This window comes from Ruditapes philippinarum, unplaced genomic scaffold (assembly GCF_026571515.1).
Source record: "Ruditapes philippinarum isolate M1 unplaced genomic scaffold, ASM2657151v2 ctg1233_1_1_1_1, whole genome shotgun sequence".
NCBI classification, from domain to species: domain Eukaryota; kingdom Metazoa; phylum Mollusca; class Bivalvia; order Venerida; family Veneridae; genus Ruditapes; species Ruditapes philippinarum.
Window position 1 is genome coordinate 145355 of NW_026853490.1, and position 126653 is coordinate 272007.

Genomic DNA, 126653 nt, shown 5'->3' on the forward strand with positions numbered 1-126653 from the left:
CTAAACGACCTTGGCCAGATATGTCAAACGACACAGAGCGTGGCATTGACCTTGGGGCACTAGTAGATCACCATCATCCCCTGCATGACCACGCCCACGACCATAGTGATTTTCACGTGCATTCTAGGAAAAAGCGTGGAGCAGGCGCCAACCATAAGCATGACATGTTCCAGACGGATGCAGCTAAATATAGACATTATATGTTGCACGAGCTTACCCACGCGTTCCATCTGGGGTCAATGGTCATCCTCACCTTTTTAGTATTAGTCACATACTTTAAGATATTCATAATGGGAAAGAAATTCCTTCATCATAAGATAGAGGTAAGTTTAAAAGAAGAAAAAATATAATTGCAGGAATGCCACAAATTTTTTATTGTAAATTGTGGTGCTATAATAAGCAACATTTACATATTACAAAGTTATTTTCTATAAATATAGCTATATATTTTGGTGTGTATGCTACTCCACCTCTATAAAACATAATAAAATGTCTTCTTTTAGAATTATCGCACAGCAAATGTACTTAAATGTATCAAAATAAAAGAACATGTATTATTCAAATCTTCTTCTAACTAGATTAAATGTCAGAATGACAAATGTTCTGTTAAAATTATTATTTACATCGCTTCATACTGAGGAGAAGCGAATAAATGAATACATTAACATGTTGTAAAAACAACGCTATATGACAAGAATGTTGTTTTATTTGTCTGTATGTTGTTTCATCCAAAAGTTACACGTTATTTTATGCAGGTTTTCGACGCGTTTGTAATAACTGTTTCCTGGGCACTAGATCTTGTGTTTTGGGAAGGTCTCTGGGCACATCCCGAAGACGAGGCTGCAAATATCATGATCTTTATCCTACCATGGAGAGTTATCAGGATAGTGAATAGTAAGTGCACAAAGTTCATTCTGAATATGAAGTTCAAAAATGTACGAAAATGTCGCCATTTTATTTTAATTATCTTCACATTGAGCACCGGAGTATACTAATCGAGAAATGTCAATCAGTAACGCGCTTTAGCTCCTTCTAGCTTCATATTACGAATGGATGCCAAACATACACTCCGACATTATCGGAAGACATAATTTTTTAAAATAAACCTTCGTAAAACACCATTTTCCATACGTTCAAAAGTTAATTTATTAAGGTCAAAAACCGTTTAGGAAACTAAATATAAATTTTATTGACTGAAATCTTAATAATCTAATGCAAATTTGTAAGATCACGATGTCCAGACTGTTGATAATGGCCGTCATGCTTTCATGGTAAGGTACATAAATAAGACAGGTGTCCATTTAAGACGGCTGGACGTAACTCAAATCACCGTGTGTGTGATATTTGAGTTAGGTGACAGGTTTTATGAAGCGGGTAGTTACAGTAATTTGTGTCATGTTCTGTAACCATAAACTTTGAGTAATTGCCAGCGTGAGAAAAGTTATATTGGGCCACACAACTCACTAAACTAGTCATACTCTCATATTTGATACTTATAATTAATTAATACGGTTCTGTCCTAATGCGGTTCCGTCCCCAAAATTTAACATAGATTCAAAATATAACAATACTTCTTGTTAAGATAATCATTCTATTACAAAGTTGGTCATAAATAAATATAGATATATGGTACTTACGGCTATAATACAGTTACTATCAAGAATTATAAAAGAATTATGGAAATAATATCTTAGAATAAATATAAAGAAAATTAAAAGGAATACAAACTTTATGAAGGATGGGTAAAACCAAAAAAAATCTATATTCAAACAATTTTTCCAAATTGTGATCATGCATGGCGAAATAAATCTCAACTGTTATCAAGAGAAATAACGAGAAAATCTTGCAATCATATCGAACCGCATATTTTTGACTACATATTTTACTTCAATTAAATATAACAAAAAAACAAGCCAGAACAGAACGGTCCGTTGCACAAACTTGGGGTTAAAAAAACACATCTTATCATTCTAGAAATAGAACTAGAGGTTATTTATGGAAACATTATCCTGACAAAATAAAAACGTCGTGTGGTTTAGATGTCAAATGACTTAGCTAACCATTAGAAACATAAAAAAACATACAACAAGGAAACTGGCCGACAATTTATATTCAGATGGAGACAAATTATAATTGGGTAATTAATTAAATAATATAGTTTGGGATAAACAACATTTGTATCAAGGTCCATATTACTACTTTTGTCATATAAACATGTAGGATATTTTTTACCATTTTTGTACTTTCTGAATTATATTTTTAAAAAATGGCAAATATTTGATTATAAGGATATAAGAAATGAATAGGAACATCAAAATAAATGAAAAATATATTAAAACATTCTCCAATGAAGCAATAGGCTATACATATTTGAAGGTACTTTTTGTGAATGGCACTTTCCTATTACTAGCGGAAATAATCACATGATTTTTTTCTAAGACTAAAATCATAAAAACTGCGCATGTTTAACTTTTTATATCTCAAAAGATTTTAACTGACTAGAATTAAAACTGATTACTAGTAGTCTTTGAGAAAGACCGGCATACACGACCATACAGTTTGACCAAGCTCTAAGTTGGTTTATTTTTTGTATTTTGGTGTTGAAGTCGCACAAATACAGCAAGTTGATGGTCTAGTGACACATGACATTAATCAGAACCACTTAATGACAAAAACTTATTAACAATGGTGTGTGTGTCTTACATAATTACTTATAATATTCTTTACAAAACATTTAAGTATACAGGAAAATACTCTAAACAGATGTTATTTATTAAGGACAAACAATGTAATTCATTAAGATTTTTTTTTTGGATATTTCGTATGTGTAAATAAATAACTTCTGAAATATGAGAGTGTAAAAAAAGCTTTGAATCATTCTTTATACGTTTATTTGTATCGTTTATACATTATACTAACCCTAACCCCTAGGGTTTTCAAACTTAAAAACCCTATGCAAATCATCACAAAAAATCAATGTCATTCAATAGATTTAAGCTTGTTTATATTAGTTTAACTTTCCATATCTGATATTAATTCTAAAAAGCGCTTAGTGTATGGAGGATTGTTGCTCATTTTCATATTAACGCTTATTAAATGTATAGTTAGTCAAAGAAAAGACCAAAATTTACCACACAATGATAGAAATATGAATTCTTCTTCAGGTTTTGTGTTGGTGATACAGGGGCGAGATTTGCTCCAACTTAAGATTGTTAAGCAACAATACAGAGGTTCAGTGAAGAGGGCCAACGACCTTAAGATGAAAGTGGAGTTATATAGAGTAAGTGTGCATAATTCATACAAATGTACCCAAAATCTGTTCAAAATAAGCTAATATTGTTCCTTGCCGAAAATAACTTCAATTCAGTTTATAGAGAGGTGTTTCGTTTCCCCTGTACGTTACTTAGGTCATCGATAGATAATTGATAAAGGGTCATTAATTTTTATTTGTGTCGCTGATCAATAGTTTGTGATAGTAAGACAAAACCAACAAAGGATAAAATGTTGTTTTTTTGCCATATATTACTCACGATCACGTCGTTATTACATTGACAGAGTTTTTTCTTGACCTAAATGATTCATGGTTTTTAGGATATTGCTCCATGGCATTCCATTGATTACTTTTGTTCATTTCTCTGCAATAAAATATATTCTATGAAATTGTAATGGCAATTTTACACCTTTCAGTTAGTGCTGTGTATAAGAGACTTAAAGTAAACAGTCAACGGTTTCAAAGTGTATAATGATGTCATTTTGAGCACTTAATAAGTAACCCTCTGAATTATGGACTTCCCCAAACCCTACTTTACCTGGTAAAGAATAGTACATTGAAATTTGCGGGGTTTTTTAATATCGAAACATAAAAAATAGAGCACAGAACAGTACAGAGACTGATTAGATCCTACTAGAACCGAAAATGATCAGCGATGGCCACAAGTGTATAGCCAGATCAGCTTATATGTTCTAGTAGGTTTCTGGTTCAATTTTCATCTTTGTACATGTCGCAAAGAATAGATCGATACTAAAATCATTTAAATAGAATTGTTATTTATGCTGACATGCCTTTAAGGTTTCGAACATCTACAGTCACATTTTTCACTTATCACATTTTCAGAGTTTCAGCAGCAGCCTTAAATGTTTCCATTTTTTGTTTGTTGAAATATGCCGTAGCTTAGGTTTTCCAAATCCTTAACTAACGGCTGACAAGTATCACGTTTACAGATTTATAGAGATTGATCCCCGGCAATATATGACCATGTAATGCTTAATGTCCTCTTTATTACTATACATGCATAACTGGTCATCGAATAGGTGTATGTTTTACTAGCTCGTGTCATACATTCCCCGTAATGTTCCCAGATTTTTATTGTATATGTGTGATGACAAAAACCATCAAACATATAACCGATCAATGCAAATATGTTAATGCTAAAATCACGTGCGCGTCTTATTCTAGCACCTTATGTAAATATTCGGACTATTATTTCGAAATATATTTATCGATTGTAGCTGTAAAAATTTTAACTGTGAACCCGAGCTAAAATATTATAAGTCACTTTTTAAAACGGTAAATAAGAAGAAACATCTCTGTTTGAGGACTTCCGGTATATATCGGGCTTTTTATGAATGGGAGCTAAAAATTCCATAATGTCAATCACATAAGACTTAAAAATAAACTTCTCATCAAAAACAAATCTTAATTAACATTATTTTGAATAATTTTTCGTAACAAAATTAAGTCCGGATAGACAGACCGGAAGAACAGCTGACGCTTGTCTAAACGTTATAAATTAACGTCAAATTAATAACACATTTTACGTTGGCCATGACCGATTTTTTTTAACGGACAAATAATTTACGTTATGTATTTAAGAACGAAAAAGAAAGACAAAAAGTTAAGGTTAAAAGGTCAAAAAAAATATGTGGGTTTTTACAAATTTTCAACGTCTTGTACCGATGCTTCATAAAAAATCTATATCACTATTCTAATAATTATAAAATGAGCCGCGTCACGACAAAACCAACATAATGGGTTTGCGACCAGCATCCACGCAGTCTAATCAGGATCCATGCTGTTCGCTTACAGACCCTATAACAAGTAAAGAAACTGATAGCGAACAGCATGGATCCTGATCAGACTGCGCGGTTATGTTCGTTTTGTCGTGACGCGGCTCAAATGTCTATAATTAGTTGTGATATAAGTTTTAGTGATGTACTGAAATAAAAGATCTACATTAAACATTATGAGTATACATGTATACTAGGACAAAATATATATGTGCAATATGTATATAAAGCCCAGATACAGAAGCAAGTGATTAGCTAAATATAAACAATATTCTTCTTCTGCTAGGTTGAAGTAAAGAATTTGCAATCTCTGTCCAAGAGGAAAGGTGCCAACGACAAGGAGATTCAAAGTTGTGCTGCAAATGGCGGTAAGTTATTTAATTAAGACAAACTAGTGAAGCCAAATATTTAGGGTCACTCACTGCGAACCACTTGCCGTTCATCTGTCTGAGTTGTAATATGCGTGGTATTTAAAACAGCTAACTTCCGGGAAGTCAGTGGTTCTACTCTATATAGATCATGTCTGAAAGAACGAGTCAAAACCTAAAACATAGTTCCTTAAACATACTGTATATTGGCAAACACGATATAACGTAAAAAGATAGTCAAACATTTTACTAAGATTACTGTTGTACACACTATTGTTTTGACGTATGTGTCAAGAATGTTTCGATGTGACAATGTGCATAAACGAGAAACGCTCATAAACGTTCATAATTTTACAGCTGGACGAAGAAGGCGAAGCAGTTTGTTACCGGTTCTCAACCGCCTGGCTTCACTTGGTTTATCAGTCAACAGTCAGACAGATCTTACCAAGGCCACTTACGAGCCGGAACCACCGACCCCTGCCGATTCGGATGACGACCTGGACTCAGTGTATGTGCCATCATTTAGCAGAATGAGCAGCGTCAGTCTGGATGACTTTAATCTTGGACGGACAGTGTCGAACAGCACTGCATCTACACTTCCGCTTAGTCCGAAACAAAGTGTAAATTCAAATTACAGTACAGGCGAAGATAATCCTGTCTTTGAAGATGTAATAAGTCAAAACCCTAATGGCGAATCTGAGGTAAATACGAAGTAAAATGGCATATCAGTTTTAGAATGTGTTCGCATTTGAACTATTTGTAATCTAGTATAAACCCTTTGTTTACTGTACTACTATCGTACGCACTAGTCAATAGTATCAACGGTTCCCCACTCTGGCGTGTTAAATGACAGGTTCTTTTATTTTGACAAACGGGTACAGTTACGTTGGAAAGTCTCCGCTAAATATTCTTCATACTGCAAATTCGACATATCACATATCACACACTAGTTTGGCATCAAAACAAAATCTCGGCTCAATTTCTCTGCTCTACGCCACTCTGTCCCGGAAATGGGAGTCCGCCATTACTATTGACTTGTGCATTATTACGTGTTTGTAATCTTACCTATGCATGTACATTTTCATCTTTTTTGTTCCATCTTTTCTCGTATCACTTTTTTTCTGTATATACTTTCTCATTTTCTTTGGATTGAATTTGTGTTACATATATATTTCTGTATTTACTGTAATATTGCTATTAGCTAGTGTAATCGATTACTACATATATTTACGCATGATTTTATTACAATTTCGTTGCATGTCATTTGTTCTGTACCTGTCCCTAACATTCTTTATTCTTTTCAAATATTTTGTAAATGTATTTATCTCATTTCTTATCTTAAACAACATTTGTCTTAAGGTTGCGGCAGATTTCTGGAATTGTCTTGCTTTGCTTTCCTGTGCTATATATGTCCTTTTGTAACTTTGTCTTTTGTGTTTGTCTGATTTGTGTTTTGTCTTTGTGTATTTGTGTTGGTCTTGTTTATTCCTTATATACACTTATTTCTGTGTTGAGATGGGTGGTATATCTCGGTGGTTGTTGTTTAACATTGAAATATCCGGGCATGAGATAAAGTCTTAGCGTTGTTTCTCGTTAACCCTTACCGGAATATTATATAAAATCAATGATTTTAATAAAATAATGTATTCCGTTTTTGTATTTTTTAAATATAAGTTTAACTATTTTTAATAATACAAACTTCATATAAAACTATAGTTGATTATTTCTGACCTTCATGTGCACTTAGCCAGTTATACTTTCTGACGCGTTTGACATGCCTTTTGAAAAAAATTATTCTAGTCGTGAATATTGCAATGTTTTTTACTTATTTTCAGGGTGTTGACACGAAACTTTGAACCTGTCTATAAATAGAATCCCGGTTTTCCAAATCTCGTGTTTTTGCTTTCTTCAACGAGAGTTGAACTTGGCCGGTTGTGTTGTTGAGAAATGTTATCGGTGTAAAGCTATGCTTTGTGGAACACTGTTACCTGCAATATTAGTTCAGTGCACATTTTATATATAAGCAAAAGCATAGTTCACATCGAAATTTGAATAAGCATTGTGTTCTTTTTGTTGGTATTGAGCATTTGGTGACAAGTTGTCGTAAAACAGTATAGGAGCTTATTATTTTATGTAACACGCTATGGTGTTGTGTTAAAAACAAGAAAAACATAATGCCTAGGGATGGCATGAAACATTTTCTTCTAGTAAACGTTTGCTTTTATCAGCTTCCTGACGCTTGATTTACAAAGCTTGATTAATTGTGTTTTATTGATTTATTTTGAAAGCCATGTGCCAACAAACTTGACTGAACTAAATATAGGCTGACATACACATTTTGAGTTGAAAATATATGAAGCAGTTTGTTCGAAATAGTACTGACCATATAGTATGGCCATATGCGCAAATTTAAAGTTTTACTTTCTTAATTTTAAATGTATATGTATTTTTTTTCATTTGACTTTTATTAATTAAAGTTCACACAGTTTCTTATGAACCGATGCAATTTCTGGCACACTTTAATGACTATTGTTGCATATATGTTGCTGCACCAGCCAGACAATGAGTTATGAAGACGGTATTTATGTACTCATTTATTGATATTCTACCTAACAACTGTGATATGACAATTGTGTACTTGTGTAGATTATGATTGAATGGTCAATTAAACTACATGTATATCGGTGAGTGATTGATTGACTTTAGAATGAAAGCTTTATTAACCGATACAATAAATGCATTGTAATGGACATTTTTGTAAAGTTCGTGATATTCTAATGATTTACAAATTTTAAGCAGAAACTTTATTGACCTTGTTCCGATATTTTAGTTGGAAGAAATTGTATGCTCCTACATCAAAATTGAATTAATTACATTATTTAATTTCAAGAAATCGTTTCTGTATAGATCTGAAAATTCATTTTGACAATGTATACCGGTTTATTGATTTTAAAGTGTTGCTCATATTTGTTTAGAGTATATTTTATGCATTATTTTTAATTAAAATGTATTTTTTCTTCTTTTGTAATTTGCTTAAAATTGTGTTTTTTGTTCACGTATCGTTAGCTACTATTGTATTATTGAATGTTTGAACTGTGAACTTGCTATTTTTCATGAACATTTTGTCTAAAAGAACTTACATCTTGTTAACCTTACATCTCGTTTTTAACATTTACATTTTGTTCATTTATCATTTTAATTCTCATTTTATTTTATTGTTAGATATGTTGTTATTGTTAGTTTTGAGGAATATCACCCCACTTTTATATAAAAATATACCACGGCTTCGGTTAGAATTATTAATGTGTTCTTTATCTGGTGTTGCTTTAAGTAACGAAAACATATTAAATGAACAAAGTTTCAGACAGTCCGCGTATTGCTATTGGCTAGTCGACGTTATATTAATAGTAATTAATACAACTCATGAAATAGTTGAATACAATTCGATTTACTGATTTTTTTGGTATTGTCAATGCCTAAATAAGCAATTGTTTCTTTCCATTTTTTATGTCCTTTCTGAAATATGTAAATGGTGAACATTTATCTAAAGGGAAGTAAATTGATTTGACTTTATTTGAATAACTGGCTGAAGAGAACTGATCACCCGGTTTATACTCGAGTTTTGATTTTTGTTTTCGTGGTATTTCGACATTTTATTTCATAGACATGAATATTTTATCATATCATTATGTGTGGATGGTATATAGTTTGTACTATATGTTTGATTTTATATGCCGTATTTCATATTAATCAAAGTGGTATTTATTTTTCTTTAATAGATATGTTGAGTATCAAAAAAGAATAAAGTTGAGAAATTTTTCAGAAAAAAAAAATCTTCGTTGTTGCTTTTGTTTGGTTAAATTTTATTCCAACAGTGTTTGTTAGCATGAAAAAACACACTATATTTTTATTCATGCTACTTATATCCGCCATCAATTATTTTCTGCATATTGTCTAGTAACAGAAGAAATTTTCTAATTTTATATATAATATGAAAAAAGCAAAGCCTCAAAGCGAGCTCGATTTATGATATAGAATAAAATAATCGTTCAATTTTACTTTACATTTTCCGTTTTAAAACTCTTATTTCGGTATTTTCGTTTATTCCATGTCCTTTAATGGTTCTCATAGAAGTGCGCAGGAGACCAGTCTGCGCATCCGTGTTTCATTAGAATTCCTCGGCTTTTGTCGTTACCTCTTAATTCGAAAAGTTGCGATGTGTCAATTTTGTTAGGGCCTGCTCTTCGAGCTCGCTTTAATAACTACATACAGTTTTAGCGCCTATAAGTTTAAAATTTTAACGTTTCGGCTTTTTTAAATTTCTATATAATAACCAAATTATGTTATACTAGTATAAGTCCTTGTTCTTCAATCAAAAAGTTTCTTTGTTGAGAATTCTGAACGACAGTAAGTTGTCTATGCTACCCGTAAAAATCCAAGCCAAATGGAAAATTCAGCTTGCAAACACTAGCCTACTTCAATTTTAAAACACGACAATCTATTGAACAAAATTAGCGGTAAGGACAACAAACGTTGTACAAAATTGGCGATATAAACGATAAACGTTGTAAAACTTTTAGCGGTATAAACAATAAACGTTGAAGAATTTCAGCGGGACAGCGTTGGGTATTCAGTGGGATAAGAGGTGTACAATCTGGCACTACAAACTTCGAACAAATTAAGCTGGAACACGCTTAACACATTTAGCGGTATAAGCGGTATAAAAGTTGGACAAATCTTACACAGACAATTTCACCAAGGGAGATAATAGGAAATCGTCTTGGATTTTGTATTTCTCGGTTCAGTAAGCGCCGAGTATTCGGGAATGGCGGATAGATGACAGGTTATTGTCGTAATTTAGGTTTATTGTCACTTAGTTGACATAAGTTTACGAGCAATTTACAGTACTTTGACGGTACATGCAAAAAACAAACCACATGGACATTAGTAGAAAAAACATCGTACAAGTCGCCACAAATCAAGCTACAAAACATCGGCTGTTTTGAGGTAAAGTTGTCAAGACGGGCAAGTTCTTCGTTGATGAAATCTTATTATATCTAATGTGCAGAACTTTTTTCTCGAATAGTCTGCACTTAAATACAAAAACCTTTCAATAACAATATATTAATTATTTTCATTGTGCGGTTTTCTTTTGTTTAATGGCACATTGTGCCTAAGTAATCAATGTTGCTGTTTTTTTTAGGAAAACAAACATGTGTTAAAGAATGTTTTTATAAATGGTTTAGAGAATATTATATGTTAAACAAATGAAGGAAGTAGCACTGAACATGCACTTTAGTGTAATAAGTTTAGTAGAATGTAAATAAAGTAGTATATTGACATATGTACATTATACTTAATCACTATATTATACAAAATGCCAAAGAGCAAAAGAAACCAAAGATGTTTAGCTACAAAACCAATGAGACAATTTTTGAAAAAAGAAATACAAAAATAATGTTTTCAGAAAATGAAAATGATAGCATTTCTGCATTTCTGGAGCTTAATTGGCCTTCAGAATACTTTACATGTATATTGAATAATGATAAAGGTAAAATGTTAAATAGTAAATGATTTAAGCAATCGGAGGTTTTTATCAAAAATGAAACTAAGTTATATTTTATTGATAGAAAAGCCCAGTGACTTTATCTTTGACAACGCATAACAGCACTTAAAGCGATCTTTAGCTTTTCAACAAAAAAATAAAAGCTGAAGGCCGCTTTAAAGAAAAAGGTTTGTTTGTGCATTACAGTGAAATTTTAGATTGTAAAAAAACAACTAAGAATTGCATTGTGCAGATAGTAACTATCATTACTCATATGGCATGTACCATGTAACAAAATCAAAGACTTATATTTTCATTCTATATCCCTAAATGTTTATCATATAATTCAAATTTGAAATGCTTTGCTCGTAATGCATTACAGTCGCAACTTTTCGGCTCTTGCCGTCAATCTTTTGTATGAATACATCAGACCATTCCGACCTACGTCGATCAAAGAAGCACTGTCTTACATTAAGTCGTAATCTACATTTATTCAATTTCAGTGCAATACCTCTGGTAGAATTATATAATTCAAGATGAATAAATGTCCTTGAAGTATTCGTGAATATATTTTACTACAGAAATTGTGGACGATATGCGGCGCAAATACACACTCTCGCCGCAAAACGTACCAAGTACGATATGCACCGCAAAACGTCCACATGTGTACGATATGCGACGCAAAACGTCCACACGCGAACGTTTTGCGGTACGGACGTTTTGCGGTGTTACATACCACCATTAATTGGCAGTTGTACATGATTTTGGGGGATCTTTTAAACACAGGTAAGAGCAATTTTTCACAACAATATCCTGGAGAATTTGACACATCTCCATAAGAAAGAATCACAATGCACTATGCTTATCGCGGCTTCCTAATAAGGTCTATTTCAGTAATATTACGATTGCAAAAGCTTATGGTCATCTGCGTATCCGTTATGAATGCCGCATGAAATGAAAAACAAAAATTTGTGAAAAAAGCGACTTGTAAAGTTTGGAAGCCAGAACTAGATTGCAAGATATGTCTGAAAATCAGAATCAATTTAAGAACGCCCGATTAACACACATTTCAATCAATAATTCTAAGTCGATTGTTCCACGATATAATGAAATACACTACCCAATAAATTCAATAATTATACTTACTATTTGAATACACGCATGTTTAATTTTTGCAGCATTTATGAAAATATAACAACATTTGATGAGTAATTATATCATCTACCTCTCCATGTATCAAAACCAGGTCACGTGTCCCTCAAATATGAATTGACTTTCCAATAATCTGTGAGCACCAGCCGCTGGAAGGTGACGAAGTTTCTTGGTATAACAATGTAAACATTTCGGAAAGACGCTTGATAATTAAAGATTTTGTTTCAAAATCTCTGACAGTGTGGCTTGTGAGGAGAATTGATAAATATTTAGACGTAACTGTGTCTTCTTTTCGAAATTGTTGAGTAGATGACCTTTTTTCTGATTGTTATGAATTAAATTGTTTGAAGTATATTAAACAGTACACAGTTAGAGATTTTTTTGTAATCTTTAAACCACAAAATTTAATATCATAAACATGAAACAAAACTCTTATTATTCACATTGTGAACACGAGGTGTAAGAAGGTCACGTCATATCCTCCGAACAACTTATCACTGTTGTTTTACAACAAGGAAATAAAACCTCGCTTCAACTCTTGTTTTCTCTATGTTTTGGCAGGTGAAGTTAAATAGTGTTGTCCGTTTTTATTTATATATATATATTTCAACCAGTACGGTATATCATCAACAACTACGTGCCTTCTTTCATTGAGAGTAATGCTAAATACTTGTACGTTTAAAATTAGTGGAGGTTTGTTCATCCGTCTTACCAAGATACAAATACTCATACGTAGACGTAATGTTCAGTGGCGACGCTCGTTTTCAATAATAGATAAACGTTAGGTTATTCCGTTACATACAGCTCAAATGGCAATTGATAAATATAACAATTGCTAATCCGTAATATACAAATATTTTGCGTGCACGAACACAAGCATGTAACATTTGAAGCCCGAGCCCGAAGGGCGCCAGTGTATCTTTTCTTGAATATGTTACAGGCGCCGAAACTAGTATGGTCAAAGAGAAAATTTTCTGCCCGTTGCGGACCAAAATGTAAAATGATAATGACAGGAACGCTCTGAAAGTGGCATCCAGACAGAAAATGGAGATCACTCATTTATTACAATTTTGTAATTTCTTTATTCATAGGGTACTTTTAAGCAAAACTGAGATATATAAGGCTATCAATTTTAATATTTCTTTACGGTAGCAAAGTTAATTATTCCGAAACACGACAAAATAGATCCAATACGACTAATTTGCACTGTAAATAGGGCCATTAATGTGAAGAAATTTAATTCCCTATCCTTATGCATACTAAGAATGGCGATTTTGGTAAAAAAAAAAACGTGTTATGTACTTGCTGTTTAAAATCATTAATTTATAAACATAACATGTATATGTTCACTTGTCCCATAAGTTATTTAAAGAAGTTTTTAAGTCATCAATAACTTCCATATAAACTCTCTAAAATTTTGCTTATACAAGTTAAAAGGGTAAGGTATGTTTTTTTTAATTTAGATAGACAATTCGTTCAAATGACGCTAAAAATAAGTTTCAGAAGGCAAGTCTATAAGCATAGATATAACTGAATAAATAAAGGGAGATAATCAGGATATTAGAAATTAATCATCAATTTTAGGGTACCAGTACATCTTAAGATAAGTAGTTTAGTTTTCATTATATTTGTACGTGTAATTTCTACTACTGATATTGTTGTTTCTATTTCTATATATTCGATCTAATGTCATTCTAGTGTATGTAAGTCTTATCATAAATCTGATTTGTTTCACGAAATGTGAGATCTCATGTATAATAAGTCTAAATGATAATATTAGTAAAAGTAGTCCGGCTTCAAGCTGACAAAAGGTTGCTTTATTTGCTGGTACTATACTACGCTAAGACTTGTTTTTCAATTAATAATACTCATATTCACACGTCTTAAACCATGTTTTGTGAGTCATACACTTTCTCTTGAATCCAATCTGGCTGGTAGAATAAGAAATACTTCAACTATTTGTATATCTTTTCTTCATTTATTAAACCTTCACAATTTATATGTCACATGACAACAATGATATAACAACATTATCGACATCAAAAACAACAACCATGATAATTCATGCCTGGCACAAGACAGGTTAAACATATTTTTCTTTTTAACTGCACTAAAATGACCTGTATGAATAAAAATGTTTAAAACCCTTAAATCTGTATATATATATATTTCTTAAGGGTGTCGCTTCATATTGATATCAACGTTTCAAACCGTTCATACACTCAAGATATTTACATATAAAAAACAACAACAATAAATAACACAATTATTCAACAAAAATACGAATGAACCTTTTTTAAGCATATGAAGTAAAAACAAATATCAAAACGGCAAGACCATGTTCACAAAACCCAGCCCCCAACATAACCCTGCTACACCGGTAATGGATCCGATAGGGCAATGAACCAAAATCGGATGAGGACACAAGGGCGAAGACAGGATGGGGAAAGAACGCACCGATAACTGTTTCAAGTATTAAAATAATCTGAAATTTAATATGAAACTCGTTTTAAAAGGCAAATGAAAAGCAGGAATATGTTGCGTAAATGATTTGTCGACCATCCGACATGTATGACAAGTATAAGCATAAACAGTACATCCGTTTTATGTAGTATAAGATAGATATTTATTCAGGTTAAAACACACATACATGTATACATAAAACAAACACTTTAGCATTTTATATAAAACTGATGACACAATTGTAATATAATATTTCGGAAGTTTGTCAGACATAAATATCACAGACGGCTCATTAAATAATAAAATATTAAAACTAAAAACAAAATCTAAAACCCTTTCTTTCCTATGACTAGATATCAATTTACTAGTTTAATAAAATGTAAGGACGTAAGTGGAAACATGTATAGAGTAGTGTGCAATAACCTCGGATTGCCCATGAAAGCCCGAAGGCTTATTTCCAATGGGGTCCTTGGATATATACTTACTATAATATACAATATAAAACACAAAAACATTGAAAAATACAAAACTTTGGAAACTGGAAGATGTCATTTACGTAAAATATCAAACTTTAGTATTTCCATTAACTTTGCTAAAAAGAAAACAATAAAAATGAGATCAATATCTAGTCATACTAGTGGATTTAATTATGATTTACTAACCTAACTGTTCTAGTAAATGGGCCTTCACAGAGCTTTTGAAATTTCCTATCTTATTAATTTTTTTTGATGTATGTTGGCAAGGAATTCCAATCATTAATTGCTTTTTGAAAAAAAGTTACATTATCTTTCCCATAACTTCTTGGGACCCTAAAAATTGTACTGATTCGACCGAGTTGAATAAGAATGAATGTCTCGAACAGGTATATAAATTTTCTATCATATATGAAGGGCACTGGTTATTAACAATTTTAAAAACATGATTAAGACGTAATTGCTTATTTCTGTTTTCCACATTTAATAAAGACATAGTAGCAAGAATAACATTATTGACACTATCTCTAGGTCCCATACCGTGTATAAATCTAACAATTTTATTTTGACAAATTTGAAGCTTATTTTTAAAACACTTGTTCAGACTCGGGAGAGAAGAACATGCATAATCAAGGTGACATTGTATCAATGGTGAGCATAAATATTTTCTAGTCCTAAAATCTAAAACATTTGCTTGCCTTTACAAAAACTTAAGACGTGACTTCACCTTTGTAAGAATACTATTAACAATAGATTCACCTGACAAAGAATCATCAATATTTAAACCTAGATATTTGACAGATTTTGTGGATTCAATAGTATGTCCATTAACTCTTTAACTTGTTTCAGTTTACGTTTGGAACCAAAAATAAGGCATTCAGTTTTTCCCAAGCCAAGATGAACAAGACTTTAGTGTTTGTCCAAGTTTTTTAGAAACAAGCTCTTGGATTTTTGTGAGCAAAAAGAATTGCACTGTCATCGGCATACAGAATAAGTTTACATTCTTGATCTATACTAATTCTCATGTCATTTACATAGCACAAAAATAAAAGAGGACCCAGGATGCTGCCCTGGGGAACCCCACATGTAACAGGCATGTAATCTGATAAAATATTATCAACACTAACAGTTTGTTTTCTACCTTTAAGATAAGACATAAACCAGTCAGTATTAGAGATACCCATCAATTTCAATTTTCCACATAAAATATCATGGTCAACAGTATCAAATGCTTTTTGTAGATCTAACATTATCATGCCTGTGTATAATCCTTTGGAATTATTGTTTCTGATATGATCCATAAGATGGATAAGACAAGTGTCAGTGGAATAGGAATTTCTAAAACCTGACTGTAATTCATACAATAAACCATTATCAACTAAAATGATCGAGTATCTAAATATAGTTTGTTAATACCTCATATAGGTGCCTTTTCACGTCTTTTTATCCCCCCCCCCTCTTTTTTGAGGCCTCAAATGGTAAAAAGAATGCCAAATTTAGACCAAAAACGCTTATTGTGCAAATCACACTGTTTTCAAATTTTCCTGATGTACAACATGTCACAGAGCTTTAAGGGATTAGAATAAACGTTTAACTGAAGTGATAGTGCCATGTTTGAATGTTATATTCTTTTTATCATTATTTAATTTCTCCTATATAACTAGACCTATCGCTGAATGCGATTCATACCCCCACCAATGTCCTTGACAGAAGACGACTTGGAAAGGTGGTTAAGGGAATAACTTTAGTGGCACAAATACATATACATAAAAAGAAATTATCTCTGGTGAAGAAAAGACAAATTGTACAGGTAATAGTATATGAACCTATAGCTCTTCAGCGCTTCTTATGTAAAATTCTTCCAAGTATAATTTCAAATAACCGTAAATTATACCATACCCAGACTATGGTATAATTTTCAGTTTTGAAGATCGAAGGAGTAAGTGTTTCTGGGCGGAGCTATAGGTTAAAACAGATACACCATTGGTGCGTTGACGATTTCTGGGTTTGCGTAAATTATACCATAATCACGTGACCTTTCTTATGCCTTAACCTCACGAGACGAAGGTTGCATAAGAAAGGTCACGTGATTATGGTATAATTTACGCAAACCCAGAAATCGTCAACGCAGCAATGGTATATCTATTACTTGTCAAATCATGTTCGAAACAGTTTCAAATAACCTTTCATTTTCCCAATGTATAAAACAAACAAAAGCAGTGAAGTTAAGAAAATAGCATAATTACGTCAAAAAGTAATTAAGAGTGGAAAAACTTTGCATACTGAGCTTACTTGTGACCCTTCATATATTATATAGTTTCAAGTGAATATTTGTTCTGGTTTCAGAGCTATTAAAGTAAATCTAAATTTCTATGAAATATTTATTAGTGGTAAGTATGCAGTGTCTAATGAAATATTTACATGTATTACTGGTAAGTATACAGTAACTTTATATATTAAAGTTGAAATAAATTGGAAAGTAAATATCCATATGTGACTGAAATATTTAGGTTAGTTCTTTAACAGTATAGACATTGTGATAAATTATGAACTGAATAAACAAGTTTATATCTGTTCTAGTTTCAGAAACATTTAAGTGTTAATGGTGATAAAGCATGGAGTTGCACCTTTAAATCTTCCTCCTCCAATGACCAGCATCACAGAAAGTTGCCATTTACAGTGTTAGTGTAACTTGAAACCTAAACAAACATAAATGCATGAATGAAATCACAGTTTCTTCTATGAAATATGAATGATTGTCAGTTATGTGCTGTTTTACAAAAAAAAATGATCAAAATTTTATTATTGGGACCAAGGTATTTTATCATAAAGTTAATTTGTGGAATAAAATATTTAAAAAAAAAAAAAAAAAAAAAAAAAAAAGTGTTAATGGTTATATCAGAACATTTTCTAAGCCTAAAAGGGGCATAACTTGTGTCATAATTCAATGGAATTGTAGAAGTTTCAAGTAAATATCTTTTCTGGTTTAAGAAATATCATAGTAAATAAATTTCAAGAAATAAAAATGGACTTAACTTTGTCAAAATACAATACAAAGTTATCCCCCACACTTTTTAAAGTTATAAAACATGACCTGCATATCTTACTTGCGACACTTCGTATGTATTTGAAGTTTCAAATGATTATCTGTTCTAGTTTTAGAAATATTAAGTACATGGTAAAATTTCAGAACATTTTCTAAGTCAATTTTTGACCTTCAAGTGTGACCTTGACCTTAAGCTGGGACAAGGTAAACATGGGTTCTGCACATTGCCCAGTTGGGTGAACATTTGAGTCAAGTTTGAAGAAAATCCTCCCATTTGTATAGAATTTATAGAGCGGATACGACATATTGTCTAGTATTGATTGTATGTAATTTAAAGACTTAAAAGGGGGCATAACTTTGTCAAAATGCAATACAGAGTTATGAAACTTGATCTGCATATCTTACTTGTGACACCTCATATATCTTTTAAGTTTCAAGCAAATACATGTGCTAGTTTCTTTCAGAAATATTCAAGTACATGTTAAAATTTAAGAACATTTTCTAAGTCAATTTTTTACCTTCAAGTGTGACCGTGACCTTAAGCCGTCACAAAGGTAATATGAATTCTGCACATAACCTTCTTGAGGTGAACATTTGAGTAAAGTTTTAAGAAAATTCTTCCATTAATATAGGATTTATAGAGCGGACATGGCATATTGTCTAATATGTGATTGTATGTAAATTTGAAGACTTAAAAAGGAGCATAACTTTGTCAAAATGCAATATAGAGTTATGAAACTTGACCTGCAAATACCTGTGCTAGTTTCAGAAATATTTAAGTACATGTTAAAATTTAAGAACATTTTCTAAGTCAATTTTTGACCTTCAAGTGTGACCTTGACCTTTGAGCCGACAAAAGGGCAACATAAGCTCTGCACATTACCTTGTTGAGGTGAACATTTGAGCCAAGATTGAAGAAAATCTTTCAATTAGTGTAGGACTTACAGAGCGGACACAACATACTGTCTAATATTTAATTGTTTGATATTTGACCTTCAATCGTGACCTTGACCTTGAGCTGACACATGGGCAACATGGGTTCTGCACATCCCCTTGTTGAGGTGAACATTTGAGCCAAGTTTGAAGAAAATCCTTCAATTGGTACATGTATATGATTTATAGAGCGGACACGATAATGGAGACGGACGGCGAATCCATTATAGCCCACCCACCCCACCATTTTGTGGTGGAGGTATAATAAATAATGTGCCAATGAGCCAGTATATAGTCGATCGTTCTAAAACTTAACCATTGAGAGAGGTAACGACCGAGGCAGTGTCACTCACTTCATTTGCTCCGCCTCTGTTGAAGTTCGGCTAAGCCTTAAACTGTCGCCAAATTTAATATGATGCTCCGTATGCTAGCATTTAGTCTTCGTTGACTGGGCGGAAGGGAACCAGGACAACTTTGATCAATATAACTTGTCGAATCATTAAATTACGAGTTACAAAGCCTAAACCACGCCCACTATCAGAGAGGCGGTTCTCCCTCAACCGTTTAGAAAGTACGCCAAAAGTATACCAATTATTTCAATTTTACTTGCTGTCCAATTTATTTTGCTTCGATCAGACGTTTCAATCTTTGTCGCAACAGACAAAAATTTCAGAATTTCAGACATGGCATTACTTTGTGAATTCATGCATTAGGTTCTAGGTTTTCACAAAAAATATGCAACTTAATTATTAAACAACGAGCACATACCAAGAACATGGATTGAGAAAATTGATTTGTGCTTCGGAAATTCAACTGTAATAGAGAACGAATTTCAATGCCGATTGATTGTTCACATCATTTGGCGGCGTCTTTGATGTGCAGTATCAACATTTAACTTGTTTTCCTTTAAGAAGTGATAACTTTTTCGGCGAATACATCAGGGGGTGCCAGAGGGGAGATGTGCCCCCTTCTTCCCCCTCCATTTTGACCCTAGACCATTTATTTGAACAAACTTGGTAGACATCCACTAGCTGATGTTTTATGCCAACTATCTAAGCTCTTGCTCTTTTGGATTTTCACAAGAAGATTTTTAAGTTTTTATTATAAACATGTATTTATAAGGGAAATCAATGACCCCCTCAGGCGGATCCAATTTTGACCTAAGGGCATTGATTTGAACAAACTTGGTAGACATCCACTAGAAGATAATTCATGCCAAATATCTAATCTAAAGTGTTTTGGATTGTCACAAGAAGATTTTTAAAGTTTTTACTATATACATATACGGAAAATCAATGACCCCCTGGGGCGGGGTCAATTTTGACCCTAGGGGTTTTATTTGAACAAAATTGGTAGACATCCACTAGGAGATGTTTCATGCAATATATCTAAGCCCTGGCTTTTTTTACAAGAAGATTTTTTAAGATTTTTGTAAAAAAATATTTCGGTTGCCATGGCAACCAGAGTTCTTTAAGGAATTTATTTTTTTTGAAAAAAAAAACATTGGTAGGGCTTCTTGAAAGGAACATCCCTGCAAAGTTTCAATAATTTTTGCCAAGTGGTTTGGGAGGAGAAGTTAAGGACGGTCGGACGGATGGACGGTCGATGGACGACGGCCAACACAAAAGCTCACATTGAGGACATTGTCCTTAGTGGAGCTAAAATATGGAAAATGCCACATCATTTTTGTGCCAGAATGTGCTTAAACTAAACTAAACAATTACAGTATAAACTTTGATTAACAAAATATCAAAGTACTGTATTTACCTTACTCTGATATTCTGGGATACTCTGTCAAATTATACAGACCGAAAACAAATTTTTAATTCCTGGATGGTCCCAATATTTCCGGTACGAGTCAGACGTAACAAGAAAGAAAAGCCAACAAAAACTTTAACTATTATGTTGAAGTAGTAGTAGAAGCGCCACTACTTTACTCGTTGTAACAAAATTCATTTTACAAAAAAGTATAGCGTTATATGTATATGAAAATTTAATATATCTCATATAATCAATGTTTCTGCAATTATCTTCTGATCCAATTTAAATAAGCGTCATTTTACAAAAGCGATCTTGACACATTTCCACACTTACTTGAATATAATCGTAATTCAACTGTCAAAGATAATTCGAATAAAAATTATTGTCTTTCTAGATTGTTGTATCAAATTCCTTCCTAGAAACTACGACGCTTATCCATTAAATCATATTTCTCTACATTAGAAAGGTCAGAAACAAACCAGATACAATTACAGCAAGTACTAGTAGGAGAAAACTAATAAACATTACGGAGTCTAAGAAAGTTTTGCAACTGTGTACTAGTCAAATAGAATCAGTATTGTTCTCAACAATAATTTTACACCGCAATTGCTCATACATTTTTAGAGTACTTTGTTACTTCAATTATTAAGGATTTGATATAGATATTTGAACTCTCAAAACTCTGATAAAAATGAAAACGAGGCTGCATGGGGTATGTAACGCTGAAAACCCCATTAGTTATACATGTAAATTATAAAGTGAAACGTAATTGAATTGCAAATTAAATTTGCGTCATCAATGCACGTGCTGTCATTGGATGAGTTATGTAGCAGCTCCTATAGAGTATCAATGACGGCACTTTCGTCACTGGTCACGTGTAATCTTTCCAGCTTTTCCTTGACATTGCCCCGGAAATTATCCGAAAATTGTCTACATGCACGAAGGAAGCGTTCTATTTCTTTCTGCCTCCGAGCGGCGTCACTGGACGTCTTCTTAATCACGTGAATTAAACATGCGATCAAAGTGATATGAATGCGCTCTATCGCCTCTCTATTATGAAGATCTTTGCAATAATCTAAATGAAAGTACAAAAATTACTCATTACAAATACAAATATTGACAGAAACTATAAGTAACAGACATAAAAAAAGTGAAAAACTAATGCAAAATATTAGTGTTTTGTTAGATTGCGATTGTGAGCTCAGTGAGCTTAACAATGCATCATTTTTCAAAAGCTTTTTTTTTGGCGTTTTTTTTTGCGTATTTGACAATACGTACAATTATAGGGATTAAATATTTATATGGGAGCCAAAATATCTTTTTTGTTTACACTTTGCTACCTTTGTCAGAAATTCATATTTAACGCGATAAGCGTATCTAAATCTATTATTATAAAATTATAAATCACATGTTTATCGCCCATTTCTACATCAAGAAAAGAAATATTCATTTCTTAGTATATAATATTATAGTTCAGATTGTTAATTATGTGGAGGATAATACATCCTCAATATACAACACATTCTATCAAGTCTTCTGTATGCTAGCTGGATTATATCTGACAGAGTTCAATAGCTATCTCGCATAACAAAACATAATTTCCTTACGAAATTCAAATCCACGGTGGTGCAGATAACATAACTTGACGGCAATGACCCTAATTACTCAACAGCAGACAGTAACACTCCCATCCCCCTGACATCGAATAAAAATTTATATGGCAGGGAACACCAAATTATCTTTCCCACTTACCACGTTTTGAAGATGCATTGGGCCAAATTCATATGATGAATGAATGGATGAATTAACATAAGTAAAAAATATGTCCTCACCTGGATTTGTTACTAAAACTGCCTTAACAAGTGCATCCTCTTCCGTCGACATCGTTTTTAATATACTTGTGTGTGATAGTTGAACCGTATAACTGATAATTTCTTCTGAATGAAGAGCCACAAAGTACTCAAAGCAAATATGCTCTCCTTGAACTGGTGTAACTATTCTCTGCTCTTCGTTGATACTTCGTAATGTGTTTGGAAATTGCATGAGCTGCCGAGATTCTGTAGGGAATATGAAACATCATATTTAACATTGTTTGTCAGAAGATTAATTTTAAATTGACTTCTTATTTTAACTTAAAAAGTTTGTAACAAATGTTATATTTTTACCTTTTGTTCTGAATTTGAACTTCAAATCATTCAATTTGGACGTCTTAAATTTTGAAAAATTATGTAATCCGATCACTCTCATTCATGTTATATGCATTAGGCAAATACAACATGTTTTTGTCAGTCATTTTCCGTAGATGTTTTTATTTGTTGTTGTTGTTGTTTACAGATATCAAAAATATTCATACACACACAAATTATTCGTTTATTCACAATGTTAAAATATTGCTAATCAAAGCATTAGGAATCGGAAGGCTAGTAATCATGTATAAACCGCATTAAATTATATTGAATACTGAAATAGGAACCTTACAGATCACACATCACTGCTGAATAACTAAAAATGCTGCAGATTTAGTAATATTGAACATTTTCCTGAACGGCTTGGATAAGTGCGTGTCACATGCCATCTTGTATCAGGTTAAACTTATTTCCAAATTAAGACAATGTCACACACAAACCGAGTGACGTCTGACGTCAGAACTAAGTTAGAAACATCTACTCCGAAACTATGTAATAATATTATATTGAGTAATATAAGAACCTGCCTCTTAATAAAGAAATTTGATCTTCAATATGTTGATCCTTAAAGCCTGGGATTCGTTTAGCAAATATGACAACCTCTTCGATAATTTTTTGAAATATTTTAATGAAACGTCTAGTGATATGAATGGTCTCTTCCTTCTCTGGTGGCCTAGATCCTGGTACACACGTACTGCCCACATTTGCCCTAAATACCTGTTAATATAAACAGCTTAAATCAATTACTTTCAATGTTGCTTTCTGCCCCAGCTCAAAAGGTATTTTGTTAACATTGTTCACGTTGAATAAATATGTTTTAACCAATAAATTCCAATGCTGTTCAAAAAAAAAGTCATTATAACCATTTGGATGTGGGATAGAGAATCAATCTTCCCTTTGGTAGTGGACGCTAAAACAGATGAGTATGGTGGCTGATTTGTGTCATTCGTGTTTTTGTCCCGCGACCCCGCCTAGCGAAAAGTCGAGAATTAACAAGTTAAAATGGCGGGTGCGCAGAGCGAAAAGTCGCTAATTAGCGGGGGCGCGGGGCGAAGTTTTATTTTTTAACTTCGCCCCGCGCCCCCGACGTTTTATTTCTTCAATCTCATTCTGTGCCCTTACGGGGCGAAGTTTTATTTATAAAACTTCGCCCTGCGCCCTCGCTAATAAGCGTGTTTTCGCTCCGTGCCCCTGTCATTTTAACTTGTCAATTCTCGACTTTTCGCTTGGCGAGGCCGCGGGGCGAAAACACGAATGGCACAAATCAGCAACCATAGATGCGTGCTCTAGTATTTTGTTAAGCATTTGTAATTGCACGTATTAGGAACGAACGTTGATTCATATGTTTGTGTTGGGAAGAGTGTTGATGTAAAGTTGGTATGCTATATCAACATTATAAAGATCACGTGGATATTTGGTATCACTTAACAATTCTAATACTGAATAAGGGTAACTCACTGCTTGTGATTGTCGAAATTCTGTCCATTCTCTTGTTCCAGGGTCCGGCGTCTTGGAGCAAAATATCTCTTGAGCTGTAACTAGCGAACTTACAACATGGTCCAAGTCTGCATCATCTTTAAATAATATATTTTCTTTTTAACAAAAATGGCCATATTGTTTAAAAAAGTCACGTTATTATTTATACAGAGACTCAATTTCAGTGTATATTTATTCGCTTAAAATAACTTCATCATATTTAAAATTAAAATGGAGGTCTCGATATTCATATTCTCGAGAGAAAAAAATCCGGTGTATTTGACGATCAACGAATAACAGACCGTAAGATACCGCTGCATTTATATCAAAAAATCACCTTAACACCAACGATTTACATACATTTCATATTCAAAATATTCATAATCTTACATTTCATAAACTGAAGTTTACTGCTGAAAATATTTATAATCTTGCCTTGCTCTAAACATTTATCACGTGTCATGTTCAGGGCCATATGTGTGTGTGTGTGTATTTGCGTTTATTTATACTCGCCACCGGTTGCCCATATGGGCGAGCCCTCCAGAAGAGTATTAGTCATTTTATTTTTCGGAGGATAGTGCAATTACAGATACAGAAAGATGCCCCAATTCCAGAAGCTTCTCCTGGTTCTTTAGCGTGCCAAGTGTTTAAGCACCCATACACGGGACCTCGATTTAAAGTCTCATCCGAAAGACTGATTAGTAATTTTAGTTGGCCAGCCCGGGAATCGAACCCACAATGTCGAGATTACAAGTCTCGCGCTCTAACCGATTGAGCTATGCGGGCTGGCTCAGGGCCATATTACAACAATGTTGCCTTATAAAACATGACTCGTCCTCTATCACGTGACTTTTCAAAAGTAATTCACTTGGTCATTCATACGAACCATCTTTTGACTACTGTTGCCTTTTTTGGCAACAATTATAGTGATTTGATATTTTGCATGGAATTCAAAATACTACTTTGTTTGTATTTTACTACTTCTATGACAAATATATTCACATTTCACTAAATAAACATCTTACACGTTCTTAAAGAATAATTTAAACTTTATAAAACCCATGTTTGCAATTTCTAAGAAAGGAAAAATTTATTCGTGTCTGAGGAATAATGAGACTGAAATTGCTGAACGTTTTCTAAAACAAAAGTCAACTTAATTAACAAGAAACACTTTATTTTGTAATATGTTCAATATTTCTTTGGCAATTAATAATGTAAAAGAACGTAATGTTAGAATGATCATGGGCAGCAACAAAAATTATTCACACAGTAGATATTAAGAAAGCATATAGAGAGGTGAACGGGTTTGATGATAAGAGTCATTGACAGATGTAATAACTTGTATCAGTTAACCAGTTATAAAGTTATGATTAACTATTGATAAATCTTAGTCTTTTAAATGATATGTCTGAAGTAGAAAACGTATCCAGATTAAATTGCATTCAACGCTTAAATTTCCTCGTAGTGGTCAAAGGGGGACAATTTTGTTACGGGCATTATTTGGTACATAATTTTAGGTCCCCCAATATGTTATACATATTCTTCAAATCAGTATTTATATACGTACACTAGTATGCTTTACACACCGTAGGGAACGTGTAACAGTATCGCGTTTTTCGGTTACAGTATAGAATTTTCAAGATGGAGGATTATTTATGGGAAGAGAGGTATGTGATTTTTATTCAGGTCCATACTACTAGTAGTGTAGTTTCTAAAAGATACTTTTGTGCTTTGCTTGTAAGGAACAGAATCCGGTATCTAGTCATATATTTCTTCAGACCCTGCACCGCAGATTTATCTCTATATTGTCTCATAAATGTGCAGATTTGACGGTTTAAAAAATTTGAATCGAGAAACCACCTCATTTTTCTCCAATTCCGACATTATTTAAGCATGCCTAGATAAAGTAAATCTACAAAACGTTAGTCCTTTATGTTTAGAAACGTTTATAAAAGTGAATGACCAGTTGAACCTATTTTCCTGTTGGTAAAATGCATTTGAAAAAATAAACAATGTTACAGTATAGAGCGAGGTTAGTTTTGAAGGGTTACAGCATAGACCTAGTGACATTGATCCAATTTTGTTACAGTTTATACCCGATTTCTGTTACAGTTTAGATACTTGCCAAATTTCAAACAAAGTTCGTGTATCCATTATTTTTATGAAATAACTCATACCTTTCTGTCTAATACATTCTTTAGGTTGTATTACTTTTTTCTTCAGCAGGAAAGTAATAGTTTGCTATTTTTCTTACTTTAAGTTTCAGATTGAGACTTTTTGCAGAATAAGTAATGTCCTAAGTAAGGACTGTTTTCACGACAACAACAGTAACTTTTATCGAATTGTAATGAGAATGGAAATATTATTGCTTGATTTCATTACACATTATAATAATGCCTATTAGTAATAAAATAGAGAAAAAAGAATCCTTACACGGAAAACATGAAAATGTTGCAGGCTCAGTTTGACTAAACCTGTTCATGGACGGTAGTGGTAACTGCGAGCTACCGTTCACCCCTCCTAGCAACGGCTTCAGCAGAATTCACATTAAACATGAACTGGTACACTTCAGACTTTTTAACATATGTGGATGTGTTCATATGGCGGTTATCATGGAACCTCAATGTGACACGTTATTGCCATTCTATGAAAAGCGGTATATCCCCCTCAGGTTTAAAACTTTAGTGTGCCCAAACAAGAATACAATGAGTGAAACTAAACAAAATGTAATTTTGAGAGGGGATCGGGGATTATGAAGCCTGCATACCATAGATAGGCTGTCAAAAGACACAATTAACAAGCAGGCAAGTGAGCAATACTGCAATCTTAAATTCTATTTTAAGTTGGAATTTCCATCTACCATAATGTATTTTGTAAGTATTTAAAAGGGTTTATGAACATTTTCAATTTTGTTGTGTTGGAATTTCTTTAGCGATTCTGTTTAACTCTATTTTGTTACGTTTGGCTTTCTAGTATTTTAAGTTTCAACGACACCGAGGTCATGTGAAAACATTCCTGCTTTAGTGTAAAGAAAGACCCCAGATACCCTATGTGAAACATTTTAGACACAATTAAGCGCCTGACTAGAACCACCGACCTTCCGTAAATTAGCTTGATAGATTCCTCACATACAAAGAATCCAAAGTCATGATTGGATTTCAACTGCAGCAGTAAATTAAGGATGATTTGAAGTCGACGGCCTTATCCCGACTCTGCCACTATTATGTACTTCCATCAGGCTCACTAGAGAAGATATTGTAATTGTCTGACCTTAATTTATACTCTATAACTTTCAATATTATTTTCTTTTTCAGAAACATGAAAACTGTTATACAGGATGTCTGAAATAAAAAAACGACTTTTTATTTAACAATGACAAAATAATCGTAACTTCAACAAAGAAGCATTCGAAATGACGCCATGATCATGATTTGATTTGAATGCTTTTGGTTCGAGATGAGAAGGGTCTTTAAACATTGCCTTTTTTCAAAATCTATGTTTTGGGTTTTCGTATCCCCGATTGCAACCGAAACCATTTGAACAACTTAATTGGTAGAAAGTCATGTAAATTTCATCACATTTAGCCAAGTAGTTACTAAGCGGATGAGATTGCACAAGCATGTGTACGACAGACGGACGAATAGCCATAGGGCCAATAAGCTCACAGAGATTTAAAAGTCTATGTAACATTCATACATTTTACCTAGTATAATTATATAGAAAATATCGAAGTCTAAACTGTAACCGAAATCTGGGTATAAACTGTAACAAAATCGGATACAAATCGCTAGGTCTATGCTGTAACCCTGCACAAATTACCTCGCTCTATACTGTAACATTGTTTATTTTTTCAAACGCATTTTACCAACAGGAAAATAGGTTCAACTGGTCATTTACTTTTATAAACATTTCCTAACATAAAGGGCTAACGTTTTGCAGATTTACTTTTTCTAGGCATGTATAAATAATGACGAAATTGGAGAAAAATGCGTTGGTCTCTCGATTCACATTTTAAAACTGTCAAATCTGCATATTTATGAGACAATATAGAGATAAACCTGCGGTGCAGGGTCTGAAGAAATATATGACTAGATACCGGATTCTGTTCCTAACAAGCAAAGCACAAAAACAGCTTTTAGAAACTAAACAAATTGTAGTATGGACCGGAATAAAAATCACCTACCTCTCTCCCCAACAAATAATCCTCCATCTTGAAAATTCTATACTGTAACCGAAAAACGCGATACTGTAACACGTTCCCTACGGTGTTACAGTCTGTATACTTGTTGACGATACATCGGATATGGTTATAATTGGTTAACAATGGACATTCTTTAATTGATTATGAGTGTCGGACATTCTTGTATTTCCCTATCATAACGATGCTACCGATATAGACTTTACTTTTCGTATTGACACAAAAAAAACTTGAATTTTCTGTTAATTATATACATAAATTAATTTTTTTTCGTATTGACACAAAAACAACTTGAATTTTCTGTTAATTATATACATAAATTATTTTTTTTTTTTGTATTGGCTGAATTTAGAAGAAAGTAGACATCATTGAAAATAAGGAACAAATGTTTCACTGCAATGAAAAATAAATTTTTACAATGAACATACAGAAAATTAAAATAACATTTTATTTCATCAAAATTTCTTACTATTTCAATTATAAGTATATAATGTGATATATGATATGATATGATATGATATGATATGATATGATATGATATGATATGATTTGATTTGATATGATATGATATGATATGATATGATATGATATGATATGATATGATTTGATTTGATATGATATGATATGATATGATATCTGTTTCATTAATAAACATTTTTGTTAATATTTGCTTGACACTTGAACGAGTTAGAATGATACTTTTTGGTTATATTTTGAAGACAAAAATATTTAGATAAGAAAATCAGTTAAAAAGGTCGTATATTTCACCGATAATGATCGACGATTTGTCGATATAGTGACAACTTGTGAGAGTTTACCAGTAGATCTATTTGCATTCAAACAGTGCTGTCACTGGAGAACCTAGCGACGTCTTAAATCAGCACGCCTCCAGATACATGATAATTTTCATGAAAGTTTTAGAAATGTATTTAATAGTAAAATATTGTGATGTGAACAAATAAAGTTATTAAAATATGTCAATCGGTACTTACAATCAAGAAAATTACCAAAAAGTCGTAAACATATGCAAAAACAGCCCTTACTGCGTTCGTAATGCAGTAGAAATATGGTAATAAAATACTGCAAAATCAGTCTTAAACCGCATATAACATTGGATATTGAGTATTTTTACCTTTCAAGTACATTTTAGTACTTTTTTCTCAATATTGATTTTCTTGAAACATTTTTGGCTCATCTGGTGGCGTGCAGCTTTAAAATACCTTACATTATCATATAGATTATTATGTTTCCTTGAATATTCATAGGTCGTAATTTAAGTATTTAGTTTTACATAAAACCTACCTAGGCTGAGTTTTGCAGCACAATCTTTATGCCCTTTACTGAAGAAAATTTCGTCCTCGCGTTCCTCATTGAATACATTATCCGGAACCTTTTGTCGTGACTGGGATCTCTGTACTTGTCCTTCACCATCGTCTGGCTGACGGGGTAGTAAACGGTCCTGCGGTGGTTTTGACGACACATCATCACATTTTCCCTTACTTTTATTCATTGACTCGGAATAAGCTACGCTATTAGAATTTATCCCAAATGAGCCGGTTAAAGTTTTGATATCTTCTATAGCACAATGAATGTCTCTCGTGTCTGACACTTTGACTTCCTCTTCAGAAGAAGCACTTTCACCTGCGTCTTGTAACTTTATTTTCTTAGACATAAGCTTGAGATCTGACACCGTGATGTTTCCTTTTTGTTTCCTTACTTGTTGTTTGCTACATGCTGTTGTTGAGTTATGTGCTTCACTTGATTGTTGTTGTGGGGAATCTTCATAATGTACAGGTTCGAGAAAGGACACCCCTGTAGCTTTCTTGGTCCAATCTGTATTGATTGTCGAGGGTATAACGAGAGGGTCCTTCCTCAGTCTTGGTGGTTGATTCGAAGGTATATTTTCTAAATCAAGCTGTGTGCGTATTATATCATTAAGAAAAGTATTGTCCTGGAGTGGCAGTTGAAACAAAAGACGTATATCTGATAAATCCATTTTCTGTTGCTCTATTTCATACCGTTGTTCTTAATAAATAGAAAGAAAAACAGCAAGAAAAATATTACATGTATTAACATTGTGTTTTGTAATATTTTCCAATTTATTTTTGAGGATAAAGAATGCACATGAAAAAATGGAACATGTCTGTGTGTTATTTATTATAATTTGCTAGAATTATCATATTTATTGTTATTTTATTGTGCAAGGTTTAGTTTTAAACTAATCGTATCTTAGACAACATAAATTATCTTACGAGTTTTCCGGGATTCTTAACTAACCTATTTTTCTCCGCATATAAATAGCAATTTCCTTTCATGTAAATGAAAATCATTTAAATGATTGATATAAGGACTACGCAATTTTCAAATTACAAGATTTATTAGCAGCCATGTCATTCCGGTATTTCGCAGATATATAGCTCAAAAATTCAGGGTAAAGGCAGAAGTGGTACATACAATTTTCTGCTGACGTCAAACCGGCTTACGGGATATAAATATTTATACATGTTAATGGTGATAAGTGTAATTTAGAAACATCCGCAGATGTTTTTATACGGCAGTCATCATGGAACCTTCAATGTGGCATTTTTGTGCCATTACTTAAGGTACGCAAGAATGCATGTGCCTTAAACAAGAGAACAATTGGCAGACAAAAATGAAATTGAATTTTTCAAAGGGGATCAGAGGTTATGAAGACTTGCGTATCACAAGACAAATTTAAAAAGTAGGCAACTTATCCTTAGTGGGAGTTAATTTAATTCAATTAGGAAAAATATAGAACAACCCAATAAGAAAAAGAATGCACAAAATTACAGTCAACGTACGTGCATTTACATACAATTTAAATTGATTTAATCTGAAAAACTTAACCTTAAGTTTTTCTGGTTTCTATACAGAAGAAATCTACATATCAGTGATCTATCAATTTGAATAACACAACTAAACATTCATTATCTAAAGTTGATATTAATACAAAAATAAAACTTACAAATAAAGAGTGTTCCGAGGATCCTTCAAAAATTTACGTATAGATATGTATATTTTCATGACATGTTAGAAAAGAAAACATTTATAAGAATATACATTAACAGTGTAATTAGCACGTTATCCTGTGTTTCCATGGTAATATTAGTAGCTTTTTAGATTGTCCAAAGGAAATCGGTTTTAGGATGTCAAAGTTGTTTTGAAACATTATTTTAAATTATGACATTTGCGAATTTAAAAAAAAAAGTCAATTTGAATGAATGTAGGGCTGAATTCATAACAGCTACGATGACACTTGAAACGTTGAAAACTTGTTAAAAATCTATGCTGAAAAATGGACGAGAAAATCATAACACGGTGGACTTTTTATGATTCAATTTGTGCTAGATACAGTGAGTTGTAATCCGGTTCCCAGCATACATTTACTACGCAAAGTAGCCTTTATAACGTCAAACTCCTCACAGTGATAACCTCCCTTTACTGATTGTAATCTCTGTACTGATAAGGGGAGATCACTGGGTAGGAGTGGTAAGGACTAGAAGAGGCGATGCAAAGATAAACAGAAGGCGAAGGCACCACTCTATAAAAAGATCTTTTCATCGAAACTTTTTACATTCTTTGAAACCATAGAGCTATCTCCTTGGCGACATGACTATCTCCTTCACGACAGAGCTGTCTCGCAGAATAAAAAACATATATTTTCTTTAATAACAAATTTTTTTGTTCTGATATCAATTTTATCTGATTTTTATACCTTTTTTCTACTTGAAACGTCTTGTTTTTAATCTGAATCGATATTTGATGAAAATAGGAGAAAAAGTAATCTGTTTCATGATGAAACTGTCCATTGCAACGCTAAATTCGCTAACCTACAACTACATTTCAAACGCAAATTTAACAACTTTACGTTTCTTGGAAACATTAATCAAATCTTTATGGTATAGCATTCTTCGAATTTCGATATTTTGTGTAGAGTTTTCAAAATATTTAAAAATTGACAACCCTTTACCTTTGTTGGCGACTAGAATATTAATTAGCGACATGCACTAGCTAGAGGGATTTACCGTATACCTCCGAAAGAGGTAGATCTATCGTTTACCAGGCGTGAAATTGTATAAGAGTATTGTACTGGTTGTAACATTTTGTTTAATAAACTATCTATCTATCATAAAATAAAATAATATCATCATCACCTGAACATGTACGATATCAGGAGAGTAGAGTTTAAAAAGTGAATGGGGTAAAATGACCGAAAAAGATTTCAAAATTATAATGTTTATAGAACTTATCTTTACTCTATAATGTATGTTAAATAATCATATTATACCTTTCTATGTAAAGAAATATCAAACAAATGTGTTACAATTGAGGGGGAAAATATTATTTCATGGTAGAATAAATCTTTTTATTACTATCAATTCACTAAATAATGGTAAAAAAAAATTCTCATTCAAAATAGTATTCATACAATTTAGTTTTTTTCTATAATATCTGTGTAACTATTATGAATATGTTATGGCATTTTATATATGTAATATAAATTAATTGTATAACAAATAAGGTTAAAAATCATCAAAGAAAATCATTATATTTGATTGATTGATTGATTGATTGATTGGTTGATTGGATGATTGGTTGGTTGGTTGATTGATTGATTGATTGATTGTTAGATTGATTTATTTATCTAAGAACTAAAACATAGGTTGCGAAAAATAAGAACTTGCGACAAGTTGTGATAAATGGCACCCTAATGAAATCATTATTTTCATACTACATAAATATATAATGTGTTCCTCTTAGTTCACGGTACTTAACACTTAAAAACAGTAAAGAAAACAATGAACTTACGGTACAAAAAAATGTCATATGCTGTAACATTTAGGTATTTTTCTGCTATGTGACATAAGGAAACAACAATATATTCTATTAAAATATTAGTTTTAATGGGCCAGATGTAGACCATGTGTCGGCCATTTTGAAATGAGTATGTCGTAATGTGTCATCATTTAAATCGCGGTAAATGGTGTTACCCCTTATTTATTTCATGTTTCAGTTAAAATTTCTATATAGTATACTACTCCATTTTAAATATTAAAACTATCTTTTATTTTGTTACCCACAATTTATTTTTTCAGCAAACAAGAACATTATTATTGTTTATTGCTTTTTGCAGAAATGGGTAAAATGTTGTTCTGTTTTGTACGGTGGCACAAAGGTGACATGTGTGTGTTTTTATTTATCTCGTGGCCACGAGATACTATGTCGTGGCCACGAGTTACTAAGTCGTGGTCACGAGTTACTAAGTCGTGGCCACGAGATAGCTAAGTCACGAGTTACTAAGTTGTGGCCACGAGTTACTAAGTTGTGGCCACGAGATAGCTAAGTCGTGGCCACGAGATAATTAACCAATCAGAATACACTATATATATTATGATTTTTTAAACTTAACAACTTACTTTTACATGCAACATTAATCTTTGAAAATACTGAAGATATTCACTTTGAAATTGTCTTTAGGATCATATTAGAAAGTCACCTTCCAAGGCCCATCAGACATTAATTTGGACTATAGCTCTTTGTTGGGACAATTTTGTAATCGAATTGGTCAGTTTGTACGTACTACGGCCTGTAAATCTTGTTTAATACGATAACATGAGAAGGAATAAGTCCTTGTTTATTTTATTTGTAAGAGACATTGCCCATAGACAGTAGATAGCCTATAAGGTAAAATCCTTGTCTGATGAATAACTTAAAAGGGATAAGCCATGGTTTATATAATCCAGAAAGATCATTGCACCTGATCAGTAGATGACATCTAATAATTTAGAGGTCATTGGGTCAAAAATCAGGGTCACAGTGACGCTAAATGTAAAATTATTGACAAGTCAATATAAGTTGTATAAATGGCACTTTTACAGGCTGGTAAAGTAGGGGCATTCTTGTACTATAGCACATGTCTAGTTAATTAGGGAAATTCACATAAATGGTGTAATCTGATTGGTTATTCATCTCGTGGCCACGACTTAGCTAACTCGTGGCCACGACATAGTATCTCGTGGCCACGAGTTAGCTATCTCGTGGCCACGACTTAGTAACTCGTGGCCACGACATAGCTATCTCGTGGCCACGACTTAGTAACTCGTGGCCACGACATAGTATCTCGTGGCCACGAGATGAATAAAAACACACACATGTCACCTTTGTGCCACCGTAGTTTTGCGTTAAATCTATAGATTTAAAATATTTTGCACAAAAACTTTAATGTTAAAAAAATAGGTTTATAAATTAAATATGTCAATTCTGACAAAATTTAATACTGGTCACATGGAAATGTGGTATTACCGTGAAATAAGTGATAACGCGGAATTAGTGATGTTGAGTCTTAAAAAAGCTGTTCCCATGATGTTTTTCGTGCTAAAATTGTAATTTGACTTGAAAATAATAAATATTTTGATAAAAAAGACTTTGAAAGAAGGTCAAGATATTGGCAATGTAGTCCTGAATAAATCTAATATAATCATATATATGCATTATAATTACAGTCAATAGAAGAAAACAAGCAAGTATTATTATTAGTCAAAATATATTGACGTGCCAAAGCTAGATTCTGAGATAGTTTCGTGCTGGTGGTAGAGGCGAGATATTGCCCAGGCACAGTAATAGCACAATATCTCGTCGCGCAGTAGGGCTACAATTAGTTGGACTAGTATTATTATGTGAATTCCTTGAAAACACACTAAGATGCTGGAAGAAACCCAAGCAATATCATATATTCTGTACAATGCATTTTGTGACGGTGTATACATAGTGGTTAAATTTGATAACATATCGTCATTATTGTGTTTTATTTGAGTCCAAGAAGGACTAGAAATGTATCTAAAACACACAGATGCCGTCGCTATATATGTTAGAACACAGGAATACATAAATAAAGATGATCATGTTGTGACAGTACAGCATATAGTTGGTATTTCATAAACTTTTTTTTGCAATATAGGACATTTTAAAGTTTGAGTACAGATGGCTATTGACAAAACAGGGTTTTTTTGGTTGTTGTTGTTTTTAAGTCTCAAATTCGCCTCTTTGCTGATGACACTGTTGTTTACATTACTATAAACTCGTCCTCAGACTCACAATCCCTACAGGAGGATCTCAATAAGATGCAAATCTGGGAAAGGGAGTGGGACATGGAATTCAACCCCTCAAAATGTCAAGTCCTTCACATCACTAAAAACAAAAAAGTCATCAACAACAAGTACTTCCTTCATGGCCAAGCTTTAACATAAGTTCCTAGCTCAAAATACCTTGGCCTTGACTTGTCCACAGACCTAAACTACAACACACATATCTCAAGAATTACATCAAATGCAAATAAAACCCTAGGATTCATAAAACGAAATATCAATACAAAAAATGAAAAAGTAAATCAACTAGCTTATAAATCCCTAGTAAGGCCCCAGCTAGAATATGCATCAACTGTTTGGAGTCCCTACACACAATCAAACATCCAAAAAATAGAAATGGTCCAAAGACGAGCGATACGCTGGGTAAAACAGGATTACTCCCCTTTGTCATCAGTTACAGCCATGCAGAAAGATCTTGGCTGGCGTTCTCTCGAGCATCGCAGACTAGACTTTAGACTTATTATGTTTTTTAAAATTTACCATAATCTAGTAGCCATTAGCCTTCCCACCTACATTAAAACTCCATCTAGGCTTACTAGACATATGCATCCCCTCTCTCTTAGGAAAATACAGGTTGTAAACATCAGACTACCATAAGTTCTCGTTCTTCCCCCACTGTATCACACTTTGGAACCAGCTCCCAAAGAACATTGTCACCCTGCCTGATCTAGATCAATACAAACAGGCAGTGGTTAAGATACAGTATTAGTTGACTTGTTGTGTTTTTACTTTTAAATCTTTCTTTCACCCTTACTAATAAAAATATTTTAACAATGACTAGAATTTTTCAATGTCTCTCACTGTCCTGATCATGTTCATTTTCAGGTTTTTACTTTTTCTCACACCTTTCACTAACACACCCGACGCGCACAATTTTCTGCCTATAACACTCGCGAGAGGGGTTGGCAGTACTCAGAGATAGATAGATAAATAGTTTTAGGGTGACAGGGCACAAATTTCTCAGTTTAGTCTGCACTGGAGATGAAACTAGAAAACTAAAAGTTCAATAGGTAGGGCCACGTCGACATATTCACATAAGTAACAATAATTTTCAGATTATCTATGTCTCTGGTATTTTGGATATGAGTCATTGACTTGGAAATTTTGAAAAACGTTAGAGCCACAGATAAAAAATTATGTCGGACCATCAATTTCAATGTGCGTTCCCGCCAAGCATGCGCATCGAAAGGCTTTCATGAATGTAATAAGCGTTTGCTGACAGAGACGAGTATCCATGATCATTTATCAAAATTTAGAACACTTTGCTTTGAAATGGCCTTTAATTACTTTGTAACTGCCCACAAACCCACAGCTGTCAATGCATGTGTAACCGGTAAAGTTTATTTGAATTTTCCATGAAAACTAATTCTCTATTATTCTAGAAATAGTTTCAGTCCGTTGACCGTCTGAGTTCTTTATGTTCAAAATTGTTCAATGCATGCTATGCTTAGACAGTCCATTTGGGTGAATAAAGAAGAACAATAATGAACAGAATGTAAAGTAGAATTTTATTTATTATTTAAGAAAAAAAATATGCTGACTTATTTCAGTTGTCAATTTATGTATAAAAATTTTTGGAACGGAGTTGTAGCCCGGGTCTCCACGATACCGGTGTATACTGGATTCTCGTATTTCCGTGGTACCCATATTTCCAAGGTATCAGGCTTAAACAGTCTAAAGTGCCTCCTAGACTTAATGAACCTGCCAGTAGTTTTACTTTTACTATTTTATTGTATTTTTATCGAAATATTACATATAGAACTAAAAAAAATTATTTTATTCAGATTTAGAGCAAGGTTGTTTAATATTTCACCATTTTTCTTTTAGATTGCATACCTTTTGAGAAAATCTTCTTTGTTAAACAACCATTGAGGTATTTGATAAATGCCAAAGAGAAAATCGCCCCTTTCAGATAAGCCTAGGTATGGGTGTCCTAATAGATAAAGTTTAATATTGGTTTTGCTTTTGAAACTGTTAAAATGTTATTGCCTTGGAAATATGAGAACACAATTTTACTCACAAAGCTGCAGGTGGGTGTGTATTGGATTGTTGTATACATAATTGCTTACATGCAAACATTAAATGGAATAAACTATGATGCAATTGACATGTCTCTCCTACAATATTCACTTTGTTTTCCAGAATTTTATCCTCTTAACTTTTGTTGTCTGGGTTAAACAGTTAAGTACCACGGGAATATGAGGCACCAGTATACATATTTTATACAAGGTGTTTTTCATATAAAAATTTACTGACTTGAAAAAAAGAAGGAATAAACAACTTCATTAACATTTAATCCTCTTAAAATTACATTACAGAGTTCTGTTACTCTGAAATTCTCGCTCATTGCGAATGTAAACAATGGTCGACCATTTTATATGACGTAGTTAAACAGACTTCATGCTACCGGTGCACTGGTAAAAATGTTATTTATATGGAAAGCCATTGCAGTTTTAATAGCAAATATATCATTTTAGCATTCTTGTATTCATATCTGAAAAAAAAACGCTTAAAAACAACATAAAAACGTGTGTTTCAATAATTTATTGTTCATCTTTTATGACTCCCAAGGGGTCTCTGTTTTAGATCCTTTTCCTCCCAATTACAGGTGTATATTATACCATGTGGCTGGATTCAAAAATACCCCTTCACTTAATTTTAGTGTTGTTGTGATTGTCTGGTCCTTTTGTATCATTGAATCAATTTTATTTCTATATGATGAAGATAAAATATCGATATGGCACTTTACACAGGCTCCCTTAAAAGACTGAATGAAACTGACTTTTTAATTTTCATAAACTATTTTATATGCACTAATGGCTTTCCATAGATTAATTTTTTCCCGCCAAAAATGATGTCAAAAGGTCAAGTGACATGTAATGGAGGTTGAATGACGTCAGCACCTGTGATTTTTTATTTTCTTGGAAAAAAATGTGTTTTGTAGAGAGACTAATTTATGCAATAGAAAAATAGGATAGTAAAATAAAAATAAGGTAGGATATGTGAAATATTTCCTTCAGAAACTCTTGTAAATGTTTAAAAACTTTGAAATATCCAATATTACTGAGAGCATGTCAATATAAACACTCGGTAGGTGGTGTTGACAAAAATATCGCGAGATTTGTGAATATACCGGTACCGTGGAGTCACCGGTATCATGGGGTTCGAGTATATCGTCAGTCATCCCGTTTTCGTCATCATGAAAATAATATGTCAGTAATAAATCAACTGACAAAATATTATTGTATAGCTTTTTCACTGTCAGCCAAATAAGAAATAAACAAGAAGGCAGTGTACGCGTTTATGGCATAAACATATTTATTTACTCACAAAAATTTCTAGGCACAAAGAAGGAACACTTTTAGAATGTGTCTGCAGTAAATTCCATGTAAAAAAAACCTAACCTTATTCCATGACTCTAATCCTTACCCTAACCCATAACATACCCTAACCTAACGGTAGGCTAGCAGAAATCGGAGTGATTTTGTAGAAAAACAAATATTGAAGAATTAATATTGGGAAAAATCATATTGTTAAAAAAAGCTGAGGACAGATGCTAAAGTCTAGCCAAGAAAAAAAAGTCCGCTATTTATAAGGCCCTGGGACAAAACACTTTTTCCTTGTCACAGGTGTTCAGCATGTTGATTGGACACAACTCCCCACTCCCAACTCTCCAAAACCATGTAAACTGCAGTATTTTTCATTTGAAATATGTTTTGATACATGATAAATGCTTTTAATTCAATTTCCGTCATTTCCTACAAAAAAATAAAACAAACATAATCATATTATACCTTTCTATGTAAAGAAATATCAAACAAATGTGTTACAATTGGGGGGAAAATATTATTATGCCCCCTTTTGAAAAAAGGGGGTATATTGCTTTGCACTTGTCGGTCCGTCGGTCCGTAGACCAAATGGTTTCCGAGTGATAACTAAAGAACCCTTAGGCCTAGGAACTTCAAACTTGGTATGGTGATTGGTCATGACAAGTAGATGACCCCTATTGATTTTGGGGTCAAGGGGTCAAAGGTCAAGGTCACATTGACCTTGTAAGCAAAAACGGTTTCCGATCAATAACTAAAGAACCTTAAGGCCTAGGAACTTCAAACTTGGTATGGTGATTTGTCATGATCAGTAGATGACCCCTATTGATTTTGGGGTCAAGGGGTCAAAGGTCAAGGTCACATTGACCTTGTAAGCAAAAACGGTTTCCGATCAATAACTAAAGAACCTTAAGGCCTAGGAACTTCAAACTTGGTATGGTGATTTGTCATGATCAGTAGATGACCCCTATTGATTTTGGGTCAAGGGGTCAAAGGTCAAGGTCACATTGACCTTGTAAGCAAAAACGGTTTCCGATCAATAACTCAAGAACCCTAAGGCCTAGGAACTTCAAACTTGGTATGGTGATTTGTCATGATCAGTAGATGACCCTATTGATTTTGGGGTCAAGGGGTCAAAGGTCAAGGTCACATTGACCTTGTAAGCAAAAACGGTTTCCGATCAATAAGTAAAGAACCCTAAGGCCTAGGAACTTCAAACTTGGTATGGTGATTGGTCATGATCAGTAGATGACCCCTAACGATTTTGGGGTCAAGGGGTCAAAGGTCAAGGTCACATTGACCTTGTAAGCAAAAACGGTTTCCGATCAATAACTAAAGAACCTTAAGGCCTAGGAACTTCAAACTTGGTATGGTGATTTGTCATGATCAGTAGATGACCCCTATTGATTTTGGGGTCAAGGAGTCAAAGGTCAAGGTCACATTGACCTTGTAAGCAAAAACGGTTTCCGATCAATAACTAAAGAACCTTAAGGCCTAGGAACTTCAAACTTGGTATGGTGATTTGTCATGATCAGTAGATGACCTCTATTGATTTTGGGGTCAAGGGGTCAAAGGTCAAGGTCACATTGACCTTGTAAGCAAAAACGGTTTCCGATCAATAAGTAAAGAAGCCTAAGGCCTAGGAACTTCAAACTTGGTATGGTGATTGGTCATGATCAGTAGATGACCCCTAACGATTTTGGGGTCAAGGGGTCAAAGGTCAAGGTCACATTGACCTCTTGGGTAAAAACGGTTTCCGATCAATAACGAAAGAACCCTTAGGCCTAGGAACTTCAAACTTGGTATGGTGATTGGTTATGACCAGCAGATGACCCCTATTGATTTTGGGGTTAAGTGGTCAAAGGTCAAGGTCACATTGACCTTGTAGGTAAAAACGGTTTCCGATCAATAACGAAAGAACCCTTAGGCCTAGGGACTTCAAACTTGATATGGTGATTGGTCATGATCAGTAGATGACCCCTATTGATTTTGGAGTTAAGGGGTTAAAGGTCAAGGTCACATTGACCTTGTAGGTAAAAACGGTTTCCGATCAATAACGAAAGAACCCTTAGGCCTAGGGACTACAAACTTGATATGGTGATTGGTCATGATCAGTAGATGACCCCTATTGAGTTTTGGGTCAAGGGGTCAAAGGTCAAGGTCACATTGACCTCTTAGGTAAAAACAGTTTCGGATCAATAACTAAAGAACCCTTAGGCCTAGGAACTTCAAACTTGGTATGGTGATTGGTCATGATCAGTAGATGACCCCTATTGATTTTGGGGTCAAGGGGTCAAAGGTCAAGGTCACATTGACCTCTTAGGTAAAAGTAGTTTCCGATCAATAACTAAAGAATCCTTAGGCCTACGAACTTCAAACTTTTGGTGTTTGGTCATGACCAGCAGATGACCCCTACTGATTTTGGGGTTAAGGGGTCATAGGGAAAGGTCACATTGACCTTGTAGGTAAAAATGCTTTCCGATCAATAACTTAAGAACCCTTAGGCCTAGGAACTTCAAACTTGGTATGGTGATTGGTCATGACCAGCAGATGACCTATTGTTTTTAGGGTCAAGGGGTCAAAGGTCATGTAACATTGACCTTGTAGGTTAAAAACGGTTTCTGATCAATTAACTAAAAACGCTTAGGCCTAGGAACTTCAAACTTTGTATGATGATTGGTGGTGACCAGCAGATGACCCCTATTGAGTTTTGGGTCAAGGGGTCAAAGGTCAAGGTCACATCGACCTTGTAAGTAAAAACGGTTTCTGATCAATAACTTAAGAACGCTTAGGCCTAGGAACTTCAAACTTGGTATGGTGATTTTTCATGACCAGCAGATTACCCCTTTCGATTTTTGGATCAAGGGGTCAAAGGTCAAGGTCCCATTGACCTTGTAAGTAAAAACGGTTTCTGATCAATAACTAAAGAACACTTGGGCCTAGGAACTTCAAACTTGGCATAGTGATTGGTCATGATCAGCAGATGACCCCTATTGATTTTGGGGTCAAAGGTCAAGGTCACATTGACCTTGTATGTTAAAACGGTTTCGGATCAATAATAAAAGAACCCTTAGGCCTAGGAACTTCAAACTTGGCATGGTGATTAGTCATGACCAGCAAATGACCCCTATTGATTTTGGGGTCAAGGGGTCAAAGGTCAAGGTCACATTGACCTTGTAAGTAAAAACGGTTTCTGATCAATTAAGTAAAAACGCTTAGGCCTAGGAACTTCAAACTTTGTATGATGATTTGTCTTGACCAGCAGATGACCCCTATTGAGTTTTGGGTCAAGGGGTCAAAGGTCAAGGTCATGACCAGTAGATACTTGATAACCCTTGTTAATTGTTTGATCACTGGGTCAGAAGTCATGCATAATTACCTTATCACATGAATAATTGGCTGCTGATAGGGGGCATACATGTTTTACAAACATATCTTGTTTCATGGTAGAATCAATCTTTTTATTACTATCAATTCACTAAATAATGGTAAAAAAAAATTCTCATTCAAAATAGTATTCATACAATTTGCTTCTATAATATCTGTGTAACTATTATGAATATGTTATAACATAATTATTATATATGTAACATAAATTAATTGTATTATAAATAAGGTTAAAAATCATCAAAGAAAATCATTATTTTTGATTGATTGATTGATTGATTGAATTTATATGAAGATATCTAATCTCGAAATCATTGCAAGTGTAAGTTGACAGTGACCTGACCGCTAGGTTTTTGTGAAAATTACCGACTGCATGGCAGTTTATTCGAAATGATTAATGAATGATTATTTTTTTGTATTGCACAAATAAATACGATAAAATTATGTTATTATTTACAATTTTTAAACTGTTCAATCAAAACATCATATGAAACTATAACAAACCGTTTTTTTCGATTTGTCAAATTCTCAATCCAAAATGAAAGTAATGGATTGCTCCCCTTTATTTTCATATGAGTATTTTTATTGGTCAAGTGAAAACTTCAGACCAATGGAAATACTCGGTACAAATATAAAGGGAAGAGCACTCTGCTGCACCCGTTACTTCCATTATGATTGGGAATTTGACATATCGGGCAAACGGTTCATCATAGTTTCATAGTATAGTCTTTATTTCGGAAGCATTTACAAAATTTAGTTGGTCCAGAACGGCACTTTGGTAAATGCTTTAGCTGACTAATGTGTAAATGAACACTTAAAATTTAGTTTTTGAATTTTTTAAGAGCAAATAGGGCATGCACAAAATCATTGCTTAACAACTAAAACGCTACTTAAAATAGCAGCATGATTGTCAGTGAACATTTGATTTCTGTTTAATTACAATATTCATTTGTGTCCAATAACCGAGAATTCTATGTTAAAACCTTTTTGATGATCGTCTATATAGGAACAACATAATTGTATAATTTTTATAGAAATATTCCATAAGGTATAGCTTTAAAAACTTACATTAGATTTGAACATCACTAATGGCAACCCCATTACAGCATTAATTGAATTCAATTTTTTTTTTTCAGGGAATTTCACATCAAGTGATGACTTAAACCTAATTATAGCCAAGAATAGTCGCCTTGAGATATATGTGGTAACCCCTGAAGGTTTACGGCCAGTGAAAGAAGTTGGTATCTATGGACGTATTGCTGTATTGGAGCTGTATCGGCCACCTGTTAGTACAACTAGTATAGGCTTTGTATTTCATATTATTAGCATACACAGAGGATATTGAATGAGTGTTAGTTCAATACTGAATTTATTGAACGAGTTGAATAAAATTATATTATGCAAGCCTCTGGCGAGCATGATATTATTTTATTCAACAAGTAACATAAATTCAGTAATGAACTTACATGAATTTAATATTCTATTTATCACATACCAAAAATAAAGACTGTTTAAAGTGAAAAATAGACATTTTTCATTGACGCGCACACAGTATAACGCTAACATTAAGCCATTTCATTTTAATATTCAGTATTGAATTTACACAAATATAATATTCTATTTATCACATATCCAAAATAGTGTTTAAAGTGAAAAAGAATCACTTTGACGCGTCTATAGTTTAACGCTAACATTAAGCGCGTCTTTACACTATCTTTGTATATAAACACAGATGACGTCACATCAAAATATATGCACGGCCGTGCAATATCGTTTTTACGGAATCGCAAATTTGGCACGGATATGTGATAAATGAAATTATGGTAGCAGTATTAATAACTTGTGTATAGTAATTCAATTAATTTCTACTTTTTATTTGCAAATAAAAATGAAGTCACATTTTTATCAAAGTCTCCAGTGCATGCCTTATTTTTAGCTCACCTGACCACGAAGTGGTCAAGGTGAGGTATAGTGATGGGGCTATGCCCGGCGTCCGTCGTCGTGCGTCGTCAACAATTGGGTTGTTAACAGTCTAGCAGTCACAGTTTTGATTGGATCATCATCAAACTTTGTCAGAATGTTTGTCTCAATGAAATACAGATCAAGTTCGAAGATGGGTTATCTTGGGTCAAAAACTAGGTCACAGGAACTAAAAATAGAAAAAGCTTGTAAACACTCTAGTGGCTGCAGTTTTGATTCAAATATTCTGGAAATTTGTCAGGAAAGTTGTTTTGATGATTTCTAGGTCAAGTTCGAAGATGGGTCATGTCTGGTCAAAAACTAGGTCACAGGAGCTAAAAATAGAAAAAGCTTGTTAACACTCTAGTGGCTGCAGTTTTCATCTCAATATTCTGGAAATTTGTCAAGAAGGTTGTTTTGATGATATCTAAGTCAAGTTTGAAGATGGGTCATCTCCGGTCAAAAACTAGGTCACAGGAGCTAAAAATAGAAAAGCTTGTTAACACATTAGGGGCTGCAGTTTTCATCCAAATATTCTGGAAATTTGTCAGGAAGGTTGTTTTGATGATTTCTAGGTCAAGTTCGAAGATGGGTTATCTCCGGTCAAAAACTAGGTCACAGGAGCTAAAAATAGAAAAAGCTTGTAAACACTCTAGTGGCTGCAGTATTGATTCAAATATTCTGGAAATTTGTCAGGAAGGTTGTTTTGATGATTTCTGGGTCAAGTTCGAAGATGGGTCATCTCAGGTCAAAAACTAGGTCACAGGAGCTAAAAATAGAAAAAGCTTGTTTACACTCTAGTGGCTGCAGTTTTGATTCAAATATTCTGGAAATTTGTCAGGAAGGTTGTTTTGATGATTTCTGGGTCAAGTGCTAAGATTGGTCATGTCCGGTCAAAAACTAGGTCACAGGAGCTAAAAATAGAAAAAGCTTGTTAACACTCTAGTGGCTGCAGTATTGATTCAAATATTCTGGAAATTTGTCAGGAAGGTTGTTTTGATGATTTCTGGGTCAAGTTCGAAGATGGGTCATCTCAGGTCAAAAACTAGGTCACAGGAGCTAAAAATAGAAAAAGCTTGTTTACACTCTAGTGGCTGCAGTTTTGATTCAAATATTCTGGAAATTTGTCAGGAAGGTTGTTTTGATGATTTCTGGGTCAAGTGCTAAGATTGGTCATGTCCGGTCAAAAACTAGGTCACAGGAGCTAAAAATATAAAAATCTTTTTAACACTCAAATGGCTTCAGTTTTGATCCAAATTTCCTGGAAATTGGTCAAGAAGGTTGTTTTGATGATTTCTAGGTCAAGTTTGAATATGGGTCGTGTCTGGTCAAAAATGAGGTCACATTGCCCAAATATGGAAAAATCTTTATAACACACTAGAGGTCACATGTTTGACTCAGTTGTCATCAAACTTGGCCATGATGCTTGTTTAAGACATTGCTTGTAGGCGGTTGTGTCAGGTAAGGGATCGAGGGCCATCATGGCCCTCTTGTTATTAAAGTTCTAGGATTTTGCGTTAAATGATTATAATGCAGTGATTTTTTTTTCCAATTTTTAAAACAACCTGTGGCTTTCTGAAGGGGAAAATATAGTGCGATAAATCAGAAAAAGTTGAAACCTGAAATCAAATTCCAACAACTAAAAATGGGATTACCCACACATTTTATGAAAAAAAAAAAATTTAATTCAATTTAACATGCATGGTACATAGCAAAGGCTATCTATAGGGACAGATTTCTGTCTTCTAGCTGATATCAGATGCTATAAAGTCATGGTTCTGGTAAAAAAGAGCACGAGGCATTTTAGGGGAAAATATTTGCATTTTTAGGGGAAAATATACCTATTTTTGGCTAGGGGAAACAGCCTTTATTCGGCTGTAAAATACAGTGAAAAAAATCACTGTAATGTTACTAGGGTTTTTTTCCAGGATTTTGGGAACATGACCCATACCCATGAAATTGAGAATTTCAGCGATGTTTTGTTAAAAAAATGGGAATAATGCATGATTTAAACTTTGCAATGATTAAATGAATGCAAAGACTCACTGTCTTAGGATGGCATCTTCAAAAATTTAAGCACCATAACAGTGAAGAAGCCCTTATTTTCAAAGGTTTTAGAATTTGTTATTCAAAATTTTTATTTTGTAATTTTCATTTGGGAAATTTTTCCTGTGGATTGGGAAAATAATATACTATTTTCAATTGGGAATATGACCAATATGACCGAATATCGGCTATAAAATAAGGCAAATAATAATCCCTGGTTATCTCAGATTTTTCAGGGGATTTTCTTGTGGCTTTACTTATGTTATTTAAATTTCTCATCAGTGTTTAATTCATGTAAGTTAATTTGATTTTTTAACGGAATAAGAATGGATTGCTCAAAATCAAGAGTTCTGCAGTGTTGGAAATTTATCTTTTTCTTTTATTCTTTGTTTATTCAGCAAGCAATTAGAAAAGAAGAAAAAAATAATTAAAAGGGTTTTATGACTGTTAGTTTTATTTAATGCTGATTGTTCCTATGTTTTAGGGAGAGTTGAAAGATCTTATGTTTGTATTAACAACCAAATACAATGCTATGATATTGGAGTGCCAACATGATGGTGAAGCTATTGAAATAATTACACGAGCCCATGGTAATGTTCAGGTGAGAAACTTTCTTGCTCTTTTATACACTAGATAGTAAGATTCACTTGACTATGTTTTTTGTTTTCAATAATTTATTGTACTTTGTCAAATTGAAGTATGAAGGCAGACCTTTTTATTTTGAAATAAGGGATTAACTTTATTATATTTTCACATATGTATGTTTAAGATTAAGACAATAGGTTTTCCTGCAGTTTATCATTCAGTAAGTATGTTGATACATATTCAATATATAAAAATATGTAAAAATACGTGCTTGAAATTTTACAGTATTCAAGAACATTTGTCTAAAATTCCCACAAAGATACACTAGTCTGATGCTTGACCTGTACAAAACAAACATATTGTCTCAGTGTCACGGTAGTTGTTTTGCCTTCCTCATTATATAATGTGATAAAGATCTTACTCTTCCCATTCCTCAGAATGAAGACCAGTTATGTAATGTGAGTACTTGTGAGACAGTCTTCAACCAAATATAATCTTACTTTGAGTTTTGTATATATTGAGTGACTTAAAGAAAAATATGTACTACTGTATGTTTTAACTAGACATACATACACACTTCAAACTGTATGATGGTGAACTTGAACAATAACAAACTCTTGATCTATTGAGATATTAACATTATGAATCATATTTAATTATGTTTGTTAAAGGATCGTATTGGACGACCATCAGAGACCGGCATTATTGGTATAATAGACCCACTATGTCGAGTAATTGGACTGAGATTATATGATGGTTTGTTTAAAGTTATACCATTAGATAGAGATAACAAGGAACTGAAAGCCTTCAATGTGAGGTAAGCTGATAGCAGGTTTTATTTTTCCTCAAAATTATTCAGAGAAAAAAAGTCAAATTTGATATATATTTAGCCACTGGAATAAGTCTCTCAATTCTCTAGCCCAAATTCCTATTCTGTAGTGTAAAACCTAAAACTGTTGTGGTGAATTGATGATTTCTTTTGAACTTTGATTGGGTAATACATTGCACCAACACAGAATAGGTCATACGGCAACTTTCCAGCTTTACTGGTTGAGGAAGACCTCAAGTGCCCCTCCATGCATTATTTCAGGCACAAACCGGCCCTGAGTAGCACCACCGACATTCCTTAAGTTTGATTTCTTTTGTATAAAAAAAATGATACAAGGAGGTTAATCACTGTATTAGATAATGCCTAAATAAACGAAAATACTTTAATTCATGTACTTAAATATTATGTACTTCATCAATTTTAAAATGAATATATACATGTATAATTCATTATAAACCTGAATACATGTTAATGTTGATTATGATATCATTAATTAGAATATAAAACTTTGTTATCATATGTTAAATTGGTATTTAAGATTAGAGGAGCTGACAGTGATTGACATACAGTTTCTACATGACTGTACAACACCTACTGTAATACTTGTACACCAGGTAACCTTCACATTCTTCTCTATATACAAAATACAACTGAAGAAACTCTTGAATCTTTTCCTATCTATCAGTTTCATATGTAGTATAACAAATCAGTATTGAGTGAAATCTTGTTTTATTATAGCCCTTTTATGTTATATAGGAGATTGTAAAAATGCAATTTTGTAATAAAAATTTATATTAAAACATCAGGGATCATTCTAGGGGGCGATTTCCGCGATTTCTCGCAAAAAAATCACCAAAATCTCAGAGAAATTTGTGAAATGAGAGAAAATCTCGCACGGCAATTTGAGCCGGAAAATGTCTAATCACAACCTAAAGAATGCTAAAATCACACAAAAATATGATGAAAAATTTACGATTCCATTCAAGAATTTAATTTCAAATTGTTTATTAATGAAATCGGTGTAAAATACTCCAAAAAGTAGTCCACCACTTTAAATTATTTAGCCTAAAATAATTGCCGATCGGAGACCGCAAATTCACCATACAGAAATACGGTATGATCGCTATTGTAACCTTTATCTATCTGTAAGTCGAGAATTTACACATAACGCTTTTAATTGATTTAAATGAAAATTGTTTGACACAGACTAACATAAAAATGGACATGTCAAAACCAAATATCGGTAAAATAGCCTAAAATTTGTCTTCTAAATGTCACATCAACCACGGTTAATTTTGCCGTAAAAAACAAATTTAAAAATTTTGTTTTACGATTCTTGATGAAATAGCCAATAATAAATATTCTTTTATTGAACAAAAGTATTTAATTTTATGTAATTGCAATCAAAAACAGCTAGAATTGTGAATGTTTCAGCGGAAAACAGACAAATATTCATTTGTCACATATTTTCGCGATGTCGTGATTAAAAAAAAAATACTAAAAGGAAGCTGAGTGTTATTCAAAGGTGTTTAAAAACACTAAAAATGATGTTTATGAATAAAAAATACTTTAGGTATTGTTTATATTTGTCGATATGGAGATATTTGTCATTATGTGTTCAGGTCACATATTCAATGAACATTTTTTAATGGAGGGAGGTGTGTGAAGAGAATCATAAAGAAAAAAAAATGTAAGGTTATAAAAAATAGTCTTCAAATTTCAACAATCACTTCTGTACAGTACAGTGTTGTCCATTAGGAACATTGGCAGCAAATAATAGTTGTAGTAGATATCCATGTATAATTCTTTTATATTTCAGAATGAAAGTGTTTTATTTATTTTTCACAATAAGAATTTTATTATGTTTAAAAAATTCACAAAAGAAAAGGCATAGGGTGAATCAAAAAAGTGAAAACAAAAATCACTGTAATAAACAGAGCTACATCTATATCCTCATTAGATAAACAATGTTTATATGTACAGTGATTTTAAAAAGTTAGAAATTTCCATATTTTTAACCTCGCCCATCATGAAAATTAAATCTCTCAAGAAAATCTAATTTCTCTCATTAAAATTTCTCAAATGAGAGAAAATCTCTCACTAAAAATCCTGACCAGAATGATCCCTGAAACATGCTATACATGATCACAATGTAACTGTTAGTTTGCAGAATTTGTGTAAAGGATTTGCAATACATTGAATTTGGAACAGTCCATTTGAAGTGTTATGGTATTTCATTATCAAAATACAACCATTTTGGTACCACTAGTGTAGAGCTTGGTTATTCTGTACAGATGTGTAATCTAGCCACATCATAGTACATGCAAGTACAGACCGGCCTGGCTCTATACTTGCGGCAAAATTCTAATCACTTAGTTTCAGCAGGTAAACTGATATATTCAAATGCTTTTTGCAGTCCACTTATAAATCATAAACTATAAGTACATTACTAAACAGGATGGTTTTTACTTTCTTTTCCTGATTTCACCTATAACTCAACATTACTTATGTATTGCAGTTCCATCATTACTTATATACTTTGATTCAATATGTAGCACAATATGTTGTATTATGTTATCATATTTGTTGTAGGACCAGCATGGTCGACATGTTAAAACATACGAGATATCATTACGTGACAAAGATCTTAGTAAAGGGCCTTGGAAACAGGATAATGTTGAAACAGAAGCATGTATTCTTATTGCAGGTATTTTTTTTAATGTGTCATATTAAAAGAACCACATGCCAAGCAACTTACCTAAACTTAAATCTCAGATAACAACAGGCTTTGGTGTGAAATGCAGCCATATAGTTATAAATTCTTAGCAGTTATTCTGGGACTGGGAGCATATTGAAAGTCATTGGTTACACTCATTGCTTGACATTTTCTGCTACCACTGACTTTAGAAGTACACCAGATTCACAGTAGACCTTTATATTTAAGATGTTAATTTCAGTTCATTATGGCAAGTTATATACGGTGTGAATTGGAATAAATTCATTAACTTGTTTAGGATGTTGCTGACTGTTTTATATATTACAGTACCATCACCATTTGGAGGGGCACTAATAGTTGGGCAGGAGTCTATAACCTATCACAAGGGAGATCAGTTTATACCCATAGCACCTCCTGCTATAAAGGTAAAATTATCATAATCAGTTGTCATTGCAGTATCTCGTACACTTCCTGAACAGGTCAATGATTATCTGTTCTAGTCACTAAGGCTTAAGTGATATATATTTTTTTGACTTTGAGTAAAGTTTAATCAAAGTATTTTGCACATTATTTAAAAATCAAAGACTTAGTTTGTATGTTTCTAGCTAGTTTGCTTTTTGTAAGACCATATCTAAGATATTTCTAGTTTGACAGTCAAAAAGCTTTCCTTAATAGTAAAAGAGTGATGTTAAGAACTTCTTTATTCTTTCTATTCCCTGCGATTGTTTTCATGATTAATTGAAAATGTCTGACCCCAATTAACATTGACGAAAAAAGAAATATACTATTTTTTATAATTAGTTCATTTTTATATTCAATTTGCTGCAAAATGTGTTCAAATAATCATCTTGACATCCTAATGTTTCCTGATGTAAACAACATAGTACTATATTATATACATTTGTGTTTGCAGCAAAGTACAATAACATGCTGTGGTAAGGTAGATGCAAATGGACAAAGATATCTCCTGGGTGATATGAATGGTAGATTGTTCATGTTACTGTTAGAGAAAGAGGAAAAAATGGATGGTTCATCAACAATCAAAGATCTGAAAGTAGAACTCCTTGGTGAGGTAAGTATTATCATAACCTGTATAGTTGGACTTCTGGAAATTAGAAGTGATATAAATCCCTCCAACTCTTGAATACTGAAAGGAACAGGTCTACTCATGTTGGTTAACTGTTGTTAGATGATACATATCGTCAGTGGTCAGAGAGGAGGGGAGAGGTTTTTGCTTTTCAACGGTTCAAACAAAAAGCCAGATTGTAATTTATGTAAAAAAACAAAACAAAATAAAAAACATGAGAAATTTAATAGACTAAGCATACAAACTTATTAAAGGGGAATTGGTCTATTATGGAAAGTTTGTTAATACAATGAATCATAATTATATTGATAGTATTTAGTGTTAGACATAACAACAAACCACAAAATGATTATATACGGATGTTGTTGGCAAGTGTGAGACTACATATTATTTATATAGCACATAATATAATGTTTTAGAACAAAATGTTATTATTCATCATATAAAATGCTTATTCTAAATGATAAAAGAACTTAATTCAATTTTTTTTTCAAGCAACATTTTATAAGAATATCCAAATGCTACATTTCTTATGTTTTTATCAATATTTAGAATACTGATGGAAAATATGCCCTTTGTAAACCTAAGCACTTGAATTTTCAGACAAGTATTGCAGAGTGTATCACATATTTGGACAATGGTGTTGTTTATATAGGAAGTAGACTAGGTGACTCTCAACTCATAAAGGTAATGTTTTAAAAACGTTTTTAATTTTTTTATTTTTTATAAATATTAGTTTTAAATACCTGTATCTAACTTAGGTGCTTAATGCCTTAAAGACATATGCTAGGGTCACATATAGCAGATTGGAAATTACATAATAGAAGTTAATTTTGCTTTGCATGACCTTATATTACAAATATTTAAGCTTACTGACCTCGTTTTCGAGTTATCTGCTATTAATTTAAGAGAAAAATATTTTTATAAGTCATTTCAAGGTCAGATAAGTTGTACAAACTTTCGTAGAAAAATTGCATTGACATTTTTTTGTTCCCTTCATGCATTTTAAGTATATAGACCAAAAATTCTAAAAAAAAAGAAGAAAAAAAAGATGAAAATAGAAAAAATAAACATTGCTTATTGCCAATTTTATTCACGAAAAAAGAAAGTCATAAACAGCGTAAGGCTTTGTTGACCTTGAATAAGCAAAATTTTCAAATTCATTGGCAGATAAAAGGAAAACTCATTATCTTATTCTATTATCATATTCTAAGGCCATGTAATGTTTAAATTAATTCTATGAATGAAAACATCTCACATGTTTTGTAAATATGGAATGCTTGTTGCTTGTGGCACAGCTATTCAGTAGGGGCTTTTTGTTCAAGAATTGGCAATAAAAGATACTATTTCCAGTTAGGAATATGACCCAAAATTGGAAATTAGTTTGGCCAAAAAAACCCTATTTATTGCTGATAGAACTGCTGAATATCTGTTTGACTGATTGTGTATAACTTTGTGTCCCATTGATGTAGATGTATTACTTATAAGCCCCACCTACTAACCTGATCTAAACATGCCACGCACTGTATCAAATCAGTTAATAAATGATAGTTCAGACATGTAACTTCTCTATAGAAAATATAACTTGTAAGTGAGTGTAATATAGGTTGTATAAATAATGATTAATATTTTTAGTTAAACATTACACCAGATGAGCAAGGTTCCTATGTACAGGTGATGGAGACATTTACAAACCTAGGTCCTATAGTTGATATGTGTGTTGTTGATCTGGAAAGACAAGGCCAAGGACAGGTGAACATCTCTTATTTTATCTGTTAAAATGCAATTACTTCTTTACATATATTACATGTGGATAAAAATATTGACAGTTGTATGGCGCTCACATTTATCAAACTTGATATGGTCATCAAAATCTTGAAGTTTATACTAAGCTGTACTAGAGGTGTTCATTAAAATAAATTTTTTTTAAATAAATTCACATTGAAGTTATAAATCGAAGAGTATGATGTATGATAAAATACAAAAAAAATGTCAAAATTTTATAAAAACATAAACATCATTTGTGTGAAAATCGTTTATTATGTTTCAAATTGAGTGGAATGTTTTATTGTTTTTTCCCCTTTAGTTGGTGACATGTTCCGGGGCATATAAAGAAGGATCTCTAAGAATTATAAGAAATGGTATAGGTATTCATGAACATGCAAGCATTGATCTTGTTGGTATTAAAGGTTTGTAGCTCTCTATTTTCTTACAATAATTTCTTAAATCATGATTAACCTTAAAACCTGCTGAATTTATGTGATGAATCTGCTCTACACATCTCCTGGATCTTATCCTGCTTAAGATTTTCTGTCATATAAGGTAGCCATCAGACTAGCTTGTAGAAGAAAACTGTGTTCAGAGCTTCACCCTTACATGAAATCATGCCTGTTGGGACAAGATATAAGCTTAATATTTGTCTCCAGATTCATGCTATTTTTCATGAAAGTTTTTGAAAAAGTAAACATATTTGAAGTAATTTTCAAATGCAAACGGCACTTACAATCCACATAAATTTATAGAAATAATTTGTATTGTACATGTATATTGTATGCACTGTGTATGGGCCGGAGGCCTTTTGTACAACAAAAGCTATTGAATTGAACTGAATCAAGTTTAATCTTCTTGAAATATTTTTGCTCGTCTGGAGGCATGCAACTTTTAAGCCAAGGATACAAATCAACCTAGCAGTAAAAAACTTTGTTTTATTAAGTTATTTTGTTAATATTGTGAACCTTCAACAATAGTATACATAGTTTGGTGTAAATTATCTAATAAAGTATATTGATTTATCTCTGCAGGTATATGGTCACTACAGGTAGATTCAGAACGCTATGATAACATGCTTGTACTATCTTTTGTTGGACAAACAAGGTAAATATACTATCTTGATATGTACATTTTCAGAGTTTTACAGTTAACTGATATATTTGCAGAAGTGTACAGTTAGATGGTATAATTTCAGAGTTTTACAGTTACCTAGTATATTTTCAGAATTGTACAGTTAACTGATATATTTTCAGAATTGTACAGTTAACTGATATATTTTCAGAGGTTTACATTTAAGTAGTGTATCTTCAGAATTCTACAGTTAAGTGGTATATTTTCAGAGGTTTACATTTAAGTGGTATATCTTCAGAATTGTATAGTTAACTGATATATTTTCAGAGGTTTACATTTAAGTAGTATATCTTCAGAATTGTACAGTTAAGTGGTATATTTTCAGAGGTTTACATTTAAGTAGTATATCTTCAGAATTGTACAGTTAAGTGGTATATTTTCAGAGGTTTACATTTAAGTGGTATATCTTCAGAATTGTATAGTTAACTGGTATATTTTCTAAGGTTAACATTTAAGTAGTATATCTTCAGAATTGTACAGTTAAGTGGTATATTTTCAGAGGTTTACAGTTAACTGATATATTTTCAGAGTTTTACAGTTAACTGGTATATTTTCAGAGTTTTACAGTTAACTGGTATATTTTCAGAGTTTTACAGTTAACTGGTATATTTTCAGAGTTTTACAGTTAACTGGTGAAGAAGTAGAGGAAACAGAAGTTTCTGGCTTCAACTCTGAGCAACAAACTTTCCTGTGTGCTAATGTGTTTGGTAACCAAATAGTGCAGGTATATATCTTGAAATCATTTCTATGATAATAAACAAAACTTGAAGCTCTGCTGTAAAGAAACATGTAAAGTCTGTTGTAGGTATAATGTTATTAGATGGGGAACTTAAAATATACTGATGAAGTGGTATTTTACTCACTGTTTCAAGTAGACACTACCATCTATATAAATGAAAGGTTTTAGATGGTGATGCTGAAATCATGCATTTACATGCTCTTATTTGAAATATCTGAAATCTATTTAAATTCCTTTCATTTTGTGGAATATTTATTTCTTAAGCTATTTTAGATAATATTCATTGTTGTTATGTACAGTTTGGTGATACATCATCAACAAATACAGCAATAAGTTGGAAAAGAATATTTTAAATTTACACTGAGGCACACAATGAAGTTGCCTCCACCTTGATAAACTTTTCTTTTATTAGATTGTTCCAATCAGAATTAATTTCAGACTTGGTTCGTCGGACTAGATTTTAAATATGATATCAATGCTAGCTATATCATTTTTGTAACAGATTTGATATATCTTCATTATGAAGTTAATGAATTTCATTAATTGATTATTATCACATTACACGTTACATGATTGTTTCAGATAACTCCACCAGCTGTTAGATTAATCAACACAGCAACGAAGAAGTTGGTGAGTGAATGGTCGCACCCTGGGGGTAAGAATATCTCCCTGGGTAGTTGTAACCATACACAGGTTGTTGTAGCCGCTGGTAGTGAACTGTTCCTCTTAGAAATACAAGCTGGAGAAATCAAACAAGTTAGGTACTATAATATAAACAACAGCTATTGTTGTAATCATTTAAGGTGTTTTATCAATAACTATCCTTTGTAGAAAATTACTAAGAAGTTTGATAATAGTAAAGTTTGATATTTCTTACCTTTGTCAATATGTGGAAGTGGATTTTTTTACTCCGTTACTTGATTTTGAATACTGCTTGGGATAATGCTTGGACAGACATGTAAGGTTTTCCTTCACCTGGTCAGACATTCTCTCCTGTTTAGTATTTTGAATGAATAATTTTTTTTTTGGTTAGATTACCTTTATAAAGACTTGACCATTATATACCATCAGTATTAATTTATGACTTTTTTGTGAACAGTACAACAGTAGTAGAGCATGAGATAGCTTGTGTAGACATTACACCACAAGTTGAGGGACAGAACAAATCAGACATTGTTGCTATAGGATTGTGGACAGATATCTCTGCCAGGATATTAAAGCTACCATCATTTGAGAGTCTTCATGTAGAAATGCTTGGGGGAGGTTTGTTCAATTAGCTCTCATATTCTTTGAATTTCTACTTTGGAATATTTACTATCATTATAAACAGAAATGTTACTTATATAGAATTTATGGTATGATGGCAGCTTGCTAACATGTCGGCCTTGGATTTCAACATTAGTTTGGGTTCATTTTATAAAACTTCTTCATTTGTTTAGTAATGATCATGGGTAGGATTAACTTTACTAAGGCTTTACTCTCCTGAAGGGAAGGTAATCTATTTAGATCCTTTATAAACAAAAAAATTAGTGTTTTTATATTTGTGAAAATTTCACATAAGTTTGTATGGTTTATATTTGATAATATTAAAATTTGATATCCAGACATGTTGACATTTAGCTCCTTCTTGAAACTTTAAGTTTAATGTTAAAGTTAAGACTTATCATATATATATTAATTTTTTTTCAGAGATTATTCCGAGGTCAATATTGATGACAACATTTGAAGGAATACATTATTTACTGTGTGCACTAGGCGACGGGTCACTGTTTTACTTTCACCTCAACATACATACTTGTAATTATAATGCTTCATTTATAAAATGATTAACTTGCTGGAGTATTATAACAGTAGGTGGAAGTAATACTTATGCATGGCCTTGTTGATGTTAATATATAAGCATAATTTGCATGGTGGTATTTATACCCCCAAAAACGAAGTTTGGGGGGGTATATAGGACTCACCCGGTGGTCGGTCGGTCGGTCGGTCGGTCGGTCCAGACGTCCGTTGCATTTTCCTTGTCCGGAGCATAACTTGAAAACTAATGGTTGGAATTCAATATAACTACATACAATGGTCAAGCACATTGAGAGGAAGTGCAGTGCACAAGAACCATAACTCTATCTTGACTAATTACAGAGTTATTGCCCTTTGTTACTTTTCCTTGTCCGGGGCATAACTTGAAAACTACTGGTTGGAATTCAAAACAGCTTCATACAATTGTCAAACACAATAAGGGGACGTGCAGTGCACAAGAACCATAACTTTATCTAAAGTAATTACAGAGTTATTGCCCTTTGTTGCTTTTCCATTGCTTTTTTTTTGTCCGTTGTATTTTCCTTGTCCGGAGCATAACTTGAAGACTAATGGTTGGAATTCAATATAACTACATACAATGGTCAAGCACATTGAGAGGAAGTGCATAAGAACCATAACTCTATCTTGACTAATTACAGAGTTATTGCCCTTTGTTACTTTTCCTTGTCCGGGGCATAACTTGAAAACTACTGGTTGGAATTTAAAACAACTTCATACAATTGTCAAACACAAAAAGGGGAAGTGCAGTGCACAAGAACCATAACTCTATCTAAAGTAATTACAGAGTTATTGCCCTTTGTTGCTTTTCAATTGCCTTCTTTTTTTTGTCCGGAGCATAACTTGAAGACTAATGGTTGGAATTTAATATAACTACATACAATGGTCAAGCACATTGAGAGGAAGTGCAGTGCATAAGAACCATAACTCTATCTAAAGTAATTACAGAGTTATTGCCCTTTATTAGTTTTCCATTGCTTTCTTTTGTCAGGACCATAACTTGAAGACTAATTGTTGCAATTCATTATAACTTCATACAATGGTCCAGCACATTGAGAGGAAGTGCAGTGCACAAGAACCATAACTCCATTTTGACTTATTACAGAGTTACTGCCCTTTGTTTCTTTTCCTTGTCCAGAGCATGACTTTAAAACTACTGGTTGGAATTCAAAACAACTTCATATAATGGCCAAGCACAATAAGGGGAAGTGCAGTGCACAAGAACCATAACTTCATCTTGACTAATTACAGAGTTATTGCCCTTTGTTACTTTTCCATTGCTTTCTTTTGTCCGGACCATAACTTGAAGACTTATTGTTGGAATTCATTATAACTTTATACAATGGTCAAGCACATTGAGAGGAAGTGCAGTGCATAAGAACCATAACTCCATCTTGACTAATTACAGAGTTACTGCCCTTTGTTACTTTTCCTCGTCCAGAGCATGACTTGAAAACTACTGGTTGGAATTCAAAACAACTTCATACAATGGTCAAGCACAATAAGGGGAAGTGCAGTGCACAAGAACCATAACTCCATCTTGACTAATTACAGAGTTATTGCCCTTTGTTACTTTTCCTTGTCCAGAGCATAACTTGAAAAATACTATTTGGAATTCAGTACAACTTCATACAGTTGTCAAGGACATTCAAAGGAAGTGCAGTGCACAAGAGCCATAACTCCATTTTGACAAAATACAGAGTTACTTCCCTTTGATACTTTTCCTTGTCCGGAGCATAACTTAAAACGTATTGGTTGGAATTCAAAACAACTTCATACAATGGTCAAGCACAATAAGAGGAAGTGCAGTGCACAAGAACTATAACTCTATCTTCAGTATTTATAGAGTTATTGCCGTTTGTTCTTTTTCTTTGTCTTTCTGGACTTATTACAGAGTAATTCAATTAAACTTCATCAATGGCCAACCACATTGAAAGGAAATGCAACACAACCATAACTCTATGTTTCAATTCTTTTACAAGGTATTCTGTTACTAGTAACATCCTCATTTCCGAAGCAGACTTGTGGGGGTATTAATCACATTTAGTGATAGTTCTAGTTTAATTTACAAAAGATAAATTTTTCAGTGGCAAGTAAAGTTTTGATAGAAGGCTATCCATTACATAGTGGTTATATCTCTGTAATTGTTGGGTATTGGCCTGAGCTCATATACTAACAATTGATCAATACTTAATTGGTACTTTTTTAAGCACCTGCTTTGACAATATATTAATTTGGGACTTGTTATAAGAGTATAAACTATTTTAAAGAATTTACTCCATTGGTGTCACTCAATAACATTCAGTGACTTACCTGTATTAAATCTTCAACCAAAACTGTAAACTGTGTTATGTTATTTCAGGTTATCTAACGGACAAGAAGAAGGTAACCCTCGGCACACAGCCTACAGTACTGAGGACATTTAAGTCTTTATCAACTACCAATGTATTTGCCTGCTCGGACAGACCTACTGTGATATATTCCAGCAACCATAAACTTGTCTTCTCTAATGTCAACCTAAAAGAGGTCAACCATATGTGCCCTTTAAACTCTGAGGGATATCCCGACAGGTACGTGAAGAGGGTAACACAGACTTTTTAAAAAGAAAACAACAAAAATATCCAATGTTGAAAAGAAACAAAAACCAAAAGTGTACCTAGTGATTCTTTTTCAAGTTTTCTCAGTAATATATTTTCAAAAAAATATTTGAGAAGTGTTGATTACCTGTTACCAAAACAGAATATTATTATTTAAAAATTTAAATTTCTATTTTATCAGCTGTGAAAAATTGTGTTACATTTATTAAAACAAGCGTCTTTTTACATGGATCATTAAGTTAAGTTGTAAATCTATATTGGAAGCATATTACTAGTAATTAAAATTGATATTTTCCTTTTGATTTTTCCGGTATACTTTCATTTATTGTAAATATCTGTTAAAATATAAGATCGTATATTTTAACCTTGTTTGTTTATTTCATATTTCTAGTTTGGCAATTGCAAATGATAACACTTTAACAATTGGAACTATAGATGAAATACAGAAATTACACATTAGAACTATTCCCCTTGAGGAATCTCCCAGGTTTGTAGTTTTCTTGAGCCTCAAATGCATATGCTTTTGTATGGAATTAGTTTTATTTTGTATTTGATTGTTAATCTTAAAATGTTTAGTTGATTGTGAATATTGCCTCTGACTGCTGTAGGTTCAATCAGGGCAAGCATCATCATATTCAGTACATGAGAAAGCTGTCCAGCTACCTTACAGAACATCAGTGGTTCTACTCCATTGCCAGTTTGTGCCTGAAATCCTGAAATAACGTACAGTTAGGCATCCAAGTATTTCTACACCAGTACAGCTGGAAAGTCACCATATGATCTATACTGGGTTGTTCCGATGTAAAGCCCAAACAAACAAAAAAAATGATTAATATAAATAATTTCTGTACCTTTTTAGCTCACCTGTCACAAAGTGACAGGGTGAGCTTTTGTGATCGCTTTTCGTCCGGCGTCCGTCCGTCGTCCGTCCGTCCGTAAACTTTTACTTTAAATGACATCTTCTCATAAACCACTAAGCCAATTTCATCCAAACTTCACAGGAATGTTCCTTTGGTGGTCACCTTTAAAAATTGTTCAAAGAATTTAATTCCATGCAGAACTCTGGTTGCCATGGCAACCGAAAGAAAAAACTTTAAATATCTTCTTTTAAAAAACCATAAGAGCTAGAGCTTAGATATTTGGCATGAAACATCTTCTAGTGAGTGTCTACCAAGTTTGTTCAAATAAAAGCCCTGGGGTCAAAATTGGCCCCGCCCCGGGGGGTCATTGATTTTCCCTATATACATATAGTAAAAACTTAAAAATCTTCTTTTAAAGAACTCAAAGAGCTATGGCTAAGATATTTAGCATGAAACATGTTCTAATGTGTGTCTACCAAGTTTGTTCAAATAAAAGCCCTGGGGTCAAAATTGGCCCCGCCCCGGGGGGTCATTGATTTTCCCTATATGCATATAGTAAAAACTTAAAAAAATTTCTTTTAAAGAACCAAAAGAGTTAAAGCTAAGATATTTAGCATGAAACATCTTCTAATAAGTGTCTACCAAGTTTGTTCAAATAAAAGCCCTTGGGTCAAAATTGGCCCCGCCCCGGGGGGTCATTGATTTTCCCTATATACATATAGTAAAAACTTAAAAAATCTTCTTTTAAAAAACCATAAGAGCTAGAGCTTAGATATTTGGCATGAAACATCTTCTAGTGAGTGTCTACCAAGTTTGTTCAAATAAAAGCCCTGGGGTCAAAATTGGCCCTGCCCCGGGGGGTCATTGATTTTCCCTATATACATATAGTAAAAACTTAAGAAATCTTCTTTTAAAGAACCAAAAGAGCTATAGCTAAGATATTTAGCATGAAACATTTTCTAATGGGTGTCTACCAAGTTTGTTCAAATAAAAGCCCTGGGGTCAAAATTGGCCCCCCGGGGGGTCATTGATTTTCCCTATATGCATATAGTAAAAACTTAAAAAATCTTCTTTTAAAGAACTCAAAGAGCTATTGCTAAGATATTTAGCACCAAACATGTTCTAATAAGTGTCTACCAAGTTTGTTCAAATAAAAGCCCTTGGGTCAAAATTGGCCCCGCCCCAGGGGGGTCATTGATTTTCCCTATATACATATAGTAAAAACTTAAAAAATCTTCTTTTAAAGAACCAAAAGAGCTAGAGCTAAGATTTTTAGCATGAAACATGTTCTAATAAGTGTCTACCAAGTTTGTTCAAATAAAAGTCCTGGGGTCAAAATTGGCCTGCCCCGGGGGGTCATTGATTTTCCCTATATGCATATAGTAAAAACTTAAGAAATCTTCTTTTAAAGAACCAAAAGAGCTACAGCTAAGATATTTAGCATGAAACATGTTCTAATGGGTGTCTACCAAGTTTGTTCAAATAAAAGCCCTGGGGTCAAAATTGGCCCCGCCCCGGGGGGGGGGGGGGTCATTGATTTTCCCTATATGCATATAGTAAAAACTTAAAAAATCTTCTTTTAAAGAACTCAAAGAGCTATGGCTAAGATATTGAGCATCAAACATGTTCTAATAGGTGTCTACCAAGTTTGTTCAAATAAAAGCCCTGGGGTCAAAATTGGCCCCACCCCAGGGGGTCATTGATTTTCCCTATATGCATATAGTAAAAACTTAAAAAATCTTCTTTTAAAGAACCAAAAGAGTTAAAGCTAAGATATTTAGCATGAAACATGTTCTAATAAGTGTCTACCAAGTTTGTTCAAATAAAAGCCCTGGGGTCAAAATTGGCCCCGCCCCGGGGGATCATTGATTTTCCCTATATGCATATAGTAAAAACTTAAAAAATCTTCTTTTAAAGAACTCAAAGAGCTATGGCTAAGATATTTAGCATCAAACATGTTCTAATAGGTGTCTACCAAGTTTGTTCAAATAAAAGCCCTGGGGTCAAAATTGGCACCGCCATGGGGGTCATTGATTTTCCTTATATGTGTATAGCAAAAACTTAAAAAATCTTCTTTGAAAAAACACAAATAGCTAGAGTTAAGATATTAAGCATGAAACATCTTTTAGTGAGTGTCTACAAAGTTTGTTCAAATAAAAGCCCTGGGGTCAAAACTGGTCCGGCCCCAGGGGTGTCATTGTTTTTAACTATATGTGTATAGTAAAAACTTTAAAAAAATCTTCTTTCAAAAAGCCCAATGAGCTAGAGCCTAGATGTTTAGCATGAAACATCTTCTTATGGGTGTCTACCGAGTTTGTGCAAATAAAAGCCCTTGGGTTAAATTGGCCCTGCAACGTTGGGGTGGGGGTTGGGGGGCCTATATACAGGTGAGCGACCTCAGGGCCATCATGGCCCTCTTGTTTTTATTTTGCTTCCAAAAAATTCTTGTTCAGATGACAATTCATACAGCTGCCAAATTTATCAAAAGGCCAAGTCTGGGTCCAGCCAATTCTGTACCATATAATAACAAGTTCTACAACTTTGCATAGTACCAAAAGCAGTAGAATAAATTATGCTCCTTTGCAGAGCGTAACTCTATGTATGATTATAAGATTTGGTTGATGACTCTAGGTCTAATGTCAGGTGAATCCATAAAAGTATTTTACATGATAGTCTGTTGAAAATGTAAATAAAATACAGTGAAAAGATCTAGTAATATATTGTTTTATATATAACAGGAGGATAGCATACCAGGAGTCCTCTCAGACATTTGGTGTGATCTCAATGAGAATGGATGTACAGGACGGTTCAACCACCGCGCCAACACGAACCAGTGCCAGCACTCATGCCTCCTCGACATCAACTAGCAACAATTCTAAGATGGTTTCCACGGGAACCAGTATGATCGGAGAACATTCGTTCGGAGATGAGGTTGAAGTTCACTCGCTTCTAATTATAGATCAACACACATTTGAAGGTAAGGATCAAGATTTTACTTGTACCTTTTGAAAGAGGCTTTTTTAAAAAATGTCCCTATCTCTGTAATTTGCAGAATATTTCATGTTAATTATTAAATATCTCATCAATTAAATGAAAATCAAGGCCATGTTTGACTCATATTTTCGCAATCATTTAACAATAAAATTGTAATAGAAAAGCAAGATGTCTAAAGGCAGGGCTGCAGTTGATTGCAATTGATATTTTATTAGGAACTGTATATTGTTATTTGTTTACTTTAAACTGATTTATTTTAGTTTGATTGTGTTGAACGCTACATGTATCAACTTCTTAAACCTGTAACACCAACCAGCACTAAGCAATGAGTGTAAAGTTTCTGTTCACGGAAACAACAGCTTGCCCTTGACATGATATGATATGCAATTCCAAGATTACTAGTCTGACACATTAACCACTCAGCCACTCATATATTGTTGCTGAACTATAGATAAATTGTGTTTTCAGTGCAAGCACATAATGTGTCAAAACTTGTCATTGTAGAATTGATAGATCCCTACTCTGATCTTTTATTTGAATAATTCTAGATTTAACCACAAACATTGACATGTGCACTTTTATTAGTCCCCTACCGGTTTACCGGAGGGGACTTTAGGTTTACTCTCCGTCCCTCTGTCTGTCTGTCCGTCCGTCTGTCCTTCCGTCCGTCCGTCAGTCCGTCCGTCCACAAAACTGGATCTGGTGATAACGCAAAAAGTACTGTAAATATTTGAATGAAACTTGATATATGGATAGAGGGCAGTATGGAGATTATGCACGTCTTTTTCTTTTCTTCCTATGTTGAAAATTCTGGTTGCTATGGCAACAAATAGACTGAAAATATGGCAAATTTTACACATAACCTGGATCCCGCGATTACGCAAAAGTACTGAAAATATTTTTATGAAACTTGATATATGGATAGATGGCAGTATGGAGATTATGCACGTCTTCTTCTTTTCTTCCTATGTTGAAAATTCTGGTTGCTATGGCAACAAATAGACTGAAAATATGGCAAATTTTACACATAACCTGGATCCAGTGATAACACAAAAAGTACTGAAAATATGTTTATGAAACTTCACATATGGGTAGATGGCAGTATGAAAATTATGCACATCCTTTTCTTATCTTCCTATGTTGAAAATTTTGGTTGCTATGGCAACAAATAGACTGAATTTCAAGATTTCTGATTCTAGTTTTTAAAGTTTTTCACTATAAGTTCTTTATTTCTTCAGGTATTTTCTTCAAACTTTAAATATAAGTTGCTTGTCATCAACCACATCATATGTGACAAGGTTTACAACTCTAGCACAAAATTTATCAGAATGACCTCCCTTGAACTTAAAATTTTCATGAAAAAAACATTTTTTTTTTTTTGAATAACTTCTTTTTCTGAATGTATCTGCTTCAAACGTCATATAAATGTTTCTTATTATCACTCAACATTTGTGAGTGTTCAATACTCTAGCAAGACTAATTCCAGAATTATGCCCCTTTTGAACTTAGACTTTTTTTTGAGAAATTGGTAATTTTTACTCCAACTTCTTCAATCATGATAGGATTTTAAAAATGTTATATTTTGATAACAGGGATGTTTAAAAAATAACTTTAGAGTGTCCTTCAGTCTGTCTGTCTGTACATAAAAACTGTTTCCTGTGATCACTTTTAAAGAACTTTTTCAACAAATTTACTTAAAATAGGAACATAAGTGAATGGCCAATGGCCCTTCAGAATGTTGCTTGGGCTCTTACCGGTAGGGGACTTATGGATTGCTTGCAATACTATGATAATTGCTTGTTAACAAATATGTTGTGGTGAAATTCTTATTGTATCCTCTAATCTGATAATAAGAAATATACAGGTCAGGGAAATATACATTTATGTAGATCTGCACTGTAAATCAGCATGTGGGTTTATATTTAACAAATAATTATGAAAATTGTGTTATTACAGTGTTACACGCTCATACGTTGCTGCAGAACGAGTTTGCTACTAGCCTGATCTCAGCTAAACTAGGAGATGATCCTAATACATATTATATTGTTGGTACAGCCATGGTCAACCCTGAGGAGGCAGAACCTAAACAAGGGAGAATTATTGTCTTCCACTGTCAAGATGGTAAATTAATCAAGTAGTTATATTTTTTTAGGATAATTTCATGGAAGAAAATGATGACAATTGATATCCTTAAAATTTGGAGAGTTTAACTTTATAAATTAAACCAACGTTGATCAGGAATAATTGTTTTTGTCACAGAAAAGATATTTAAAATGTGCCAATCAATTATTTAAAGACAAAAATTAATATATATTTAAATTTGAAATGTTGTTGAGAAAAAGTGGTTATTAAATAGACAATTTGTTGAAGGTTAGATATTTTGCTTGTTTAATGCCACTATCTCACTATAGAATAAAAGTCACCACATGACTGCTCTTATTCAATGAAGAAAACTGAATTTAGTGGTAGATGAAATAAATAGTTCTATTTTCTACAAAGGGCATAATGGTTTTTTGAAGTCAACTTTTCATAGTAAGTTTAATGCAGTAAAACCAGGCCTTAAAATTGATTTGGCAGCTGTATGAATGATCAGATTACATGTCTCATATATTTAAGATAGACCTATCAGGAAAATTTTGGTCTCAATGCATTGATCAGTAACAGATCTTAACAGTTATCATGTGACCTGAAACCCAAGTAAAATATAAATTGTGACATTTTCAGGAAAGGTGACACAGATAGCTGAGGAGGAGATAACAGGGGCTGCCTATACATTGTGTGAGTTTAATGGGAAATTACTGGCCAGTGTTAACAGTACTGTAAGTATATTATATATACCATGCTGAAGTTTTCAACTGTTTTAGTTAAATTATTTTTGTTATCAGTATTCTCAATACTGATTTTGAATTTACTAATATAAAAAAATGGTTTTGAACAAACTTAAAGTAGCAGAAAGTAATACTTCAAAATCAGCTTTGAAAAGGTTTTATATGATGTGAATCTTTCACATTTTATACTTATATAAAATCACTATGTTGTTTGGTATATTTTTTTTCTGAAAGAACTGTTTTAACTGAATGAAATCATTGTGGGTTAATAAAATGCATGAACTTTCATGTTATGTGTATATAAATTTTCAGAAAGTATTAAAGAGTATTTTTGTTAGTAAGAAATTGTTATTGTTATAAACTGTATTTTTAATGGTAATTAAATACATAGTACAATCATATTTTCAGGTACGACTGTTTGAATGGCGTACAGCGGAGAAAGAGTTAAAGTTAGAATGCTGTCATTATAATAATATCATAGCCTTGTATCTGAAGACTAAAGGAGATTTTATACTGGTTGGAGACTTGATGAGATCTATCACATTGTTGTTATATAAATCCATGGAGGGTACTTTTGAAGAGGTAAGATTTTTTGCTCTCCACCTACGATCTTGAATTCTTCATAGGACGAAGCTATCCAGTTAGTTCACAGAAAATCTGTAGTTTTACTCAGGTGACTGAAATAATGGACTTAAATTTTCAAGCAGCCTTTAGACCTTCATAGTTTTGAACTTTAGACCAAGTCAAACAAAGCAAAAGTTCTCTTACTTGCAGGTTTTATACTGTTATAGCTGTGATAAAGTTTAATTAACTACCCATCTCTGTACTTTTATACTAAACTGACTAGATTTAAGACCTAATAGCAGTTCTTGGTTCTACTGTACTTTAGTTTCTTATGTATTAAAGCTAGCAGTAAAAAAAAGCAATCATAAATTCTTCACACAAAAACCAACAGAAATTCTTTACAACAAGAAATAATTTTTCTTTTTCTGACTATGTTTAGTGGCATATAAAAAAATATAAGAACCTGAAATGAAATAATGATAAAGAAATAAAAAAGAAATGTATACTTTTAGATATATCAACAGATATACTGTTTTATAATATAAAATTTTATAAAAAAAAATAAAGTGTTTGTATGTATATATATGTGACAGTTTTGTTATTTCAGATTGCTAGAGATTGCAATCCAAATTGGATGACAGCTGTAGAAATCCTTGATGATGATATATTCCTGGGAGCTGAAAATAGCTTTAATTTGTTCACATGTCATAAAGACAGGTAAGTCATTATTTACATGTGATAAAGACAGGTAAATAATTTGTTCACATGTGATAAAATCAGGTAAATAGTTGCATTTTAAAAAATTGCAGAGTATATATACTACAAGTATATGAAGCATTTGAACTGCTATTTGACTGTTTTAAGTTCTAATTTTAAAGATGATTTTTAAGACCAACAAAAAAATTCTCCCAAAAGTTGAGAATTCATTGCAAAATGTGATTTATTCTTTAAACTGGATGATAAAAATTTGACCCAAAAACATAGCAGAAGTTGTTGTCTAATGTTTTTGAACATTTGATTATTATAAGCATAAATGATTGTTATATGTTATTTCTCTGGTTGTCTGTTTGTCTATTTCATAATTAACTATTTCATGACTGATCTTTTGAATCCCTGTCAAACTTAAATGATACTTTAGCCAAAAGTTTATAAGACAGCATAAAGAAGCTGGGTTTCAGCTGCCTACTTTCAAAGATATTGTCACAGATTAAAATCAGAAAAGGTTAAAGCCAGCAAATTGTGTTAGCTCTTTAGCTTTTGCACTTCTAGAAAGATGCTGTAGATACTCTGGTCTGATATTTATCTAGTTGAGACAATATTATACAAAACTCATATATCAGACTCCTAACGTTTAGATCAATGTGATCACAGTAATAGGTCATTTGTTGGAGCTAGCAATGTCTGGTCAGCTATTCTAACTTTTGAACATTTTGAGGGATATTGACAACACTTTGTTCCAATGTTTATCTCTTAAGATGATGCATGAGCCCCTTTAGGGACCCAAATTTAAGGTCAAGGTAACAGTTAGAGGTCAAATAACTCACAGTCTTAGACTTTTCCAAAGAATATCATAAAACAAGATATTCATTGTAATTCTTGTTGTTTTATTTTCATGAATACAGAATGTATTTCACTTTAAATTTATTTATCACTTTATGCAACAGAATATTTGAAATTTCATATTTTTCACTCATACTTCCTCTCAAATTTTTCTTATACAGTGCTGCAACAACTGATGAGGAAAGACAAAATTTACAAGAAACAGGGTTGTTCCACCTTGGTGAATTTGTAAATGTGTTTAGACATGGTAAGCTTATCTCATTTTACTTTAATATGTGTTGAAAAAGGTTTAGTTGTTTAACCCTTACAATGATAAATTTCTTATATGAACTTCTCCATTCTTCATTCTGGACAAAACTATTCATTATTTGTAGGAAAAGTTTCAAAATTTTTACAGCTTGAGTAGGTAGCAGTGCAGACCATGATTTCACCACGGCACAGATGTGTGGACTGGTCTTGGTCTGCACTGGTGGAATGGGAAAAACAGTGAGGCAGCAGGGAAAGGGTTAAAGACATTTTCATTTTAGAGTTCTTTTACCACAGTTATGCCTGCTTGTTTGTTAAGCCAAAAAAATATATTGATCAAAATTATTTGATTTTTATATATCAGAAAAAAAAATCAAATCAGTTATTATAATCAATTAATTATAAACAGTTTAAAGGTTTCTTGGTACTTAAATTTTTTTAAAGTTTTTAGTTGCTTGATGAAAAAAAGCACTGGTACAGAATCCAGATACTGTTGCCCAGTAAATTGTTTGACTGACACATAATGCTTCTTAAATCAAACAAAATTTCTCAATCTGTTATGGATACAGAGGTATTTTGTATATTCAGGTTCGTTGGTCATGCAGCATTCATTTGAGAGTAGTACACCAACACAGGGTTCTGTCTTGTTTGGTACAGTCAATGGTGCAGTGGGTATGTATGTCCTGTATAGTTACCTGTTAAATCTTTGTTATAATATTACATGAACAAGAAATATACTATTTATTTTGAAGTGGTCAGGAAAGTCTACAATATTGACAAGAAAAACTGTTATGCCCCTTACAATTAAGATTTAATTTTTCATAATTCCTGTATAACTTACTTTTTTCAGTTTATTTGATTAAAATAAAAATGCCAAACACTTCATATTGAATGATACATTTAATTTCATTTATTGTTCTCTTGAGAACAATTCCAAAACAAAATTGTCTGGTTTTAGAGATTATCTCTGCAATACTGTATAAGTGGTTAAGTTAGCGATACAGAAATATCAGTGAATTTCAAAAATTGACGAAAATTGCTTAAAATTGCCTCTAGCATAAATATCAATCAATCTGTCATTAAATTCTACCTTTGCACAATTTGCTAGTATTTCCTAAAGTGAAATGTCTGGAATTTATTATTTGCTAATTTGTTGATGTGCGTAAATATCCACTTATACAGTAAAACTTAAATTTGATATTTTCTTAGACTTGTTTTAAAATTTATTAATGATTGACTGTTGGATGTAGAAAGTTGCAGTGTGTATGTTGGAATCGTAAGCTGTCTTCATTTTATTATTTTAAACACAGGTCTAGTTACACAGTTACCACCAGATTTCTACCATTTCTTACAAGATGTACAAGGGAGGTTGGCTAAAGTTATCAAAAGTGTCGGCAAAATAGACCATTCATTGTATCCTTTCAAATGATGTTCCTTATTCTGATTGTTATATTATAACATTAAAGACATTGACAGGTAAGAATATCTGTACTGGACCCAGACTGCTTTCATGTTGGCGAGTTAACATAATCTTGTGTTTTTCTTTCCATGAATTTCTGACAAGTTATTATTATCATATTATAGCATTTGAGTGTTTAACACCGATTGTTTTACAGGGTAAAACTAATAAATGGCATTGGATATTTAGAATATTAAGATTGAACTGCTAACAGTGTAAGGTGGATACCTACTGCTCATATACAAGTTCATTGGCTGCTTTAAATTTATGGCATATATATATATATATATCAACATTGTTCAAAGTAAACAAATGGTATTTCTTTTTGCTAAAACTAACTTACTAAACAAAGGTAAGAAATATGTTGTGTAGACGATGTTATAGAGAACACAAACAGTAAATAAGAATGACCTTAACTATACATCAGCTGGCGTTCATTTCACACCGAGCGTAAGACCGAAGTCTGTACAGGATTTATTGATGGCGACCTTATTGAAAGTTTCCTTGATCTCTCCAGAGAAAAAATGGCAGAAGTTGTACAAGGTTTACAGGTATGTTGAAAAAAATACAAGAAAAAAACTTAAATGAATTTTCTATTTTGATCTTGTAATACAAAACACTACTTCAACAATTCATTTGTATTTTATTTGATGTAGATGAAATAATAAAAGCTGAGTAAATTCTTGCCTGAAATTACCCCAGAGGTATATAATTAGAAACAGAGATATTGTCTTATCAAACTGTCTTTTAAAATAACATTAATTTTGGCTGAAGGCTTACACTAATAACATGTAGATAACTGTTACAGAGTAATGACAAAGGTTGTCGATGTTAGTTACATACAAGACTTAAAACTAATTTTTGTACCAAATCCATCAAGTACTGTTTGTACTTATAAAAAAAAGATATTTTAAATTACAGATTTTAGAAGTTTATAGTAAATTTCCAGATAAGCTTCATGTTAAGGTGTACTTTATTGTTTTATAAATGAATTAGTAATATATAATATATAATTTCAGATCAAACTGAAGGTATTTTTTTAAGTGGGGCATGACTCCATATGAATTCTTGATAATTTCATTAGGATTACAGAATTTCCACTCTGTTAAATTATTTTATATATAAAGGTAGAATAATAACCCAACAATAATCAAAACACTTATGACTTGTGTTGTCATTCAGTGAAACCTTTAATATTAAATGACTGGTTAACTTTTATAGTTATCGGAAGTAAAAAGTGACCAATTTATTAGCTAGGAGGACTGAGCTTGAAGACTTGCCCACTCAAATTTTTAATGACTTTATGTTCCTGTTTTTATGAATTATTTGTTATCTCTTACCACACTAAATATCTTAAATGGACTTGCTCACCTTTCAATCTGAATAAAATTATTCATCTTTTTTTCTTGGGGTGCGGGGAGTTGCAAATTATGTACAGACTGAAAAGCAAACATTGCAGACCATGGTCGCTACTGATCTTGGTCTGCACTGTTCTCATAGGTATATGCATATGCTGCCAACAGGCGCAGGGTTAACCAATCAAAGTAAATGTTAAGTCAGTTTTCATGTGTGGTTTAAGTAAAGAGTTGTCAATTATTTTGTTATGTTTCAAATTTAATTTTTATTTTATAATTTGTTGTTATTAAGTTATTGTTCAGTTCCATGGATTAAGTATTTTCAATTATGGCAACAAATTAAATAATGTTTTTTTAGAAAATTTTTTTAAAAAAAAGTATTAATTCAGATATTTTATAGTATACATAGATGTAATAAATGTATTTCAAACAAAATAAGTTAGGAGCATCTGTGGTTGAGTGGTTAAGGTGGTTGACTTTAAACCACTTGACCCTCACTGCTGTGGGTTCGAATCCTGACAGTAAGTTTTGATTCTTTAATGTGAGGAAGCTATCCATCTAGCTTACGGAATGTGGGTGGTTCTACTTGTCGGAAATAATTCACGTAGGGTCACCTGAGGTCTTCCTTCACCAGTAAAGCTGGAACGTCTTCATATGACCTATACTGTGTTGGTGTGACGTAAAACCCAATCGAACAAACAATCAGAACGAAATTATGCATCTGAGGTCTTTCTACCCCAGTAAAACTGGAAAGTCGCCATATAACCTATACTGTGTTAGTGCGATGTAAAACCTAACCAACCAAACAGAAAAGGTGTGTTTTAGTGGTTTTTATATGCCTGTAATGTAGTGATTTCTGATAAATGGAAAACAAATATGTTTACCATTGATTATGAAATTTATCACTAATATGAGGTAAAACGAATGTCTCACGAAGATAATTGACATTTTTTTGATGTCAGACATGTACTGGTATTGGTAAATGGAGTAAGAGTTTTACTAACCAAGTTAATAATTCAGAAATCTCTAAATCAAATATAAATTCTCACATGATATATCAATGTTAAAACTAGGTTTATTTTATCGTAATCTTAAATGGTCTTCACTTTATTTCTTGTATTATTTGTTTGTTTCATAGATTGATGATGGTAGTGGAATGAAGAGAGATGCAAATGTTGATGATCTTGTCAAAATGGTGGAGGAATTAACGAGGATACATTAGCTGTTGATTTATGACAAATTGTTAATTATGTGGCTGTATGAATGCAGTATACACAAAGAAGAAAATTTAATTTACCCCTTGATTTTGGGCAATGGATAACAAAAAGCAAGCTTGACAATTGTATCAGATGAAAAAATACCAATTATCGTGAAAAACATTCTAATAACAGAAAAATTCATGCGGCTTGCTCATGCCTGAAATAATACATGAAATTCTTCCCATCAGTAAAGCTGGAAAGTCGCCATATGACCTATACTGTGTTGGTGTGCCCTTAAACCCAGCCAATAAAAAAAACAAAACAAGTTGAAATAAAGCTTTTTCATACCCAGTTTTAAAGTGCCAAAATAGATGATATTGTTTTATGCAAATCAGAACTCTGTAATTAAAACAAACAAAATGTTTGTGTTATATCTACCTATATGATCATTTGTGTGGCCATATGAGAATGATATTTCATACTTTAACATTTATCATGCTATGTCTGTGTGGTCAGAATGTTTTCTTACAGAAAATGAGTGTGTTTTTTCTTGTTATAATTCAATGTCAAGTTTGCTTTTCATCATTTGCCTAAAATTGGGGAGTCTTTTTCTCTCCCTTCTTTGTGTATACACTCTATTTTTGAAAATTGTTTCTGGTCATTTGATTTATTGGATTTCAGTTAATTGGAAGTTGTAAACATTATGAATATCATCTGGCAAATGTTGGTATGAATTATCCTGAGGGTAATAAAGTGCTAAAAGTTTGTATTGCTAGTATCAAATCTTGAAAATTACCAGACACAGAATATGTTCAGATATATTAGTTGTTTTGATCATATAATTATGCAGTATGTTTATATAGCTCAAATTATTATAGGGAATTCTGCATTTGTTAATTTTAATAATTGTGTGTAAGTTGAAAATAACAAATTGTGGCCTTCCCCTTTCTTGTTAAAAGTTGTTATAATATGCTTACTAACATTGTAGTTGTCATGGTGTTTAGACTGGAGGAATGTTCCATCAGATAAATTCTGTCAATTACATTATAAAATTATTGTAAGTGCTAAGGAATTTCCTGAAAGAATTGCCTATGAAAAAATGTGTTCATATTTCAGATATGGCTCTGATATGGTCATATAATTGTATAAATTTTCGAGATTTAGAACATAGTTTTATTACTGAACTTACTAAATTTATGTTATCGGCTTCTCCAGCTTTGAATTTGGGACAGTCCATTAATACTGTCAGGGATTTCAGTATTGTTACTGTAGAATTACGTAGGTGACAGTACTGGCACTAGCTTTTGTTTTATAAGGGGCATTAAATTAATACTACAAAAAATTAACATATTAACTTGATCATAGACTTGTTGTGTGTTGCACACCAGAAACAGTAGTTTTGTATATAGTGAAGGTACTGTTGTCTGTAGAATGACCTCTTGAGACTGTGACCAATATGTCCTTGACCTTTATTTAGTGACCTTTGACCTGGCTGCTTGGGTTGCAGTATGTATCAAAGTGCCGAAATTTGCCATAAACCTCAAGCAATTTTTGATTGTGTTGGGAATTACAATGTATTTATTGTAAATCTTGAACTATATATAGTGATTTTCAAACATTGAATAAGACTTTTTTTTTGCTACATACTCAAAACAGTGTGAACAAGTGTTTTGTTTTTTTAAACAACAAATATTTTACATAGTGCTATCACAATTTACCATCCTGCTCTTGTTATAATGTGCTCCTTAAAACAATTTTTCCTTGTGTTGTTATTTGTATTTTTTGATGAAATTGTATTATTATAGTTGTTTGATTTAACATGCATATTTTTCTCATGTCATTGATATTATAGTAAATCATTTAAATAATTTAATGACTGTTCATATACAAAGGTGAACAAGTTTTGCACTATTTTTCTATGTTTACTACTTTGTATTTTCAAGAGTTAAAGAGTTTCTTCTTTACATATAGATACTTTTAAAGAAATGGGAAAAGATTTGTGTTTGTTTTTGATTTTGTAATTAAGGGACAATTTTAAAGATAGTCTTTCTTTACCTTGTTATTATGTTCCTTGTTCATGTAGTTTAATTTTCAGGACATTTTTTGTTTCTCCACAAACAAGAGATTTTCGATTGTGGATTGATGTTTCTGTACCATGGTCATAAAAGTTCAATACACAATTTAAATAAAAGTAAAGGCAAATTGTGACACTTTTAGTTATCAGTTTTTAATTGCAGTTATACCACAAATATCCACAAACAACACATTGAACTTTTCTCTTATCAAACTCAACAGTATGTTTCCTTGTGTTAGAAATGATTAAAGACCGCCTCCGTGGTCAAGGGGTTAGAGTTGATGACTTCTAATCCAGTTACCTCTCTGGCATGGGTTCAATCCCCAGGTGCTTTTGTAGTTTAGCACAGAGGAAGGTAGTCTAGTACTGGTGTAACTCTCCAGGAACGATGGTTAGGAAACTACCCGCCTATATGACTGAAATACTGTTGGGGAAAAGGCGTAAAATGAAACAAACAAACAAAGTTAGAAATGATTAGGGCTTTCTGTACAAAAATCAGTAAACATGTATCTAATATGTAAACATACATTTCAGATTACAGCTTTGTCTAGATGTCTAAAATTAATGATTTATTTCATATTTTAAATGCTCTTTACCGGGACACAAAATATGTACATGATAATTTACTGAGAATATGTTAAATAGGAAATTTTGTTATTGGTTAAAGAAGTGAAAAATTGCATTACATTTCATTGACATTTTGTGAAAATATCAAATAAAATTGTACATTATGAAAATATTTGTTGTTTATATAACTAATGATATACATAAGTTATGAAGTAATGATATGGGATCTGAAATGTAGTATCATACTGTGGTAGTACAGGGACACCCATACAGAAATGTACTAGTTTAAGAATTAGATCTGCTATGTAAACTATCTTTTATTTAACTTAAAATTTGAAGGTATTTAAATTGCAATAAGTGTAGATGCATGAAATTTGCCATACCACTCAAATGCTTGCCTTATGTTTTAAACTCGACTATCGTGTCTGCTTAAGATATGGTTAGGTTTTGTATTCAACTTCTTATCTCATCGACCACTCTAGATAAATGCTTGAAATGTCACCCATAACTTAACTTTAATCAGATAATATCTTAAACTTATCATTTTTTGAGATCATTCAAGAACATGCATTGTTTTGGACTGATTTATGCACCTGTTGACGTTTAGCGTGTGCACTCTTGTTATCCATTGTTATTGCTTGTTGTTACTATCTGGGCATAAATGTTTTATCTGAGACAATAGACCGTATTCTTGTAAAACGAGCTCTTACTAACATAAAACTTAACAAGTAAGTTAGTCCATACATGCTCTATCCTTAACAGTATATGAATGTAATAATGTAACATAACACAAATTATTGAATACAATTGAAAATTAACAGGATGAGAGAGATGACTGCCAATCACCTTGGAATCTGGTTGGAGCCCTATTGGGCTGATAATGATGTTTCCTCAAATGTCACCATGCCCTGGCATGTTTCAGGAAGAATTTGAGTGCTTCAGCCTATCGATATGACCGAGTAAAGATTATAAATTACAAGGTTTATTTGGTTTAACATGATAAAAAATTTTGAGCAGTTACAGCAATGTTACTCTGTCTCAAGCTAGGGCAACCATCCTCATTACATCTAGACTAAGCTGGAATTTATGTGACTCACTTTGAGCAGGTTGCAACTTGTCATAATATAATTTCGTGGACATGAAATTTTGAGGTTTTGTCACGTACGGAACATTTTTTTGGGTTCTTAAATTTTGTGAACTTTTTATTTTTTCAAAAGGTAAATATGTAATGTGATGCAAAAATTTCAGATCTAAAATTCATGGACTTATCCATTCGTCCCACATTTTTTGGGAGCACAACTCAAAAAGTAAGATATTAAGTGCATTTATTTTATTAGGCAGGACTGCAGAGCACAAAATTGTAGAAAAATTCAATGTCAATAATTGCCCTTTCTTATTTTTAACTTCGTATGTGTACAGAGCTTTTTGAAGAGTGCCAAACACAAGGATTGAAATTACTTCTCTCTTTTTTTTCCTCATACAATTTTGTCCGACCATAACTCAAAGCTTTAGATATATAAACTCAAAATGAAAGGATGCTGTCGACAAGAATAACTATCCAAAACACATTTTTGAAGTTATTGCACATTATTACTTTTTCATGATGAATTTGCAATTTTTAATTTCTTATCCAGGCTATAACTCCAAATGTTTTAGAGATATCAAACATACCAACTTAAAACTTCTTTGGTTAAAGGTCTCGTGTGTACCAGTTGGGTAATTGTCCCATGATGTGTATGTAAGCAAATAAACTACTCTCCTTCAACAACTTTTCTCCTGTTCAGCAGCGATATAGCAATCTGTGACAGCTTCTTGTCATCTGTGGACTTATAAAGGCCTACAGACAAGAATATTGTCTAGAATTTTAAGATAATGAGGCCAATTGTCTTTGGACAGACAGATGAACAAAGCCATTCCAGAATATGTCCCAGTTATTATTGGTATATAACCAGACCACCACTAGGCAGAGCATTTTATGCCCAAAGTGCTTTTTTTTTAATAAGGATGAAGCATTTGTAAGACATGGGAATTTAATAAAGTATTACCTCCTTTAAAAAGTAATCCTCCTTTATAGCTCAAGAAGCTTCATATTTATACAGTTGCTGTTTTCAAATCACCACCATCAAGTAGTTATCTTGTAAGCAAAAATGCAACAACGGATGGATGGAAAGATGCCAGGTGAAGGTATAATATAAGCAAATTTTTTAGGGCATATAATTAATGTACTCCATATAAGTGATCATCCTACGAAGTTGGACAGTTGTAAAACTGTAAAAAATATTAAGGTCATTTGATTTTGACCTTGCGACCCCAATATAGGTCATATGCCGACGTTCCAGCTTTACTGGTGGAGGAAGACCTCGGGTGTCCTGTGCGTTATTTCAGGCCAATCGGGCACCTGAATAGAACCACCTATGTTCCGTAAGCTAGCTAGATACATGTAGCTTTCTAAATCTTTCTTTCAATATAGGCAATCATCCTATGAAGTTTTAACACTGTAAGCCAAACAGAACTTGTGTTATGCTTCATAGTGTTAAGGTCATTGTGACCCTGACCTTATGAACCTAAAATCAATAGGGGTCATGTATTGGATTTGGCTGTTCATCCTATAAAATTTTACAGGTGTAGGCTGATCAATACTTAAGTTATTGAGGGAAAACCATTTTAAGTTTTAAGGTTATTGTGACTGTTGCTCCAAAAACCAAATTGCTAAGGATGCCTGGGGATTTAACATAATATGCCTGAAATTCTTTCGGGCATATAAAAAGGAATTGACGTTCAACAGCATTTTATGACCAATTTGGTTCATTTTAAGGTTTCTATACACTAGTCTTGTGTTTTTTCTTCCTGTAACAAACTGAAGATGGAAGTATTTTCAACAGTTTAGTTCTAAACTTTACTGAACTAGAATTAAAACGTAAAACAAGATATTTCTACTGGGTATACTTTAATCTTTAGCCAAGTATAAACTTAATAAACAATTACAGTGAGGCTTTAAAATAAAACAAAAGATTTTTACCATATTACACATAAATCTACTACATTCAGCAAAAAAGTTCATTTTATTATCAAAAATTTTCATTTGTCAAATTTCAAACTCAAGTTTGCTCTCCCCAGATGTGATAATGTAAAGTTAGTTGTTAAATTAACTCATCATTCTGTACTAAAATATCCCTGATTTTGGTCAAGCCACAACTTGTTGAGATAATAAGTAGACACCTTAGCTGTAATTCTACCACTGTGCAGTATCTAATCTTTTAATGTCACATAACATTTTTATTAATTTGAGTTTTATTCTAAAAACGTCATTTGCAAAAAAGAATGAACAGGGTCATTGCTTCTTACAAATTAACAGTGCTTTTTCTTTAAAATGAGAGAAAAAATTAAAATAAGACATAATTCTACTATCTAAAGCATTTACAATATCTACAACTTCTACATGTACATTTTACAAAAATTAAAAATTTAACAATACTTTCAATGTTTCAGCAATGTGCCTGAAAATTGGTTCATTAAGAATCTTACAAAAAGAATTTTACAATTATATACCAGTAAATCACTCTAAAAATGATGATAATTTATTATCCTATAAATAGAGACACTGTATACAGACAACATTTATTTGAATTATTTTTGTTTCACTCACTCGTCATTAAAAAAGCAAGGCAATAAGGTTTACTATATCAATTCCAAATACATATGGAGTATAAATAGAAATAATTTTTTCATTATAAATAATTTGCTTTTCTTCCTTTCAAATTTGTTTATCAAGAAATTAAAATTCCTTATATAAGACTGCTGAACCAATACAAAAATGGCACCCCCGTCTTATAAGGGTGATCAGCTTTATAGCCGAGTATGTATCTTAAATACTATAGTCTGTGTAAATGAATATATGGATAATGTATGCATTCCTCATTATATGTTTTAACATTTAAATAAAAGATGAAAATTAACACGAGGACATTCATATATCTCACTTTAATTACATAGAATTAATATGTGAACATTCAATGCGAGTCATTATTTAATAATGACAAAAAGTTACCGATATTTTAAATTTTCTGGGAAAACACATCTGGTAAGGTTTCAGTACCCCTTTTTTAATTTATCACATGATTATGTTACACTTTCAAACTGCTTGTATAAAATGTTTGTAGATCTTTTTACTTGTAAGTCACAAGTTGGCAGCTTAAACATAATTTGATATTTTTGGAAATGATAAATGCTGACAAATGAAACAATGCTAGTAACCATTATATTCATCACATTAATACAAAACCTATTGTCTTTCATATTTTATTTTCATTCAGTGACGTAAGTTTCACACTGATGCGACATAAAAAATGTTGAGCTTGACAAAAGAATACATGAAGCAGGGGATATATAAACACACTGAACACATTAAGCTTGAAATCCATCTTACACACCTATATATCTCAATAATTAATGTGAGACTTAGCCCTATAGGACGTAAAATAACCAATATAAACATCACTAAACTTGGAATATGTTAATATTATTGCCTAGCAACCCATTTTAAGTTAACAGCAAATTATATTTTATTCATGTTTACACATTTTCTTTCCTCAAACATCAAACAAGAAATTTCCACTAAAATTTTGCATAAATAAAAATTAAACATCTCCTAATTTGATTTCCCCTTTTCAAGATTTTTTTAAAATCATTCACAAAATTTCAAAAACTTATCTAGCCCTACTTAGGTGACGTGAAGTATTCATGTAAAGAATGGTATCTGTTAACTTTAGAATGCTCATAGTTAAAAAAAAAATGGCCCCACAAAACCGAATCATACAAGAGTTCAAACCCCACCCACTGTGGGACTTGCCACTTTGTATACTGTGTAATAATCTAGCAATGTTAAATAAGAATGACGCAATGAAACAAGATAATAAAACATAAGAAATGTTCTTGCTGTAGTATAGTATAACTGAATGTCTATACAAAATTGTACATCAAGTTAATTTGAAGATTCTAGACGGTAAAATAGTTCTACCAGAGGCTTGAAGATTGACCACCAGGTGGAGCTGCAACTCGGATCGTCTTTTTCCTAGCAATATTATCATCAACTTGACTCCCTGAAATTATAAAATACAAATTTGCTAAAACTTTTGCTCATCTTTTTTGAGATATAAAAACTATTCAATAATATTTTGGGCAAAACATATTTATTTCAAAAGAAAAAGCTTTAATTAAGAGAGAGAAGAATCCTTCATTAAACAATTAACAAAAAAAATTAAACCAACACCTAAAAATATCAATAAAAAAAAAGTATTTGACAAGCTTTAAATATTTTCGGCATAGACCGTTTGTAAGTCGGTCAGTCATATTAAGCCAGTAAGCATTCCTGGATTCGGTTCCAGTACTGAACTGTTTTGCTGCCTAGGAAATGTTTAACACTTTCTCCTTATCATTTACTTTACTTGTGATGGATGTGTCATTTGAAACATCAAGCTTTCATTTAAATTGTCATTGTGAAAATTGACAGAGCAAAGGACTCAGGTGCCGTCACCTTGACCTAAAGCTATTCATCACAGAGGTAATTGTACCAGATCCATAATATTTAGTCACCCATAACCATTAACATGTTAATATTAACAATGATTACATTAATATATTATGTATGGTGTAATATACCTGTGATTAGTTCGTGAAATAAAGTGTTCTTTTTTAAATATCTGAATAATTCTATTTTGGAAAGTACAGTTGAATGTATATTAACATTGTAAACAATGTCAGAAAATGGGAAATGGGAATTACTTAAGAAAAAAATCCTTATTCAATAAACATACATTAAAATTTTAAATCCCTGATATTTCTGTCTTTGTATGTTACTTAGGTTACTAGTAATCATTTTTTCAAACAAAAATCTCTGTCTATGTTCAATACAATGTATTTGTATTAATGCCTATTCCAAATTATTTCAGTAACATCTCAGTGTCTTATCTCTCCCAAAATTGTTCTTTGAAATTTCACCAGTGCCAAACTGTTCCCTAATTTCTGCCAAATTCTAAATTTGATCCGCTGAATTAACTAAGGAAAACCAATGGTGCCATCAAGGAAAACCTGAGCATCTCCAGTGACTAAAAAGCTCAGTTTTACCGGTCCAGTTAACACAGCCACATCACATAGCCTTATCTGATTTTTGCCTGACTATTGCTGTACTTGAACTATCATATATCTTTATATTAATAACTGATGACAAGTTATGAAAAACAAATTTGAAATTTTGAAAATATCTTCACAAAAGCTTCATACAAAGACAGAGAAATAACTATACAGGAATTTGATCATTTTACCAAATTCTTTTTTATAATAGAAGATAAGTAATTTCTACAGGGAAAAAACGTTTCAAACTAGTTAAATTCCATGCTTAAAGTACCAAAAGATCTCCTATCACTCTATCTTACAATGATAAACATAAACTTCAGTATAAAACAAGCAGAAATAATACATGTAAAAGCAGAAAAAATCTTCATGAAATAAATAAGTCATATTTTCATGCTTCAAGCTTTTTCTTTTCATTATTCGGTTCAAATACATTTTGTAGTTCCAAAAGCTATGAAGAACTTAACTTTAATGTTTTTCCTTTCCAAAATATGTTAATTTAATGTTATGAAAGTTTTAGCAACAAATCTTTTTTTATTAAATAAATGTGATAAAGTTGCAAAGAGAAAATGGTTGATTAGTGATAAATATTGGTCAAATTGTAATGGAATGAATGAAAGGAAAAGTAGGGAGTGCGCGATACATAGTTGCCATGGATACAAGTCTATTACAGCATGCCGACATGCATAAATGAGCATGCCAACAAAAGGTTGAGGATATATGTCGCGGTGCTAGCGAAAATTCTGCTTGTTGTATTAAGGGAATGTTTCTTCCTCCCTCCTCTAATTTGTTGTAAAAACGAAATAAAAAAAACTTACGATGATCTTCTAACAAAAAAATAAAATACAAGACAATGAATTCCTGCATAATTCATAAAACTACTGAAATAAAATATGTTACAAATCTCATTCCTAGAGGGTCTGTATTAGATTTACTAGCTAATGAGGACATCAGTTTAAATACCAAATTTATTAACAATATAATGATGCCATTTACGTAAGTTCTCAATACATGTTTCTTGCATATCAGACAATTATCTGCTATTTACATTGGTGCTAGAAAAACCTGTCTTACACCCCCAAGTAAGACAAGTCGTGTGTTTCACACAACATCATTCCCACTCGCCTTTTACGAATGAATTGCATTTTTAGGATGACATCATTGTCCCGTTAAGAATGAAGTTGTAAATTCATATGCTACTATAAGAAAGAAGTACTAATGAAAATATTAGAATTCGTAGTTTCTTTTCGTAGTATGATTATTAAATATGCAAGAAAAAGTATCAAACATCGGCTGTCATCACAGACAGGATTATCTAGCCCTTGGGTAACTTATTAGCAGAAACTCAGCAGAGCTTCATTACCACCATAAACAGATACCCTCAAGCTAGATATTCCTGTCTGTACTCCCAGTTGGTGTAAGATTCATATAATATTTACTCTCAGAGCTAACAATGCCCACTATCTGGCCAACTCCCGGTTATTTTATTTTAATTTGTCTGTAAAAAACTTGCTTCAAATATCAATTTCCTCAGAAAACTCAGCCTTAACCTCATGTCTACATTTAATTTAGATAAAACAGATTTAAATAAAACTTGTTTGTTTGTTTCATTTTACGCCTTTTCCCCAACAGTATTTCAGTGATATAGGCGGGTAGTTTCCTAACCATCTCCTGGAGAGTTACACCAGTACTAGACTACCTTCCTTCGTGCTAAACTACCAAAGCATCTCCCGGGGATCAAACCCATGCCAGAGAGGTAACTGGATTAGAAGTCATCGACTCTAACCCCTCGGCCACGGAGGCGGACAAATAAAACTTGGAAAAAACTGATAGCAATAAGCTTTTACATACCATACCACAAATGTATGTTTTTAATTCAAGGAAAACTATGATGACTTGGGCATAGCTGAAGTATGAGGCATAGTTGATTGAAGTTCTAATCAATTTTAAACACAAGTTTTAACAGGATGAAGAGAAGCGCACATTTAGAATACCAGAAAGCATCTTCCTATACTTAGAATCTCATGGAAATAATTTGAAACATTCAGTCAACAATAAGCCATGATAAAGCTAAACAAGACAATTTTATACACATGACCAGCATATCAAGTCTATCCATTAAAATATATGCCTGCAATGAAAAATAGGTTTTTTCTGCGATGTGTCTCATTTTAAATAATGATTCTCGGTCAGTCTACCAGTAATATGACCAATGTGAACAATGACGTCAAACAAGTAAATGAAATTGATCTGAAACAAGCTGTGTTAACTTAATGAAGCGTTTTACAGACAATATTAAAAGCTTAAATCATAAAGACACCCGATACTGATGGGTACAACACTGCTCGAGGTTATTTGGTCAGGCTGCGATACCCAGTGACGGGGATCAACAGTGGGCGACCAAAACCTACCATATAGCTCGTAATTTCCACAGGAATCATATTCCCCACAGGATTCATATTCCCCACCCGAATCAAAATCTGCACACCCACCTTCGCATCGCAATAATATTTTCCGTAGAATTTTATCAGCTAAAATTAATAAATAAAACGGTAATTTTTTCTGATATTCTGCTTGATCAACTATACAGACAGGAAAAATATTTAAACATCAAAACTTATATAAAAAGAACATATGAATTAGAGATACTGGATAACTATACAGTCAGAATCATATAACCATGTAAAAAATTTGAAATATGTTAAGAATTTATATCAAATTTACAGAAAAACTGTACAGGAGCTTCGAGATATATCAAGTTTTTATTAACAATCTTTAGAACATAAATTCTTTTTTTTTTCCCCTCCATATCAAATGTGTTTCAACAATTTTGAGCCAATGACTGCATAAAAATTTGAGAAAAAAATACTTATTTATAATCAAAGACAACTTTCTACCATTTTCAACTTGAATTTTTAAAACTTTTGCAAAACAATTACATAAAACTCAACAAAGACAACAAATTTAACAAGACTGGAAAGTTTAAAATTAAATATGCTTTGACCCAAGTAATGAAGTTTTGATTTCAAAGCAGCTGTATAGTTTAAATTCTTAATTATAATTGGTTGACACACTGAATATAATATTTTCATAGACTAGTTATGTATTATTAAATATTTCTATACAATATACCAATGGAAATTACCAGCTACACGGATTATTTGACATGCCCAGTCATTCTCTTATACAGGGATTACAAGCATATATATTTATTAATTTTGTATCTACAACCCTCCCATTTCCAATTGCGTTAAAGAAATTTCATCACCTAATCAACTTATACGTAACCTTAAATTGTATGTAGATAAGAAACTTGAGTAAATATTTTGCAGGAGATTGTTTCATTCCTCATAGAAGATAAAGTTAATCATAACCTCAATTAATTTTCTTGTGCTAATAACTAATTTATTATTATTGAAGGGTCTACATACACTTAATTCAGATAAAGTTTATGAACAGATTTCTTCAACTTGACCATATATGGGTCACGATAGTGTCTGTAAAACCCAAACTGACGTTTATCCAAATAACAAATTTTGAAAGATGATCAAAATAATTTACAAATTCAAGACTTTATAACAAGATAAAGTCTTCTTCCAAAAAAAATTTTAGACTGCCATTTTTGTTATTTACAGACATTTAACATGAGAAAAAAAAAATCAACAATGTCCTCATAGCTTGTACTAAAAAAAGCGCAAGGCAGAATGTTAGCTACCACTGAAAGAAAAGCTAGAGTCCTGTTGGTTTCGACCTCCAGATCTTGTTGGCGGCCTGTTGTGGAATTCATTTGACATATCATCTCCCATTATAACGTTGTCCACTTTGTTACGATGGATGGGTGGAGTCATTTCAACACTGTTCATCTTCACCTCGGTGACAGGACCTTCGTACACCTCTCGATCAACTTTAACTGGTTTACGAGCCTACAACACGGAAACACATAACTATATTGTAGTCACTGATCAAATATCTCTATTTGATAATCAGTGTTATTTTAATTTTTGCTTTAGCATTGGGCAGTATCATTTATCTTTCTGCTTCAAATGGACCCAGCGGTCCATAATTGACACAAGCTTATCAGCCACCATGAATGTGAAGACTAGGCTGTTTAAAAAAAACAATTGGCATACAACTGTTCTAGTCTACACTTATTATGAGGAAAGTCGGACACAATTTCAACAAAATAAAATGCTTCATATTTCAATTTATTTTCTCTCATTAATTTAAACATTAAAACACATACATATTTCACTATTTACTTTTTTCAATATTATCAATATGTGATCTATGGTTACTGTACAATATTATTAATATGTGATCTATGGTTACTGTATAAGTGGTTTTTGTAAAATATGTAAGACGCAAAGTCACAATCACTTTCATTTCTCAATCAACTATTTAGTCTTAACCCTTAAACTGCTGAATAGATTAGTGATGAGCAGTTTGCCACCAGTATAGAGCCAGGCCAGCTCGCATATTTGTGCAGTCTAACCGAGCTTAATACTGCTGGTAGCTCAATTTTTATACCTTGACACTAAATTCTCTTAAACTTAGGATTGTTCCAAATTTAAAGCTAGGAAAATAAATGTAACAGGGTGAGAAAAATATACAGCCTGACAGGAAACTCAGGACCCTCAGAATACCGTGCCAGGGCCTTACCGACTGAGCTATCCGGCCGCTTATACATCTCCCCTAAATAGTAAATAGTCCTGAACTGTAACATAAATGAGAGAAAATCAGAGAGGTAAAAGAATATTTATTATACAGTATAACATAAAACATTAATTTCAACTTACAATTTCTAAAGCTTCTACTCTTCCATATACTTTCTCGGCATAACAAGGGGTGGGGATAAAACGACCTTGACCTTGAGTCACTTTCAACTGTAAATAACACACATCATTTGAATATAGAAAATAAAATTGTAACGTTTTTTTGAGTTGATTTTAGTCTTACAATAAACTTACAATTAGCTATTTCTATGATTTTTTAACACTTTATTCAACTTTAAAAGAATTGATTTGACCAAAAACAAACAAAATGTGGATTTGACAGAGCATCATCATTACTAAACAACCTTAAAAACAAGTTATCTTAGCATTTTAGGGTATAAATCTATATCTTATGAAATATTTTAATAAAATTTATCAACAGTAAAATTATATTGGTTCCAGTATTATTTGGTTAATTCCCGAAAAAGCTGTAACATAGAATAATGTACGTAAACAATAAAAAGTTCCGGAACAAAAAAATATTATTTTGCTATTTAAAGTAGGGTTTTATCCGTTTAGCAATGATTATGTGCATGCGCCTTCCCTTTTAAGGCAATAAATTACCATTTTTATTTCATACAAGCATTTTGGAAGTATACTTTTTTAAATTCAAACAATAATTTTTGCATCAGATATATAGCTTTATACACTTTAAGTTCAACAATAATAACTTATCACCTGTCCCTCATCGACAACTACATGTCCGTTACTGATAACATACAAGGGTACACCATGACAAACCATGCCTTCAAAGATATTAAAATCTACAGCCTGGTGGTGGGTTTTTGCGGAGATTGTCCGTGTTTGTTTTGGGTCCCAGATAACTATATCAGCATCTGAACCTACAGCTATCCTTCCCTGATATAAAATAATACACGTAAATATTGACTTAATACAATTACCTAAATATAATAATCATCTAAACAATTAAAATCCCTAGCGAAGGTTCCTACTTATGTCACATTGTACTATTACGGTTGTTTGACATTTTGGCAGCTTTGATGGATGAAGGCGTGTTATATCAAAACCACAGACTTTTGATAGTTTCTTCACATGTGATAATTTAATGTTCCAGCAGCATTTTATATCACAGCAGTGAAAGAAAAAGTAACACAGTGCATCAGTATTACTATAATATATTTCTAGCAGTCTCATATATATATCCCTGTCAACTAAGTTAGAAAGAGAGGGCATTAGATCAACAGACTTTAGAATTGTGAGTCTTCAGCAATGTATGTTATATAAACAAGATTTTGGAAGAAGAAAATATATATCTTAATACCATTCATTTCCTATCATTGGTTTAAGTGATAGATCTCATAAATGAATAAGTTCCGGTACATAATTCAAATGAAGTTATCAGGTATTTGATATATGAAACTGTAAACATTCTGTTATTTTAACAAACTTATATAGTCTTACCTTTTGTGGATAAATATTGAATATTTTAGCAGCATTACTACTAGTGACTGCTACAAATCTACAGGGGTCCATTTTACCAGATGTCTGAAATAAAACATTGCAATAATACTGTAATGTTTCAACAAACTGTCAGTAAATATGCCTCTTTCTTTAATTATCCAATTACATATTCATGTTCGTTGACACCATTACATAGATCTTAAAAACTTGTCCTTTGTTTATTATTTGTTCCACCTGTGTTTATTATTTGTTCCACCTGTATCATTTTTCTCAGTATTTAATTATATAAATAAAATGCCTAAAAACATCCAGAACGGCAAAACTGAAAATGTTGCAGGACTCGGTTTGATAGAGCCTGTTCATGGACATTACTGCAACAAACAAGCTACCACCCACACCCCTTGGCATTGGCCTAAGCTGAATTCAACATTTAACATATAATGGTAAAACTTGGATTAAGAGCATATTAGATGCTGAGTAACTGGAGAAAGTAGCGAAGTAATGTGTCGTAAAGGTAGCAAATGTTAACAAATTAGTATTTTGACTTCCATACAAAATACTAAATCCACTACAATTACACTTATTGCCAACAGAGCAAAAGATATAACATGTGTACGGCAAATGTTTAATTTTTGGAAATTGTGATAAGATACCAAAACAAAAAGTTTTTGAGGAATAAAATTAATTGCATTAATGAGGCACAATGGGCCTTTAAAGGATATGAACCAACAGTCATACAAGAGGACCCCGAAAAAGAGAACCTATATGTCCCTAACTTTAATGCTGTGTCACAAGCCCCACCCTCTGACAAGAGATTTAACAGTAAAACATAAAGACACTAACCACACCCTTTTCCCAGATAACTGACATTCTATCTTCTACACCGTTTACACCGTTTGGAATCTTTCTAAAGTCATCTTTTCCTAGAGCCTTCTGATCAGCATTGAATGTACAGTTGTCTGTCCCTGTCACTTGTAAATCACCACTGTAAATAAATCATATTTATGTCTCTCTCTCTATCAAATATATTATTTAGCAATATTTCTAATTTTACATATTCAAACAGTGGAATTTCTGAAGGTCTTATCAAGGTACATGTACACTTAAAACTTTGTAAAGCAAATGTCTTCAAAATATTCATACGTATAAATCAAAACTAGAACTCCGCGAGTCGGATGTGTCGTCTTGTGAACAATATAGTTTAAGAAAAATGGCAAAGACAAAAATGAAATTTTAAAATCAACAAAGGGCAAAAACTCAAAAAATAAGAAATGCAGATCAGCAGTTTCTGTGCACTGCACTTCTTATCATTAAAATCTATCATCCTATTAAGTTTCAAGTCTAAAGATTTTATAATTTATGAGAAATGGCCTGGACAAAAATAAAGTATGAAAATTAACAAAGGGCAATAACTTAAAAAATAGGAAATGCAGATCAGCAGTTTAAGTGCACTGCACTTCTTATCAGTTAGATCTATCATCCTATTAAGTTTCAAGTATAAACCTTTTATAATTTATGAGAAATGGCCTGGACAAAAATAAAGTATGAAAATAAACAAAGGGCAATAACTCAAAAAATAAGAAAGGCAGAGTACCAGTTCTTGGGCACTGCACTTCTTCTTAATGAGATCTAATCCTATGAAGTTGCATGTCCATAGCTTTTATACTTTAGAAGAAAAGGCCTGGACAAAAATAAAGTATGAAAATTAACAAAGGGCAATAACTCAAAAAATAAGAAATGCAGAGTACCAGTTCTTGTGCACTGCACTTTTCCTTCATGAGATCTATCATCCTATGAAGTTTCAAGTCCAAAGCTTTTATAATTAATGAGAAATGGCCTGGACAAAAATAAAGTATGAAAATTAACAAAGGGCAATAACTCAAAAATAAGAAATGCAGAGTACCAGTTCTTGGGCACTGCACTTCTCCTTAATGAGATCTATCATGCTATGAAGTTTCATGTCCATAGCTTTTATACTTTAGGAGGAAAGGTCTGGACAAAAATAAAGTACGAAAATTACCAAAGGGCAATAACTCAAAAAATAAGAAATGCAGAGTACCAGTTCTTGTGCACTGCACTTTCTCTTAATGAGATCTATCATCCTATGAAGTTTCAAGTCCATAGCTTTTATACTTTAGGAGAAATGGCCTTGACAAAAATAAAGTATGAAAATTAACAAAGGGCAATTACTCAATAAATAAGAAATGCAGAGTACCAGTTCTTGTGCACTGCACTTCTTCTTAATGAGATCTATCATCCTATGAAGTTTCAAGTCCATAAATTTTACACTTAAGGAGAAATGGCCTGGACAAAAATAAAGTATGAAAATAAACAAAGGGCAATAACTCAAAAAATAAGAAGAACATAGTACCGGTTCTTGTGCACTGCACTTCGGGTCATTATGAGAAGCATGCATACCATGTTTGCAGTCAATCAGACTTATAATGATTGACTTATGCTCCGGACAAGCTTTAGGGGACGCCGACGACGACACCGACAACGACGCCGCCGTCGAAAGTAACCCCTATATGTCGCCTTTTTCAAGGCGACACAAAAATTAAGGGAAACTTAAAGTATTGAGAATTAGCAACAATTCTTTGCAGTTTAACTTGACATTTTTAACAATCCATACATGTAGCTTTCTTTAACCTTTTACCCCATGAGCATATTGCGAAAAATGCCCGTTTTCATTGAAAAGCCTCCTGTAACAAGTTCAAACTGCTATGAAACTAGGAAAAATGCTTCAATACTAATGAAACTTGGCACAAATGTTGACTACACCATAGCCTCTGTAACAGCATGCTCAATGGTAAATTTCCTGATACCATGGCAACGGAGGACATCTCAAAATTGCCAAAAATCTCTGTTTTGCATTGTTTTTTTCCATCAAAACTGATTTCAAAGTGCGACAACTTCTCAATGAATTGAGATAGAGTAAAAGGCTTTTCAGCGTCAGTTACTAGTTACCCTAAGATCGACCTGAGGCCATTTTTAGCCTGTCACAAGTCCAAAATTTTCTTGGCGTTGTGGGGGACTCTGCCCCCCTTCAAACCCCCCAAACAGAAGGGGGCACGTCCCCCTTCTGGCAAGCCCCTGATGATATATTTGGATGGGGGACGGCGCCGAAAAAGTGGTCACTTTTTTTAACAACATTTCTCAAACGGAAAACAGTGTTAAGGGTCTAAATAGGGCATTTTTTCACAGTTTGAGGCCTCAAAAGGGGATGGGGGAAAGCCGTCGAAACACGCTTATATAAGGGAAAAGGTTAAATAATATCTGAAATCCTGAATATGCTCTTACTTGTGAAGATAACCTGTTTTAAAATGATGTTAACAGTCTTCAGTTCTATCCAACCTTATTTTGCACTTGGTTTCACTTATTTTTTATTGTTAGTTTCTGGTATTTTAGTTTTAAGTTTCAGAAATTTCAGTTTCAAGATACTTTTTTTATGCTGAATTTGATTTTAAATCTCACAATGTTTATGTCATATGACTACTCAAGTAGCTTCACAACCACTGGATAATTCCATTATATTTTGTAAAGGATGTGCCAACACCTGAGTAGAACATGAAGAGTTTTAGTATGATAGATGGATAGTTTCCTAACATTAGATATATACATACTTAGCAAGCAGGTCCATGAGATAGGAGGGTGTGGTTGGGTCAGGTCTAAGTGGTGGGCCCATCACATGACCAGCTGCATGGCGCCAACACTTGTTCCACTGATGAGTACCATCTGTACCTAGACTAGCAGCGATTGGTTCACCAAATACTACACATCCTGTATTATATAACATTCTTATTTAAATATACAACCTCAAAAATAACATGACTGGTATAAACCACTAACAAGAATAAGGCCATAACCACTCACAAGAAAATCACATGAATTTCCAAAAATCTTTTCTAACAAATTTTTCAAAAGCATTTAGTAAGCGGTAAGTAAGTTTCTTTGTGTCAAAAGCAAGTCACTACATAATTTTCAATTCAGCACCATTGGTTAAGATTTAATATCAACTACATTTGAAGCTAAATCAATTGAAACCAGATGGACACTAATTAACTCTTCACTTAAAAATAATTACCTGAAGAAGAGAAATAACCCAGATTTAAAAAAAATTATCTTCATTTCTAAAATGTCCATCTCATATTATGTAATCCTCTACCATAGAGTGATTTTCTGTAAACCTATACCATACCTCTTCTCCTAGCATCAGCTATATTGCTGCCTGATGTTTTACTCATGACTTTAACAATGTATAGAGGACAATTAGCCTGGTTAGCCACAGCTATAGCCCTGTTCACAGCTTCCCCTTCCACCTAAAACAACATAGTCCAGCTCCCTTTAATATGTTACCTTCTTATCTCACACTTTGTTACAACACCTACACATGCACTCACATGTTAGCTTTACCTCCGAGTTAAAAGTTGTTCTGACAAGGCAGCATGCATTTGTCAAGCAGGAATATGGCAGAAAATAAAATAATAAAGCAGAATAAAAATAAGCAACAACAAAGATTCAGACTTACCTGATCATAACCAGCTTTCTGTCAAGTGTTATGCAAACCTGTAGGAAATACACACCTACTTCTGAAAACTTCTACTTTCATTTCCTGCTGAAGCATTAGTTAAGTAAATGCTGCATTGATCTAGATTCTTTTATGGTGATGGTGGATAATCACTTATTTTAAACACATACCTACAAATGGTCCATGGTTATATCAGGCTCATATTTAGCATTGTAGATGGAATAAAACAGTATGAAAAGGTGCAGGCATCAATACTCACAACAAGAGCCGGTTGAACCGGGTGAACCGGGATGCTCCCCGAATAGGTTTTGGACACAGGAAGGTATACCTCTTGTTGTGTCAGAGTTATGTCACAGACAAAGTTCAAAGTGTAAAAACAACCCAAATATTGTGCATGACACATTGTCTAAATATGGTGATCATTTTTGTGAAATAGTTGTAAAATCCGATTTCAAATAACAAAGTTATGCACCTGACATTATTTTGCTGCAAGGTCATGCTGTGACCTTGACCTTCAACGAAGTGACCTAAATGTTGCATGCGACTCGTCGATTCAATATGGTGATCATCTCTGTGAAATAGTTGTTAAATCTGACTTCCAGTAACAAAGTTATGGGCCGGACACGATTTTGCTGCAAGGTCATACCGTGACCTTGACCTTCAAGGTAGCGACTTAAATGTTGCGCATGACACGTCATCTTAATATGATGATCATTTCTGTGAAATACTTTTTAAATCTAACTTCAAATAGGGAAGTTATGGGCCGGACACGATTTTGCTGCAAGGTCATGCTGTGACCTTGACCTTCAAGGAAGCGACCCACATGTTGCACGCGACACATCGTCTCAATATGGTGATCATTTCTGTGGAATATTTTTTAAATCTGACTTCAAATAACAAAGTTATGGACCGGACCCGATTTTGCTGCAAGGTCATGCTGTGACCTTGACCTTCAAGGTAGCGACCCAAATGTTGCGCGCGACACGTTGTCTCAATATGGTGATCATTTCTGTGAAATATTTTTAAAATCCGACTTCAAATAATGAAGTTATGGACCGGACACGATTTTGCTGCAAGGTCATGTTGTGACCTTGACCTTCAAGGTAGCGACCCAAATGTTGCGCGCGACACATCGTCTCAATATGGTGATCATTTCTGTGAAATAATTTTAAAATCCGACTTCAAATTACAAAGTTATGGGCCGGACACGAATTCGGGACGTACGTACGTACGTACGTACGTACGGACGGACAACCCGACGACTATATGCTCCCCCGAAATTTTTCGGGGAGCATAAAAAACACCAGAATCACTATTCAACCCAAAGATTTCACATCAGTAGTTAGTGGTTCCTGTTTATCTCGGGTTATATCTTACCTCTTCAAGTTGTGTTTTACTTTATTTATAGTTAAATTTCATGAGACTACGTACCTCGTTTACGTGCCGCACATACGACATCTGCGGAGGATTTGCTCATCACATGTACAACATATAGCGGACAGTTTGCCTGATTGGCCAACATGATGGCACGATTTGTAGCTTCTGCCTCTACCTACATACAACAACAAAACATACAACATCTACATGCTCGTAACTAAAAACCAATCACATTTCTACACTCAAACACTTTGAAAACACACAACATATTTGAGCTGTGTCATGACAAAACCAACATAATGGGTTTGCGACCAGCATGGATCCAGACCAGATTGCGAGGATGCGCAGGCTGGTCTGGATCCATTCTGGTCGCAAACCCATTATGTTGGTTTTGTCATGACACAGCTCATTTCTAACCCTGTTCTCCAAACCTTTATTTTAAATAATAGTTTTCTATTTTATTTTGTGCTTGATTTTATTTCATCAGGGATCATCTGGCAGCACTTGAGTAACTCAGAAACTTTATACCCTTATTTTATATACTAGATATATGACTGGCATGGAAATTTATTATCTTAGACAATCTTGCTCATTGTGATGTATTTTCAAGTGTTTCAGTGTGTATATTAAAAGTTAAGATACCTTATAAAACATAGTTTTTTAATTTTCTTGTCAATGTCATATGTTGGTGCATACAACAGACTGGCAAATTTTAGATATCATATTGGAAGGTATCTTAACTTTTAGTAAATAGAAATTGATAAATAAGTATTCAAACTTTCTAACATAAAAAAAAGCAAATAAATTAAAACTGGAACAACAACTTCTATTACTTGTTATTGCTACAAAAAAAGAAGATAAAAGTGTGCAATAAAAACAACAACTAAATGGTAAAAATTCCTCCTGACTGACATAAAATGATCAAGACAGCTAACCCCACATACATTTTATAAGTATAAAACTTATTGCAGTCAATACCTATCATCTTATATTACCTTAAAAAGAAGATGCTTGTTTATCAAAAGGGGAAAAAAAATTAAGATACATAGCACACATCATGATTTGTAATATCTTCCTAAAAATGTATGAAAAGTAGTCAAGCTACCATATTCCTACATTATAATACAATTTTCTGTTACAAGTCATGACTATTTTAAAGTGACCAGTGTTAAATATCCATAACTGTTAAATCAAGACGTAATAAAAAAAATGCAGGTTAGCTCCCTTGATTTTAACGAAATATTAATGCCTGCAAGAAGTAGTGTTATAAAATATTTTACACAACATGGCTATCAAATGAATCCCAGGAAGTAAATGAAACAAACAACAACAAAGCATGCTTTATATAAATTCAAGCTAGCATAAAAAATTATATTTCACAATCTTTAAAGAAAATTTCTTGAAATAATTAAATCAATCATTTAACACTCTGTATTAATGAATTTATTTTATACATTATACTACTTTGTAAAAACACTGCTATTAAGATGATACTTCCTATATAAGAGGAAATGTACAGAAATAATACAGTCAACCACTTGTGTTTGAAATATAAAATAACCAGACCAAGATAGCAAATTTGTTGACCTTGAAACATATAGTATTTAACAGTACAGTATGTATATCATGTAACGATGAATGACGTAAAATATTATAAAATAATAAATACAGTGTAGATCAAATTTCACCTTGAAGTATGACTTGTACAAAACATTATAAATAGAAATGAGCCATGTCACGACAAAACCAACATAGTGCGTTTGGGACCAGCATAACAAATAGAGAAACTGATAGCGAACAGCATGGATCCTGATCAGACTGCGCGGATGCGCAGGCTGGTCTGGATCTATGCTGGTCGCAAACGTATTATGTTGGTTTTGTCGTGACACGGCTCAAATGATGGCAAATGAAAAATTCATAGAGCGTACCTCCTCTGGGCGACACATTTCATGGGCTTCTGGTCCAAAAATGCCCTGCTCAGCCATCTCCTGGGCTTTCTGTAAAACACCCACATGAATAAATAATAGTGTATACATGTAAAAAAAAATCTTAAATTCATAAAACAACTCTGCTTCATTGGCTGCATTATTACAAACTTTGTTATGTGTATTTTCTAGGTTGTATTTTAAAGTCTAACACTAAGTGTAACTTAATGGTATATTGCAAATTTCTGACTGGATGTGAACCTACATTGGTAATGGGCAATAGTTTGCTGTCTTCTAATTCAACCACTCAGCAACTGAAACCGCTGGTGTAAAGCTAAGTGATTCATAGTCACACGACTTCTTTTAAACTATACTGGTTGAGAAAGACTAAACTTTTTTTCCTTACATTTCTGAAATTTTCAACAAAGCAATCTGAAAAGGTTCCACAAATAAAATATCTCCAAGCAGAGAAGGGGGTCATGATTTTTTAACCAAATATATACTACATCTACATATGCCAATACCAGGTAGCCAACAATAACTACTTACCTCAGCAATTAGATGACCATTTTCTGCATGAACCATAGCTAAAGCTCCCAGTTCCTTACATCTCTTGAATGCTGCATACAACTCACTGTCATCCAACATAAACACATCTTTATATGCTAAAAACATCTTGAATGAATTAATACCTGAAACAGAAAACAATTAAAATATGAAATAAAATCATATAATCTAAAACTAAATGTCAACTCAGAACTGAAATGTCATAAAAATATTTTTTGGTTCATGAAAACAGAATTCTAGTTGAGTTTGAAAACACATTAACAGATGACAACTTCAAGCTTTCTTTTCCTTAAAAATAAAGACCAGATAATCAATTCTATGCTTTATCACCAGGATGGGCTGCCATATGGGTTGAACCAACCTTTTACAGGTAAAAAATTATATTAGGTGCTTAGATATAGATAAAATGATTATATGGAGGAAACCCATCCACAGCCAAATACATGTTACAAAAAGCTTTTTTGGTAAAGAAAATGTTGGTGTTTGAAAAGACTGGTACTCTATTGACTTTAACATTTTTGAAATCCCATACTTTAAAGCAGCACGCCTCCAGATTCATGCTAATTTTCATGAAAATTTTGAAAATGTATTTGAATGTAAAATATTGTTGAGATAACCAAAAGGAAGCCATTTACATATTATTAATGGCACTTTCAAGCCATGTAAATTACCAAAAAGTAGTCAAAATATGCATAAATTGCCCTTACTGTGTTAGTAACGCAGTAGAAATTTAGTTGTAAATACTAAAAAATCAGTCATTAACCGCACATAACATGTAAAATATGACTTGAATCTTGAACCATTTTACGTTTCCTAAAATCGTAGTACATATTTCTCAAGTTTAATTTTATTGATAGTATTTTTTGACTCATCTGGAGGCATGCAGCTTTAAAGGTGAAAACTTAATTGCAGCCAACGACATATTACCAACCTCTTTCTTTAGCTAAAACTTCCATTTCTTTAGCTACACTGTCATTCCAGTAAGTGACAGCAACATGGAGACCATAATCACAACAAACTTTGTTGTCCGCCCAGTTACGCCATTTATCATACGCATCTAACAATGGGACACCTTTTTGGTCTAACACAAAATCGACTGAAAAACAAGATATATACAGATTAAATTTATAAAGAGATTAAAACAATAAATGCTGAAACCTCCTACATTTCAATTACAGTAAATTGGTCCTTAATCAAAGGTCTGTAGTACCATAAATAATTATGTTGATAGTATTAAGTATCATGCATTACAAAAAACGATGGTGTGAGATGTATGGTTTGATATGACACATATTTATATTATATAGCAGACTGATAATATAATAATTTGTTCTAGAACAAAATATTATCATTTATCATATTCAATCACATAGAACTTATTGTTTCCTGTATGCATAGTTCTTTCTCTGACCTAACATGTTTGTTATCATTATCTCACTATAAACCGACACAAAAAACAACTTCAAAGCAATATACTATCAGTTATTTTTTAATTATTATTTTTTAAAAAAAAAATAAAACAGTGTTCCAAATATCAAGGCAAGAAATACTTTTTTTTCATAAAATTAAATAAGCAAAACCATGAGCAAATTCCTGGAATATTTTAACAAGATAGAGGTGTATAAACCTACTTATCATTGTGGTGCCTCCAGCTAGGGCAGCTTTTGTCCCGGAATAGAAGTCATCAGCTGCCTGCGTGCCCATGAATGGGAGCTGCATGTGTGTGTGAGTGTCTATACCACCTGGTATAATCAACTTGCCCTGCGCCTCAATGGTACGAGCCCCACCGGGAATGACCAGGTTCGTACCAATTTGTCTGAAAAATTTAACATACATCTTAATAAAGATGTAGAAGTGGCGGCATGGCCGAGTGGTTAACGCATCAGACTAGTAAGCTAATGATCGCTAGCCACATGGGTTCAAACCCCGTCAGAGGCAAGTCATTGTTTCCTCGAGCAAGAAACTTAACACTCATTGCTAAGTACTGGTTGGTTCCAGGGACAGATTCGAAAGTGTGTCTATAAGCTTATAGCTTCCTAAAATAAATTCTGTATAAACCAAAGACTTGTAGCCACTGATAAAGAACAGGTATATAAATAAATATGAGAATAAGACAATTTGTTATAAGGTAAAAGCTTCTATATCATATATATTATACAACAGTAACTGTTGTTCTTTCCCACTGGCAAACAAGCACCATGATACACCATAAACTTGAACATATCAAGTGAGCTAATGACACATATGCAATGCATGGCTCCCAGAAGTGGCACTAAATGACAATGATCGAAATCCACATCTTTGTCAATATTTTCATCACCAGTGAAATAATTAATTCATCACCAGTGAAATCATTAATTCATTAAATTGCTGAAATAAGCCACCATCATAAACAACATAACAGCAACACATTGTGTTTCTACCTATGAGTCAGCTATATTGATTAATTAAGGTGATGCTAAAACTTTTTTTTTGTAAGGTATTTTCTTGGCACTTCTTTACATAAAAAAAGCCTGACATAAAAAAAGATCACTTTCTGAAAATTTCTAGTAAGATTCAAACACAATGGATGAGAAAGAAGTAGTTCAAATTTCCTTGTTCAGTGAACTCTGAATACCAACATTAAAAATTGTATCTGTGTAAATGGTACTTCTGTCAAATGTCTATATAAACGGTGTTATACAAATAATAAGAACTTACTTGATAACTCCATCTTCAATGTATATATCTGCAAAGATAGACTGGTCATCATTCACTATCTTTCCTCCTTTAATAAACAATCGAGACTGTGCACTCTGAAAATAAACAAAACAAAAAACGTAATTCTAAGTTTCAGACATATTTAGTTAACAGTTACAACATTGCTCTTCTTATCCATCTTAACATACTGTGAAAAATCTTTTTCAAGAATCATCATGAATGTCTGTTTTCGGAATTTTAACTCATACATTTTACATGCCCAAATTTGTCCAATAAACTTGTTCTTGTTTGAATTCTGATCAATCTGTAATCAGTTCAATAAGAATTTATAGTAAGCAGTCATAGATATATAAAATGGTTGGAGTGTAGTTGTATGAAAGTGATTGACTGGTTGTCATCATGCTGGTCACATTTCTACCAGCATTCATTTACTATCAAAGCCATTTCAATTAAGAACAAAACTAATCATTCCAGCAATATCCTTGAAATATATAACTGCTTGCAATTACCTAGTATTCTGATTAAAAAGAAAAGGTTTCAATTCTATTGCACACATAATTTTGCATGTTTAGCATGCCTCCTGCTAAGATCTGTTATTGTTGCCGCTAACTTCAACTGGTTCCAGTAGGACTTTTTTTAGAGATTAACACATAAGTCATATAACAATTAACTATCTTAATATTTTGTGCTACACTATGAAATACTAGTTCAATGTAATTAACATATATTGATGACTATATATAAACCCATAGGAACATACATATGAAATTTGTTTTGCAAAACTGAGACTTCTGTATAAACTGAATAACAAGCAAGTACAGAATACTCTTCCAGCTCAACAATCATATAAAATATTATGATTTATATTTAACTTATTAATATGTGGAGGACAAATATATAACCATAAATAAGTAACATCAGTATTCACAGCCACTTAGCATTTCAGCTTAGTAGACAAAAACAGAATACATTAAATCTCTTAAAACTTAATGATAATCCTTTAACTATATCTACTGAAGTCATAAAATGTACTGTGATGATATAAAATGACATTAATTTTGTTTTTTCTTGGCTTGCATCCATAAACAAAAAGTTCAAACATGAAGCATATTTAAAGTTGAAATTAATCTGTTATCCAGTAAAAATGATGCACAAGTTTGAACTACCAATGTGTGTATGTATTTTATTAATGACACTGGCAATTAACAATATATGTATGATCTGTCTCCAGAGTCTTTCATTATGTTAAGATTTGATCACCTGACATCTCATCCATGGGTACATCCCAGTATTTTACAAGATATTCTAGAACAAAAATTTTCAGATAATTTACTAAAAAAACTCTTAGAAATTCTATGAAGATCCTATGGATTATTACATTAGCTTCACAAAAATATTATCCACAAGAAAACCATTGAATGCCAATAAGGCATACTAACCTTTAAGACAAAACAGAATTCCCAATAAGAAATCTCAAAGTTAGGGTGAATCAACAGTTATCACAAAGAAAATTAAAGGGTGACTTTTTGATCTGATAACAATACATGGCACCATTAGAGTTAATAGAACAATCATCTATAAGTTTGATCCTAGGTTAATTGAACTAGTTATCAATCCGAATGAGTAAAATTTGGGTGCCTAATGTCTTACTGTGATCTTAGTTTTGACCTACTGGAAACATCAGAGTCTTGCTTAAAGCCTATCTGATCCTATAATGTATGTTGATTTTTGTGAGTTTTAAGTGCTCTAAATGTCTTAAAATAACTGCTGTATTTTAAGTTTTTTTGGTGGAACATAAGCAGATACTTTTGTAAAGCCTAGTTGTATAGCTTAGTGCATGAACTAAAAGTCTCCATTATAATCATTTTGCAATAGACTGGTCGCCAAATATTTTGATTCCTAAATCTCCTTATTAGACAAAATAAGTGGGTGGGGTACAGTAAACACATGACATGGTAAAAAACATAAGAACACAAACCAGTCTATGAGACCTGACATGGTCTAATCAACACATGACTGGTATCTACAGGCAGTCTAATTCCCTGTTTTGATTTCTCTATCCGGTACAAGATAACTTATCTTCTTCTCTACATTCACAATTTCAACACATTAGTGTTGTAACCCAACATATCCAAAGAATAAGTTAGTGCAGTCTTGGATAAACTTTTCATATCCTCCAAAATGGTTAATCTCTTTCTTTGAAAGGGTTTCAGCCTGGTGATTTATATTTTTTTTCTTATTTAATAGACATTAGTATGCACTTAATATTTTTGTAGTCAAGTCACTAAGAAGAACATTGACATCTGGAAAATGAAATATCGAGCATTTGTTTCTTATCATACATATCAATATATCCTTTATTGAATTTTAAATCCTTGAAGGTAAGATGGTTTTAAAATATCAATATCTAAACCTATGTTTTTTCCTATGCCATCAGTGTATTAGGCCTGTTTTCACATCAGGCTCTTTACTGCTACTCTTTGCTACTTTCTTTTATCAATCGCTCTAACATTATGGAGAGTTCCAAATTCAAAGTAACAAAGTAACACAAGTCCATTATATTTAGCATGTTACAGTTTAAATAACGGCAAATTGTTATTTATGCTCGTTACAGGGCCTACTTTAGTCATTAATACTCTAACAGCTTACTATGCGATCTTAAAAACCATAACAAAAACATTTACATTTTACAATGGGTTAGACCTTGTGAACAGATTTATGTCTTATAAAAACATTGTTAATATTTGATCCAGGCTTAACAATAATAGGTTTTAGCCTCAGGGTAATTCTTTAAATTGAAAATTGGATAGTTCATTACAGAAGCTATTACTGTGACAATAGATGGTATCTATACCATTTACATGCTACAATACATTAATGACAGGTCGGTCGCAATTAAACACAAGAATTATTTTTGCAGTGGTAACAAAATCTTATCATATTGTATCATTGAACGATTATATAAATTCCCACTGACAAAGGGACCTGTCCATCAATCTTGGAAAAAACCACAACCCCACACTGTTAAACCGATAAAAATACAACTTCTTTATCACCAGATAACATAACATTATGTTATACTGATAAAAATTCAACCTAGTTCTCCTCAGCAAGACTTTGATTTCACTGACATACATGTAAGGCAAGATAAGCTTCAAATTAACCCTAAACCATTAATCATTTCACAATCACTATTAAACTGGTAGTCCAAAATTAGACAAACAATACTAAAGGGATATTAGGCATTAATGTTGTCTGACCAGACTATACGCTTGTAGCGTTTTGAGACAGGGAAATCCCTTCTTGCAGACTACGTAACGGAAGAGCACAGGAAGAAGTTCTTACATACAGTCATACATTAGAAAAGACATGAGCAGGCAACTTAATAAAGCCATTAACTATTCTTATCCTATTTTAATAACTTCCTAACAAAGAGAAAATGAAAACTTCTGAATTAAAACAAACTTTAGAAAAAACAATCTACTAAATTTATGCATCATTTTCATTTCTTATCAATACCAATCTCAATGCATTGTTAGTCCAATATACATCAATTGTTACTACAAAATTCACCCACTTCCCAATGTTTCATTAATTTGTTGTTTCTTTACAGTGCATAAAGGCTGGACCTCTGTTCATCTACTTACTAGTATGCCCTACAGCCTGCTGCTTTAATAAATGGATCACTTAAAACAGTTTTTAGCCAAAATAACAATACCTGCATCAAATGTCAAAATGTATAAATAATAAGTCCTGACAAGGATCCCCCAGTATAGCCAATCAAAACAACTTTAATAACTACAGGATACTGAACTTCTCGGCTAGGTCATACAAATTTAGCACAGAATTGGCTAATCCAAGTGACACAGTCTTAATTAAGAAACATAGATGTTTTACACTTACAGAATGTTCACAACAACTGCAAACCATCCTCTTGTCACACTTGTGTGACTTTTTTGTCTTACAAGTGTCATCGTTGTTTTCATTGTTCACCTCTTGCTCAAGATCGGCCATGTCTTTTTCTTCAAGTTTGAGTTCACTTAGAGCATGCAAACTTTTATTATCAATCTTTATGCACCGTTTCTGCTTGCAGCTTGTTACAGATATACAACACTAGCTTTCAAAGTTATTCCATTTTATATTTTAAACCTGAACCTAATCAAAGACACTAAACTTTGCAACTTTTATTTTCCAGTGACAAGTTTAAAACAAAAGTTAAAATATCAATTACACACTTATTCCTATTAGTGCATGACAAAGTTCTTTACATAAAAAATAAAAAATGAATGCTGATTAAATAACATGTTTAATTCCAAATTTACATTTTGACAGCTCATACTGCCTGGTGTTTATTTTCAAAAAGTCAACTTCCGCACCAAAATGCACTCTATAAAATGTTATACACAGTTACACAGCCTGTTTCAAATCATGTAGAAGTTGACTGAATCATAAACTATTTCCTTTTACCCTTGAACATAATCAAGACTTTTTCCACTGATTGACAAAATGATTAAGAAAGAAAAACCACTCGCGCCAAACACTTGTAATCATTAATTTTAAACTGTTATTGACCTGTATTGAATTCTGAGTCGATACTGTAATTAACAATCAAATATTAAACAAGCACATATTAACTGCAGCTTAAAAACAAATCGAAAGTTCCTGAATAAATGATAACGAAATACATTTTGTATGTTTTTTCCATTTCAAGCATGGCAAAAAGAAGACGGTGATTTATTCATTGATTAAATGAAAAGCGTTCACTGGGAAGAAAAAAACAACAGTTGAAACGAAAATGATTTCAAGAAAGAGGAAATTTTCTCGAGTTTTATCAGCTTTCTATAATGGCGTCTGCTGCATTTTACGATTAAATATCATGCAGACAACTGCTAAGGAAGAGTGACACAGCAACCTATTATATAATCAATAAAAAGTCTGAATCACCGACTTGTTTCCATGCCGATTAATGCCTTTCACGGCTAGAGCTTCATGGGATCAGACACTAGCACGAGGCTCCGTCATGAAACGTACAGACCTCTTGTAACAATACATACATGTTACCAGACACATACATATTTTTTTTATCACGCTACTTTAAATTCTGCCCACAGGGAAATCTGCTTAATAAAAGTTATATGAGAATTAGTTATCACTTTAAACATCACAGCTTCAGGACTTGATGAAGCTTTCTTCCATACAGATGGCTAAAATATATGATTTTGTGCATTATCAAGTTATCAAACCATCAAACCTTTCCTTTCATACATCAGAGATTTTATTCAGATATCATTAAATTTACTAAGACAATGAGGTCTATAAATATTCTATACAATTATTTATCATAATATTTATAAACAAAGGAAATGTAAGATACAGAAATTGTAAAATTTAATGGACAATAATTATACTAAGCAAAGAAAACTTGGTTTATCATAAATCTGGAAGAAATCTCTAAAAATTTTAGGCTCGTCTTCATAAAAAAAGAATAAAAAAGAAAACTTGATAAGGAAATATAGTTATGTTGTACTTTTCAATGCACTTAACACAATAAAGTTTCTTAATGTATGTAGCACAATCAAGTTTCTTAATGTATGTAGCACAGAAGGAAATAAAAATTAGTATGATGATGATCAATTTGTAAAAATCCACTGCCCTGGTATTCTAAAAATCAAGTTTATATACATGTAGCATTGTATATATAAAGATCCGTTCAAATAAGGTAAAAATATAATTGTTACAATTCATATTAATATCAATACCCTTATCAACATGTTTGGAGGCAATAGTATCTTATACCTGGACAATCAACATTGCAAACTAAGCAATGGTAATTATTTCTATATAAAGTTTAATTTAGCATTTCAATCATTTCAAATGACTTGCATTCAAATTATAAACCTTCAATGCCTTGTGGTACTAAACTTTTTTAAATAGCAGGTATCTGTATAAAATGTATAGGTCATAACTGAACTGTAAAATGTTGCATTCAATAAAAAGAAATAAATCAATTCTTCTTTAAATCTCTTCAATTCATGATATATTTATATAAATCAGTTCAGTTTGGAGTCAAATTACTAAAAACACCTCTTCAAAAGACAAACATTTCAACTAGAATGACAAAATCAATAGTGGATGATTCACAAGCCATTCTAACATTGTCAATCAATGCCTGACATGTACAACACTTCAAGTTTATAACATGAAATGTGCAAATCCCATTAAAAACAGAAATCTGCAAGTTGATAACTTATCTGTCTACATGCTGAAATTTCTTACACTGGAACATAGATGTAATGGAATTCTTCACCTATAATGACATTTCTTTTAATCCAGATGCATTCCTTTTACATTTGTTGTCATCTCACAATTTCAGCAATGTTATTTTTTTCCATGGGAAGTGGGAGAGTGCGAGGGTGTATTGAGTGAGAAAGTGCAATGAAAAGGGATTCCAATTAGTTAGAAAATTGCATGAGCTATAGTTATAACTTATAAAGGAGACCCTAAAAAGTGCATCCAATTAGCCAGAGTCAATTGCATGTGCAATAGTTATAAAGGAGACTCTAAAAAAGGCTTTTATAGTGTCAAAACCAGCAGATGCAATAACAGATCTGGTAGGGAAAGTATAACAAAGAAATAACAAGCATAAAAGATCTGGGAGGGCAAGGATAACTGTCATGAAGATAGAAATAACAATCTAGTAGAAGCAGAAACAGATCAAGGAGGGAAAAAAGTACATAGAAATCACTAGAAATAACAGACAAGTGGATGCAAAAACAGAGGGCAAGGAGATAGAAAAAAACCACCTTGAATGTGGCAGCAAGAGAAAAAGGTTCATAGAAATCACTAGAAATAACAGGCAAGTGGATGCAACCACAGATTAATGAGGGCAAAGATTACAGAAGCTGTCACGGATCTTGCAGGATAATGATTACACTAGCCAGGTGACATAATGTAGTAACAATGAAAAGATATATAGGCAAAACAATTGAATTGTAACAGAAAATAAGAGAAGGTTTTAATATGCCATAAAAACATGCATAATTACTGTGTAAAAACAGCTATGTGAAGTTCTGGAATCTTCAAACAACTTAATTAAGTTAAAGGATGAAGTGATTCTTTAATATTAATTAAGTGGTAATTAAGCTGCAATATGGGAGTACTCCATGAAGATACCCAGACTGTTTCTTGTCAAATGAAAATCTGCTTTCATCATAGGTTTTACAGCTGGAACCATAATACATTAACTGATATATTAACAATTATTTTAGAAGACAGGTGCTTGCATGATGTCTAAAATCTAGTACCATACAGCCTACACCTGTAGGTCTGAAGCTGCACCATGTGTTGATTATATAAACTGTAAGAAAATATGTTATGACAAATAACTATTACAAAGAAACTGTAAATTACTCATATGACAATTGCATTGTGCATTGTTAAGTGTTTAAATGTTGTCTTGCTGTAAACTGAACGAGGAAAACTGTTCATGCAATCATGATCCGGAGAAAACAACTAAATATTCTTCAAGAATCTCGTCCATGCAGAATTGTTACACTGTCCAGAAGATTTTCATAAAACACTGGTCTATCTTAAAATCAATAATTTCAAATCAACACCTCCAGAAATCGTTTTGACCACTCAGGCCTACGACCTTCATGGTCAATTCCTACGCATCCAAACTCAAAACCTGTGTTAAATAGCCTATAAACATCGCTGATAGTGATATTATTTCTTAATTAACATACTGCATATACTAAAACCTACAAAGTCAGCATTTTCACAACTATTCTTTTCTACTGACACCCTTCAAACAGCTTTCATCATGACCTCATGTTTCAAACACAAGTGTTTTTGCATATAAATGAATGATTTTGCATAAATTTCAGCAGAATAAGTATTGATTGAAATGCAAAGTCAGGTGGCGCATCAACCTTGCAATGCCAATTTCTAGAATACAATTAAGGTCTGTACATATCTTTTTCAAAAGACCCTAGTAACTTAAAAGAATAAAATGGACCCTGTATTCTATCTAGAACAGCTTTTTCCTGCTTTAAAAATCCACTTTTGATGATACTGTTAAATCTAATACTAAGATTAACTTATACAAGTACACACATATACCTGAATAATTCAATCTAAAGTAAAAGCATACCTTCTTATGTTCTCCCTCCATTTTTTCAAAATTATGCAAGCTACAAAATAATCACTGAAGTAGAACGTCCCTTTCTTAAAACAACAGTCAAGCGAAGAAAACTGTAGAAATTTAACCGTTGATAAATCTGTGATGAACTTTCGACAGCTTTACACAATTTCAAACTGGTCGATAAAATGTCTACTATAATGTGTCCATAACCAGCCTAACGGTGTTTTTATTTGTTCTATACTATGAAGGCCGCCAACTCTGATAAACCATCAATATATAAATATCTACTCAATATTTGAGTATGAAAAGAATTAAACATAACATATATCCTTCTAAATAGCTTGGTGAGATAGGAAGTCTTCAATTTAAAACTCCACACACTTCATTTACGTGTTTATATATAGACGTCAGATTTAAAAACAGCTCACTAGATTTAATTTGAATATTTGGAGCAGATAAAGGCGGTGAGCACCTCTTTGGCCCCTGGTTGGCTGCACACAAAATCACATAGTGTGTTTACAAAACATTGTAAAATCCCAGCTATTTTGGCCATAAAAATCCAACCAATTTGTCAAGTGTCTATTTAATTAAAGCAAAGACCATCACCCATAGCAAAATAGTGTGATTCATTTATTTACAAATTCTCAATAAACACCAGTTGAATTAAAGCAACACCAATTTTATTTTGCTAAATGAAACAAGAAACATGGCAATGCCATGAAACCAGGTTTTCAATTATCACCATTGTAGATAAATATGTTGTATTTGAAATACAAATACAAGCAACAAACAATGTAACTATGTGCAATGTTAAACATGAATAATGTAGGAGGAATTGCCACTGAAGAAGTGTTCACTATAATATTATGTATAAGGAAAAAAAACAAAGGGCCATAATTAGGTCAAAAACTATCCAATCACAAAACCCCGACAATATGTGCCAGGGTGCTTGATGACAAAGCTTCTGTGAAAGTTTGAACAAAATCCGTTGAGAAATGTAGGACGAGTTCAGCACAGAAGAATTTGTTCACTATAATTATATTGATAATTCTGTATAATGAAAAACAAGTTACAAAGTAGACATGAAATAATATATCATATCTTTTTTAAATTACCTCCAAAGATGATATGACCTTTGACTGCCAAATCAAGTTAAAATCATGTAAACAGGATTTTCAATGTTAATGTCACTGTGACCTTGACCTTGGAGCCAGCCATGCGGAACATGCGTTCTGCACGTCATCTTGATGTGGTAAACATTTGTCTGAAGTTTCATCAAAATTCTTCAAAGGGTTGAAGAGTTACAGAGCGGACAGGATTTTCAATGTTAATGTCACTGTGACCTTGACCTTGGAGCCAGCCATGCGGAACATGCGTTCTGCACGTCATCTTGATGTGGTAAACATTTGTCTGAAGTTTCATCAAAATTCTTCAAAGGGTTGAAGAGTTACAGAGCGGACAGGATTTTCAATGTTAATGTCACTGTGACCTTGACCTTGGAGCCAGCCATGCGGAACATGCGTTCTGCGCGTCATCTTGATGTGGTAAACATTTGTCTGAAGTTTCATCAAAATTCTTCAAAGGGTTGAAGAGTTACAGAGCGGACAGGATTTTCAATGTTAATGTCACTGTGACCTTGACCTTGGAGCCAGCCATGCGGAACATGCGTTCTGCACGTCATCTTGATGTGGTAAACATTTGTCTGAAGTTTCATCAAAATTCTTCAAAGGGTTGAAGAGTTACAGAGCGGACACAATTTCGTTCATGTAAACAGGATTTTCAATGTTAATGTCACTGTGACCTTGACCTTGGAGCCAGCCATGCGGAACATGCGTTCTGCACGTCATCTTGATGTGGTAAACATTTGTCTGAAGTTTCATCAAAATTCTTCAAAGGGTTGAAGAGTTACAGAGCGGACAGGATTTTCAATGTTAATGTCACTGTGACCTTGACCTTGGAGCCAGCCATGCGGAACATGCGTTCTGCACGTCATCTTGATGTGGTAAACATTTGTCTGAAGTTTCATCAAAATTCTTCAAAGGGTTGAAGAGTTACAGAGCGGACAGGATTTTCAATGTTAATGTCACTGTGACCTTGACCTTGGAGCCAGCCATGCGGAACATGCGTTCTGCACGTCATCTTGATGTGGTAAACATTTGTCTGAAGTTTCATCAAAATTCTTCAAAGGGTTGAAGAGTTACAGAGCGGACACAATTTCGTTCATGTAAACAGGATTTTCAATGTTAATGTCACTGTGACCTTGACCTTGGAGCCAGCCATGCGGAACATGCGTTCTGCACGTCATCTTGATGTGGTAAACATTTGTCTGAAGTTTCATCAAAATTCTTCAAAGGGCTGAAGAGTTACAGAGCGGACAGGATTTTCAATGTTAATGTCACTGTGACCTTGACCTTGGAGCCAGCCATGCGGAACATGCGTTCTGCACGTCATCTTGATGTGGTAAACATTTGTCTGAAGTTTCATCAAAATTCTTCAAAGGGTTGAAGAGTTACAGAGCGGACAGGATTTTCAATGTTAATGTCACTGTGACCTTGACCTTGGAGCCAGCCATGCGGAACATGCGTTCTGCACGTCATCTTGATGTGGTAAACATTTGTCTGAAGTTTCATCAAAATTCTTCAAAGGGTTGAAGAGTTACAGAGCGGACACAATTTCGTTCATGTAAACAGGATTTTCAATGTTAATGTCACTGTGACCTTGACCTTGGAGCCAGCCATGCGGAACATGCGTTCTGCACGTCATCTTGATGTGGTAAACATTTGTCTGAAGTTTCATCAAAATTCTTCAAAGGGTTGAAGAGTTACAGAGCGGACAGGATTTTCAATGTTAATGTCACTGTGACCTTGACCTTGGAGCCAGCCATGCGGAACATGCGTTCTGCACGTCATCTTGATGTGGTAAACATTTGTCTGAAGTTTCATCAAAATTCTTCAAAGGGTTGAAGAGTTACAGAGCGGACACAATTTCGTTTGACGCCCGCCCGCCCATCCGCCCATCCGCCCAGCCGCCCATCCGCCCATCGCCCCGCCATACCCCAATCTAATAACCAGGATTTTCAAAATTGAAAACCTGGTTAATAAAATAATGCAGAGATATTAAATTGCATTGAAGTTGAACATACAAGTGTATGAATTCTGCTGGTACTAATTTATCCTGTTAATAAGCTATGAGGAAAAATATATTAAGTCCCTGCTTTGTTATGTTTTATCATTTTTGCGATGATTGAATTTGTCAAAAAAAAAATCTCTTATTAGCAGAATATATTTCACCATTGATCAGTCCAGTTCCTCTTTGCTGATTGAAATTTGGCATCTGATATTCAGATTTCAATCAGCATGGAGGGATTGAACTATGCTCAAATATTTTATGCTGATAAAGAGATTTTTTTTTTCATTTTAAAAGCACTTGAAAACAGTATAAGTTCAAGCATTAGTAGCACACTTGGGGATTCCTTTAGTGCTTAAAAAAAGCTTGTATGTTATTTGAATCACTAACAAGTATGATTCCTCAAACTAAGCTATACAAATGCTGTATGAGAAATTGGTTGTGACCTTCAAACCCACAATCACTGAGTCCAGTGGCAGACACCTAAATCATTAATCAAAAGCCCACTGCTCCCCACAAAAAACACATTCAAACTTACAAGGTTAAGAATCTGTATCTTAAACCACTGTGTCAATGATAGGTGATCATTGATGATCGTTTTAAAACTTATAGGGTAGGTCTGGTATAATCATATCAAATTTCATTCTATATCATATTTCAAGTATAGAAATATATATATAAGCTTGTATATGATAAATAAATATATCATATATAATTATGCAATCAAATATTACTCATAATTTCTTTCAACTTCCCTGTTTAAAATACCACACTACCACAGAAAAATACAGAAAAAATGTCATATTTTTACACATTTCATTTAGCTATTACTCATACAATTATGGTTGTGTGTCTAGGAGGAAAAAAAATATAAACAAATCATTTCAAATGGTTTCTTAAAATGTTCATCTAAAACTGCAATGTCTTATCATTAATATCACAGCAAAGGGGATCTGAAAACAACAAAATTACTGTTGAACATCAGCTGAATGCAAATATTTAGTTTCTTTAGTTTGATGGTGAAAGATCTCAGGTGCCCTTTTATGCATTATTTCAGGTATGAGCCAGTACCCGAGTAGAACCACTGATCTTAAGCATTAGCTTACAGGTGGATCTTAAATACAGGTTATTTTGTTTTCCAATGGACTATCATTAAGATAGCCTCTTGATGCTACATAGTATATATTACTGTCAGTTAAACTTAAATTCAAGTTTTATAACAGTCTCTCTGTTAAAGTTTAAGTGTTTTCAAGAGCAATTTGGTCAACTTTTCCTATGAATTTGTAGACTTTCATAAGTCTGTCTAACATAACATAAATACAATATATTCAACGTAGGCTTATATCTGTGCTTAACTTCTTGATCTTTCCACATGTTCCTAATCCATTCCAAACCGGATCAAGATAAAGCTTTAATACTTATCCTAATCTTAATTTAAATATGAAATGGCATATTGTGAAATATATCAGTTAAAGTGTTAAAGGCACCTGACTTCCTCTGGTCTTGATCCAATTATGATAAAACAGATTAAACTTTAATGTAAATTTCAACTTCAAGGGCAGATAACTCGTGCACTGCCACTCCATCCATATTTTTCATAACACCAAAATTTTAATTAGCCCAAAGGGACATTTATGAACTAGTAACTTAATACATACACTGGTCATTTATCTTTCTCTTGACCTTATCTACTCATAACTGAACACTTTAGATTATAACATGACAGATCAGACTGTTTAATTCATATATCAAATCTATGAATTTGTACTATAATTAGCCTATGGCAAGGGAGGATTACTCCTGGTTGCATAAGTCTAAAACTAGTATCCAAAGAGTTATGTTTTCCTGAATGTTAAAATGTGATAGGATCTATTTATATTGATTCTTATGCAACATATGGCGGCACAACTGTATGCAAATTTGCAGGAAAATCAGGAGTTGACAACAGTATTTGTCTCCGTATAATTGATTATATTTACAGACAAAGTAATGTTCTTTATTATAGCAATTCATAGAGGTTGAGTCAGAGAAAAATTATCAACTACCTGTTTTATAGATCAAACATTATTCTGTTTTTTGGTGGTAATTTTTCAATACAAAAGCAAATTTTGCACCTGCTATTTGTGTTAAGGTATCGTAATTAAAAGATGTTTTATTGGGCAGGTTTGATGCCCTGATAAACACCATTTATAAGCAATTTGATGAAAGTGATAACACAAGAAAAGAAATACTATAGTTACATAAATGTGTTGAAAATAACCTATAAATAAACCAAAAAAGCCTTAAGGTTTAAACCACATAATTTCTACCTACAGTTACATTAAATTTGAATTTGAAGGTGATTTAGTTTGATGACTGAGCAGTTACAGAGTCATAACTAAGCTTATAACAGATAGTGACCAACACTGATTCTTAGGAATGTACTGTATAACACAAAGTTCTACTCATAGTTTAAAACAGTAACAACTACCTGTATTCATCGTGAATCAGACCACATGAAATCATTACTATATCTTTTGATGGTATCATTATGATAAATTTTTTCCCTTTGGAACAAAATTATTTTTAAAAACCTTTGGGCATACTTTAAAGTGCTTTTTAAAAATTGAAGATATTATATAAAAATAAGTTAAATTTTTAAAGAATGGGGTTTTTTTATGAAGGGGCATAATTTCCCAATTCACGAAAAGGAAGTACCCTTTTACTATATATATCTCAAAACATTATCTTTTAAATTAAAACATCATTTTACGGGAATTTAAAAATCAGACTTTGATGTATAGCTGTTCCTCCTGCAGTGCAAAAATATTTATAGGCACCAGCCAGGAATATTCTATGATAAATGAATTGATGAAAGAGCTTCAGAAAGTCCAAATAGAATTCCAAGCACACATCATTAACATTTTCTTAAAATACTGCCAAAATTCTTCAAAAAATCATTCAAACCCTCCTGTTTGCTTTGACCACAGAAGAAATTTCAACCCCAAGTTTACATTACTTATTCATGTATTAAATGCATCAGTTTTATCTCCATCTTCAAAATAAGACTATGCATTTAAATGATACAAGCTAAATTGTGTTGTGTTTTTAAGTTCATTTATACACGCCAAAAGTTGCCCTTATGGGCGAGTCCTCCAGAGGATTATTTATTTTATATTTTTGAAGACAGTGAAAGATACAGATACAGAAAGATGCCCCAAATCTAGAAGCTACTTTTGGTTCTTTAACATGTCAAATGTTTAAGCACTCATACATAGGACCTCGATTTCAAGTCTCACCTGAAAGACTGATTAGTAATTTTAGTCTGACAGCCCAGGAAAAGAACCCACAATATCGAGAATACAAGCCTCGTGCTCTAACCGATTGAGCTATGCCGGCTGGCTATACAAGCTAAAGCTCTATGTTTGGTACCGTATATAAATACAAGCATCAGGTGACCAGTTTTAAATCACAAAAATAAAACACTGGCTGATTATCATAATGCACAGTTTCAAATTGACACAATCATGACATTCAAGACTTCTTTCTAGAACAAAATCAAACAACACAGTACTTTTTTTCTTACAGACCTAAATTTCATTTCATTCTTTAATATCTCAACTATACCGCTAAAAATATAGCACAGGTGCTGTACACAAAAATAAAAGACCACAAACTGTGATGTATACTTTATAACATATGTAGAAGATTTTTTCCCGTTTAACAAGATATTTCGCTTATTTTTGGATTTAAATTTTAAAATTTTAAAAAAACCAAAGGGAATAAAAATTTTTTTAAATTCAACTTCAGGTTATAGAAATATGAATATTTGACTAGGCTTCTATAGACAAGTGTCTGTAAAATTAAGAACACATTTGTGGAAACAACCTACTGGAGTTCTAGAATTTAATACTTCTTTACTTCTTTAGTTTTCACTTTCTCTTTTGTCTTCCATTCACGATTCAAAAGAAAAGATTGTATACAATTTTTGTTTTATCAGGTACTTTTTAGTGTAATTAATGCTGAAATAGTAGCTTTATGTTAAATTTCAAGTTTAACCTTTTCTAACAATAATCTGAACTATATGTCATCCAAAACAGTTTCAGTTTGATGAATAACAGTATCCAAAATGTAATGCCGAAAAAAACAACTGTTTTCTTATAAGCAAAGTTAATATCAAAGGTGAATTCATACTGCTATCTATCTGAAAACCAATAATCTTTCCATTCCTTAACTATTTCACTGTAAAAGTATGAAGATTTCACACCAATAATATATATTCTAACACGACCCGCATTTTTCCCTATTGAACATAGAAGAACCGAAAGTGTGTGTTATTATGCAATAGAGTCACTTTTTGACGTTCTATATTTAGACATGTGACGTAATCATTATACATGTGACGTAACCACTATAAAATCCGACGCGCTGACAATAAGCACGGAAACAAATCAGGCGCAATTTTGCTTAATAGCAGGTACGGCAGCATTTTTTTGTTTATGTCGTGTTAGAATCGAAATAATATATCCAAATCGGTGATTTTATCGCTGGATAACATCACTGTTTGTCGTTCGGATGCGCATCATTATATCACTCGGGCTACGCCCTCGTGATATAATTCCTCGCATCCGAACTCAAAACAGTGATGTTATTGAGCGATAAAATCACAGTTTGGGATATATTATTTCTTAACTAGAACTATCACTAAATGTGATTAATACCCCCACAAGTCTGCTTCGGAAATGAGGATGTTACTAGTAACAGAATACCTTGTAATAGAATTGAAACATAGAGTTATGGTGGGCAATTAAAGATAATTGTGGTTCATGTATGTTGCATTTCCTTTCAATGTGGTTGGCCATTGATGAAGTTTAATTGAATTACTCTGTAATAAGTCCAGAAAGACAAAGAAAAAGAATAAAGGGCAATAACTCTATAAATACTGAAGATAGAGTTATAGTTCTTGTGCACTGCACTTCCTCTTATTGTGCTTGACCATTGTATGAAGTTGTTTTGAATTCCAACCAGTACGTTTTAAGTTATGCTCCGGACAAGGAAAAGTATCAAAGGGCAGTAACTCTGTATTTTTGTCAAAATGGAGTTATGGCTCTTGTGCACTGCACTTCCTTTTAATGTCCTTGACAACTGTATGAAGTTATATTGAATTCCAAACAGTAGTTTTCAAGTTATGCTCTGGACAAGGAAAAGTAACAAAGGGCAATAACTCTGTAATTAGTCAAGATGGAGTTATGGTTCTTTTGCACTGCACTTCCCCTTATTGTGCTTGACCATTGTATGAAGTTGTTTTGAATTCCAACCAGTAGTTTTCAAGTCATGCTCTGGACAAGGAAAAGTAACAAAGGGCAGTAACTCTGTAATTAGTCAAGATGGAGTTATGGTTCTTATGCACTGCACTTCCTCTCAATGTGCTTGACCATTGTATGAAGTTATAATCAATTCCAACAATAAGTCTTCAAGTTATGGTCCGGACAAAAGAAAGCAATGGAAAAGTAACAAAGGGCAATAACTCTGTAATTAGTCAAGATGGAGTTATGGTTCTTGTGCACTGCACTTCCCCTTATTGTGCTTGGCCATTGTATGAAGTTGTTTTGAATTCCAACCAGTAGTTTTAAAGTCATGCTCTGGACAAGGAAAAGAAACAAAGGGCAGTAACTCTGTAATAAGTCAAAATGGAGTTATGGTTCTTGAGCACTGCACTTCCTATCAATGTGCTGGACCATTGTATGAAGTTATAATGAATTGCAACAATTAGTCTTTAAGTTATGGTCCGGACAAAAGAAAGCAATGGAAAAGTAATAAAGGGCAATAACTCTGTAATTACTTTAGATACAGTTATGGTTCTTATGCACTGCACTTCCTCTCAATGTGCTTGACCATTGTATGTAGTTATATTGAATTCCAACCATTAGTCTTCAAGTTATGGTCCGGACAAAAAAAAGAAGGCAATGGAAAAGCAACAAAGGGCAATAACTCTGTAATTACTTTAGATAGAGTTATGGTTCTTGTGCACTGCACTTCCCCTTATTGTGTTTGACAATTGTATGAAGTTGTTTTGAATTCCAACCAGTAGTTTTCAAGTTATGCCACGGACAAGGAAAAGTAACAAAGGGCAATAACTCTGTAATTAGTCAAGATAGAGTTATGTTTCTTACGCACTGCACTTCCTCTCAATGTGCTTGACCATTGTATGTAGTTATATTGAATTCCAACCATTAGTCTTCAAGTTATGCTCCGGACAAGGAAAATGCAACGGACATAAAAAAAAAGCAATGGAAAAGCAACAAAGGGCAATAACTCTGTAATTACTTTAGATAGAGTTATGGTTCTTGTGCACTGCACTTCCCCTTATTGTGTTTGACAATTGTATGAAGTTGTTTTGAATTCCAACCAGTAGTTTTCAAGTTATGCCCCGGACAAGGAAAAGTAACAAAGGGCAATAACTCTGTAATTAGTCAAGATAGAGTTATGGTTCTTGTGCACTGCACTTCCTCTCAATGTGCTTGACCATTGTATGTAGTTATATTGAATTCCAACCATTAGTTTTCAAGTTATGCTCCGGACAAGGAAAATGCAACAGACGTCTGGACCGACCGACCGACCGACCGCCCGACCGACCAACCAACCGACCGACCACCGGGTGACTCCTATATACCCCCCCAAACTTCGTTTTTGGGGGTATAAATATATATGCCAAATCACAAATTTTTTATATCAATATTCTATATAATGTTTTTTTCAATAAACATTGACACTTTTTCTCTTTGACTTTGATGTCAGGGGTCATCTTGATCTAAAAGCTGACCAGAATATAGGCAATATTTAGGTAACGTCATGTTTCACATCAAACCTAGTAAGGAGCAAATGATATATGATATCTCACGTATATAATGTAAAATTAATCAACCATTGATACCTTTTACAGTATAATGCAAGAAATATTTAACAAAGATGTAAAGATGGTCGATAAATCTTTTTTTCAACTAGACATCAACAATGTCCCTGAACACTCAAATGGACACATTTATCAAAATACTGAATTAACTTTGACTAGCATACAAATAAACGTGTATCAAACACTGTTCATTATCTGGCATAAATATCCTCCATTGAGCCTGTGAAGAAGTCAGGTCAGTCACTGTTCATACCATTCAACCTATTGAAAGACTGACTGCCCATCCATCTTGTGGCAGGACAATTAAACACACCAAAAGATGGCAGGAAACAAGATAAAACAGGTCTCCCAACACTAAATCATATAACTAACATCAATATAAATATGTTCCAAATATGCTGTTTGGCCAATTCCCACTTTATTTATTGCACCAGATCTTCCGTTCAAGTACATTGTATTTTAAAATAAGAATATGGCAAGCAATGACAATTTACTAAGGAGAAGATAGGTATTAAAATGAAATAACTATTTGCTAAAATCAAACCATTCTCAAAACTTTCCAAGATGTTAAATTCCTTCAATATATCTGAAAGTAATCCCTGCCCATTTGCTTTAACCATGTAAAACAACTGTCGAAGAGCCTAAAGTCAAAAGCAAAGTTACAACCTATTAATGTATGTCAAAGATAATTAGTATTCACAGATGCAAGGACTACTTTTTTCAAGTGAACTACTTTTTTTATTAGTGTTCAGTGACCTTTAATAATTCATCATCAAGGCTGGGCCATACAACACTGTTGCTACACACTAATATAAACATGGCATTATGGCACTTATGCATGAATTAATTACAGGAGAGTTTCAGATAAATATGGCACCATTTTCATACTACACACAGCAGCATTTCTTGCATACAATCTATCATAGAAGAATTCCAATGATGTTAACCTGCAGTTAATCTCTGAAGTTTTGAGATGAGTTTCATTGAATTTCAGCAACATGTGTTTAAATTTGATTTTTTATTCATTTTCCTAGGCTTTGTATCATTTCAACACTTTTAGCACTTGGTTAAATGACCAGTCCAATGAGTCCATATACATGTAGTGTTCAAGCTTTTAATACTGAGCCGTCCGGTTAGCTCAATAGGTAGAGCGTTGGACTGTGAATCGGGCGACCCGGGTTCGATTCCCGGACGGCGCAGGTCACTTTCGTTGTGATTGATCATGAAATCCTTTCTACGGTCATTCGCACTGTACCTCTGCTCTGGCATGTACAGAAGTTTCAGTTCCTTGCGAAAGTGAAGGCAACTAGTACTGGTAAACTGCTTGACAGCCTGCCCAGGAACGATGCGGTGGTTGAACTGTGCTCTGGTGAATTCTATGAGGCTTACTGTCGTGATCCGGAGTGAAAACTACCAACACCACCACCACGGTTTTTAATACTGGTGAAAAAGCATGATTATGCCCCATTGTCAATTTATGTGCTTCAATGTAATTTTTTTTTCCAAAATCTTCATAGGTTGACAAGATGGCTTTTCAGATATTTTGTCAAGTCGAACAATTTCCAGGAGTTCTTCATTTTCTTGCTACATACTCATGTGTATCACCACATTAATCAAATCTCTACAAGATTGTATTTTGACTGCAGGTCAACAACTAATCATCATTTTAGAAGTAATATCTGCACTTGACTTAATGAGCTCAGCTTCAGAAGCTTCTGTTTAGACAACAACTAATTAAGTATACACACACATTTTCTTATCATCACTTAAGGTGCCATATTTGTTTCTTCAGCCTACAGGATTCTAAAATATATACCCAAGAAAATGCATACTGTTTCAGATATTTAGTCATTCCTAGGGTAATATATTAACCATGTGTTGCCTGACTTATAACAATATGTTACAGTGATTAGTAACATAAGAAGTAAAGAAATGACCTGTCTTCCATGAATCAATAAAGTTCAGTTTAACTTTTACCATAATTATACCATATGGCAGTTTGGTGCTAAATATGTCGAGTTCTTTCAATCCTGAGAAAACCATTCATCTTTTATCATAAAAAATTCAAAATATTAGTACTGACAGAATAGCCAGCAGTAGACCATCATTTAAAGACAGCACCTTGACTGATTTCAGTCTGTACAGGTGGCATGGATTCAGTTGCTGCAAGCAGGCAAGGAGTTCAATCATAATTAATGTATATTGTCACGGTTCAGAACTGTTCACTATTTAGGGGAGACGATGTCACATGTAAGTGACCGATAGCTCAGTTGGTAGAGCTGCGGTACGATATTCTGAGGGTCCCAGGTTCCAGTCCCATTCAGGCTGCCCATTTTTCTCACCCTGTGACAATATCATCATCTATTGTATTACAATGTATCTTGGCAAATATCAACCAAGTTGTGATGTTTGAATGTATACTGTGGCACTCAAATTACTCACTTAACAATCTAACCCTACCATTTTACTGCTAGTTTATTACCTATATATATTTTTACTTCTACCACACTTCCTCATCTTTTTTCTCTCAATGTATTACATTTCAAATACTTCAACAGCCTTTTAGCACTGGATCATTTACTTTGATGAAGTGATAAAATAGTTTATGGTCAGGCAGGGGTTTTTTTTAGGAAAAGGGGAAGACGCTGGACGCTGGTAGGGAGGGGAAAAAATATACGAAAAAAGTCAATTTGGGGAAACTTTATTATGACGTTATTTATACTATATACTTAACTACATAGTAGAGAGTTACAACTATATCTTTTTCCCCTTAAAAGCTTTATCATCATGCAAAATATTCTTTGCAGTATAACATATTTTCTTAATATGTATGGTGGTGAATGGTTTTTATACTTCTATTTTTGTATGAAAGTTAATACAGTATAGGTATAATAGTGTATCTGTGACACACTTTAGCTCCATATAAGTCATTTTCATAATAAGAAGTACAAAATATATTACTTTACTAAAAATAACCAAGAAAATGACAATATTTTGATAGCAACTGATTTCCAGAAATAGTACCGTTCAGTACGGGATATAGCCAAGAAAAAAAAATGGCTGCCTCCATGTTGAGACAGTACTTTGCAGTTTCCTGCAATGTTTTTGGTTATTTTGAACAACAATTGGTGGTTTATCCTGCATAAAATGAAGAAAAATAATATTTTAAACCATGTAATTATTAAATCTGATCCAGTTTAAAGGAAAATAGAATTTTTTGGGGGAAAAAACTTGGCTATTTACCGAGGGGAAGACGCCGACTATCGGTGTCAATTTGTTAGTAAAAAAAACCCCTGGGTCAGGTCATTCCCCTCTTACCTGGAATTATTGAAAACCAGGCACTACAACAAAAACATACACATGTAAATGAAATGTAAGAAATCACTTCATAAATCTTGGGACTTTTATCATAAGGTGGACTATACACATTGTGGATGTTTCATGTATTGTAGGTGTCATTCAACATAAGTTGAACTTAACAGACATTATATTCATTATAAGCTCTATAAATTTTATTTAACTTCACATAATGTGAACCAATATTTGTATCTTGTGTGGTAACGTCAGACAAGGGATAGGGTTTATGGAATCTATACAATATAGAGCCAAAGGCCTAATGTAAGCCTGAAGTTCTTTCAAGGACAGTTCCAACAAATGCACCATTATCACCGTACCTGAGCTTCAATGTAAGATTTGGAAAGTAAACATTCTACCACTGTTTCTGATCAAGCTCTTGCATTTATTGTTTCCTTCCACATATAAATGTTATTCTGCAATCCTGCTGTAAAACAAGTACACATTCTGTAACAAATAATACAACTGCCTCAGATACCCTGCATGTAACTGTTCATTTCAAACAAAGCAGTATGTCTTTCATTTCAAATAAAGCAGTATGTCTTACAAACAAAACACTGCAATAACATTTTTTGAAACTAATTTCAGCTACACAAAAATTAAGTAAAACCTGCATATCTAATTAAAATTAGCAACTGTGTTCACATCACAAGCACCTGTGATTATTAATTGTAGTTGCAGTAACAACTATGCCTGACATCATTTATCAATTATGCTAACAAATAAATTTCTGAACTAAATCGACAGTAACAAACTTTATTTTTCCTTGTTTCAATTAAAACAGGGTTCACACCATTCAGTATTGTTCACAATAAAATCTGTACAAGGTTAGTCAGGTAAACTGATATTTGTTTAAGGATGGTACATCACAGCTATGGGTTGCCATGATGGAGTTAGTTCAGATTCACACTTTGAGCTGAAGTCTTAGAGGCATGTGTGGGATGTGTGACGAGTAGTCTACAGTTGTGAAGATGTCATTTGGTGATTACAGACAACAAAATTGCCAGGACCTGCAGTATAAACCATTAATGATTCAAAGATTCACTTTTTTTTTCATCTATATAATCAGAGTAACAGAATATAATTTACATTGTATATGATGAATGTTAAAAACCTTTTCACATCAATCAGAAGGTAGAGGCAGTGATTCATTTCTAGGAACAACAGTGAATAACAGTGAGCATAAACCTCATCTAGAGTACAAACTCATTAAGACTTTTTTTATACTTTGTAATTATTATAATAGTACACTGAAAGAACCTATAATTGTAACTATTATAACAGTACACTACTACATAATTAATGTATATGGAATTTCTGAGCATGCAATTAATGAGTATGTTACCTGAATAGTTTTATTTACATCATGAAAACTTCTCTGACTTACTGACAACATTATGATCTACACACATGTTGATGTTTCAGAATCTGTCTTCAGGTTATTCAGTAATATTTTTTGTGAAAGATTTATATTAGTCTTGCAGTTGCCAAACATTTAATTCTTGATTTAGTCCATTGCCACCACTGTAATTTAAGGCCAGTACACTAAGAAATTGCAAAAAAAACCTCAGAAGAATTTTAACTTACTTAGAATAAACTGACACCTCTGGGCACCTTAAAATGATGCAATACTAACAGTAACTTGAGAAAACTATGCTGTGATTTATTAACACAAGACAAGCACAGTAGGTATTAATGCTGAAAACCATAGACCATAGTAAATGTACCAATATACAAGAATATGTAACAATCTGAACTAAGATGGTGCATAAAATATTAAAAACAATACTATATTGATAAGCTACTTCAGCATTTTCATACCAGACAATTGCTGGGCACACAAGTGTTACAATCAATAATGGAGAGAATAGAATTATTTCCTAGAAAATTCCAGAAATTGTTTACATCTCTATAGAGACCATAGCAGCACAGGGCACAAGTATGATCTTATCTACAACAATCAAATTTATTTTCCCCTTATCATAATGACTGGACATAAATAATTGAGCTGATCAGAATTAAATCTACTTAAGCTGATTATTATATGTCATGGAAGCTTGCAAAGATACATTTATCACTGCATGGACAACTGTAATACTGTCTCATGATGAGGCATACATTAATCCTAAATTTCATGTAAAATTTATATCAGAATTAAGATATACATGTAATTACATGTATTGGAACATTAAGGCAACATTTTATTATGTTGGTTTCACCCGCCTGAGGATACATGTATACTAGAGTTGTATACATGCACTACAGCATATTTATTCATAACTTTATCCTCATCCCGGAACTACTTTTTTATAAGGGCTTAGATATGGTTTGATATAGCAAGAGTCAAATATGGTCATAATTTACAATATCAATGCTTGAAAAAGTAATAAAGTGAATTTTATTGACATCATGAAATTAAATTTGGCAGGGGTTTTCTTGTTTCAATGACAGACAAAATGCACTACTTTTCTCTGCACATGCACATTATTGATTACAATTCAATAAACAAATCTTATTTCATCAAATTATGATATGCCTCCCAGCAATCTTGTCTGAAAATCAGGGTAACTGTACCAGCTAGAATGTTGTTAATGTGTCAGGAAGCTGGTGGGACATGCACAAACACAATATTGATACACAAGAATTGTTCAGGAACGCCAGAATCAATATCCTCTCTATGGTAGACCAATATCTTATTCATGTATTCTATACATAGCAAGACTACAACAGGACGGTTTCCATTATAATCGTAATAATCGTTCCCATGTGATCAATGTATACAGTGAATAATGCAATAATATTGAACGAGTTTGATTCCACATATTAGCTCTGCAATAAACTTTCATCTTTGTTTACTCGCACTTATTAAACAGTTTACACAAAAATCAAGCATTTATAAACTGTGGCATAGCAAAAGGGAGTAAAAAACAGGTATGGGTCAGGCTATAATTAATTAATTACTAATAATAAGTCATAACTTCAACAAAGAATATTGTGGGTTACTGTTCTACAATAAAACTGAATATGAGAGCAATCCATTTGGAATTCATTAAGTGGGTTCATGCTCATTTTCATAGCTGCTAAATCCACTGGGAATAATTTCCATTATTTATTCATTATGCCAGGAACAACAAACAGTGTGATGCCAACAATTTACAACTAGAAATTCCTGTCCTAGTGTATGCTTTAATGTACTGCAACACCATAATGCCTGATTTCACACAGTTTTTAAAGTTTTCTTTTCTTCTGTATTTTCAATGAGTCACAGACATTCCTAGAATTAAACCTTTCATACCTAACATTTCAATGTTTTTCCCCTGATTCTAACATGAATCAAACAAAAAATATGACTTAATTAATATCATTAATTTTACCAATTAAAATTTTCACATGACAGTCAGAAATAGTATGCATATATATGAAACCTGGTACCCTGCTACAGGTATAATACATGTATAGTAAATTTCATTCCGTAATATATGTTGAAAACCTTAGAGGGTAATTGAAGGGAAGCATAATTTTTGCTAGTCACTGAAATGCCTTGCAAAGAATTCATTACTAATCAGTATTTCTTATGATTTCCTGAAATTTCAATACATTTGCACAATTGTCTCTGTATTTTAAGTTAACATGAACAGTGATTATTTAAAATTTGAGAGAAAAATTGTTCTTCTGACTTCACCACATGCCATTCGTGAATCACAATTTGTTTGAACTATCTTGTCACTACAGGTAACATATTACACAAACATTTAAAACTGTTATATCATTTCAATAAATAACATGTCTGCATAAAAAGCAAGATTTACAGTAGTGAATAGTTTATTGCCTTCTTGTTAAGCCAGTTCGTTTTTTCTCTGTTTCAGTTCTAACTGGCAGCATTCAGCCTTATTAATTCATTTTAACATTAATAATTCGCAAGAAATTTATTACAATTAAAATGCAAGAATTTTAGGGTGCATTTAGCACATCTTTCTTGAAGAAGGATCATGGATGCCAATGATTTTACAAGTTCTGGGGTCAGCTAAACTAGATGTGTACAAACAGTTAAATGTCTACTTGTTGAGCTTGGTTTTTTTTTCTGTATCAGTACTTGTACTGCATATATATGCGGGGATATTTGAAAGTCTGTATCATTATTGAATCAGATGATGAAAATCGATGATATATCGATATTGCGATATTCAATGACAGCCACAATATGCCCTTGATATTTTTGGAACAGAGAAAACTACAGTTCCAAATTCAGTGAAGGACTATATTATAGTCTAAAATCCGGTACACACTGTTCACAGTTGGTAATAATAGTATCTTGCAGTCATATCACAGGAAGCCTGATTGTCATCTGTCACCCTGACTGACATGTGCTGGGCCAAAAAAAGTAGTTTTACTTTCACTTTACAACATAATACAACACTGTAACTGTTTTTCCTTTAGATATGGCATGTATTTAAATAAATATACAAAACAATTGTGCTTTGATTGAGATTGAGATTTTCAAATTTATTGCGAGTGAGAAAAATTGTGCCAATGCCCCGGACGGCTCTGGTGTAAATTTATATGCCATTTACACATTTCCAGTGCAATACAGTTATCCTTTTTAAATTTGCTCTTTATTCTTTCTACTACAATTTTTTTTAATTCTTGAAATGTAAAGCACTTTTCATGTTGAAATCCTTAATTTCTTTTGATATAGATGCCAGAGTTTAGAAACAGAAACAGACACAATCATAAAATATAGCTCTAAATTAAAAAGGTTAGTAGGTTACAAATAAATATAAAATTTCATTTGATAATTTAATTTTCAATTCACTTGTAACCTACTTTTATGATCTTCTTGTTTTATACATGACATATACAAACAATCAGCATACAACTGACTGTTGTTTTTGTGTTGTAGATAGTTAACACCTGGGAAATAAATGCAAGGATAAACACATCAAGAAATACCAGCAATAACGAAATATGTCCTTCAAAAAAAAAAAAACAAAAAACCTGCATGGTCTTAAACTAGTACATGTATAAGCATAATTTATTTCAATGGTAAAAACAAACAAAATAGAATATAAAACATCTACTGGGTTACCGTTTTAATCCTAGGTAAAAAAATTGAAAGGCACAATGTAACTGTTAGGTAATAACTCAATTTGATAGAATGGAATGTTCACCAAAGACTAGATATGGTAACCAAGGTGTTGGTAGTTTTTGAAAAGTGCCACAGTGGTAACCTATATGATAAAAGAATGTTTAAAACCTAAATTGCACATGTATGGTATGCACATGAGGGCCTGACAGAAACAAGATGTTACCATGTAACCCCTCTCACATCATATAATAATGTATGTTCAATCTTAATACTTATATACATAAGAAGCTGAACAAACACAAGAAAAAATAAGTTAGGTTTTCAGTCCCTGTGATCACTGATACTGCTACATGTATACATTCACATGCTATCTTCATTATACATTGAATATTAACATTTTTTTCAATTTGACATTTAATACAAATATACTACAATAAACCATAAATCTATTGTATGTACTATAAAGCAGTTATTCTGGCTAGAAAAGTCATAAAGATTCTCTGATATTATGGATGTTCTGACATTAAATAAATTTTCATGTTGTAAGTTTGTTACATCATGGCTTAAAACTGAGTTTCAATCTCACTCCTAATATCTTAGTAATTTATTTTCCAATTAGCATAAGTTTTATGGCCAATTAATTAATCATTTTGAGCATATTATGCGTATGATTATCTTTGATGCATCCATATATTCATCATTATTTGTACTTTTTTAACTCAATGATAAGTGATGATACAAACTCTTGCCAGCATACCTGGATTATTCACAGGAGAGTCAATCGAAATATTGAACTCTCCCTATCTTTATAGGGGAGATTTCTGATAATTCAAATACTAACATTTTGTTTATGAAGAATTATGTAAATGCACAATATTAAAGGTATATAATTGTTGGTATTTTATAACAACAAATAATTTGATTAAAATGGAAGCATTCCTAGGAGTTTTCTCACATGCATCTTGGCATTTGCAAGATTTGTGCATCAGTGGTCTGGGTTGAGTGACATGAAGTCAGCAACTGTACACTAGCAATCTCTTAAAGTAATTAATTCAAAACATTTGGTGGCACATGAAAAATTACAGTACTTGTGTTGGCCTATGCT

At 32.9% G+C, this 126653-nt stretch overlaps 3 protein-coding genes across 9 annotated transcripts in view; 2 read left to right on the top strand and 1 right to left on the bottom strand.

Moving 5' to 3' along the window:
- The window catches only part of LOC132737035 (uncharacterized), a 25183-nt gene extending 15915 nt beyond the window's left edge, over positions 1-9268 (top strand). For both annotated transcript variants that reach the window (XM_060724265.1, XM_060724264.1), the window contains exons 3-8: positions 1-323; positions 756-894; positions 3165-3280; positions 5354-5435; positions 5793-6136; positions 7271-9268. The exon at positions 1-323 is cut by the window's left edge and continues 195 nt beyond it. In XM_060724265.1, coding sequence (XP_060580248.1) covers positions 1-323; positions 756-894; positions 3165-3280; positions 5354-5435; positions 5793-6136; positions 7271-7291 — 1025 coding nt within the window. In that variant the 3' untranslated portion in view covers positions 7292-9268. The remainder of the gene's footprint in view (positions 324-755; positions 895-3164; positions 3281-5353; positions 5436-5792; positions 6137-7270) is intronic.
- Positions 9269-37010: 27742 nt separating this feature from the next.
- On the top strand, positions 37011-74974 carry LOC132737036 (DNA damage-binding protein 1-like). Its single transcript, XM_060724266.1, has 28 exons — positions 37011-37167; positions 43684-43832; positions 47037-47153; positions 47809-47954; positions 48505-48580; positions 50559-50673; positions 51010-51107; positions 51596-51754; positions 52373-52456; positions 53405-53521; positions 53856-53958; positions 54571-54643; positions 55286-55394; positions 55992-56170; positions 56509-56672; positions 57099-57206; positions 59587-59794; positions 60213-60308; positions 63420-63658; positions 65632-65796; positions 66400-66494; positions 66912-67085; positions 67675-67784; positions 68789-68874; positions 69462-69545; positions 70184-70286; positions 70760-70883; positions 72826-74974. The coding sequence occupies exons 1-28, from the start codon at positions 37107-37109 to the stop codon at positions 72907-72909; spliced, it is 3426 nt and encodes a 1141-aa protein (XP_060580249.1). The 5' UTR covers positions 37011-37106; the 3' UTR covers positions 72910-74974.
- Positions 74975-78987: 4013 nt separating this feature from the next.
- Positions 78988-117672, bottom strand: LOC132737038 (dihydropyrimidinase-like). Of its 6 annotated transcripts, none has more exons than XM_060724270.1 (15): positions 117653-117672; positions 98948-99042; positions 97879-98063; positions 97179-97343; positions 96230-96372; positions 95684-95752; positions 93810-93930; positions 91474-91630; positions 88694-88835; positions 87851-87934; positions 87107-87286; positions 86453-86539; positions 85372-85579; positions 84068-84187; positions 78988-80626 (listed from the first exon to the last, which is right to left on the bottom strand). In XM_060724270.1, exons 1-15 carry the CDS (start codon positions 117653-117655, stop codon positions 80541-80543), a joined length of 1845 nt encoding a protein of 614 aa, XP_060580253.1. In that variant the 5' UTR covers positions 117656-117672; the 3' UTR covers positions 78988-80540. The 6 variants fall into 6 exon arrangements, with proteins under 6 accessions (XP_060580253.1, XP_060580252.1, XP_060580251.1 ...); XM_060724269.1 differs by lacking the exon at positions 117653-117672 and adding an exon at positions 107100-107740; XM_060724268.1 differs by lacking the exons at positions 93810-93930; positions 117653-117672 and adding exons at positions 92049-92169; positions 102851-103363.
- Between the last annotated feature and the right edge of the window lie 8981 nt (positions 117673-126653).

What these genes read in the sequence shown, in the direction of transcription:
- LOC132737036 (XM_060724266.1), top strand. Translation starts at nt 37,107, where the DNA reads ATGGCCTTTAATTACTTTGTAACTGCCCACAAACCCACAGCTGTCAAT. An exon ending in CTGAAAGCCTTCAATGTGAG is followed by an intron (nt 47,955 to 48,504) that starts GTAAGCTGATAG and finishes TTGGTATTTAAG; the next exon opens with ATTAGAGGAGCTGACAGTGA. An exon ending in TGTAAATGTGTTTAGACATG is followed by an intron (nt 68,875 to 69,461) that starts GTAAGCTTATCT and finishes TTGTATATTCAG; the next exon opens with GTTCGTTGGTCATGCAGCAT.
- LOC132737038 (XM_060724268.1), bottom strand. Translation starts at nt 102,961, where the DNA reads ATGGCCGATCTTGAGCAAGAGGTGAACAATGAAAACAACGATGACACT. An exon ending in TTATCTGGGAAAAGGGTGTG is followed by an intron (nt 87,935 to 88,693) that starts GTTAGTGTCTTT and finishes GTTTTATTTCAG; the next exon opens with ACATCTGGTAAAATGGACCC. An exon ending in TGGAAATTACGAGCTATATG is followed by an intron (nt 80,627 to 84,067) that starts GTAGGTTTTGGT and finishes TTATAATTTCAG; the next exon opens with GGAGTCAAGTTGATGATAAT.